The following is a 144,179-nucleotide window of genomic DNA, read 5'->3' as shown; positions in this document are numbered from 1 at the left end:
CGTTGGGCATTGTCGGGCAGATTCGGGCGTCCATTTGCATAGGAGATATTAAATTGTCAGGACCTGTTTTCGTCTCCTCTTCCTTAGCGGTTCCTTGTCTGTTGGGCACAGATTTTTTGGCTAAAATGCCCATTAAAATTCTCATCAATCAACGTTGCATTGAGCTACCATCGGGTCGCCGTATTTCATTTTTGTCGAATTCTACGGAAATTCGGACGGCGTGCGCTACGATACAAGTGCTGGCGACACAGACCGTGCATGTGCCCCTGGGTTCGCAGATGTTGATTCCCCTCCGGTTGAGAAAGCCATTGGATGGGGAGACCTCGGAACAGGGCGTGCTTTTGGGTCCATCAAATAGGGCTGTCGGAGGTCTGGATTTGTCGGTGGCTCACACGTTGGTTCGGGCTGACAAGGACCCGTTCGTTATGGTTCTAAACGCTGGTTCACGGCCGGCCGTTATTCAGCAGGGCACTGTGCTTGCTCACGCGGCACGGGTCCCTGCGGAAGAGCGCCTTGTTGCGCATGTTGATCCAGTCCCGGCGCAGAAAATTCGATCGGGGGAGGACCTTGAATGGGACGATTCGCTGTGTGCGGACTCAAAGGATTTGTCAAGGGTACAGTTGGGTGCGCTGCGTGCTTTGCTGATAGAATTCTCTGATGTGTTCAGTAAGCACAAATATGACATTGGGTGCACGGACCTGTTGCGCCACCATATTGAAACAGGTGATGTGGCACCGGTCAGGCAGAATCCCTTCCGGTGAGTCCTGCTGAGAAGGAACACGTTCAGTCGGCAGTCAACGATATGCTGGCGGCCGACATCATTTCGCCTTCTTCCAGTCCTTGGGGAGCACCTATCTTGCTGGTTAAAAAGCAAGACGGGTCCTTGCGATTTTGTGTAGATTTCCGTCGCCTGAATAAAATCTCCGTGGCTGACGCGTATCCGCTCCCCAGAATGGACGAGTCCCTCGATGCATTGTCTGGTGCGCGATATTTTTCTACTCTTGATTTATTATCGGGATTCTGGCAGCTGCCACTCGACGACGAGTCTAAACCTAAGACAGCATTTCGGACTCCAGGGGGCCTGTTCCAGTTTAACCGGTTACCCATGGGACTTCACTCCGCTCCCGCGACGTTTCAGCGCCTTATGGAGTTGGTTTTGTCGGGTCTGCAATGGGATACTTGCTTGATTTACCTAGACGATGTCATTGTTTTCAGTAAAACGTTTGAGGAACACCTCCAGTGGTTGAGAGGGGTGTTCTTGCGGATGCGATCGGCTAAATTGAAGTTTAAACCGGCCAAATGCCACCTTCTTCGAAAGTTCGTGAGATACTTGGGCCACATTGTCGATTCTTCGGGGATCTCTACCGATCCCGCGAAGACGAACTGTGTCAGTTCATGGCCAACGCCCACGTCGGTTTCTGACGTACGCAGTTTCATTGGTTTTGCTTCCTACTACCGCCGATTCGTTGAGCATTTTGCCACCATTGCAAAACCCTTGCACGCTCTAACGGCAAAAGGAGTCAAGTTCCGATGGGGACCGGAGGAGGAGGCCGCGTTCTGCTCCCTCCGGGACGCCTTGGTGGGTGCCCCGCCCTTACGTTACTCTGACTTTACAAGTCCCTTCTTGCTAGATACGGATGCTAGCAACACGGGCATTGGGGGTGCTCTTACAGGTCATTGGGGGAGTCGAACGGGTGGTCGACTATGGTAGCAGGGTTTTGTCGCCGGCGGAACAGCGCTACTGCGTCACCATTTGCGAGTTGCTGGCCATTGTTTTTTTTGTACAGCAATTTAGACCGTATCTCTATGGCCGTCATTTTACGGTCCGGACGGACCACGCGGCGCTTCAGTATTCATTGAGGGTCGCCCAACCCTCGGGCCAATTGTCACGGTGGTTGGAAGTCCTCCAGGACTATCAATTTACGACCACTTACCGTAAGGGGTTGCGCCACACTAACGCGGATGCCCTGTCGCGATTGTCGCCTTGTCCCAAATGTGCGTGCTTAATGGGGTCGGCGCGCTGTAAACCGCCAGGTGCTGTAAGCATGGGTGCGTTGGCCGCGACCCCGAATGCGCCGATGGGTGACGTTCCCGCTACCCCTGAGGGAGGGGACTCGCTGCTCTCACTGTCTCTGATTGAGTGGGGCCGTCTCCAAATGGCTGACAGCTCCCTGCTAGCGTTGCGTCGCAGGCCGGGGGGTCCCGAGGAGGGCCGGAAGCGAACTGGCTCCTGGCTGCTCAAGCAGGGCCTGCTAATGAGATGGGACAATTTGTCCCGGCGGCACGCACTCGTGGTGCCTTCCGCTATGCGGGGAAAAGTTGTCCTGGCCGCACACGAACGCCTCTTGCATTTGGGGGTAAACAAAACGCTTGCTCTGCTTCAGCGTGACTATTATTGGCCGGGGATGGGGAGCGATGTGGTAAATATACTAAAGGGGTGTGTAGACTGCGCCAGACGGAAACCACCGCCCGTGGCGTCAAATCCACCGCTGCAATCTATTCAGGTCTCGCGCACTAACGAGCTCGTTGCGCTCGATATTTTGGGGCCTTTTCCAGTCACGCCTAGGGGTAACAAGTACCTGTTGGTTGGTGTGGAATACTTTACCCGGTGGCCTATGGCGTGGCCACTCGCCAACCAGTCGTCGGCGGCTGTGACGGACGCCTTTGTCCAGGGCTACGTTCTGGACAAGGGGGCTCCCGAACGCTTGCTGACCGACCAGGGAAATAATTTTTTGAGTAAATTGCTGCAGGAGGTGTGCGACCTTTTGGGTACTAAGAAGGTGCGTACCTCCCCGTACCACCCACAGACGGACGGGATGGTGGAGCGACTCCACAGGACTTTGACTTCTATGCTGTGCCAGCAGGTGTGCGAGGCACATGTTGACTGGGACCTGCAGGTCCCGGGGGTCCTCGCCGCGTATAGAATGGCCCCCCATGCAGCAACGGGATTTTCCCCATTTTATCTGATGTATGGTCGGGAGGCCGACCCGCCCATGGAAACTCAGCTGGGACTTTCCGCGCCACGAACGAATTCAAAATTGGCCGAACATATTAAATTTAACATTGCTAAGCTGACCGAGGCACGGGAGGCCGCACGGCTTAATTCGAGGTCTCGGCAAATCGCCAACGAGCGCTTGCGTGCACGAAAGGTGTCCGTGCACGATTGGAAACCGGGCGATACGGCCTGGCTGCACTGGCCTCAGGCACCTTTGGCTACGTCGCCTAAATTGTTGAGGCCATGGCGGGGACCCGTGGAGGTCGTGCGGGTTGCACGCCCCCAGTGTGTTCAGATAAAATGGGGAAAGCGCCGTTGGTACGTTCACCCCTCCCGGCTGAAACCATTCTCGCCTCCGTATGGCCTCCCTTTGTGTCGTGAGGACCGAGCATGTGACGTGACCGACGACCCGAGGAGGGAAATGTCTCCGCCTGATCCTCACATGTCTCCGCCTGATCCGCTCCCAGGTGGCTCGGAACTGACAGCTGCCGACCACCGGCGGCCGGATCCCCGCGACACGGCCGGTCCTTCCAGGCCCGATCCGTGCCTTCCGGGGCTGCCGGAGCCACCAGACGGTCGTCAGCGTCCCGTCCCGTACGATGGACCAGCCAGGCGGACTCGCGCTAAGTCGCGCAACTTTTCCTGACCAACTGAATGAGGGGCCGATGCGGCCGGAGCATCTCGTCACTGCGTTCGACCGCTCTATCACCCCGGTTGAGGAGCGAGCGGAGGGGGGATCGATAGTTACAGAGACACTGGACACGTTTTTTTCTCGGAATTACTTTTATTGTGTTGTTCGTCAGTTTGTACATAGGTTATTGTCTGGTGTTGTGTCGTTGTGTTGTTATTGTTGTGTTACGGGGCACACTGGGGGGTGGGGATTTTGTTGTTGTTACTATTGTTGTTGTTGTGTTGTTTAGCAGCCGGGCCGGCTGCGAGCTATGTGGGAGGTAAGAAAGGGAGGAGGAGCAAGGGGGGAGAGAGAGGGGGGGGGGGTGGAACAGGGGAGCTGCGTGAGTGCTAGGGGGAGAAGAATTGAGGCTGGGAGGGGAAGTAGGCGGGGCTAGAAGTGGGAAGTTGAGTGTGGGACACGGGGGGAAAGTAACTTGGAAAAATAGACTAGTACCCGGCAGGTATGATGAAAACAACCACAACCAGTTAAGGCTTTACCTGGTTAATAACATCCTTCCAATGATTGCTCAATTTGTATCCACCCTCTCGGTTCAAGTTATGTCTATGCTTATATATCTGGATAGCTTCATGGATAAACCTTTGATAGTTGCCCGAAGGCTTGCAGAGTAACTTGGTCTCGGAAAAAAAAAATATCATGCGAGCCCACAGTGTTATAACAATTGTCAGCCATGGCAGAGGTATTGGTTCTGCCGTGTTTCAGATCTGCCTTGTGTTCACGAACACGGTCCGAGACATGTCGTTTCGTTTCCCCAATGTAACTGCTACCGCAGGTACAACTCAATTTGTAGACTCCAGGATATTGCATGTCAGGAATGACCTCCTTCACAGTAGGGATTAGATCACGGATTTTGTATACTGTATTGAATCGGACCTGGATCTTGTGTTTGTTTAAAATTTTGGAAATATTTTTGGTAACACCTGCTATGTATGGTAAAGTCATGGTTTTGATTGGCTTCTCAGGGGATTGTTTCTCCATGGTTGGAGAAACAGCTTTGCGAATAATGCGGTCCGAGTACCCATTCATCTTGAGGGCCTAGTGTACGTGTTCCAGTTCACTGGCTAGGTGGTTCAATCTTGATTTGAAGCTTTCGTGACTGCAGGAATCCATACTCTTTGGTTCTTTCAGTAAAGTCACGTAGGTAGAAATAAAATAAATCACGACGTTTCAATCGCAATACAAGCAATCTTCATGAGGTGAACAATAACAGCAAGAAAAAATGCTGAAGTAGGCGAGAGAGCTGCCGTGACAAGAGGTTATATAACTGCAATAAACCACTGAGACGATGATCTGTAACTTGTGTCTTCTATAGTATGTATTCATTCCTTTAAAGCTGGACAGCTCCGCGCTCTTCACTCTGATGCGGCTGCACTCCCGTTCTCGCGTGGTTAGATGTTGTCACTCGCGCCAGCTCGCTCACACCCTCTCCCGCTCCCACGCGCCGCTGACAGGCGCCTCGCAAGGAGGAAGTCTCCGGCCTGCCACATAGCCGCTAGTGTTCTGGAGGCGCGAGACGTGGTCCCGCTCCCTGACTCCACACACTGCTCTTGAGCCCCTTCCGGCTTTCCCTTATATCCCCTGACCTACGTCACCAAGCCCCGCCTACAGCCACACCCCTTCCTGACCCTTTTAGATAGTTATTCCCTAGGGCCTTGAACTTTGGCTCATCCCTCTGATTGGTTGATGGCCCAGACGGCGGAGCCTATCGAACCGATAGGCGATCGGCGGTGAACTCTCGTATTACATAAGTAAGAAAGGGGGGAGGGGCAAAGTGGGGGGGGAGAGAAAGGGGGGGTGTGGAGCAGGGAAAAAGGAGCTGCGTGAGCGCTAGGGGGAGAAGTGAGGCTGGGGGGGGGGGAAGTGGGCGGGGCTAGAAGTGGGAAGCTGAGTGTGGGACACGGGGGGAATGTAACTTGTAGAAATAGACAAAACATCAACTTAACTGGTTGTGGTTGTTTCCATCATACCTGCGGGGTACTAGTCTATTTTTCCTCTCTCTCCCCCCTTGCCCCTCCCCCTTTCTTACTTATATAGCCTCTTTCCACGGCAGCTCTCTCGCCTATTCAGCATGTTTTCTTTCTGTGGTTGTTCCACCTGATGAAGATTGCTTGTTCTGCAATCGAAACGTCGTGATTTGTTTTATTTCATTTTATTTCTACCTACATGACTTGACCAAAAGAGCCAAAGAGTATGGATTCCTGCAGTCACGAAAGCTTCAAATCAAGATGGAACTCGACGGATTATGTATGATTCTGAGCACCGATTGAGCATTGATTGAACACTGATCAAGCATGTTTGATAGGGAGGAGGGAGAGGCATGGGGGAGGAGTGTTGGGAAGGTATGGAGGAAGGGGATAGGGGGATAAGGAAGTAGGAGATAGTGAGACATTTTCACACAGAGCTCCTGGCCTAACCTTTAAAACTTTTTTGGTCACCTTTTTCGTGGGATTTCTTTTCACCGACAGTAAGTGCCTTGCTTATACACATGGTGATAATGTGTTTGTTTAGTTAGACACCGTTTATGTTTCTTTCTTTGGTCGTTTCTTATTTTTTCACACTGTTCAGGCACGGCTGCGCTCTCTGCAGTGTATTGGTTGCTGTCTTCTCCTTACAATCTCCTCTTTTTAATTTCATTGTTGACTTCATAATTACACGTTTATTTTTTTACTTCGATTTTGAGTTGTTTTGTTCCTCAAACTATTTTTGAGTTTAGTGATTATTTTGTGATATTTTTTTCGTCCTTTTGTCTGGTGTGATTCCACGTGAACACACCCGTGTTCGCACTGTATCACACGAGTTGGTGTGAGTACAGGGAATCCCCTTTATACTTCCTTTCATTTAGTGCTGTGAGTGTGTTTACGTTATTATAATTTTGTTGGTGTGCTTTTTCTACATTTTCTGTTTTCTCTTTTTGTAATATACTGAGACTTTTAATAATTTTACCCTCTTTCCAGGGGAGCTTTGGGTGAACAGCAGTAATAGTATTAAGAGGTGGTCATAACACAGGATAGACCATCTTTATATCATTATTTTTATAAAATTTCCGTGAAATTTTTCCTGCCTTTAGAAAATAGAGAGGTTTGCTTTAGTAGTTGTGTGTGACATATCTCACACACGTCAACATGTCCACTCGACCCGCAACAACGTATGTGAAAGCTACCACGCCTCCGCAAGGCCAGTCTCAGGGGCCTACAAGGCGCCCGCAGCAGCAGAAGCTGGCACCTCAATACGAGTCTGAAATCCGTTGCCCGGCTTCCAACGATATCCCTATCGAAGTATATGTAGAAGCGCTCGGCGCCATCGTGCCTGAAGGCTCAATAAAGTACGCCTCCAAGCTGAGCGTAAAGGTTATTTGCTTAATGGAGTCTGAAAAGATGGCAAACGCCGCCATGTAGAAGGGGCTGATTGTTAACGATTGGCACCTCACCTTGGAGCCACTGTCATCACCATCGGTATGCATAATCACATCCAAAGTCCCCCCCTACATTCCAGATAAAGACATCCAAGACAACCTGGCTAAGTTTGGCACACTGACCTTCAACCTACTGCGAGTACATTTGGGCTGCAAAAATCCAACCTTGATGCATGTCTTGTCTTTTAGAAGGCAGGTCTACATGCTGGTGCCCAATGTGCAGATTGAGGAGGGCTCATTTATGGTTATAAACGAAGGAAGGGTCCAGAGGGTGTTTTACTGCAGGGACATACTAAAATGCAACCTATGCAAAGCAGAGGGGCATATTAAAAATATTGCCCGAAGATGGGGTGATAAAGAAACACACCCAACGAATGACTCAGGAGAGAGCCCCTCACCACAAAGCTCATGCGAGATGGCAGTGAACACCGTTCCAACTCCAGCTACTGCCATGGAAACTGAGGCTCAGCCAGCCACCCAGCCGTCATTGACAGCCAGACCTCTGAAGATAAAATGTACGGAGGATTCAGCTTCATTATCTCCAGTCAAGTAGGGATGAGGTCGGTCCTTTTAAAGATCTTCCAGAGATGGAGTCGGACATCACACCCGCACCTGGGAAAGATACGGAGAACACTGGTGGCAATGACGGGGTCTTCACCATCCCAAATGTTTATAGAGGTGGGACACACAAGGGAAGAAACCCTGTGCAGGAACCAAGCACAGGACACCTGCAAAAAATCTGGAGCTTGAAATAGAAGTGGAGAAAAATGCAATCTATAAAGTGGCAAAGGAAACAAGTGAAGAGAGTCGCACTTCAGACCTCGAAGATGCACCCAGTGAGGTGGCTAAGGGCTCTCAGGAAACGCGAGCAGCCAAGAGCACAGAGGAGCCCAAACGGGACTTAACTGACCAAGCTGCGGGGGGTGACCAAGACGAGGACAATGGAAGGCCGTCTATTGAGGGGCAAGCGGCATCACCCAATAGCCCCGATAGAGGATACCACGATGACTAAAAATCCTCAAATCCTCGGGGCTGAAGAGGGAAGCCAAGAAGAGGAGGTGGAATAAACCCTCAGCACAGAAAGTGGGGTGAGCCCGACATCTGCTGAGCTGACTGAAGTTGCACCAATATTCTCACAGTCAGAGCTATGGAACTTTTTAGATGAAGTTCACGGCACGGAAGAAAACGTGACTGCAGCTCTGTTAAGGCCGCAACGTGTGGATGGAATTATAGCCTCCCTACTCCATGTTGAGCAGGACTCCAAGAGACAGGGAAAGTCGTCATCTGGAAAGGAAAGGAACAGGATTAGGTACTTCCTGAGCCAAATAACGCGCCCCCCCGCAGCGGTTATTTCATACATAGGCCAGCGCTAATCAAAAGAATCGGCGGCGGTATGCATAAGAAATGGTTCGAGAGAGGCGCACACACTGTTTTGGGAAGACAACACTGTTTATTAATTAACACAACGTTAACTATCTAGATTTGAAGTTTTCATGACTGCAGGGTTCCATGCTCTTTGGTTCTTTCGGTAAAGTCACGTAGGTATAAAATAAAATAAATTAAATCACGACGTTTCGATTGCAACACAAGCAATCATCATCAGGTGGGAAAACCACTTCAGCAAAAAATGTCTTGCCAGTGTCAACAAGAATCCACACTTCAATGCCCTGAATGGTGCCCACGACCGTGGATGACCCCGCAGCCGTGGCCACGACTCGACGGGCCAGCTGTAACCACTGGTCGTGCTTGAAAGGCAAACCCTCACCCGATGCAATGGACCCCTTTCGCGGCGCAACCCGACAAGGACGATTGACAACTGTACACGGGTCAACGCGATCGAAAGATGGGTGGGGTGGGAACGAGGGCGAATGTGTGGTGCAGTGCAACTCACCTGGGGACCCTTTGCAGTCGATGGCGGATGGGAAGACGTGGACGCCGGCCCGAAGCATCCATGGCACGGCGCCCGGCACTCCACGGCGACGACAATTGTAGCAGATGCCGCCCTGGAGTGCCGGTTCTGCGGTAAAGTGGAGACGGTGGCGCACCAATACGTGAAGTGCAAGAGCCTGGACTTGTTGTTCAAGGTCCTGAGAAACATCCTCCTAACGTATTCTTAGGTTTTTTCGGTAAAGTCACGTAGGTAAAACATCAAAATTAATAAAATAAAATAAAGATCACGACGTTTCGGAGGCAACACAAGTCTCCGTCATCAGGTGGGACCGTCACAGCCAGATTAGCTGCATCAAGTGAGGCAATGATTCAAGATGTAATCCCTTAAAAGCACCACACAGAAACAGCCACATGAAACTCCGACCAAAACTATCACGTTACCATACATAGCAGGCGTGACCAAAAAGATCTCCAAAATTCTAAACAAACATAAGATCCAAGTCCGATTCAGTACAGTGCATAAAATCCGTGATCTGATTCCATCTGTGAAGGCTGTCGTTCCTGACTTACAGTATCCTGGAGTCTACAAACTGAGTTGCATTTGTGGGGATTGCTACATTGGAGAAACGAAACGTCATGTTGCTGATCGTGTCCGCGAGCACAAGTCAGATCTGAAACACGGCAGAACTGATTCTTCGGCCGTTGCCGATCATTGCTACAACTCGGTGGGCTCTCATAAAATTGTCTTTTCCGAGACCAAGGTTCTCTGCAAACCTCCGGGCTACCATCAAAGATTTGTACACGAACCCATACAAATATACAAACACAGACATATTTTCAACCGTGATGATGGGTACAAACTTAGTAATCATTGGAAAGATGTTATTAACCACGCAAAAAAGACTTAATTACACTTTTTTAGGACAATCTTATCTGACAGGCACTATTTTACTTTATTTTACCGAGTGTTAACATCCCCAGTTTTAACAGTAATCTCTTCATTGTTCAGCCAGCATTGGTATAAACATGGGCATTTTCGTTCTTTTCTATCATGTGTATCAGGCCTCCCCCTGCCCCTCCCCCCTCCCCCCTCTTTACCCGAAACGTTTGACGTATGCAGCAGTTTGTCGCTTGCGCACAATCGCTTCCACGCCGACGCCCACCCTTTTGGCCCCGCCCCCCCCCCCTCCCTCCAGATACGTTCCATTCATTGGCTACCACATTCTGATGATCTCCCCCCCCCTCTCCTCCCCCCTCAACTCGCTTTTAAGGGATTACATCTTGAATCATTGCCTCACTTGATGCAGCTAATCTGGCTGTGATGGTCCCACCTGATGACGGAGACTTGTGTTGCCTCCGAAACGTCGTGATCTTTATTTTATTTTATTAATTTTGATGTTTTACCTACGTGACTTTACCGAAAAAACCTAAGAATATGAATCGTTGCAGTCACGAAAGCTTCAAATCTAGAATTATCCTCCTAAGGTTCAGCCTCCACTTCTCCCCAACAGTCCTCATCTTTGGATACCAAAAGGGCGACGGACCCCAACATCTTCAGGGGCTGATCAACGTGTTTGTCGGCTATGCCAAGCTCACCATTTACAGGGCGAGGAAGGTGGCCCTGGAGGGGAAACGTCCGGCCAGCAGCGTGGGCATCTTCCGCGCTCTGGTTGGAGCCAGGGTGTGGGCTGGAGTTCCGCCATGCGCGGCTGACCCACGCCGTGTCGGCCTTCAAGGAGCAGTGGGCGATGGAGGAGCCCGTGTGCTCGGTGGCAGATGACGGGAGCTCAGCACGCAGTTATGAGCTACCCGTCGGAGGCCGTTGTACTGCGAGAAGGGCTGCGTGCAGAACGAGAGAGAGCGAGAGAGTGAGCGAGAGAGTGAGCGAGAGAGTGAGCGAGTGAGCGAGCGAGAGAGTGAGCGGGGGGGGGGGGTACATAAAGCAAAGTTATATATAAAAAAAAACGAAATGATGAACTAAGCAAAGTGCCGACTACACCGAGCATCTTCTTGTTTCCACTGATCGTAAAAAAAAGAGAGAGACACGGTGGGAGAGAGACACGGTGAGACAGACACGGGGAGAGAGACACCTGGAGAGAGATACGAGGAGTGTGTAGTAGAGTTACCCACTCGATATTCACAAACTCGGAGAGCAAATCGTTAACAAGGTTTTCCCGCTCAAACTAACGGTCAGGGTCTCACAAGCTGTGAGAGCTGACCGTAAACAAGGTTTTCCCGCGCGACCAAACGGTCAGGGTCAGATAGGGTGAATTGGGATCGAAAAGCATATTGGGAACGACCAATCACAGGGTTCCACAAGGTGGCCGGGGATTGGACAACCCGGCCACGAGCAAGTATAAAGCCAGAGCGCTCAGAGCTCTCGGGGAGTTGAACCACACGAAGACCCAAGACAGCGGAAGAAGCTTAGGACCCTGGACCAAGCCCCCCAGCCCTTATCAGGGCTAGGGTTCAGTGTAACCAGTGGTCGGGAGACATCTCCCTAGGTCCAGTCAGAGGACACTGAAAGAGCGGGATATTGAGTAGCCTGTAGGGTACGGGGGCTTGTACGTTCTGAGTGTAACGGGTGAGGGGACCGTATATCCCTCAGTGCATAGGGACCGTGTTAATAAAAGTGTGTGCTACAAAAGACGTTGAAGAGTCCGTCTGTACAACACTACAGTGGCGTCAGAAGATGGAGACAAGACGAACGAACCGCACGCAAAGTCCCGATGATGCAAGCTCCGACTCACCTGTGGGTGCTGCGGGCGGCGCTGAAGATGTTGGCGTGTTGCCAGCCGCCCCACCACCAGCTGTGCAGCCGATCGCCGCGAGCGACGGCACCCAGGCTGCTCACGCCCGCCTCGCCCAGCTGCTGCATGCTGCAGCAGCCATCCTGGAGCAACTTACCCTGGGGGCTGCGGGCGGGGAGGAGCGGCCGACGGCGGGTGTCCCCGCCATCGCAAACCCGGAAGATAATGTCCTTCCCGCCGACGGGTCACGTGGGGGCGGAAGCCAAGTGTATGCTGGGACCTCCGGGGGCCAATCACAACACACCGCGTCATCGCAGAGCGACGCTGCCTCTGCAGGACCCTCCAGCAACACCGCGTCATCACGGCTGCCACGCCGTACAGTACATGTTGTTGACCAAGCCATCGCTGCGTTCAGGACCGAGTCCGAGCTTGACGAAGACGACGACACAGCTGCTCTACAGCAGCGACTGCCTGTCTTTCGCGAATTCTCGTCCACAGGGGGCGACTGGGCGGCATTTCAACGTCGCTTCCTCAGCCATCAGGAGATGGTGGGCTGGTCGGATGCACAAGCACTTCGTGCACTGCCAGCCACCTTGGACGATGACTCTCTCGCTGCACTCATCTCCATTCCCAAACGACAAAGGGCGACACTACAAGCAGCACTTCAGCGGCTGTCTGATGTCTACGGACCTCCTTCCGCCACACGCCACCAGTTCTACGAGAGACGGTGCAAGCCAAGGGAGTCGCCATTGGCGTTCCGCACCGCGCTACTCGCCATGGCAAGAGCGGCTTACCCCCGCATGGACGATGAGGCTATCGACGCACTCGTCCTTCAGAAGCTGCTGGAGATGGCGAGGGGGCTGCGCCTTGTCATCCAGGCCGTGGATGACGAGGACATGTGCTCACTGCGAGCTGCCCGGAGCATTCATGCTCACTTAATGCTGGACCAGGACGAGACCATCACCGCATCGGCTACGACATCGGTGCCTGCCAGCAGGGACAACGCTCGCTCTCCTGATCGAGTCTTCTCGACGTTCAGCGCGACGCCCCAGCGATCACCGGATCGCACCAGTCGCCGCAACGACTGGGAGCGGGGACGGCCCTTACCCTGCGGTGATGCGACGTGTTTCAACTGTGGCCGCCGAGGCCACTTTTCTTCCGACTGCCGTGCACCTCGCCGCCGCTCCGCCGGATCCCGAGACCGGGACTACAGAGCTTCCAGAGCAGCGCAGCATAACCAGGCAAGTCGCGGCACCCCACAAGCTCGGCCCTCATACACACCACAACACACCATTGACTCCGCTCGGAACACGGCGTATGACACGCGGCGTTTGGCCGACTCTTCGCGACCACTGCGACCCGGGCAGTGGTCAGAGCTGGCCCATAGAGTGGTTGCAGCAACGGCGGGTTCCTCGGTGGTTGTTGGTTCGATCGAGGGGGTGGAAGTGCGCGTGCTTGTCGATACCGGTGCATCGGCCACTATCATCTCCGAGTTAATTTACAACATACTGCCCGGACGATGTCGTTCATTGGAAAAGGTTTCCATTCCGTTTTTCACCGCTAATGGAAGTTCCCTAGGGATTCTCGGGCAAATTCGGGCTCAAATTGCCATTGGCGATATTAAATTGGCCGGACCTGTTTTTGTGTCTTCTTCCCTTGCGGTGCCGTGCCTTCTGGGAACTGATTTTCTTGCCAAAATGCCCATTAAAATCCTTATCGATCAGGGATGTATTTAACTTCCCTCGGGCCGCCGGATGCCATTTTTACCCGCGGCCACGCATTCACGGACGGAAAATGCTTCCGTACAGGCTTTTGCGGCTTGCGCTGTACGCATTCCGCCAGGGGCACAAATGCTCGTACCCTTACGGTTAAAGAAACCGCTCGCTCCCACCACCTCGGTAAATGGCATTTTATTGGGACCCTCCAACACAGCAGTTAACAGCCTTTCGTTGGTGGCCGCACAGACTCTTGTAGCGGGCGACAGGGAGCCATTTATACAAGTTTTGAATGTCGGTCTGTCAGACACCGTCATTCCACAGGGGACAGTGCTCGCTCATGCGACAGTGGCGCCCCTGGGGACCGGGGTTGTCGGACACGTAGCGAACAGTCAGCAGCCTCTCCCTCATAACGTTGACGAGGGATGGATTGACGCTCTCTGCGCGGATGCCGGCGATTTATCCGGGTCACAGCAGAGTAAATTGCGGGCTCTTTTGCGGGAATTTTCGGATGTGTTCAGCAAATCACAATTTGATATTGGCTGCACCAAGCTGCTGCGTCACCACATTGACACTGGTGACGCTGCCCCTATCCGCCAAAACCCGTTTCGGCTCAGCCCTGCGGAGAAACAGCATGTTAAATGGGCAGTTGACGACATGCTGGCGGCTGATATAATTTCTCCTTCAAACAGCCCCTGGAGTGCTCCGATAGTGCTGGTCAAAAAGCACGATGGCAGTCTTCGATTCTGTGTATACTTTCGGCGCCTGAATAAAATTTCCGTAGCTGACGCATATCCTCTGCCACGTATGGATGAGTCATTGGATGCCCTGGCAGGGGCGCGCTATTTTTCCACTTTGGACCTTCTGTCAGGGTTTTGGCAACTCCCCCTCGACGAAGCGTCAAAGCCAAAGACTGCTTTTCGGACACCACAGGGCCTCTTCGAGTTTAATAGATTGCCCATGGGGCTCCACTCGGCCCCAGCGACGTTTCAGAGGCTCATGGAGCTGGTCCTCGCTGGGCTCCAGTGGGACTCATGCCTGATTTATCTTGATGACGTTATTGTCTTTGGCCGCACGTTCAACGAACACATTGAACGGTTGCGCGCTGTCTTCGAAAAAATGCGAGCTGCGAACCTCAAATTTAAGCCGCAAAAGTGCCACCTTCTGCGGAAATCTGTGCGCTATCTGGGCCACATAGTCAGCCGCTCGGGTATTTCCACAGACCCTGAAAAGACTAAATGTGTCAGCCAATGGCCTACCCCCACCTCTGCTGGGGATGTTCGCAGTTTTATCGGGTTCGCGTCGTACTACCGACGTTTTGTGGCTGGTTTCGCTACAATCGCCAAGCCACTACACGCTCTTACAGCGAAAGGGCTGAAATTTCATTGGGGAGACGCGGAACAGGCCGCATTTGACTCCTTACGGAATGCTCTTGTAGCAGCACCGCCCCTGGCTTACCCCGATTTCGCAAAGCCGTTTATTCTGGACACCGATGCCAGTAACACCGGGATCGGCGGGGTGCTGTCCCAAATCGTTGATGGCGTTGAGAGGGTGGTTGCCTATGGAAGCAGGGTTTTGTCCCCTGCAGAGCAACGTTATTGCGTAACCCGACGCGAGCTGCTGGCCATTGTTTACTTTATACAACAATACAGGCCATACCTGTACGGTCAACGGTTTACCGTGCGCTCCGATCACTCTGCGTTACAATACGCTTTGCGCATTGACCAACCGTCTGGCCAGCTCTCCCGATGGCTTGAAGTCCTCCAGGACTACAATTTTATGGTGATTTACCGTAAGGGCACACAGCACAGTAATGCGGATGCGCTATCTCGCCTCCCGTCAGAACAATGCGCCTGTTTCACGGGTTCTGGCCGGTGCAAACCGCAAATAGTACGCCCGGTTGCACCTCCTGAAACGGTTTCTGCTGCCCTTCCTTCCGATCCTGCGCCGGGTGCGGACCACGAAAATCCGCCAGCAAGTGACGACTTGCTGGGGATAACGTTGGACGAATGGGGTCGGCACCAAATGAACGATGCGTCATTGGTGCCTCTGCGTCGTCGCGCATGTGATTCGTCCTCACGTTCAAGTAAATCGAACTCTTTTGCCATGCGCCGCGGTCTGCTCATGCATTGGGATGCTGATTCTTGCCAGTACAAAATTGTAGTGCCATCGGCTTTGCGGTGTTCGGCTGTGTGCGTGGCACACGAGCGATTGTCACACCTGGGTGTGCATAAAACCATTGGCTTGCTAAGATTACAATTTTACTGGCCGGGCATGCTTCGCGACGTAACTGATATTTTAATGGGCTGCACCCAATGTGCACAACGTAAACCTCCAGCGAAGCCGGCATGCCCACCGCTGCAGCCCATCACGGTATCCCGTGTGAATGAGCTGGTTGCTCTCGACATTTTGGGGCCTTTTCCTACAACGCCTCGTGGTAACAAGTACCTTCTGGTTGGGGTGGAGTATTTTACACGGTGGCCTATGGCCTGGGCCCTCCCCAACCAGTCGGCAGCAGCCGTGGTGGACGCCTTTGTTCAAGGCTATGTGCTGGACAAGGGCGCTCCAGAACGGTTGCTGACCGATCAGGGAAGAAATTTTTCAAGTACCCTGCTGAGTGAGTTATGCCGCCTGTTGGGCACTAAGAAGGTGCGCACTTCGCCCTATCACCCCCAAACAGATGGCATGGTGGAGCGGTTGCATAGAACCCTCACCTCTATGCTATGCCATCAGGTTGACGAATCCCACGTAGACTGGGACCTGCAGATCCCAGGGGTCCTCGCTGCTTACCGCATGGCGCCACATGCAACGACAGGGTTCTCCCCATTTTTCCTAATGTATGGCAGGGAGGCCATTCCCCCCGCTGATGTGCGGCTTGGGATAGAGCAGCTCCCACAGTCATCGAAGCTCACTGACCATTTGCGGTTCAACCTGCAAAAGCTGTCTGAGGCTCGTGATGCGGCGATTGAAAATTCTGCTTCCCGCCAGCGGGCAAATTCGAGGTTGCAGGCCCCTCGCACGTCCGTGCATCAGTGGGTTCCAGGTGATATGGCGTGGCTTCATTGCCCCCAGGTGCCGGTGTCCACATCGGCTAAACTCCTAAAACCATGGCGAGGTCCGGTTGAGGTGGTCCAGGTAATGCGCCCACAGTGTGTTAAGATACGTTGGGGACGACGGCGCTGGTTCGTGCACCCCTCTCGTCTGAAGCCATTTGTTGCTCCGTGCGGCTCTGCGTCACACTCAAAACACGAGGGCCGAGCGTGTGATATGCCCGACGAGCTGGATGTCGCCCCGTTGGTACCTAATCCACAGCGCAGACGTCTCATTCCTCCCGCAGATGATGCGGGACTGAGGGAGCCGTGCGAGCCACGAGTCTCTGCACGAAGGCCCCGTGAGCCGCCCAACATGTTTGCCAAAATGCCTGACCCGCCCAACATGTTTACCAGGATGCCTGACCCGCCCAACATGTTTGCCAGGATGCCTGACCCGTCTACAACAAGAGTCTCTGCAAAGAGACCTTCTGACCCACCCAACATGTTTGCCAAAATGCCTGACCCGCCCAACATGTTTACCAGGATGCCTGACCCGCCCAACATGTTTGCCAGGCTTCCCGACCCGTCTGCTCCAAGGGTCCACGCAGAGAGGCCTCCTGCCCCTGCTGACAGTTTTGCCAGGACGCCTGGTCAGCCTGCAGCCCGGAAAGGGGCACCCATCCCCTACGACGGGCCCGCGAAATACACACGGGCTAGATCGCGTCGCTTTTCTTGATTGCCCATCGTTTTTTTTGCGGCAGCTGAATGCTGCATGCGTTGTGCGTCGCGAATGTCGTTATTTGTGATTGGTTCTGACCATGTACATATGTTGCGTTGTTGATGGGGGGGGGGTATTTATAGTGGGTGTTCCTGTTCTTGTTGGATGTTCCTGTTCTTGTTGGTTGTGGCACACACACACTTTGATTCATTGGTGGGGATTTTCTGCTTGTAACAGCCGGGACGGCTGAGGCTTCCGAAGGGGAGGGTGATGTAGTAGAGTTACCCACTCGATATTCACAAACTCGGAGAGCAAATCGTTAACAAGGTTTTCCCGCTCAAACTAACGGTCAGGGTCTCACAAGCTGTGAGAGCTGACCGTAAACAAGGTTTTCCCGCGCGACCAAACGGTCAGGGTCAGATAGGGTGAATTGGGATCGAAAAGCATATTGGGAACGACCAATCACAGGGTTCCACAAGGTGGCCGGGGATTGGACAACCCGGCCACGAGCAAGTATAAAGCCAGAGCGCTCAGAGCTCTCGGGGAGTTGAACCACACGAAGACCCAAGACAGCGGAAGAAGCTTAGGACCCTGGACCAAGCCCTCCAGCCCTTATCAGGGCTAGGGTTCAGTGTAACCAGTGGTCGGGAGACATCTCCCTAGGTCCAGTCAGAGGACACTGAAAGAGCGGGATATTGAGTAGCCTGTAGGGTACGGGGGCTTGTACGTTCTGAGTGTAACGGGTGAGGGGACCGTATATCCCTCAGTGCATAGGGACCGTGTTAATAAAAGTGTGTGCTACAAAAGACGTTGAAGAGTCCGTCTGTACAACACTACAAGTGCATCGCTAATGCCAACAAACGAAGGCGGATCACAACCTGTGCCGTTCCTATGATCACTGTTACATTGCTTTTATAGCTTTATTTTGGTGATTTCGAAAAGTTTTGGTTTAACCATATTTGTTTGTTGTAGTACAGAGTTAGACTGATAACTTTAATCTAAATTGTCTTATGGTTGTTATTGTTTGACTTGCATCCCACTGGGATTTTTGTACACAGCATGGATTTACGGTGCTTTTTCTGGAAGATTTTGCAGTTTTTTCCTGGATTTTTCTATTTGTGCGTAGTCACTTTAAGATGTTTCTTGTTCATGTTTTTGTTTGTTGCGGTTGCACCCGATTCAAGAGCTAAATGGCCCACAGGGTTATACCAAATAAATGAAACTGAAACTGAAAACATGATGGGATTTTCCTAGTGAGAGATTTGATCACTCTGTCAGAGCATTTGATGAAGAGAAAGCCTTTGACAGGGTTGATCACCAGTATATATTTGTCACTCTAAAAGCTTTTGGTATTTGGCACAAGCTTCATAGGGTTAATTGGCCCAGTGTCTAGTCAAAGTTCATGGTGGACTAATTCCTCCTGTAGACTTCAAAAGAGGTATCGGGCAAGGGCAGTCCTATGTCAGGACAGCATCATCGTGGAGCCTTTTCTGCATCTGCTTCGACGCCAACTCACCGGATTAACTGTAAAGGAGCCCAGTATGACAGTGACTCTCACAGCACACGCCGATGATATTCTCCTGGTTTTACAAAGCTTTGACGACATCGAACGGCTGCACGAGTGCCAAGAAGTTTACTCCCATGCGTCCTCCTCCAGGATGAACTAGGATAAGTGCAGCAGGCTGCTTGTGGGGAAGTGGTATGAAGCCCGATTCCCTGAGTTTGCCAAAACAATAACGTAGAGTAAAGAAAGAAAGAGTCTTCACCATCTCCGTGTGCCCCTGGGACCTGGAGATAAATGGCCCAGAGAAACTAAGATTTCTTGGAAGAGAAGGTTAGGAAATGATTGGAGCCTTGGGGTTGCCTGTTTAAAACCCTCGCGTTCAGAGGGAAACCCCTGGCAGTGAACCAGTTGATTGCGTCCACAATATGGCACCACTTCAATTCCCTCACTTCGCCCGTATACCTCATAGCCAATCCTCAGCGAATGATAGCTGCCTTCTTCTGATCACATGGAGAGCACCGGATGGCTGTTGGCATCTTAGGCTTGCCACTGCAGGAGGGCGGGCAAGGTCTGGTGTGCGTACAGAGCCAACTGTCCACCTTTCTCTTACAAGCCATTCAGAGGTTTCTCTACACAGCCCCATCACCCGTGTGGTGTTCCATAGGATATTTTATAAATAACCTGGGGGGCTGCAGTGCAGCAAGCAGCTCTTCTTTATGGACATTACGGGGTATTCCATTCACGCAGATCCCCCACTTCTACGGGGAGTGACCTACAGACCTGGGGTTTCCTCGTCACTGCCCGACTGAATAAACCCCTCGGTCAACATTAGAATTAGCTCACGAGCTGCTGTTCCGGAGCTCCAATATGGCACTACCCTCTCTTGTGGGCCCTGCCATGGAGAGATGTGTGGTAGGCGCACGCATGCTGTGAGTGCTGGTGACGAGTCAGCCAGCAGTGGCTAAGTGCCACCAAAACTGAATGTTGTCCCAGCAAGGAAGTATACTCAACTCTCTTCTTCACAGCAGCACTGGGTACACACCTCAGGGAATGGACAGGAGGGTTCCTTCTCAGATGTGGAGCGGAGGAAGCCGTACGCCCAAATGGTCCAATTTCACCATCAACAAATAATAATGTCACACAAAGGCCATGCTTGGAGGGAGACGATGCCCTGCAGTGATCGCGTGAGGCCTCATTGGGGGCTGTTTTACTCCAATCCACCGTACAAGTGCCACAGTGATCTGAACTGGGAGCCCATGGGACTGTGATCACAAACACATTTCTGGCACTTTTCATAGAGACAAATGCAGAATGTGTGTATGCCCTGGTGAGCTCGAAACCGTGGCGCATCAATACGTACACTGTGAAGCGCCTAGACTCACTCGATAAACTGATACTAAATATCCTACCGAAATATACTTTTAATTTCTCCCACACGATAATTATAGGGGTGGGGGGAACGAGGGCACCAACGCTATAAAGGTGTTGACAAACTTCATCATGAACAACGCCAAACTTGCTTTCTATAGGCCCAGAAACAACTGAAGGAAGCGACTTATCCAGTCATTGTCGCATCTTCAAGGCCCTGGTTTCTGCTAGAATTTGGCTAGAATTTAGGTATGCTCAGTTGATGGGGGGTATCGCGTCTTTCTTGACACGTTGGACTACCGAGAGTGCTTTGTGTAATGTGACGAAAGCAGGGGATCTGGTAATGGGTTATTGAGGGTGTCTCGGCCTCGCTGTGCGCTGTGTTGCACCGCTATCCGAGAAGTTAACCTCGCGTCCAATAAACCCTCAGAGCCAGGGTGAACATCCGACTCCAAACGTCATTTATTGATTTTAACGAGGTAAAACTGGTGAGAAACAGCACAGATACAGCATATGTTAATACCCGGAAACACCAACACAATGAATGAACACCACAGCATCAGAACATTGTCTTAGATAACATGTTTCTCAACAATAGACCCTGGATGGACCAGGCCCCTACATTACCACTGAATAACTATACAAGAGCATAAGCTGCTGTGTTACATAAAGGCACATCGTGTATTCATCACACTTCACCCCAAATGTACAGTATTATACACAACACTAAATTGTGGATGAGATATTTCATCATCCTTGCTCTCAGGATCGCAATATAGTTACTTGGGTACAAGTTTGACTTGACTTATTAAATTACAAGTAACATTCACAATAAGGAAAGTTGCAGGCTTCGTTGTTAACTAGGCCTCGTATTTATCAAAACAATTTAACAGCATTATAAAGGCATTTACATCATTATAACGGTCATTCTAACGTTATAACAGCATTGCCAATATTATAAGAACATAAATTAACTTACAGACAATGCTTCTTAAAGTCCCACAATGGACAATTGCGGCTGGCTTCACTGGGACGCGATGTGCGCCGCCATCTTGAATTATGTGTGTAATGGCCGACGCCCACGTGGTTGAGCGGGAATCTTAAATCGCAACTTCCTGGTCACGTGACCAAAATTAGCATCAAAAACAGGAAATTCCTGTGTACATACGCTCCCCCCCCATCTGCCGTGAGGCAAAACCCCTGCCGTGAGGCAGAACAGAGGGTGATTTTATTTCTTGTTGGTGTCTATGAACACAATAGCACACAATGGGAATTATGATACACGGGAAAACCGTGTGATATCTTTGATTTTAAACAGGGGCACAAAAGCAAACAAAAGAACTACATGATGAACGAAGTAAAGTGTCGAAAAACCGAGCATCTTTCTGATTCTTCTGATCGTAAAAAAGAAAAAGGGGATGGAGGAGAGGATGGAGAATAGGGAGAGAGTGGAGATTGGGGAAGAAGGTGATTTGAATTTCCAATGCGAATAAGCGTGGTGGTTGTCGATGTGTATCTGGGGTGGGTGGGTGGAGTTGGTGGGCTGTGGGTGAAGCTTAGTGGTTGGTTGGTAGGAAGTGCATGCCTCGGTGGGGTTCGTCGGTGGGAGTTTATGGGTTGACTACTGTACCAGGCTAGGTGCATGAGCAGGAGGTCATGGCACAGACCATGCAGATGTCTATGGGTTGACTGCTGTGCCAGGCTAGATGCAGGAGGAGGTCACGGGACAGACTCTGCAGGTGTCTATGGGTTGACTGCTGAGCCCGGCTAGGTGCAGCAGGTTGTGGTCCAGTGTTAGTCTATGGGCAGTGCTGTATATGTGCAGTGTTAGTTTACGGGTGCAGTTTTAGTCTGTGGGTACAGTGTTAGTCTATATGCCAGGGGTCTCAAACTCAAATTACCTGGGGGCCGCTGGAGGCAGTATCTGGGGGAGGCTGGGCCGCATCAGGTATTCCACAAAAAAAACTTTGCTAAAAAAATCCAAACTTCTCAAATGTCATTACTAACAGTTATTTAACTTCAATGGGTTCTTCTGAACATGAATAGAATATCGAAGAACATGAACGGTTCTTCTGAACATGGCTTCTCTTGCCTACTTCTTGCTGCCAGAGACCTGGCAGCGCTTCCTTTCACATAGCTGAGCCACATTTGGCTTGAGGGAGGAAGCAGTTGAGACCCTCAGTATGGCTTGAAGATGATCATCAGTAAGTCTGAACCTGTACTTGGACTTATTGAAGTTCAAGGTGGAGAAGAGCTTTTCAAACAAATATGTGCTCCCAAAAAGGCACATGGTCCGCTTGAACATTCGGGAAAGCTCAGGGAAGCTGGGGTTCAATTCTCGCAAAAATTGCCCAAGCTTGTCTTCTTTTCCACTCACCTCCCTGAACTTGGCTTTGAGGTCAGAGTTGCACTGCAGGTCAATGAGCTCTATTTGAAGCACAGGAGGGGCATCTTGCACATCAAAGGAGAAGGGATCCGCAAAAATTAGAAAAGTGGCTCTGTGCGTCTTGAAGTCTGCAAATCTGTGATTAAATTTCTCCTGTAGCCTCAAAATGGCATCAACATACTTCTCACCACTGAATGGTGTGCCTGCATTCAGGAGTGCCGTGCATGCTGGGAAATGGCAAAGGTTTGTCTGAGAGAGCTGGGCTTTCCATAACACAAGTTTTGTGGAGAATGCTCTCACGTTGTCATAGGCAGCACTGACGAGCTGCCCCTGGCCTTGTAACTTCTTGTTCAGTACATTCAGCTCATGCGTGATGTCAACAAGAAAAGCTAAGTCCATGAGCCATTTGGGATCACTTAGCACAGGAACAGCCACCCCATCCTTCTCCATGAAGGCTTTCACTTCTGCTCTCAACTCAAAAAATCTCTTCAAGACGTTTCCCCTGCTGAGCCAACGTACCTCGGTGAAGAAGAGCACATCCTCATATTCTGACTCCATTTCCTCTAAAAAAGTATGGAACATCCGGTGCTTTAAGCCCCTGGATCTGATTGGTTGATGCATTTCACAACAACAGACATCACATTGTCAAACTTCAGGCATTTGCTGCAAAGGGCCTGCTGATGGATGATGCAGTGCAGAGCAATGGCCTCTTCCACACCCTCCTCTTCTAGTTTTCTTTGAGCAAGTGCCACCAGTCCATTTTTCCTCCCTGTCATTGATGGCGCTCCGTCGGTTGTTATTCCAACAAACTTCTTCCATGGCAAACCGGCATTCACAATGGCATCACACAGCTGGCAAAATATCTCCTGAGCGGTGGTGTGGCCATGCAATGGAATTACTGTGAGCAACTCCTCCATCACTTCAAAATTGTCATCAACACCACGGACATATATTGTGAGCTGGGCAGTGTCAGTGATGTCTGAACTCTCGTCAAGAGCGACTGAGTATGCATTGAAAAATTTGACTTTCTCACGCAGTTGATCATAAATGTCACTTGACAGGTCTAAAATGCGCTCTGCCACGGTGTTAGCAGAAAGGCTGATGTTGCTAAACTGACCTTTCTTTTCCAGACAGACTATACTTGCAGCCTGTAATATGCACTTTTTGATAAACTCGCCTTCTGTGTATGGCTTTCCTGCCTTAGCAATCATCTCACTAACCACGTAGCTTACTTCGACTGCTGCATTATTCTCTTTGGTTGCTTTCTTGAAGACATTTTGTTGCCTCAGTAGACATGTTTTAAGATTGGCAACCCGGTTGGCTCTCTCATCTCCCTGGTATTTTGCATACTCCTCAGCATGTCTAGTTGAGTATTGACGTTTGAGGTTGTATTCCTTGTGCACCGCAACTTTTTCTGTACAAATAAGACACGTCGGGGTGCTCATGTGCTCAACAAAGAAATATTGCATCTCCCACTTTTCCTGAAATTGTCTGTGCTCGTCACCAACCTTTCTCTTCACTGCAGGCTTTGAAAAAGACATGATTGGGGCTGTGTGACAAGATATATATTCATTCCACTTGCTGTCGCTCACGCAATAAAGTTTCAGTCAAGTGTTTAGCCAACCAGCGACGCACGGAGACGTAATTTCCGCAAATGCACGTCATTTCCGCCTTTTCCGGTAACAACAGGTGCGTAGATTATTGGGAGGGGGGGGGGGTAATGCGTTCCCATCAGATTTCGTCCCCACACCCCAGTCACAGGCAGACACAGCTGTAGCGGCTGCTACTATACACGCTTCTCTGTTGAAAGCACGGGGATCTGAGCCGGGATGAGCTGTGGATCTGCGCTTTGACGCGCTCCGGTGCGCGCACAGTGGAGAGCCGAAAGAGGGAGAGGAGAGGACTATATGAGGCAGCGTCATTGTGTGACCACGGGGTTCAAATTCTTCTGGCCACTGTCGGGGCTTTCGCTGCCTTCAGTCACATCATCACATTTCTCTATACATTTTTGTGCTTACTTTGTGCCGGCGTGTTGGCTTGCCTGCGTTCCGGGACTTATTTGAGCAGATCTCGTATCGAAAAAAATATGAATATTAAAAAAGTTTTTTAAGAAATGATTAAAATTAAATATAACAATATAATGTAATCACTAGAAAATTACGGAGCCACTGTTGACATCGGTGGATGAATTACTAATTTGTGGCCACGCAATAACAAGATACAGTGATACCTCGGTTCACGAACGCTTCTGTTCACGAACAACTCGGTTCACGAACAGAAAAGTTCATAAAAATATGCTCCGGTTCACGAACTCCGCTTCGGTTCACGAACAGGAGCCGCGGCCATTTTAATGCTATTTCCAGGCTGTCACATGGTTGTGACTTCCTGTAGGAAGATCGTGGAGAGAAGAAGAGACACAGAAATAAGTACTGTGAGTACTGTGAAGACACTTTCAGTGACTTTTTGCTTTTTGGTGTGCTTCTTAGCACATACAGTACTGTACTACTGTACTGTACAATACTGTACTTACTGTATTGTACAGTTCACCCATTCGAGTGCTTACTGAAGTCATCTCAAGCAAGGTTAGTGTTCTCTCTTTATACATTACTATACTGTACAATACTAATGTGTATTGTAATTTGTTTCATATTTTTGTGCTTCAAAAACCAAAAAAAAGGTCAGAACGGATTAACCGGATTTACATTGAACCCTATGGGAAAATGTGCCTCGGTTCACGACCAATTCGGTTCGCGACCAGAGTCGGTTCACGAATTAAGTTCGTGAACCGAGGTATCACTGTAATTTAATAAGTTATATATAAAGCTTTATTAACAACAGAATCACAATTTCATAAAATAATAACAAATGCAGACTTCTAAGATGAACCAAAATAATTATGCACATCGTCATGTACAGTCTGTGGCTCGGTGCGTAAATGTCACCACCTGCGCGAAAGAGGGTGGAATACTATGCATTTCACCCTCCTGCTCTCCGCACATCCAAAACCACTCTTTTCTCTCCCGGCTCTCTCTCACTCACTCTCACACGCACACAAACACACACACGACCCCGCCCCCCATGTCACTCACATGCATGCCGCATTCACTGGACATGCACACAGTAGGAAACCAGAACATCATAACATTGTCCCACACAGCAGCTAACAGCGGGGTTGCTACAATATCAAACTCGCGGTCGCACTAACATTAAACTTTCATATTAAGGTGGAGGCCACAAAATATCGTCCCGAGGGCCGCAATTGGCCCGCGGGCCGCGAGTTTGAGGCCCCTGCTATATGCAGTGTTAGTCTATGGGCAGTTAATCTTTGGGTCCAGTGTTATTCTATGGGTGAAGTGTTAGTCTATGGGCAGTGTTAGCCTATGGGCAGGCTTTACCGGGGAACGAGTTCCCACGGGGCAAAATTTGCATACCACCACCAAAGACAAAGATCACCCGTGTAGCCTGTAACAGACTGTAGGGGTAAGTGCTGTTCCTAGTAGTGAGTAACAACAGCACCTCTGAAGCCCGCCACTGTGGAACACACAGAGGGGGTGTGTTGGCTTGCTGCTCGCTACTCACAGCACTTTCCCCAACAATCTGTCAGAGGCTACCCGCGAGATTTTTGTCAAGGTACAGGGAGTGGTGGCGCAGCGGTTAGCGCTACGCTATCGCTACGAACCCTGCACAGATCCAGGTTCGATTTCATTCTCATGGTCAACACCAACACCAGTGACGAATATCTGACCAACTAGTCCTGAGCCTCCCCGAGGTCGACTCAGCCTCAAATGAGTCCCTGATGCAGTTTTGTTTAGTAAACAATCACTGGTGGAGACAAAGGTGGCCGGGCGTGGTGTGGCCGCCCACCTTCCCGTGTGCCAGTGCCGGCCTTCATAGGTTCTACTAGCTAAGAGCACTTGTCCTAACAGCGTGTTACAGGCTATACGGGTGATCTCTGTCTCTCTGTTAAATTACTCGCCTGCTATACAGGAGCTCGTGGGTTCGATCCTGACCCTGACGACGCCTGCTGCTTCTTTTTGCAGTCTGCGTTTCTCTCTTTCCCTGTGGTGGTCACTGCGGGCTCCCCACCCCCCCTACGTTTCGAATCAACGTCACGCGTGCATTCAAAGTTCTTTTATTTTGGCTGCTGCGCTCTACATTTCCACGTGACGATGACGACGATGATGACGATAAGCCACTTCGTTAGGTGTGGCCGGCCAGGTCGCTTGTGACAGAATAGCTACAGAGCAGCTCAGTGGGTCCTGACCTGGTAACAATAATAATTGTTTCGTTTTTAGTTTAGTCTGTGGGTCCCTATGTGTCTCTGTGTAAGTGTATGAGCAGTGTTAGTCTATGGGTAGTGTTAGTCTAGGGACAGTGTGAGTTTATCGGCAGTGTTAGTCTAAAGACAGTGTTAGTCTACAGGCAGTGTTAGTTTATTGGCCCAGTATTAGTCTATGGGGCCACTATTAGTCTATCTGCAGTGTTAGTATATGGGTCCAGTGTTAGTCTATTGGCAGTGTTGTACATGGGCAGTGTTAGTCTATGGGTGTAGTGTTAGTCTATCTGAGCATTGCTAGTCTTTAGGCAGTGTTAGGCTATGGGCAGTATTAGTATATGATCAGTGTTAATCTATGGGTGCAGTGTTAGTCTATATGGGCAGTGTTAGACTATGAGGCTAGTGTTTGTCTATGTTCAGTGTTAGTCTATGGGTCAAGTACTCTTTGGTTCTTTCGGTCAAGTCACGGAGGTAGAAAAATAACCACAGAAAGAAAAACTGCTGAAGTAGGCGAGAGATCTGCCGTGGCACGAGGTTATATAGGTCTCGGCAGTAGGGGGGGGGGGGGGGGTTTAATTTAGTCTATGGGTTTCCATGTATCTCTAAGTCTTTCTCTCTGTATTTCAGTGGGTCTCTACGTGTCTCTAGGTATATATCTATGTGTTTATGTTTTTATATGTGTCTCTATGTCTCTCTACGTGTTTTATATGTCTCTATGTATCTATGTGGGTCTCTATGTATTTATTTGAGTCTTCATGTGTCTCTATGATCTACATGGGTCTCTATGCGTCTGTAGTTTCCTCATGATGTCGATGTCAGACGACTTGGTTGAGCTGATATCATTTGTAATGGCCAGGTCAGGGCTTCTGAAAAATAACGACGTAGCAGCTCAGTGGGACGTTACCTGGTTAAAATGAAATAATTTAGTTTTCAGTTTAGTATGTGCCAGTGAGTTGCCCTCCCAACGCTGTTTCTCTCCCCCCACACGCACACAGGAATCTCCATCTGCAATCATGCATCGTGGACTCATCTTCGTTCATGAGTACCAAGAGAAAGGTTAGTGTCTGTGTGTATACACGTGTGTGTACTCAGGATGTGTGTGTGTCCTCAGGATGAGTGTGTGTGTGTACACACGATGTGTGTGTACTCAGGATGAGTGAGTGCACTCAGGATGAGTGTGTGTACTCAGGATGAGTGTGTGTGTACTCAGGATGTCTGTGTGTACTCAGAGTGTGTGTGTGTGTACTCAGGATGAGTGTGTGTGTGTACTCAGGATGAGTGTGTACTCAGGATGACTGTGTGTGTATACTCAGGATGAGTGTGAGTGTGTACTCAGGATGGGTGTTTGTATACTCAGGATCAGTGTGTGTGTGTGTTTCCTCAAGATGAGTATGTGTGTGTACTAACGATGTGTGTGTACTGAAGTTGAGTGTGTGTGTGTGTACTCAGGATGAGTGTGTGTGTGTACTCAGGAGGAGTGTGTGTGTACTCAAGACGAGTGTATGTGTGAACTAAAGTTGAGTGTGTGTGTGTACTCAGGGTGAGTGTGTGTGTACTCAGGATGAATGTGTGTGTACTCAGGATGACTGTGTGTGTACTCAAGATGTGTATGTGTGTGTGTACTTAGGATGGGTGTTTGTATACTCAGGATGAGGGTGTTTGGGTACTGAAGATGAGTATGTGTGTGTACTAACGATGTGTGTGTACTAAAGTGGAGTGTGTATGTGTACTCTGGATGAGTGTGTGTGTGTACTCAGGATGAATGTCTGCGTATACTCACGATGTGTGTGTGTGCACTCAGGATGTGTGTGTACTCAGGATGAGTGCGTGTGTGTGCGTGTACTCACGATGTGTGTGTGTACTCAGGATGAGTGTGTGTATGTATTCATGATGTGTGTATGTTCACGTGTGCATGTGTGTACACTTGTGTGTATTTACATGTTCATGTGGAGAGCGGTAATGTAGCGGTAAGCACTACGCTGCACTATGAACACGGCCACCTGAGTTCGATTCCTGGTCACACCCCTCATCAGTGACGATAATTTGACAAGGTCTTGGGCATCCCGTAGGTCGACTCAGCCTCAAATGAGTACTTGGCGCGTTGTGTAAACATCGCCACTGGGGAGACAAAGGCGGCCGAGAGTGGTTCTTGGCCACACCCCCCCTCGTGTGCCACAGTGCCGGCCTTTATAGCTGCTGCTACTCACTAACAGCACTTGCCCCAACAGTCTGATAAGGCTATACGCGGGGGTCTTTGTCTTTTTAACACGTAGGTTTGTGCATGCATAATGTACAATGGATGCCCATTATAATTTATATGCATTCCTTAACCCCCAACCCCCCTCTGGCCTTCCCACAAGAAGGGCTCAGAAGTGACGCCATCACATATATCCCACAGCCAACTAGTAAGGGTTGTCACATAAACAGAACATGCAAATTCCCCACTAATACAGCACAGCGGTGTGTTGGAGAGCCAAGCCACAACATTTACAATCTGAGAACGACGTTTCGCCAGTAATTACAACTAGCTTAATCAGGCTACAGCCAGATTTGTGGAGAAGTCCAGCTGTTTGGTTCTTCATATAAAGCCGTAGATGTGGTGACCACACTTCTGCGCTTTTGTGCAAAGTGGGGGGGGAGGGATTAATAAGTCAACGTAATTATGCATGCACATTATGCGAGCCCTTTGATCTTGTCCTTCCTGTATTAAAATAGCTTACCAACAGTAATGCCTATTAAAGTATGGTGCCCTGTATCGGCATGTATTTAAACAATGTATTATTTGACTATACTAAGTCGGTAGCTATCTGTACGGTTAAAATTATTTTACTTTCAATTTCGATAGATTACCTAATTAGTCTTGGCCAGTAGTAGCTAGTTTTGCACAGAACTTCAACATTATTACAATCAATTCAGTGTCCTGGTTGATACACGTGTTTTGCTACTGCTGACAATTGTATTTAGGATAATTTTATATTTCTCTGATGTTATTTTAGTCACGTGCTGATCATTCGTCATGTTTGCCCAACATAACATTTGTCACAAGTGCACTTAATCCTGTACACACCTTCTGTTGATAGCTTCGGTAATACATCTTTTGTACCAGATATTAACTTCTGTATTTTATGTACCATGCCAAATCTGACTCAGATATTTTGTTTTTTCAAACAGCTGGCTAGTTTATCAGTTACTCCCGCAATTCACGGTATTTTGATCGTTTTAATTACTTGCGCAGTTTCAATGCCCGTGTTAATTGATTTGGTTAAAGCATTCAATGCCCTGTTGATATGTCCATCATTGTAACCGTTCATTTGCAGCACTCCAACACACCGGTGTGCTGTACAAGTGAAGAATTGGCATGTTCTGTTAATGTGACAACCCTTACTAGTTGGCTGTCGGGTTTTAACGACACATTTATATTTTTACGCAATTTAACCCAAAACAAACCTCTATTATGGATGATATTGGTCGTGAAAGCCTACGTGTTAATCTATCCCTCTATTTAAGGAACGAAACAGGAGGAGGATTTCTCCACAAATCTGGCTGTCGCCTGATGATGCCGGTTGTAATTACTGGCGAAACGTCATACTCAGATTGTAAATGTTGTGGATTTACTCTCCAACACACCGTTGTGCCGTACCAGTGTAATGGGTTCCGGAGACACTTGTAGAGGCGACTTTTTATTACAACACTCCACGCCAACAGTCCTGATACAGCCTAGGGACACAGCCTACTTCTAGCGTGCCTAACACTGGCTACGCTCTCGGGTCCTCCGGCTATGATTACCCTAGGAGAGGCTACCTGACGCGACCCAGCCAAGGTGCGGGTCTAGACCTCTGGCTTCCTCGGACCTTGCCGGGAGTCCCAGAGTCCCACCACTGGCCCGCACAGCGTCCCAGCCCTTACAAGGAAAGTGGGGCAAGGGGGTCCAGGGTCCTTGCTTGGCTGGTCTTGGTTCTTTGGCTGCGACTGGTCCCGATCGGCTAGGGAGGTGCCCTTTTATGCCCCTTGCCCATCGAGAGGTGGGGTTGCGTGGGACCCCAGAACCCACGCAGCCCCCCCCCTCCGTTGTGGGCACCGAGGGACTTACCTGTCTGGGATCTTGAGCCCCCAGCAGCCCCTCCCTCTCTTGGGCTGGCACTGCAGCCCCTCCCCTGGTGGTACGAGGTACCGCCTGCAGATGGGCCACGTCTACCACTGCCGGTAAGTGCGGCCCATCTACGGCACTACATTACCCCCCCCCCCCCCCCTATGTAGCCTCCAGCCGACCCGGCTGTCAATAACACAACAAGACTAATATATAAAATAAAAAATAAAAAATTTAAATCATCAAAATTTAAATGTATGCATGCGTCAATGAATGAACGTGTGAATGGGAAGGTGAAGGAAGTGGCAGCCCCCCTCCCCCCCCACTTGTTATCTTATGTAAAAAACAACCGCACGCATTCCACCAATACCCAGCAACACTATGTACACATATATATATACAGGAGGAATGCGCGGCCCCACCCGCCCAATGTGCATGTTGCCAAGTGAGTGGCGGTGGTGTGGGATGATAGTTTGGGGGCGGGGGTCAAGAAAATCTTCTGAGTTTGGAGCGAGTCTGAGTGGCAGGTCCATCGGTCGCGGCGGAGGCGCGAGGGGGCCGACAGCCCGGGGTTGGGCCCGTATTCTGGCTCGCCGATCTGGTGGTGCGCATTAGTTCCCGCTAGATCGGCCGTTGGGGGTGGCTGGGTGGTGTTGTATATGAAAAATTAATGAAAATAATACAAATGTAAAAAAAACCCTGTAAGTATCCGAAATTATGCAAATGCATGCTATTATATGCATAAATTATGCAAATGTATGCTATTATATGCATAAATTATGCTAATGCGGGGGTTATCCTCGTGCGCCATGTAAATGCATGCGATCATGCTAATGTATGCAGTTACATAATTATGCTTAACTTCGTTGTCTAGGGTCGTACTATCAATCAGGATAATACGATGAGTTGTATGAATTTTGATTTAAAGCTTTCGTTACTGCAGGGATTCATATTATTGGTTCTTTCGGTAAAGTCACGTAGAAGGGAAATAATAAAATAATATTAATATAAAACAATAAAAATTCTCACATATTGATATTATTTTATTATTTCCCTTCTATGCGACGTTACCGAAAGAACCAATAATATGAGTTGTATGAAGTTATGCAAGTGTGATGTAATTATGCTAAATTAAGCTCGGCTTCCTTGTTTAGGGTTGTATCATCAATCGGGATAATACAATTATTCTCTCTTTAACATTTACTGATAATGTCTTAGTATTTTATGTCAGGTTTCCAAATTCAAATCTCCCAGCAGGATACAGTTCTTATAATTAAGATTATTACGCATGAACTTAGGAAGGAACCACTCAGACTCTTCTGTGCAACTCTTATTCTAAACAAAAACATACACTCTAATATGCGAACTCTTATGCTTGGAATTGTTACCACAGTACTCCTGGTGATGTTCTCCTCATTGATTCGTACATTTAACCCTCAGTGATTACGTTGTCAAACTGGGTAATCAGAACAATCTATAAATTCCTCGGAGTAACGCGAGCATATACGGCGACAGGAAAAAGTCCTTAAACATGCATGCGACGATATTCATACGAACAGCAATAAAGAAACATATCCCGAAGGCAAGGTATGCGTCAATTAATTCATTGGCAAGATTATGCATTAACGAAAACGAATGACTAAAATACTTCTTAACGACTGTATCCACGTAACTCAATGGGCAGTACTTTTTTCACGATCAGTTGATATTTAACGCACCACCTTGGAATGGCAACCCTTCTTGAAACACAAAGATACATTTTTGGAACAATCTTATTCGTCCCGATATGCGTGTTGTGTGCGTGTGTCTTCTTTGATCAATTTGCGTAAAGCAGACGCCGAGGTTGGGCATTCCTTGTACCAAAATTTAGTTTGTTCCCTGCGGAGCGGTGAGCGTGTGAGAGTGGGCGTGTCATACAAACGGCTTCGTTGCTCCCTCTCGCTCGGGGCGTGTCTGCTGGCAGCTGCCGAATCCTTCCACTGCTGGATGAGCTGGTTGCACGCGCTCTCTCCTGCTCCGTGCTCTTTGGCGATGCACTAGCTCGTTTGCTGGTCGCCGTTCCTCACTCTTGACTTCGTTCCCAGCTGGTGCTGGTCGGTGTGTGTGTGGGACGAACCCACGGCGCTCTCGCCGGCGATCTCCTCTTCCTCACGGGTGGCTGGTCAGGCTCTTTCTCCTGCCGGATGAGCTGATTCGGCACAACGCTTGTCGCTTGTCCGCTGTTCGGTGGCGCTCGGTGGCGCTGTTGCGTGCTCTTTCTCCTTATCCGTGCTCTCCTGCAGCGCATGATTGCGCGTGCAGCTGATTTTCTTCGATGCTGGCTTAGACAATGCTTGGCTCTTTCCGCCCTTTCTCGAGGTTGATTGCTTGAGGTTGCTCGTCAGTTCAACTCGAGCTGCAGCTGCTCGTGGGGGCTGGGACTCACACTCAAAAACTTGCAAATTGTATTCGCACCCTCTTAAACAATTGTGAAAACTTCGTACAATACAACTTATCGCAATCCTTGACTTTGCAAGCGACTCAAAACATCAGGATAAATGTAGAATACAACTTTCAGTGATACTCTGTCGGTCCATGCCGAACTCAGCTCTTAACAACACATCGTCCCTTCTCTCTGCGAGACACAACACCCATGGTTGATATCGAGGCCCTGCCCCAGAGTCTGGTCGCTGGTCGTAGCTCTTCTGTCCCTTGCAGTAGCTTGCAGTAGCTGGCTGGAGTAGCATCAATGTATGGGTAGTGTCTCTGGTTATATCTGAAATTCTCTCCCCTCGGCTCGCCTTCTCACAAAAGACCGGAACTTTCTTTGATTTCACTCTCAGGCTGTGAGAACAGCTGTACGTGTGTCCGTGTGTGTGTTCTGATTTATTAAGCAATCTGTTAAGTCTCACCCTGGCCTGGTTCCTGCCGCCGTCCTCCTCAAGCCATCTTTTCATCCGTGGAAAACAGATGCCTCAGATTGCCTCACCCAGATTCTGATTGCGCAATAAACTCTCTGGAGGGAGGGGTTTCCCCTGTGAGTGTCATTCCCTGGCTCCCCCCTCTTCTCTTTGTGATTTTATTACTACCACATGCATCTGGAAGACAAAGGCGTCTGGGAGGATTTCTCTATAGAATACATTTTATCTGGTCTTGTGTGTGTTGGATCTATTTCTTGTATCTCTTATGAGTTACCCCCGGTCTAATATCTCGTGGTTATTATTTGGTTCATGTTTAACCAAGATTCGTAATGCCCCTCGTTGTTACCACGATTATTCCGAGGGTATTGCCAAGCTTTGTTATACGTCTGTGTCGCCAGGGATCGTGTTTTATTTTGAGTTATATTTTGATATCCGGAGGTTGGAGAGATAGCTTAAGTTTGGACTTAAGTTTTCGTGATTGCAGGAGCTCATGTCCTTTGGTTCATTTGGTGAAGTTACATAGATAGAAAGATACAATTTAAAAAATGTATATATATATATATATACGGTGAATAAGAGTAATATAAGGTAAGCAATAATAAAGCCACTAATGTAGATTGCAGTCTATGATGCGATTTGTTCTTTTTGCTGAGTTTCAAACTTTACCGTTAAATAAATCGCCGGTTGGAATGTATGTTTGTCTCTGCTATGTTCCTGTGTTTATGGCTCTGTTTGTGTGAGGAGATTGTCCTTTGACAATCTGGAGATTTTTGCAGATAATCGTTAGCCTACCTTTGCCCCGGAGTTTATTATTTAATGGCCTTTTACGACCTCCAGATGCTTGGTGTGGCTTGTGAGGGGTAGCGAAGTTGAGAGTGTTGGTTTCATTTATTTATTATAAAATTCTAAAATATATTGGCCGAATTATTATTCTTAATTTGAAATAATGGAAAGAGGCCTATATATACAACATTCCGCCCTTTTAAAAATGATCAGTGGTCGATTGGTCACGGGTTATTTTTAAACAAAATAAATGCCTTTTTCCATCATGAACCATCAACTTTTCTCAAGTTTCGGCTGCTATTGTCCTTACAACGCGCGCGCACGTATCAAAAACTTAGCATGGTTACATTTGAAATAAAAACAATTATCAAGGCAACAAGTTACATCGGTTCTTATCATTTATTGTTATTGTGATTTTTGTTTTAGTTCCTGGGAAACGCTAGGCAGCGGTTTCGAACACGGTTGTGCATTGTCTTCTTGTTACCTCCTTGCCACATTTTTACCAAGTTACGAGTGTCTGCTGCTTTGCCACTTTTGATTAAGGGTGTTGTCTGTTTGGAATTTTTCTTTCCTTGCTCAGTGGTTTTAATTTGACATGCTGATTTCCACGCAGTCTTTCAGACTCGGTTCATTTATGGCATTTTCATGATCATTATCAATATTCTCCTGGTTCATCGTTTTTATGGCTTTGGTCAATTGAGCACGGTTTGCTTGTTCGTTTTTGTATTTTCTCGTGTCACTCTCTTTCCCTGTGGGACTGTGTGGCGTGAAGTTGTGCTGCACATAACCAAAATCCGCACACACCACGAGTTTCCGTGCTCGACTGTCGGTGGCAATTGCCATCCCCGCAGCAACATGCGCATTTGTCGACTCAGTGCGTCGATTCGATTCTGTGCCCCGTTGGGTCTTTCTTTTTGTGCTTGTGAGTGTGCTGGGTTTCAACACAATTCCCGATCTGTCATGGATCTTCATTTCCTCCATTTCAGCACTCCGATCTACATCCATCCTCAATGTGTCAATGCACAATTTTTCATCCAAAGGCTGATGCCTGCATTCCTCAGGGCGTGTACCTGTAGCAAGTTTCTCTGGCCCATCCATAGTACAATCATGCAACTCCGCGACACAATGGGCGGCTTTTCCCATTACTTGGCAATCAGGGTTTTTCTCCTCCTTCCTGTGGTTTGTTACCATCTCCTGTCGGATCACATCTCAATGCAGCTATGTTTTTACGTTCGATAGGTGTGTCAATTACGGGAGCGATGCTTGCGTTCTCTACCACATTATCAGAATTGGTACTCGACGCATTTAGAGTTGTTACCCTTCTGGTTTGCCTTGCCACTTGCAGCCTGCATGTTTTTTTGAACGGGGCTGTGACTTTGCTGTAATATAGCGGGTAGTGCTTTCACTGACAGCTCATTCTCAATTAATGTGGGTGATTCATCACGTGTTTGTGCCACATTTTTTATCTCAGTTGAGCCCATTTGTTTTTCCTTATTTCCTGTTTCTCTACTCCCTCCTGGTAGAGCCGGTGGAGGTATCGATCGTAAATGGGCAGATTGTGTTTGCATTAGGTGCTGATATGATTCCGCTCTTGGCCTCCATGCCCTGCAATTCCCGTAAATACTTGTCTTTGTGCGCTGTGGTCCCCTCCAGTTTGTGTGCCACTCTCTCGCTGGAGGCATAGGGTATTGGTATGATTCTGCTTTTGGCCTCCACTCCCTGTGATTCACATAGGTACTTGACTTTGTGCTTTGTGGTCGCCTCCAATGTGTGTGCCACTCTCTCTCTGAATTGTTACCTTGCCATTTGTGTGTGTAATTATGTTGGTAGTTCGTGGGTGCTTGCTCCTCTCTGTATTGTGGGGCTTGGTGTATTAAATGCCTCACAAGTGGGGTGTTGTGTGGGGGCCGTTGGCCCCCGAGATCCCTCCCTCCATCATCCCCTATTCCGTTTGTTACCCCACCTCCCTAATACCCGCTAGGGTTTCGCCGGCCTTCGAACGCGACGCCCTTACCCATACGGCTTCACGCAGCGCTCCCACGCTGCAAGCATACGTGCGCACGGCATCATCAATCAAACGCCATACTCCCCCTCTTTACGCCGCTACATACAGCTCTCGCACGCTGCGAGCGTGCGCCCGTCTACAGCCCTGGGCGGCACTCGCCTCCACGTCGAATACCCACGTTACCAATGCGCACCCGTATCCGACACGTAACGAATGTATGCGCACTCACGCACACAGCTCCCAGCGGCACTCACTCAACACTGACCACTCACGTTAGGATCGCGCACCTGTATCGCACACGTCGTGAACGTGCGCGCACACACATACAGCTCCACACGCGATACCCACTCTTGCGCCGCTCTGGCCGCTCACGTTACGATCGCGCACCTGGGGTACGCCGATTACGCACGCCGAGAGCTTACGCAAGTAACGAGCACACGCAAGCGGGGCACACGCCGACACGACGACTCGTCCCCTCCCCCACTCGCGCGTGCACGTCAACACAAGTATCGTACAAGGACGATTCTCCTCTCACACGGCTGCGTAGTCACGCCAACACACAAAAGTGCTCTCCCCGGGCGTTAACCCACACACCTCCGTACCCGCACAATCGTACAGAGACCACGGCCTTTACGCATACAACGACCACACACCCGCGAATGCAGTGCACGCTAATACCACGTTCAAAAACACCCAACAACACGGTTCCGTTACTACGCTCGAGATTTTATTAGCCCTTGTTAACCCACCGAGCCACCCGTGTGTGTGTGCGGGCCAGCAAGGCGCTCCTAACCCACTCTTTGGTGGCGTGCAGCCCTACTCTATGCCGCGCTCTCTGCTAAACCGCTTTCCTACTCGTCCTTACCCCGAACTAACCCTCTCCCACGGATCCTACTTTCTGCTCTGAGGTGTTGTAAGGCGCGCAACACGATACCGTCTGTAGTCCCTGGTGACCTTGCGGCGCTCAGATCGTCCTGCAGACAATCTGGCGGCTCGCCCGATGACTCCTTCGTCGCCGACTCCGTGTCCAAACTCCAGAAGAAGAGAGTTCCCTACTGCCCCTGCGTTTTCTTTTAAGCTATCCACATCAAAGGCTAGGCGCCCCCGTCCCGACCGCCTTGGTCTCCCGACCAATCCTGAGCCTAGGATTTCCCGCTCTTTTGCGATCCCGCCGGCCTTTGACCTTTCGACCAATCAGTCGTCCCGGGTCCTGATCCCAGCTATCTGCCCTGCTGACCCGTGTTTGTGTTTGTATGCGTTTCTAACTGCGGGGCTCTCTGAGCTCGCCGTGGTCGTGCGATCTCAAATCCGCCCACGGCGCCGCAGTGTTACTTGGCCTGGGAAGGGTCCTGTCCAATTCCCTGGCCCTGAGAAACCGTGGGATAACCCCCCTAGGGGGCCCTCGGGTGAAAACTCAGGGTAGGTGACCCGACCACGAGGCCCTACGTGGGTGCGGGTGCGTGTTTATGTGGGGGGGGTGATGGGGGGCAGTGCGGCGGTGGAAGCCGGGCGGCTCCCTGGCTCGGCAGAGCGGCCCCGTCGCTGTGGCACCACATAGCCCCCCGGGGTGCCAGTCCCCGTCCCGGGTTGACTGGAGCACCTCGCCTGGGTTGCCCCCAAGAGGTATCGCCGCGGGGTCCGCGGGATTCGCCCGGCCCTTGTGGCTGGCCTCGGGGGTGGCGGCTCCGTCTTCTGGGGCTCCGGCAGTGGTCTCCTCCTCCATTCCAACGGCTCCCCTCGGCCCCTGGCACCTGCGGGCTGGGGAACAAACTCAGAGGCGGTGGGGTTTAGGGGTCGCCGTCCTCGTCGCCCCCGGCCCCGCCCGGGGACCCTCGGAGCCCGGGGCTCCGTGGGGCCCATATACTGCGCGAGGCCCCCGGGCACGGGGGGTGGGGGGACCCCGGGGTTTCGGGGTACTTGGACGGCGGGGCTCCCCCCCTCGGGGGCTGCTCGCCACGGCTTCAGTCGGCGGATGTTGACCACCATCTCCCGGCCCCTCTCTCCTCCCTGAATCAGCACCGTCCATGGTGAGATCTGCCGTCTCACAATCCAGGGTCCTCGCCAGTAGGTGGTCAGTTTCCCCACCTGTCCGGCACCGACGCGGGGAGTGTACAGCCACACCTCGGAGCCCGCAGTGTAGAAGGGGGGCTCCATACGGGGTCGGGCGCCCTGCTCTTGCCGCTGGTGTGCGGCCTCTCCGTGCGGGTAGGCTCGGCCCCTGGCCCCTCGCAGGGTCTCCAGCAAGTGTTTCACGGGGTGGCTCCCTTCCTCCCGTTGCGGCGGAGGGACACCGAACAGCAGATCTGCGGGCAGGCGAGACTCGCGACCAAACATCATTAGGAACGGGGTCTGTCCTGTAGATGTGTGAACGGCGGTGGTGTAGGCGAACAGGGCATAGGGGAGGTGTTCGTCCCAGTCCTGTTGATTCGCGGCCGCCATGCGTTTAAGCTTCCCGGCCAGAGTCTGGTTCATCCTCTCTACCATCCCGTTCGCCTGGGGGTGATACGCCGTGGTTCGGTCCTTCTGGATCCCGAACACTCGGCACAGCGCCTGGAATAGTTCGGCCTCGAATTCACTTCCCTGGTCGGTAATGACTCGTTCGGGGATCCCGCACTTAAGTACGTAGTTTTCCACGAAGGCCCGGGCCACTACGAGGGCTGTTTTATCCGGGATAGCCACCGCCACGGGGTAGCGGATGAAGTACTCCACCGCTACGAGAATATATCGGTTGCCCCGGTGGGATCGTGGAAAGGGCCCCTGTAGGTCGATTCCGACCAACTGATTCGTCCGACTGACTCGGAACGGCCTCAGGGGTACCTGGTACCTCGCCGGCTTTTGCCCACACTGCTGACAGGCCCGGCAGCCCTGCACCCAGGCGGCCACATCTTGCGCCAATTTAGGCCAGAGATACTGGCGACGCAGGGTCTCTCGAGTACGTCGTTCCCCATCGTGGCCCCCGAGTGGGTGGTCATGCACCAGCCGTAGCAGCTGGGGTCGCACCTGGGCAGGAACACAGATGCACCCCGGCTGGCCGGCCTCGGTTAACTCCCGTACCACTCCGTTCTGTACACACAACCGGGCATACAAACCGCTCCAGGGTCCTGGTAGGGCGCTCTTTTCCTCCCGCAGTGCCGCCTCCACTGCCGCCAGATCCGGATCTCGCTGCTGGGTCTGTCTCAGCTGCTCATCGTTTAGGCCCGGGAAGTCACAGCCGACGTCCTCCTGGATCCGTCCGATCGGGTCCCGAGCCGCGGGTCCCGCGCTTGCCGGGCGGTCGACGGGATTCTCAGTGCCACCTGCGAGGGTCTCTGTGGCGCACACTGCACTCTCTCTCCCTGGGGGGGGGTCAGTGGCCGCGGCCTCTCGGGGGTCCGTTGCCTGCCGGCAGCGTCCCCCCGTGAAACACGGGCAGTCCTCCTCCGCCCTCGTCTCGGCGTACACCGTGGGTCGCCTCGACAAGGCGTCCGCGTTTGCATGCGTCCGGCCAGCCCGATACTCGATTTGCAGGTTGTACTCCTGCAACTGCGCCAACCACCGAGCCATCTGCCCCCGCGGTTCCTTGAATGTAAGGAGGAACTGCAGTGCATAATGATCGGTGCACACACGACATCTACTGCCGTACAAGTACGGTCGGAACTGTTTACACGCGAAAATCACGGTATACAGTTCCTGACGGGTTATGCAATAGTTCAACTCGGCCCCGCTCAGGGTCCGACTGGCGTACGCGATGACCCGCTCCGTCCCACCCTGCACTTGCGACAGCACCGCGCCCAGCCCACTGCTGCAGGCGTCAGTGTCCAAAATAAAATCGGTGGTGAAATCTGGGAAAGCCAAGGTGGGGGTGTGGGTGAGGTGGTCTTTGAGTGTGGTGAAAGCCGTCTGACAGGCCTCCGACCACTGATAGGGGTTCTTAGGGGAGGTGAGTTGGGTGAGGGGGCATGCAATCTGACTGAATCCCTTTACAAATCGACGATAATAGGTGGCGAGCCCCAAAAATGATCTGATCTCCGTCAGATTCCTTGGCCGTGGCCACTCCACTACGGCGCGTACCTTCTCCGGATCGGTGTGCACGCCTGCCTCGCTGACGCGATGCCCGAGGTACCCCACCTCGCGTTGTGCGATGTAACACTTACGTGGCTTGAGCTTCAGATGAGCCGCTCGCAGTCGCTCGAACACCTCTCGAAGCCTGGACCAATGCTCAGACAAAGATCTACTGAACACTATCACATCGTCCAAGTAAATCAGGCACTGTTCCCATTGCAAGCCCCGCATCACCAACTCCATCAGCCGCTGGAACGTCGCAGGCGCATTGGTGAGTCCGAACGGGAGTACTCGAAACTCGAATAGTCCCATCGGGGTGGTGAATGCGGTTTTCGGCCGATCTTCCTCCGTCATCTCCACCTGCCAGTAACCGGACGCCAGATCGAGGGTGGAAAAATACCGCGCTCCTGCGAGACTGTCGAAGGTGTCGTCGATGCGGGGTATGGGGAAGGCATCGCCGAGCGTGACTGCATTTAGTTTACGGTAATCGACGCAGAACCGGGTTGACCCATCCTTTTTCGTTACCAGTACCACCGGGGCAGACCAAGGGCTCGCGGAGGGCTGGATTATGTTATCGCGTAGCATATCCGTGACTGCCTCTTTGATCTGGGTCCGTTCAGGCGCGCCCACTCGGTATGCGTGGAGTTTGATGGGTCGGGCTGCACCTGTGTCAATTTGGTGCTTGACCAGGTCGGTCCGGCCCACGTCCGAATCGTGCTCACTGAACACGTCGGCATACTCCCGCAATAACCCGCGCAGCTGATCGGCCTCCCCCTTAGGTAAGGCTGCCCAAGGCACATGTAACGCATCCTGCAGTGGAACAATCTCGGCTCGGGGGGTCGGGCCGACCCGCCAGGCCAGATCCTGGCTGTCCTCGGGGCGGCCAGGGTCCTCCGCCCAGAGTGCGAACACCGAGTCGTTCGAGTGGCGAGCGTGCAGGGGGTGTACGGTGGCTACCGGGGTGCGTCGTCGTATCATTGCCGGGGTACTGTGTGGGTTAAACACACGTATAAACAGCCGGCCCCCATCTGCGTTTACCAGTGTGGCTGACCCTACCACCCCGTATCGTGATGCCTACTCCGGGTGAGGAGTCAGCATTACCTCGCCCGATGGTCGGTGGGTTGGGTCGGTGGAGAGGGTTGCCACTGGCACCAGCATCTCGGCGAGAGGCCCGATGGTGACGGCCGACACCAGCGTAGCGGCCACGGGTGTGAAGCGTGGGCGATTCGGCTCCTGTCCTAGGAACGGAATCCGCTCCCCGCTGCCCTCCACCGTAGCGCATCGTTGCCGGGGCTGTACGTTAAGTCCCAACTTTTCCAGGAGGTCCGTTCCTGCAATGCACTCGTGGCACAACACACTCGAAACGTAGAATTCCTGTGTGCACACCTGGTTTCCTAGACGGACCTCGAGGGAGACCTTCCCCAGCAACCCCATCCCGGCTCCGCTTGCCGTGTGCAGCGCGCGATCCGGGGCCTGCAGGTGACGCACGTCGACCCCGATCGCGCTGCAGTGCGCTGCACTCACGAGCGAGGCCACCGCCCCCGTGTCCAGCAGAATTCGGGTACGCACTCCGTTTACCTCCCCTTCCACCAGCGACGTGGCCCCCGTGATCCCCGCCACCAGCTCCCGTAGCCAGTCGCCAGGAGTCACCGTTTCCGGGGGCGTTGTTGCTGGAACCTGTGTGGAGATCACTCGCTCGCCATTATCACTACAGATTGTTTGTGTCGGGGCGACGTCGATTTCACCCCCTGGTGGTCCCCTCTCTAGGGGGGCCTTAGTGTTTGACCTTAGCTCTTGTCTAGCTCGGGCGACCTGAGGACAGTCCCTCCTGAGATGCCCTCGCCGATCGCACACATAACACGCCCGGGGAGGGGTGGCGGCTCCGTAGTGGGCTCTCTGCCCACTCCCTCCTCCTCCAGTGCGCTGCTGCTCATACTCTGCTTCTAGTCGGGCTATTCTTCCAGTTAGCCCTCCTACCGTGGAGTCTAGTTCCCCCATGTCGGATCGGATGGTCTCAACGGAGGATTGCAGTTGGGTCATATTTTTATTCGTTTCCTCGCGTACCTGGGTTACCTGGCCGGAGACGTCCTTTATACCCGTTTGTATACCGGCAACCCATCCCGGGGTTGTCTCGCGGGACACTGGAGGCTCTCTTTTCCGGCCCCTTACCGTCCTCGCGAGCTCCTGTTCCTCCTCCTCGTCTTCCGAGAGCAGGCTCGCAATGGCGCGCTCTCGTCCCAGCCCCCGGAGCTGCGCGCGTTCGCTGTGAATTATTTCACACTTACGTGCGCGCTCGACAAGGGTGTTAAAGGGAAGACGTGGGCAGCTCATGTCTGGCTGCCACCACGCCGTGCGAGACAGGTACCGCTGGATTTTCTCGGTGGCCAGTTCCTCAATAACATCAGTTGCGTACCCCGGGCGCGCGATCTTGGTTAACTCGCGCACATCCTCGGCGTAATCACGTAGATCTTCGCCAGGTTGGCGACGGCGCGCCTCTAAGGCCGATTTTGCTTCCTCCTCGTCACGCGTGCCAAAACGCTGATCGAGTCGGCGCATCAGCTCCTCTAGCTGTGTCTGTGCGCTCGCGGGTAACGCTTCTACAAAATCGGCTGCCCGCCCATCAAGATTCATATTAAGTTGACGTACTGCCTGCGCGTCCGTCCATCCATTAATTTCCTTGGCCCCTAAGAGATTGCGGGCGAATGCCTTCCACGTAGGGGCCCCCCGGCCGGTAAATATTAGTCTTATTTTAGCGTGAGGTAACGCGGGGGTCCGTACCGCTTCTGACACCATTATGTGGGGGCCGTTGGCCCGCGAGATCCCTCCCTCCATCATCCCCTATTCCGTTTGTTACCCCACCTCCCTAATACCCGCTAGGGTTTCGCCGGCCTTCGAACGCGACGCCCTTACCCATACGGCTTCACGCAGCGCTCCCACGCTGCAAGCATACGTGCGCACGGCATCATCAATCAAACGCCATACTCCCCCTCTTTACGCCGCTACATACAGCTCTTGCACGCTGCGAGCGTGCGCCCGTCTACAGCCCTGGGCGGCACTCGCCTCCACGTCGAATACCCACGTTACCAATGCGCACCCGTATCCGACACGTAACGAATGTATGCGCACTCACGCACACAGCTCCCAGCGGCACTCACTCAACACTGACCACTCACGTTAGGATCGCGCACCTGTATCGCACACGTCGTGAACGTGCGCGCACACACATACAGCTCCACACGCGATACCCACTCTTGCGCCGCTCTGGCCGCTCACGTTACGATCGCGCACCTGGGGTACGCCGATTACGCACGCCGAGAGCTTACGCAAGTAACGAGCACACGCAAGCGGGGCACACGCCGACACGACGACTCGTCCCCTCCCCCACTCGCGCGTGCACGTCAACACAAGTATCGTACAAGGACGATTCTCCTCTCACACGGCTGCGTAGTCACGCCAACACACAAAAGTGCTCTCCCCGGGCGTTAACCCACACACCTCCGTACCCGCACAATCGTACAGAGACCACGGCCTTTACGCATACAACGACCACACACCCGCGAATGCAGTGCACGCTAATACCACGTTCAAAAACACCCAACAACACGGTTCCGTTACTACGCTCGAGATTTTATTAGCCCTTGTTAACCCACCGAGCCACCCGTGTGTGTGTGCGGGCCAGCAAGACGCTCCTAACCCACTCTTTGGTGGCGTGCAGCCCTACTCTATGCCGCGCTTTCTGCTAAACCGCTTTCCTACTCGTCCTTACCCCGAACTAACCCTCTCCCACGGATCCTACTTTCTGCTCTGAGGTGTTGTAAGGCGCGCAACACGATACCGTCTGTAGTTCCTGGTGACCTTGCGGCGCTCAGATCGTCCTGCAGACAATCTGGCGGCTCGCCCGATGACTCCTTCGTCGCCGACTCCGTGTCCAAACTCCAGAAGAAGAGAGTTCCCTAATGCCCCTGCGTTTTCTTTTAAGCTATCCACATCAAAGGCTAGGCGCCCCCGTCCCGACCGCCTTGGTCTCCCGACCAATCCTGAGCCTAGGATTTCCCGCTCTTTTGCGATCCCGCCGGCCTTTGACCTTTCGACCAATCAGTCGTCCCGGGTCCTGATCCCAGCTATCTGCCCTGCTGACCCGTGTTTGTGTTTGTATGCGTTTCTAACTGCGGGGCTCTCTGAGCTCGCCGTGGTCGTGCGATCTCAAATCCGCCCACGGCGCCGCAGTGTTACTTGGCCTGGGAAGGGTCCTGTCCAATTCCCTGGCCCTGAGAAACCGTGGGGTAACCCCCCTAGGGTGCCCTCGGGTGAAAACTCAGGGTAGGTGACCCGACCACGAGGCCCTACGTGGGTGCGGGTGCGTGTTTATGTGGGGGGGGTGATGGGGGGCAGTGCGGCGGTGGAAGCCGGGCGGCTCCCTGGCTCGGCAGAGCGGCCCCGTCGCTGTGGCACCACAGTTGTAGCTGCTCACTTGATTTTTACTTCCCTCGGAAAGGCTGGGTTCATTATCCCTCTCCCTGTGTGTTGGATCCGAATTATGGCTTCTAGTTCTATATAGCCATGCCATGTGAGCCCTATTCTCTATGCGGTGTAAAAAGGCCGTCTCTGGGTCCATAACCATTCCCACAATTTCTGTAATCTCTGGACTCAAGGATTAAAAAAAACATAATCTAGAACATTTTGTCACCTTCGTGATACTGATCCACATCGCCTGCGTAATACGCTCTTTTAAATCGTAGGAGGTAATCTCGCGGATCCTCGTCTACGCACTTGGTCATAGATTTGTCAGCATTAAACCCCTCAGACAGTGTTGAATATTCTCCAAAATTCCGAATCACTGCCAGGCTCAGTTGTTTGAAATCATTCCTAACCTTTTATGGTAATGACTTTACCCATGGTATAGCCTATTCATGTAAACTTCTTTTCAGCAGACTCGCTTTCTTGTCCCTTTTCCTCAGACCTCTGATCATTGCCTCCGCTTCTACTGTTGCGATATGACGAGAGCTTTGTCCATCAATTTCAGAGTCTTACTACTGAATGAGTATTCGGAAAGTTGGTCGTCGTCAGAGGAGTCAGTGTCAGATGAGATATCACTCCAACTGTGGCGCTTCTTAACATCACTTCTATAGTGTATTTTGACTTCGGGGTTGTCAGTCCCACTTGTCTCCAGCTGCATCTGTATTTCTCCATCCCTTCTCTCGAGTTGCGAGGGGGTTTATTTGTCAAAGTTAATTTGATCAATAACCATACTTTTTGTGTAGTATGTTCCTGGACTCCGGTCACATACTCAAGAATGTGGTGTACTGCTACCTTCGTATTTGTTCTGTGAATCAACGTCTGTGAGTTTCGCTGGTGTCGCGAGCACTGATTCCTTCTCCCTTACGAGGGTGTGAGGACATATTACCTCGTCTATCAGAGACAGTTTCTCGCCCGTTTCCTTTCCGAAATTTTCCTCATTCCACAATCTCTGTCTGTCTGCCTTTGTGAGAAGGTGTGAGTCCAGTCTTGCTATTTCTGCAATTTATACAACGTGTTCACTTTTGTCACATTTTATCAAGTCCTTAAGTAGTTCCCCTCGATGTGTCTTAATGTCATCAATACGGCTCCCCTCCCATGTGTCTCTCTGCCTTGTCTGCTCTGTAACAGACCGGCCTGTATGTTTAAATACGAGTTTGTGTGGGAAGGTCATGGCATGCGGTCCTTTGACAATCTGGAGATTTTGCAGATAGTCGTTAGCCTTTCTTTGCCTCGGAGTTTATTATTTAATGGTCTTTTACGACCTCCAGATGCTTGGTACGGCTTGTGAGGGGTAGCGGAGTTGAGAGTGTTGGTTTTCATTTATGTATTATTATTATTATTGAAAAAAAATATTGGCCGAACTATTCTTAATATGAAATAATGGAAAAAGGCCTATATATACAACAGTGGATTTCACTCCCGAGGCACCTAAGGGTGGGATGATGGGACCTGCCCGAGAGTTAGTATCAGCATCGTCGCGGCGCAGCTCGTCAGACACGTTGCGCTCTCGGCCCCCAGAAGTGCGGGAGGTGTGCAGGGTTGAATGTAAGGTTTTAGGCGTGACGGGTGTACGAACCAACGGCGCTTGCCATTCTGGATCCTGACGCACTTCGGGCGGACAATGCGGACAATAGCAACGGGGCCTCTCCAAGGCATAAGCAGTTTTGAGGAAGCCAGGCGCGGTCCCCTTCAGCCCAAACATGGCGGGACGTGCGGAGGTTCCGCAACCATTCGTTAGCAAGCTGACGAGCTTCAGAGTTATTTTGAGCAGCCTCCCGGGCATCCACAAGACGACGCACATTAGCACGGAAGGGGTCGGCAATCTTAGCCCTAGGTGCGGGCTGGTTCATGCGCAATTGTACGTCGATTGGAGGGCAAACCTCCCTACCATACATAAGATAGAATGGCGAGTACCCCGTGGCAGCATGGGCGCCATTCTATAGGCAGCCAAGACACAAGATATGTGGAGATCCCAATCAGTCTGTGACTCAGACACCTGGTGGCTTAACATGGAGGTAAGTGTCCTATGTAATCACTCGACCATACCGTCAGTCTTTGGGTGATATGGCGAGGTGCAAATTTTGTGTGTCCCTAGCAGGTTGCACATGTCCCGCAACAGGGTGGAAGATAAATGTTTCCCTTGGTCGGTCAGCAGGCGTTCGGGAGCACCCTTATCCAGGACGTAGCCCTGGAAAAAGGCCTCCGTAATGGCTGCTGCCGACTGGTTGGGGAGTGGCCAGGCCATGGCCCATCGGGTAAAATATTCCACCCCAACCAAAAGGTACTTATTACTCCGAGGAGTAGCGGGAAACGGACCCAAAATATCCAACGCCACGATCTCATTGACCCAGGAAACCTTAATGGATTGGAGCGGCGGGCAGGACAGCCTAGCAGGTGGTTTCCGCCGTGCACATTCGGTGCAACCTTGCACAAGGTCAGCCACATCGTTTGCCATGCCCAGCCAGAAAAATTCCAATTGGATCTTGGCTAGCGTTTTCTGAACGCCCAAGTGCAAGAGGGACTGTGGGTTTCCCACACACGCCGTCCCCGCAGGGAGGTGGGCACCACCAACGTGTGGGATTGCTGGGATTGCTCAGCAGCATACGTAATTTAGCATGCTGTAACGGTGACAAATCGGCACAACTGGAGCAAAGCATGTCGAGCCATCCCGCGTCAGGACCCGGCTTGGTAATGGAAGGGGACACATCCCCTACGTGACCCACGATCACATCCGGCATTGCGTGAGCGAGCACCATCCCCTGAGGGATGACGGCCGTTTTCAATCCCGTGTTAAGGACCTGGATAAAGGGCTCGCGGTTGCTTTGCACGAGCGTTTGTGCACACATGAGGTCCGACGCCCGCTCAGCTGAACGCGAAGGCCCGATCACAGTGCCCGCCATGAACACGTAGGAGTCAAGGGGTTTCCCAAGCTGGAGGGGAACCAACATCTGAGACCCGGGAGGAATGTGAATTGTACAGGCCACCAACGCCTGCACTGTCGTGGATGCGGAGTGCAACCGAGTGGGTGTTGGCAGTAAGGCCATGCATTGGCCGGAGGGGAGCTCAATACACTTCTTGTTAATGAGAATTTTAATGGGCATCTTCCCCAAGAAATCCGTTCCGAGGAGGCAGGGAATGGCGAGGGTTGATGAGACCAAAATGGGTCCATCCATTGGACGTCAGCAATGCGGATCTGGGCATTGATCCCTCCCATGATGCCCAACGAACCCCCATTTGCGGCAAAGCATGGCACATCAACTGGCCGCAGGGGACGGCATGTATCGGGTAGAATGTTATAAATTGGATCTGATATGATGGTCGCCGATGCACCCGTGTCGACCAACATATGAACATCGACCCCCTCGATAGAATCCACTATGGCGGAGGAACCTGACGCCGCGGCAACGACCCTATGGGCCAACTCGGACCATTGACCCGGTCCGAGCACCCGGTCGCTCAATGATGGCCCCGAATCCCCCTCCTCCGACACATGACCACCCTGTGAGGTGTGAAAGTGCATGCTTGGTGTAAGCTGGGGTCGAGAGTGCGAGGTGCCATGGCTCGCCTGGGTATGCCAAGAAGCCGGTGGTGAGGGAGGCGCCGCGGTCGGAGGTCCTGAAATCCGGCGTTGGGGGGCCCGGCAGCCGGATGCCACATGGCGCCGAAGGCCACAGTTGTGGCAGACGATGGACACGCCATCCTAGCGCGAGGTTGGCCGGTCCCGCTGGTGGTAGTCGCGCTGGGATCGCTGGTCGGACGTGGATCCACAACCTTCTGTTGCCGTGAAGGCCTGATGAGGCCCTGAGTCCACGTCATGGCCCTGGCCCTCAGATGGGCCCGTGCAGGCGGCGACGGTCGCATCCCCCTGGAACTGGAGATGTGCTTGGATACACCTGGCAGCGCGTAGAGACGTGAAGTCGTGGTCGTCGGCTGCTGGCATGGCAACTCGAAGCTCGCGGGCCCAGCTCAGGAGCTTCTGCAGCACCAATGAATCAACGATGTCTTGATCCATGCGATGGTCGGCAACCCCCGCCATGGCCAGAAGCGCACTGCGGTACCCCAGCGCCAACTCAGAGGCCGTCTTCTTCCTGGCATCGAAGCGGTGACGTGCTATGGACGGCGGTTCGTAAATCAGCCGCATCTGATGAAGGGCGTCTGTCAGTGTGGCTCGCTTTGCCCGTGGCACCGTAAGGAATGTGGCCAGGGCATCGCCATCCAGCATGGCTGGGAGGGCGTGGAGCGCCTCAACCACCAGCCAACCAGACAGTCGCCGCCAGCTGCAGAGTACGCCTTCAGTTCCGGCAGGCGTTGCTGGATGTGAGCCGCGTGACCGTTGCCTGGCGACCCGGATCAAGATGGCCCCACGTCACCAGCGCTGGCCGAGCTGTCGCCCGGCGGTGAAGGTCGCAGCGCTGATGATGCAGCGTTGTTTGGTTGGACTGCTCTGGGAACGGAAATGACATAGCTCCCAGCGGTCATTGCGCCCCCGGCGGAAGTGACGTGGCTCGCAGCGGTCACTGCGCCCCCAGCAGAAGTATTCCCCACATTTGTGGCGGGAACGGTGGTGGCGTCCTCCATTTTTGTGGCAGGGATGGCAGTGGTGGTGTCGGGCGGGTGCTGCGCAGTCTCCCTCCCTCCCGCCATCACCTGTGAGCGACGCATCTCGCCCAGGAGGGAGTCTGTGGCGTGAAGCAGCTCCGTGAGACGGAGAAGCGCCTCATCCAGCGGAGCTCCCGACGATGGAGGAGGGGCGGCCGCTGGGACGGACGGCTGCTCAGCCAGAGGTGCGGTGCCATTGTGGGACGGAGTCGGCGGCCCCGCCGCTGCTTGCTCGCCGACGTCGCCGTCAGGACTGAGGGTACGTTACTTACTTGTTGTTTCCATAGCCACTCCTAACACCAAATTTAATGGGTTCCGGAGACACTTGTAGAGGCGACTCTTCATTACAACTGTCATGCCGCCGCCACGAAGCCGTTCAGCAGGCGCCCCATCTAAGACCTCGCCACCACCAAGCGACGGAGCCGACCCCGCGTCCCCCTCACCTCACCTCGCACGAACACACCCGCACGCATTCCCCCCCCCCCATAGAGCTCCGTGGGGAGGTCACCTGGCCGACCGGTTTTTATCCGAGAAGCCCTTATCGGGATTAAACTTTCACGGTTTCCGGCGACCAGGGAATTGGACGACCTCCCCCGACGCTACTTTGCACCGTGGCGCTGCGACCGGCCCTAAGGTTGCAAGGTCGCAGCGAGGGGCCACTCGGCCACCGCGGGGGAAACGCATCTCACACACCCCACACACGCAAGTATCGACGGGGCAGGCAGAGGGAATAAGCATTGTGATGGAGGAGCATCATCACGCAGGCACCATTGTTAGGGGAGTTAAAGGATAAGGCTGTTAGTATGAGTAATCGGGAGAGCGGGGTCACGCGGGGAGCCGTGCACAAATTCCCACGGCGCACCTTTGTGACGGACGCCGCCGCATAAACTGCGATAATGGGGGGGGGGGGCCTGCGTGAGAAAGGGATTGATTGGAATTTGCGCCGCGCAGGTTGAGCATTAATTAGCATATCAAAAGCGGATTGATTGGAATTTGCGCCGCGCAGGTTGAGCATTAAGTAGCATATCAAAAGCGCCCGGAACGGCGGTGCGCATGCGAGAGGGTCGCGAGCCTATTGTCCAGAGTCGCATTCCCTTTGAGGTAGGGAGGATAAATGGGGAGCGCAAAGGGGAAATCGCTCTCTTGCTCCGAGAAGCCAACGTCCAGGACTGCCCCAGCTCTGCCCTCCGGACGTCCGTGCGACGTGTCGAGGCAAGCAGCGAGGAAAACCCACGGAACGTCGAGTGCCTCAAACCGTGAGTAAGGAGGTAAAAGTGTTTCGTGAACGATAAATAGGGAATAGGTTCCGGGTTAGTAGAGTAGGCAGCCTCGTCGATTCATACTGACTCAACAACCAGTCCCACGTAGCAGACAATAAATCATTAATAGCTGATCGTGGCCTCGTGTGATCTCGTGTTATAAGTGTGAACGCGTGTGGTACTGTGTATGCGTAAGCTCGCGGCGTGCGTAATCAGCGTACCCCAGGTGCGCGATCATAACGTGAGCGGCGAGCGCGGCGCAAGAGTGGGTATCGCGTGCAGAGCTGTGTGTGGGTGTGCGCGTACGTAATTAACCATGCCTACTACGCGGACCCGCGGTGGAGGGGAATCCTCGAGCGACGGCTCCCACCCCATGAGTGAGGAACTCAGCAGCGGTTCGCATAGCAGCGGGGGGGCGAGTGACGATGTTAGCCCGGCCGTTAGCCTTGTCGAGGGAGGGATCTCGGGGGCCAGCAACCCCCACACATTGGTGTCAGAAGCGGGACGATCCCCCGCACCCCCAAGGGAAAGAGGCCCCCCAACCCAGATTAAAATCAAATGCACATTTACGGGCAAAGGAATTCCATCATGGAAATCGTTTGCCCGCAGCATCAGAGGGGCTAAAAAAGTTAATGGGTGGTCAGATGAGGAGGCGTTGCAGCAGTTAGAGCTACATTTAGATGGGCGGGCAGCTGACTTTGTGGAAGCTTTGCCCGCAAGCGCACAAAATCAGTGGGAAAAATTAATGTGCGAACTCGAACGACGCTTCGGCGCCTATGACGAGGAGGATGCGCAGACGGCCTTAGAGGCACGCCGCCGCCAACCCGGCGAAGATCTACGAGATTACGCCGAGGATGTACGCATGTTGACCCAGCTCGCGTACCCAGAGTACGAGGCCAAAATAATTGAGGGCCTCGCCGCCGGTAAAATCCAACGATATTTGGCACGCACCCCGTGGTGGCAGCCAAATGTAGACGGTGCACGCCTCTCCTTTAACACCCTCGTCGAGCGCGCGCGCAAATGCGAGAAACTCTCAGGTGAGCGCGCGCAGCCTCGAGGGAGGGGACGAGGAGGAAGAGATCGCCATCGCAGTAAGGGGACGGGCAAGGGAGCCCCAGAGACCCAGCGAGACCACCCCAGGGTGGGTAGCCGGGTTACAGACCGGCATGGGAGATATTGCTGGCCGGGTAGACCAAATGGGCGGTAAGATAACCCATGTAGGTGAGAATATGACCAAACTGCAATCCTCCGTTGAGACCATCCGATCCGAAATGGGGGACCTACGCGCCACGGTAGGGGGGTTATCTGGAAGGGTGGCCCGACTAGAGGCGGAGGGTGGACAGCGGCGTAATGGGGGGGGAGGGAGTGGGCAGGGGGCCCACTACGGAGCCGCCCCCCCTCCTCGGGCATGTTATATGTGCGATCGCCGAGGGCATTTAGTGAGAGATTGTCCTGAAATCACCCGAGCTAGGCAGATGCGGGGGTTAAACTCCAACGCCCCCTAGAAAGCGGACCAACTAGGGGTGCAATCGACGCGGTCCCGATACAAATAGACGATAATGAGAATAATGGCGAGCGAGTGATCTCCACACAGGTTCCAGCAACAACGCCCACGGAAACGGTGACTCCTGGTGACTGGCTGCGGGAGCTGGTGGCGGGGATCACGGGGGCCACGTCGCTGGTGGAAGGGGAGGTAAACGGAGTGCGTACCCGAATTCTGCTGGACACGGGGGCGGTAGCCTCGCTCGTGAGCGCAGCGCACTGCAGCGCGATCGGGGTCGACGTGCGTCACCTGCAGGCACCGGACCGCGCGCTGCACACGGCGAGCGGAGCCGGAATGGGGCTGCTGGGGAGAGCCACCCTAGAGGTCCGCATAGGCAGTCAGGTGTGCACCCAGGAGTTCTACGTGTCGAGTGCGTTGTGTCACGAGTGTATCGCAGGTACCGACCTCTTAGAACGGCTGGGACTCAACGTGCAACCCCGCCAGCGATGCGCCACCATGGAGAGCAACGGCGAGCGGATACCGTTCCTGGGACGAGAACCAACGCGCCCCCGCTTTGCACCGGTGGTCGCTATCCTGGCGACGGCAGTCACCATCGGCCCGCTCACCGAGATGCTGGTGCCGGTGGCAACATCCCCCACCGACCCCGCACTCCGACCATCAGGAGAGGTAATGCTAACTCCTCACCCGGAGTTGGCAAAACGGTATGGGATAGTGGGATCCGCCACGTTGGTAAACGCAGATGGGGACCGATTGTTTATGCGGATGTTTAACCCCCACAGTACCCCAGCGATACTGCGGCGGCGCACCCCGATAGCCACCGTACACCCCCTGCACGCACGCCACTCTAACGACTCGGTGTTCGCACTCTGGGCTGAGGACCCCGGGCGTCTTGAGGGTGACCAGGACCTGGCCTGGCGAGTCGGCCCGACTCCCCGAGCCGAGGTCGTTCCCCTGCTCGACGCGTTACATGTACCATGGGCGGATTTACCTAAGGGAGAGGGCGATCGGCTGCGCGAGTTACTGCGGGAGTATGCCGACGTATTCAGTGAGCACGACTCGGACGTGGGTCGGACCGATCTTGTTAAGCACCAAATTGACACCGGTGCAGCCCGACCCATCAAACTCCCTGCGTACCGAGTGGGCGCCCCCGAACGCGCCCAAATCAAAGAGGCAGTTGGGGACATGCTTCGCGATAACATAATTCAGCCCTCGGCGAGCCCCTGGTCAGCCCCAGTGGTACTAGTAACGAAAACGGATGGGTCAACCCGGTTCTGCGTCGATTACCGTAAACTAAATGCAGTCACGCTCGGCGATGCCTTCCCCATACCCCGCATCGATGACACCTTCGACAGCCTCGCCGGAGCGCGATATTTTTCCACCCTCGATCTCGCGTCCGGGTACTGGCAGGTGGAGATGGCGGAGGAGGATCGGCCGAAAACCGCATTCACCACCCCGATGGGACTATTCGAGTTTCGAGTACTCCCGTTTGGACTCACCAATGCGCCTGCGACGTTCCAGCGGCTGATGGAGTTGGTGATGCGGGGCTTGCAGTGGGAACAGTGCCTGATTTACTTGGACGATGTGATAGTGTTCAGTAGATCTTTGTCTGAGCATTGGTCCAGGCTACGAGAGGTGTTCCAGCGACTGCGAGCGGCTCATCTCAAGCTCAAGCCACGTAAGTGTTACATCGCACAACGCGAGGTGGGGTACCTCGGGCATCGCGTCAGCGAGGCAGGCGTGCACACCGATCCGGAGAAGGTACGCGCCGTAGTGGAGTGGCCACGGCCAAGGAATCTGACGGAGATCAGATCATTTTTGGGGCTCGCCACCTATTATCGTCGATTTGTAAAGGGATTCAGCGAGATTGCACGCCCCCTCACCCAACTCACCTCGCCTAAGCACCCCTACCAGTGGACGGGGGCCTGCCAGACGGCCTTCACCACTCTCAAAGACCACCTCACCCACGCCCCCACCCTCGCTTTCCCCGATTTTACCACCGATTTTATTTTGGACACCGACGCCTGCAGCAGCGGGCTGGGCGCGGTGTTGTCACAGGTACAGGATGGGACGGAACGAGTCATCGCGTACGCCAGCCGGACCTTGAGTGGGGCCGAGCTTAACTATTGCGTGACCCGCCAGGAGTTGTACGCCGTGATTTTCGCATGTAAGCAGTTCCGGCCATATTTGTACGGCAGGAAATGTCGCGTACGCACTGACCATTATGCTCTGCAGTTCCTTCTTACATTCAAGGAGCCGCGGGGGCAGATGGCCCGGTGGTTGGCGCAGTTGCAGGAGTACAACCTGCAAATCGAGTATCGGGCTGGCCGGACGCATGCAAACGCGGACGCCTTGTCGAGGCGACCCACGGTGGACGCCGAGACAAGGGTGGAGGAGGCCTGCCCGTGCTTCACGGGGGGACGCTGCCGGCAGGCAACGGACCCCCGAGCGGCCGCGGCCACTGACCCCCCCCCAGCGAGAGAGAGTGCAGTGTGCGCCACAGAGGCCCTCACAGGTGGCACCGAGGATCCCGTCGACCGCACGGCAAGCGCGGGACCCGCGGCTCGGGACCCGATCGGACGGATCCAGGAGGACGTCGGCTGCGCCTTCCCGGGCCTGAACGACGTGCAGCTGAGACAGACCCAGCAGCGAGATCCCGATCTGGCGGCAGTGGAGGCGGCACTGCGGGAGGAAAAGAGCGCCCTACCAGGACCCTGGAGCGGTTTGTATGCCCGGTTGTGTGTGCAGAACGGAGTGGTACGGGAGTTAGGCCGGCCAGCCGGGGTGCATCTGTGTTCCTGCCCAGGTGCGACCCCAGCTGCTTCGGCTGGTGCATGACCACCCACTCGGGGGCCACGATGGGGAACGACGCACTCGAGAGACCCTGCGTCGCCAGTATCTCTGGCCCAAATTGGCACAAGACGTGGCGGCCTGGGTACAGGGCTGCCGCGCCTGTCAGCAGTGCGGGCCGAAACCGGCACGATACCAGGTACCCCTAAGGCCGTTCCGCGTCAGCCGCACGAATCAGCTGGTCGGGATTGACCTACAGGGGCCATTCCCGCGATCCCATCGAGGCAACCGATATATCCTAGTCGCAGTAGAGTATTTCACCCGCTACCCCGTGGCAGTGGCCATCCCTGATTAAACGGCCTTGGTGGTGGCCCGGGCATTCGTGGAACACTACGTACTTAAGCACGGTATCCCAGAACGAGTCCTCACCGACCAGGGTAGCGAGTTCGAGGCCGAGTTGTTCCAGGCACTGTGCCGAGAGTTCGGAATCCAGAAGGACCGAACCACAGCGTACCACCCCCAAGCGAACGGTATGGTGGAGCGCATGAATCAGACCCTAGCGGGGAAACTCAAACGTATGGCGGCCGCAAATCAACGGGATTGGGACGAACACCTCCCCTACGCCCTTTTCGCCTACGCCACCACCGTACACACGTCGACGGGACAAACCCCGTTTTTAATGATGTTCGGCCGTGAGTCTCGTTTACCCGCAGATCTGCTATTCGGCGTCCCTTCCCCCCAGCCGGAGGAGGGAAGCCACCCCGTGGAACACCTGTTGGAGACCCTGCGAGAAGCCCGAGGCCGAGCATACCCGCAAGGGGAAGCCGCGCATCGGCGGCAGGAACAGGGCACCCGACCCCGCATGGAACCCCCCTTATTCCTGACAGGCGCTAAGGTGTGGCTACACACCCCTCGCGTCGGGGCCGGGCAGGTGGGGAAACTGACGACCTACTGGCGGGGACCCTGGACCGTGGTGCGACAGATCTCCCCCTGGACGGTACTAATTTATGGCGGGGAGAGGGATCAAGAGACGGTGGTCAACGTCCGCCGCTTAAAACCGTGGAAAGCGGCCCCGGCGAGAGAGAACCCCGTCACTCGAAGGCCCCGTAATCCCGGAGTACCCGCACCCCTCGTGTTGGGGGGCCTCGCACCCAACATGGGCCCCGCCGGGCCCCCGAGACGCCCCGACCCCGCCAGGGGACGGCGCGGACGACGGCCCCTAAACCCCTCCGCTTGTGAGTTTGTACCCCAGCCCGCAGGTACCGAGGTACAGGGAGAGCCGCTGGAGTGGAGGAGGAGGCCGCCGCAGGAGCTGCAGAGGACGGAGCACCCACCCCGAGACCAGCCACGAGGGCTGGACGGACCCCCCGGACCCCGCAGCGATTCCTCGTGGGCGCGGCTCAAGCAAGGTGCTCCAGTCAACCCGGGACGGGGACCAGCACCTCGGGGGGCTATGTCATGCCGCCGCCACGAAGCCGTTCAGCAGGCGCCCCATCTAAGACCTCGCCACCACCAAGCGACGGAGCCGACCCCGCGTCCCCCTCACCTCACCTCGCACGAACACACCCGCACGCATTCCCCCCCCCCCCATAGAGCTCCGTGGGGAGGTCACCTGGCCGACCGGTTTTTATCCGAGAAGCCCTTATCGGGATTAAACTTTCACGGTTTCCGGCGACCAGGGAATTGGACGACCTCCCCCGACGCTACTTTGCACCGTGGCGCTGCGACCGGCCCTAAGGTTGCAAGGTCGCAGCGAGGGGCCACTCGGCCACCGCGGGGGAAACGCATCTCACACACCCCACACACGCAAGTATCGACGGGGCAGGCAGAGGGAATAAGCATTGTGATGGAGGAGCATCATCACGCAGGCACCATTGTTAGGGGAGTTAAAGGATAAGGCTGTTAGTATGAGTAATCGGGAGAGCGGGGTCACGGCGCACCTTTGTGACGGACGCCGCCGCATAAACTGCGATAATGGGGGGGGGGGGGCCTGCGTGAGAAAGGGATTGATTGGAATTTGCGCCGCGCAGGTTGAGCATTAATTAGCATATCAAAAGCGGATTGATTGGAATTTGCGCCGCGCAGGTTGAGCATTAAGTAGCATATCAAAAGCGCCCGGAACGGCGGTGCGCATGCGAGAGGGTCGCGAGCCTATTGTCCAGAGTCGCATTCCCTTTGAGGTAGGGAGGATAAATGGGGAGCGCAAAGGGGAAATCGCTCTCTTGCTCCGAGAAGCCAACGTCCAGGACTGCCCCAGCTCTGCCCTCCGGACGTCCGTGCGACGTGTCGAGGCAAGCAGCGAGGAAAACCCACGGAACGTCGAGTGCCTCAAACCGTGAGTAAGGAGGTAAAAGTGTTTCGTGAACGATAAATAGGGAATAGGTTCCGGGTTAGTAGAGTAGGCAGCCTCGTCGATTCATACTGACTCAACAACCAGTCCCACGTAGCAGACAATAAATCATTAATAGCTGATCGTGGCCTCGTGTGATCTCGTGTTATAAGTGTGAACGCGTGTGGTACTGTGTATGCGTAAACTCGCGGCGTGCGTAATCAGCGTACCCCAGGTGCGCGATCATAACGTGAGCGGCGAGCGCGGCGCAAGAGTGGGTATCGCGTGCAGAGCTGTGTGTGGGTGTGCGCGTACGTAATTAACCATGCCTACTACGCGGACCCGCGGTGGAGGGGAATCCTCGAGCGACGGCTCCCACCCCATGAGTGAGGAACTCAGCAGCGGTTCGCATAGCAGCGGGGGGGCGAGTGACGATGTTAGCCCGGCCGTTAGCCTTGTCGAGGGAGGGATCTCGGGGGCCAGCAACCCCCACACAACACACCAAGCCACCAGTCCTGATACAGCCTAGGGACACAGCATACTTCTAGCGTGCCTGACACTGGCTACGCTCTCGGGTCCTCCGGCTATGATTACCCTAGGGGAGGCTACATGACCCGACCCAGCCAAGGTGCGGGTCTAGACCTCTGGCTTCCTCGGACCTCGCCCTTACAAGGGCATCAGACCGGAAGTCCCAGAGTCCCACCACTGACCCGCACAGCGTCCCGGCCCCTACAAGGACAGCGGGGCGAGGGGGTCCAGGGTCCTAAGCTGGCTGGTCTTGGTTCTTCGGCTGTGACTGGTCCCGATCGTTTGGGGAGGTGCCCTTTTATGACCCTTGCCCATCGAGGGGTGGGGTTGCGTGGAATCCCAGAACCCCCGCAGCCCCCCCCCCTCCTTTGGGGGCACCGAGGGGCTTAGCTGTCTGGGATCCTGAGCCCCCAGCAGCCCCTCCCCTCTTGGGCTGGCACTGCAGCCCCTCCCCTGGCGGTACGAGGTACCGCCTGCAGATGAGCCACGTCTACCACTGCCGGTAAGTGCGGCCCATCTACGGCACTACACCAGTAACGAATTGGAATGCTCTCTTTACGTGACAAACCTTACTAATTGGCTGTGTCGGGTGGTGGCAGGTTTAACAACACATTTATATTTACGTGATTTAACCTAAAAAACTATATTATGGATGTTTTTGTTGTGTGTTCGTGTGTGAGGAGCAATGGGTCAGGCTCGCGGCTGAGTGGGCGTGGCTATGTCGTAGTGGGTGGGGCCAGTGACTAAGTGGGCATGAGTTGTTGCCAGAACCTCACATCAAATCACTTGACCTCACCTCACCCTAACTCACCTGAACTCACATAACATCACCTGACCTCACCTCATCTGACCTCACCATACCTCACCGTACTTCACCCGACCTCACCTGACCTCTCCTGACCTGACCTCCTCACCTGAACTCACCTGACCTTTCCTCACCTCACCCGACTTCACCTCACCTAACCAACTCACCTGACTCCTCCTCACCTCACCTGACCGCTCCTCACCTCACCTGACCTTTCCTCAACAGCGGTGCCACTGAAGGCCATATCGGTGGAGGTGAGCGTGCAGGGCTTCGTGGCCTCCGTGCGCGCCACGCTCAGCTACCTCAACGCTGAGGCTTTCCCCGTGGAGGCCTCCTTTCTCTTCCCGCTGGACGAAGATTCGGCGGTGCACGCATTCAGTGCCAGTCTCAACGGGCGCCACATCGATGCCATCATCAAGGAAAAGGAGAAGGTGGGTGGTGAATGGGTAGTGTAGCAGTTATCGCTACGCTGTGCTCCGAACCTGGCGACCCGGGTTCAATTCCCACTCACGGCCAACACCACTGACGATTATCTGAACCAGTCCTGGGCCTCTCCAAGGTCGACTCAGCCTCAAGTGAGTACCTGGTGTGATGTGTGAGCATCGCTGCTAAGGAGACAAAGGCGGCCGGGCGTGGTGTTGGCCACCCACCCCCTCGTGTGCCGTGCCGGCCATCATAGGTGCTCGCTAACATAAATTGCCCTACAAGTATGTTAAGGGTAGACAGAGGATCTTTGTCTTTGCCTTTGGGTGGGTGAATGGGTGGGTGGATGAGTGGGTGAGTGGGTAAGTGGTTGAATTAGGAAACGAGTGGGTGGATGACGGTGAGTAGGTGGGTGAGTGGTTGAATGAGTGAGTGGCTAAGTGAGTGGATGAACGAGTGGTTTTGAGCGAGCTGGTGATTCAGGTGATGAAGGAGTGGTTAAATGAGTGAACAGGTGGGTGAGTGGATGCGTGAGAAGCTGTGTTAGTGGGTGAGTGAGTGGATGAATTAGTGGTTGAATAAGTGAGTGTGTGAATGGGTGAATAGTTTTGGTAGTGGGCTAGTGAGTAGGTGTGTAAGTGAGTGCTTGAATGAGTGAGTGTGTGGGTGAGTGGTTGTGTTTGTGGGCTCGTGCGTGTGTGGTTGAATGAGTAAACGAGTGGGTTTGTGAGTGAGTGGTTAAATTAGTAAACACGTAAGTAGGTTGCTAGATAAACAAGTGAGTATGTGGGTAAATGGGTGGGTGAGTGAGTGGTTCAATGAGTGGCATAGTGGGCTAGTGAGTGCGTGAGTGGATGAATGAGTGGGTGAGTGGATGAATGAGTGAGTGGATGAATGAGTGGGTGAGTGGATCAATGATTGGGTGAGTGGATGAATGAGTGAGTAGGTGAGTGGTTGAATTAATGGAGGAGTGAGTTAGTGGATGAGCGAGTAAGTGGGTAGGTGACTGAATGGGCTAGTGAGTGGATGAGTTAGTGGGTGGGTGGGTTGGCTGGTGAGTGAGTGAGCGAGTGAGTGGGGGAGTGAATGAGTGAGTGGGTGGGTCGATGAGTTAATGGATGACCCGGTGAGTGAGTGAATGCCATCTAGTCCTCAGGCCAAGGAGTACGACAATGTGCTGTGCTCCAGCCACACGGCCTTCCTGCTCTCCGAAGAGTGGGAGGACGTAATCTAGTGCATGCTAGGTGGTTGATTGGGTGGGTGAGTGAGTGGGATGGTGGGTGAGTGAGTGGTTGAATGAGTAAACAAGTGAGTGAGTGCGTGGGTGAGTGGGCTATTGTGTGGGTGGGTGAGTGGATGAATACGTGAATGAGTGTGTGTGAGTGGGTGAGTTTGTGAGTGAGTGAGTGGGTAGGTGAGTGTGCTCGTGAATGCTTTAGTGAGTGGTTGAGTGAGTTAGTGGGTGGCTGAGTGAGTGGATGATTGAGTGCCACTGTGTCTCCCACGGGGTGCCATCGTGTCCCCAGGCCAAGGAGGAGTACGATGATGCAATGAGCTCAGGCCACACGGCCTTCCTGCTCTCCGAGGACCAGGGCGACGTGTTCCAGTGCATGCTGGGCAACCTGGGGGCAGGCGAGGGGGCGGAGCTGCGGGTGGAGTTTGTGAGCGAGTTGGCGGTGGAGCCGGACGGAGCGGTGAGATTCTGCCTACCCACGGTTCTCAACCCTCGCTACACGCCACCAGGTGAGATCACTTCTACACAGCGGTGATAACAATGTGGCCATTATGAACTCACCAACAGAGACCAGGCCGTGAGCCGTTGCTGGCTCAGTCTCCGACACGGCCTATTGTGAACCTGATGACAGTGATTAACACGATCACACGACCACCCCCCACCTACCCCCATAAACTGAGCGTGGCGAAATTCCAGTAAAATTCGGGCAGAAACCAGGCCCTTGAAGTTGCGACAGTGGCTACTGTAAAAGCCGTTTCCTTCAATTGCCCATTTTCCAGCCCTTTAGATCGCCAGTTTCCCATTGTTTAAGATGGAGTTCACCAAGTCCCCTCTGCCATATCTTTGGTGTCGGCATTCTCTTTATATCCAAAATAAAAAAATGTTGGAGGAGAAGTGAAGTAAAACATTTGGCAAGATGTTGCGTGGGAGCTTAAAAAAGTGAGTCGAGGCTTTTACAATGTACACGCCGACGGGCTAGCGTTTCAACTTCACCACGGAATAAACATTCTGGCTCGGTGTCCCGTGAAGTGTGCCAGAAAATTATCTGTGGTCAACGTACCATGGGCAGTGCTCCACTTGAGGCCACCCTGGCTTTTAGATGATGGGTGAGAACAGCTCCCAGTGAAAGGGTTACACAATTGCTTCAGGGCATCGAGTCCCTCCAAGCGTGGCCTTCGCGCGACCTCAGTACGGCCGCTCTGCGAGAAGAGAAAGTGGGTACTTTAATTGCCGACTCAACAGATATCTCTGGAGACACTCGACTACCAGGTGCTGACACGTCACCAACACCCAGGGCAGGCGTGCTCCCACTCCTTTTGAGCTGAGCCTTGCGCACCTTGTTCATAAGTTTTGTGGCGATTCTTATTTAATGCAGTCCCGTAATTACAGCCAGATCACCTACCCTGGTGAAATGCATCGACTTTGACGCTTCTCTATGGCTAAGCCCACAAGAGAGGGTTAGTCCCGTGTCATGATTCCCTAAAAGTGCTTCGAGAGCGATGTCTGATGCTGGCTGGGGGTTCATTCGTTCGGTTAGTGACGAAGAGAGCCTAGGACTGTAGGACACTTCTGTACAAATGGGGAATCTGCATTAGCGGGATACCTGTAATGGAAATATAGAAGAGCCGCTTGCTGCAGTTCAGCCCTCCCACCAGGTGACTTATAAAAAAGGATGCTGTGGAACACAAACAGGTGATGGGGCTGTGTACTGAAACCTTTGCACGGCTTGCAAGCGAAAGGTGGACAGTTGAATCCGTATGCACATTATACTGGGCTCCTTCAAAGTGAAGCCAGCGAGCTTTTGTTGAAGAAATTGTTAAGAAGGTTCCACAATGAGGGTGTAGAGCTGCCCATGACATAGGTCGGCCGTTGCCGAAACCTCTTCTGAAATCCAGAGGAGCAGTTCGTGCACCATTAACTGTGACTAGACACTGGGCAATGTTATAAAGCAAATCGATTCATTGTATGAAGTTAGCTACAAATCCAGAAGCTTTTCGAGGGCCCAGAAAATAACCATGGTCAATCATGTCAAAATATTTCTCTCAAACAAGGGAGAGTAATGTGAGATTAGAAAGTCCCAATGTTCAGACACAGTGATCAGATCTCAAATCCAATCGTGAATGGTCCTCCCTGGAACAGTGTATGCCAGGTCATTTCCAATAAGCTGAGCCAACACCCGTTTAAGCCTTGCAGACACAGCCTTCACGATAATGCACAACACTGAGACCGGACGCCAGATTTTTAGGAGGCTAAGATGACGTTTCGTTTTGTAAAATGGTGATCTTCACCATAATGTTTATTCTGTGGTGAAATTAAAACAGTAGTGTGTACATTGTAAAAGCCTCGACTCGCTCTCTAAGCTCCCATGCAACATCTTGCTGAATTTTAAACTTAATTTCTCCCTGACGATTTTTATTTTAAAAAAATAAGGGAATGTAGACAGCAAAGTTATGGCAGAGGGGCTTGTTGAACTCCGTCACAAACAATGGGAAACTGGCGATCTAAAGGGCCGGAAAATGTAAGCACGACTGTCCTCCAAGACTGCTAGTCTCCACTGCTTCCTCTAGAACAACTTCATCGTCTTCCTGCAGGGAGTGCCAAAATTTTGATACAATTCTCCTGTCAGTCTGTCCATCCCTGGGGATGTGTTCCTAGCCAGAGCAGTCACTGCCATGTCTTGGTCTCTCTGCTCGGCCTCTCCTTCAAGAAGCTGTCTCTCTTTTCTTCGCCCAAAGGAGGCAGGTCCTTCTGGATGTCCTCTTGGGCCTGTGCAGATATACACTCTGGGGGAGAAGAGATTATTATAATATTGAGCGCCTATTGAGGCTCTTTGATTATTGCTTGATACAACGACCCAATTATAATCAAACAGCTCCTCCATAGCCTTGTGCCTAAAATTCTGCTTCCCTAATGAGAAAAAAGTGTTGAGTGAGAGTCCGTATTAATGGTGTATTTAAACAAAGAGTATATAAAGGCCCCATTTGCCTTATCTTTCTGCAGTCCCTTTAGACACCCCATGGCTTCCAAATATTCCTGTGGTAGGCCAGGATTATCCCCAATTTTCTACTGTTGCTCTATACTCAGAAATGTCCTGGTCAATGCTTTGGGTACTTCCCCAGGCATATAACTGACACATTTTTTTGCACGTGTATCTTCCCTATATCCCAATATTGGGCTATATTATTAAAGAGACGTTTTTATTTCCCCATGGCTTCTCCTCCCAGAAAACATCGAAGAAATTGGTGAAGATATTCTTTGGGGTCTTTCAGTGAAGTCACATAGATAGGTTCAAAGAAAATAACAAAAAACTACGACGTTTCGATCGCAACACAAGCGGTCGTCATCAGGCGGAGAGAAAAAGGGGGTAAGCCTCGAAGGCTTAAAAGTGGTCGTAGCCCAAGTGTCAGAACGGAGTGGGCAGGGCACAAGATTCTAGGCCAGCAGTGGATAGAGCATCTATCATGTTTGCACAACCACAATACCTGCATTTGACCACAGGTATTGTGGTTAATGCAAACATGATCCCTTGTAAAAAGGTGTCAGTTTTTTTGGCAGATAAAAGGGTAAAAATCCTATTATCATGCCACTGCTTCTTCATGTTCTGCAGATGTAGATGCCACTGGTTTTTCACGTTTTGCAGATGTAGATGCTACCACCACTGCCATCTATTGCCCGGCAGTTGAACTTACAACTCAACGCAAAGAACTCACTGATGGGAGATAAACTCTCCGTAAAAAACGCGAAAATAACAAGAGTGGAAATAAAAACGTTGTAGAGGTGAAATCAGGAGCTCTGTGTTAACACGTCTCTCTCTTCCTCCAATCTTCCCTCCCCTCCCCATCTCCCCCCTCCCCATCTCCTCCCTCTCCTCCCAATCTCCTCCCTCCCCTCCCCATCTCCTCCCTCGCCTCCCCATCTCCTTCCTCCCCTGCCCATCTCCTCCACATCCCACCGCCATCTCCACTCTCCCTTCCATCTGCTCCATCTCCTCCCCATCTCCTCCCTCCATCATCATCATCAGCGGACTCCGCTCTTCCCTCCGTGCCGTTTGTGAGCTGCTCCCAGCCGCTGCCCTACTCAATGGACTTCCGTCTCCGTGTCGAGGCTCCCGGAGGCATAGCTGCCGTCACCTCGGCCTGCGACCTCGGGCCGGTCTCCTATTCGGGCCCCGACAACTCCGTGGCTCAGGCAAGGGTGGCTACGTGCCGGCAAGGAGATGTTAACTACCTCTCCTGGTGCACAGGAGGTCGTGGATTCCAATCCTTACCCTGACGAAATGTTAACTACCTCGCCTCAGTATGTGGGTCTCTGTGGGTCTCTATGGTTCTATATGATATCTGGGTCTCTGTGGGTCTCCATGGTTCTATATGAGTCTCTGGATCTCTTAGGAACTCTATGGTTCTATATGAGTATATGTGTCTCTGTGGGGCTCTGTGGTTCTATATGAGTCTCTGGGTCTCTCTGGGTCTTTGGATCTATACGAGTGGATGAGTCTCTGTGGTTCTCTGCGGTTCTATATGAGGCTCTGGGTCTCTGTGGGTCTCTATGGTTTGTCTATATGAGTATCTGGGTCTCTGTGGGTCTCTGGAAATGTATGAGTGTCTGAGTCTCTGTGCATTTCCATCTGACCTATAAATGTCATTCTTTGTCTGTCTGTCTGCGTACGCGCGCTTGCGGGGGATTTGGCTCTCGGATGGTGGTGCCAGCCGGCACGCCCTAAGCCCCGCGGTGGGAATAGGCTATTCCGTTTTCACGTTCATAAACTATAATGTCGTTTAATTAACGAATTACTGGCATTCTTATTTTAATTATTTACTTATTGCGCGACATCGACCGTACCAACTGACGACAATTGCCTGGGGGGGGGGGGGCGGACCCTGCCAAGTGATGCACGTTCGGTCGACCTCACGGGGGACATTTTATTTTATGCGTTTAACATGCAATAAATATACACATAACGCTGCGGATTTTTCTTCACAGGCTCATGTCCTCTTCGCCCCCCCCCCCCCCCCAAAAACGATGCATGCAGTTACTACTATAAAGTCCTGAGACATTAATATTATTTAAGTGCTTACATAGTATTATTATGGCTCGGGCAGGGGGATGGTGGGGAGGGGTGGTAGCGGCCCACCACGCAGCCTGGAAATGTCTCACCTCCTCCGGCTTGCCAATCTAGGCGAGGCCGCGGGCTCTGCACGGGACTAGGCGTCACCACGCCAATTTAAAGTACAATTTTATTGAATCTTTCGCTAACAATTCAGGTTTATTGTTTACTATTCTTAAACAAATACGTTTTCAAATAATACAAACATTATGTTTGTGTGCAGAGAACAACTCTGCTTCATTGCTTACTATTATCAAACTAATGCGTTGCCTAATATTACAATAATAATGTTTGTGTGTAGAAAACTACATTTTAATTCTTAGGTTGCTCAATATTTCCTGTTTTTGGTGCGTTTTTATGACGCTGCGACGGTGTACTGCCCGTCTGTGCTGTGGACTGCTGCCTGCTGATTCATTAACGTCAGTGCACTGCCACTCTATCTACACTGTTAATTTTGCTTTTGCCCATTATGAGTGTATGCCAGTCTATAATCTGTTGCCTGCTTTTTTACCTCACTAAGTGTACTGCCAGCCTTTCATGTCGACTGTATCCTGCTTTTTCAGCTGCTGCCTGTATTGCCAGCTTTTTATCTCCACTGCACCAATGTTTATGTCATTGCGTCGGCGTACTGGCAGTCTATAATCTATGCTGTAGCCTGCTTCTCAACTTACCTGTGCGTACTGCTGCTATTTTATGTACACTTATTTCTGATTATTTCTACTATGCATTTCTATTGTTTCTATTGCTCACGTCCCGCAATTTACTGATACGCACTACTGCGATGCTGATAGCTGTGCCATCATCGCGGATTGCTATTCACGTCCATGTGTGCGTGTGAGTCGATGTGTGTGTGTTTGAGTCCATATGTGTGTACGTGTAGGTCCATGCTTGTGTTTAAGTCCATGTGTGTGTCTGGCTTTTTCGAACGGACAACGCCAGATGTGTGTGTGTACGTCGAAGTGTTTGTGTGTGTGTGTCAGTCCAAGTGTGTGCATGGCTCCATGTCAGTGTGTAAGTCAATGTGCGTTTGTGTGTCTATGTGTGTCAGTCAATGTGTGTGTGTACGTCCATGTGTTAGTGTGTGTCAGTCCACATGTGTGTATAAGTCCATACATGTGTACGTGTCACTCGATGTGTGTGTGTAAGTCAATGCGTGTGTGTGACTTGATATGTGTGTGTAATATTCTCAGGTTTTTTCGGTAAAGTCACGTAGGTAAAACATTAAAAGTAATGAAAGTAAAATAAAACAAAACAAAAATAAAAATAAAATTCACGACGTTTCGGAGGCAACACAAGTCTCCGTCATCAGGTGGGACCGTCACAGCCAGATTAGCTGCATCAAGTGAAGCAATGATTCAAGATGTAATCCCTTATAAGCAAGTTGAAGGGGGGGAGGAGAGGGGGGGGGGAGTTCATCAGAATGTGGTAGCCAATGAATGGAACGTATCGGGAGGGAGGGGGGTGGGAGGGGGAGGGAGCCAACAAAACATTTGGCGACGGCTTGGGCGCGGCTGCTGTGCACGCTAACACAATGGGCAGAGAGGGGGGAGGGGAGGTCTGATACACATGATAGAACAAAGGAACGAAAATGCCCATGTTTATACCAATGCAGGCTGAAAAATGAAGAGAGTACTGTTAAACATAACTGGGGATGTTAACACTCGGTGAAGTAAATTAAAATAGTGCCTGTCAGATAAGATGGTCCAAAAAGTGTAATTAAGTCTTTTTTGCGTGGTTAATAACATCTTTCCAGTGATTACTGAGTTTGTACCCATCATCACGGTTGAAATTATGTCTGTGTTTGTATATTTGTATGGCTTCGTGTACAAACCTTTGATGGTAGCCAGGAGGCTTGCAGAGAACCTTGGTCTCGGAAAAGACAATTTCATGAGAGCCCGCCGAGTTGTAGCAATGATCGGCAACGGCCGAAGAATCAGTTCTGCCGTGTGTCGTTACTCACCCGGGATGGGCCGGAACGCCGCCAGCGCGTTGTCGTCCAGCGCTGTCGCCCTTGGCCATTCCCCTCTTTTGGAACTCTCTCGCGGGTTCCAGGAGCTTGCAGTTCGATCTCCTCCTTGACCCTTGGCCCAGTTACGCCCCCCTTTTGGTCGCCTGCAAATGTGTAATTCTGTAACGCACCCATACCCGTAGTTATCCCCAATGGCCACCAGATGGCATACTGTCACTACACTACTATAGAGTTAGTAAATACTACTGTAGAGTCAGGAGATACTGTTAGAGAATCAGTAGTTATTACTATTGTCGGTATGTACTACTACGGTCAGTACATATTACTACAGTCAGTATATACGACTATAGCTGCAGTAGATACAGCTATAGTGAGTAGATACTATTATAGTCAATATATACTACTGTAGAGTCAGTAGATACTACTATAGAGTCAGTAGCTACTACTATAGAGTCAGTAGATACTACTACAGTAAGTAGATACTACTAAAGTCAGTAGATAATACTTAAGAGTTATTAGATACTACAATAGTCAGTAGCTACTAATTTAGAGTCAGTAGCTACTAGTATAGTCAGTAGATACTACTATAGTCAGTAGATACTAATATAGAATCAGTAGATACGACTAATTATATTGTACGTATGGTGTGTAGGTGTACATGCCTGCACAATAAATACAAATTTGGGTGGGGGCGGGGAGGTAAAAAAATATTTGGGTGGCGAGGCAAAAAAAATCTGGGGCATGGGAGTCGACAACGTATGTAAACCTTATAGATACACTTTTTACCCCCACTTTCTATAACTTTTAGATTCAGGACTTCTGAAAGGCTCTCATAATTGTGTTGATGGACAAATGGAATGCTGGGCTTTCATAATAGCTTAGTATTTGTGTATGTAAACGTTATATATTTTAACGAGTAGTCAAGTTTTGAAATATATATTTTTCACCCGGACAAAGCCAGGGACTTCCTGTAAGTGGTTCTATATGAGTCTCTGGGCCTTTGTGGGTGTCCATGGTTATCTGTATTGCATCAGATAGTTCTGGATGATTGTGCTGGGGTTGTGTCGGGTTGCGTTTTTTTTATTGATCTATGTGGTGGCCATGAGCGGTGATGGCCTCACTTCTTCCTCTACCTCCCCTCCACTCCCTCCCTCCCACCCACCCACCTCCCTCACTCTCCCTCCCATCATCACCATCACTCACCCTCCCCTCGCCTTCACATTGCCGCTCCACCACCACCCCCACCATGTGCCCAGGTGTCTCTGGGGGAAGGGTTCAATATGGACCGTGACGTGGAGCTGTTTGTCCACCCCGTCCAGAAGCACCACCCCTTCGCACTGCTGGAGGCAGGCGACACCACCAAGGGTACGGAGACACATGGACACACACACAGATGCACATTAAAACACACAGTCACACATACACAGACAGTAACACACACAGAAACGCACAGACGCACACAGACACAAAGGCAAACATCTTCCGTGGAGCCTGAACAGACTGTAGGGGCAAATGCTGTTTGCACAGAACTATAAAGGCCGGCACGGCACACGAGGGGATGGGTCGCCAACACCACCCCCGGCCGCTTTTGTCTCCCCAATGGCGATGTTTTCACTTCGCACGAAGTACTCAATTGAGGCTGAGTCGACCTAGGTGAGGCACAGGACCGGTTCAGATAATCGTCACTGGTGTTGGCCATGAGTGGAAATCGAAATCGGGACGCCGGGTTCGTAGTGCAGCGTGCTAACCACTACACCTCCACTCCTCACCCAGATGCATACATACACACAGACACACACACAGACAGAGACACAGACACACAAAGAGAGACACAGACACACAGATACACACAGAGAGACACACACAGACAAAGATAGATTCACACACATACAAGAAAAACCTCATTTGCCACTAAGTGAAGGTGACGTCATCACAACGCTTGTGCCAGGCTATGTGAACCTTGAGGCCATGTGAAGTGTCAAACGCCTGCTGGCACGGGGCTGACCCAGGTGCCACAGGTCGACTGACTGAGACGACTGGCTGATGCAACACCTGTGCCCCCTACTGTGCCAAATTGCTGTGCTTTAGCCACCCGGTGCTCCGCTCGTTGTTGTGAGCGTCGCTCCTCCGCCCTCTGTTGTTGTTTGAGGGCGACTGCCTCCACCTGCCCAGTAGCGTCCTTCACAAGCCTCCTCCACAGAGGCCGATTTTGACACCGCTGGTACCAGTCATCGGCAAGTCCACTCAGCTCCACATCCTATTGTACCACATCACTCCATCTCTTCTCTAGCCTGTGCCGTGCCCGTTTAGCTCCCTCTATCCGGAAGAACAAAAGCTGTTTAGGCATGTGGTGACTGGGCATGCGGGCTACATGACCCAGCCAACGCAGCCTTGCCGGCCGAAGGAGTTCACCGATGGGACTTTGCCCAGATCTTTCAAGGATTTGTGAGCTCACACAATCCAGCCTGGTTAAACTCAGGATGGATCATAGGAAGGCCAGCCTAAATGTTTATAATTGGCGAAGATGCTCCATTAGGGGGGTCTACGTTTCGCTAGCGTAGAGAAGGGAGGGAATGACCGTGGCCGAGAAGACTTGAAGCTTCATACTGGTTGCGTTACGCAACCGGTGAAAAGATAATGCTGCTGGACTGATTCTGAGTGAGACCTCTGGTGTCAAACCACAGCCGGTCATGAGCACACTGCCCAGGTATAGGACATTCTCCACTCTCTCCACAACTGCCCCATCACCGATTTGCAGTTGTGGGGGTGGAGTGTCCGATGGTACAAAAAACCCAGGCAGGTGCTTAATTTTGGTGGGGCTCATGGTAAGGCCCCACATCTTAGCGGCACGCTCCGGTTTCAGTAGCAGCGCCTCCAACTCCTCTTTTGAGTGAGTGGCAATTACCAAATCATCAGCATACATAACGTGGTTGACCAATAGGGAGCCAACCCTTGACCACACCTGGGCATCGATCAGCTTCTCATTGTATCTCTACCAGATGGACATTCCTCTGGTACAGCCATAAAAGGCTTCATGAAATACGTGGTTGAAAAATATGTTAAATAATGTGGGAGCCAGAGGACATCCCTGTCGCATTCCAAGGTGAACATGGAATGGCTCCGACTCCCGGCCATGTAGTATTACCCGGGCCCGCTCTGATCATGAAGGTCCTTAACGATCGTAAGCAGAGGGTCAGGGACTCCGAAAGCACGAAGAACAAACCAGAGCCCAGGTCCACTGATGGTATCATAGGCCTTGACCAGGTCAATAAAGCAGAGATGTAGATTTTGTGGGAATTCCCTACACATCTGCTGCAGCAAACAGACAGAAAATATGGCATCTGTGCAGGACCGCCCCTTCCTGAAACCAAATTGGGGCTCCGCAAGCTTCTCCTCAGCGTGCCTGGCAAGGTGTTGTTGAATAATCCTTGCCAGGACCTTTCCTGGCACACCTATAAGTGAGATGCCCATGTAGTTGTTACATTCTGTGCGGTCCCCCTTCTTAAAGAGGGGGACCACAAGGGCATCCTTCCAATCCTGCGGAACCCATTCAGTGTTGTAGACTGTTGTTATGATATCACGTAGGGCAGTTTCTGCACATTCGCCACCCCCCTCAGAATTTCACTTGGCAGATCATCTCTGCCCGGTGCCTTTCCTGGTCTCAAACTCTGGATCGCCGTTAGTACTTCCTCAATAGATGGAATTTCAGCCAGCCATTTACAGGGGGTAAATTCTTCCTCTAATATTAGAGGCACCGCAGCCTCGGTAGGGTCTTCCCCACTTTGTTTTACGATGTTTCCCATGTCAAGGGATTTCCCCTCTTCCAGGACTTCACAGAAATGCTCAGCAAATCGGCAAACCTGTTCCTGGGGGTCGGAGATTGGATCACCGTTTTTCCGCCTAATGATGGTAATAGGTGTGGCGCTACAGGTTACTTTTTTGATGCAGTTAAAAAGGGATTTGTAATCGTGGGCCATTGAGGCAGACTCCATCTCCTCAGCAACCCGCGACCACCACCCATCCTTGCAGCGCCTCACGGCTCTCGGAACATCCGAGCGAAGGCTGCGGTAAGCCTCCTCATTCTCTGACGTGGGATGCTGTAGAGGATTAGAGTGGGTCTGTCGCTTTTTCTCAGCCATCCTGAACACCTTCTCTGTCAGCCAGGGTCTCTGAGGAGGTCTGGACTGCGTACCCAAAGCAGCCATTGCAGCTGCCTGAGTCACAGTCCTAAACCTCGCCCATTTACCCTCGACAGTGGGGGACGATGCCAACCCAAGCCGCAAGCGATGATGCAATTCTCGCTTGCAACTTTCATCAGCGAGCTGAGACTACGCCACCTTAGGTTTGAATGGGGTCCTGGGTGTACACCCACGACCGGAGTGGAAGAATGACAGGCGCATCTCCACGGTAAGTCTTGGTGTCAAGGACATGAGCCCGCATCCGCTGTTCCGTCACTATGTAGTCCAGCAGATGTTTTTGCTTGGACCCAGCATTCATCCATGATGTTGTGTGGATGTGCCGATGCCGGAACAGCGTGTTGGTAATTACAAGCCCATGGGCTGCACAAAAATCTAGCAATCTGCTACCATTGTTATTGAGCTGATCTGGCCCATGCCTTCCAATCACTCCAGACCAAGTTGCAGAATCATGACCAACTCGCACACAGATGCACACACATACACAGACACACACACACACAGAGACACACACAGAGATGCACACGCAGATACACACACACAGAAACACACAGACACACATAGAGACACAAACACACAGACATACGCAGAGACACGGACACAGAGACACACAGACACACACAGAGACGCACACAGACACAGAGACACACACAGACACACACACAGAAACACAACAACTGCTATTCGCAACTAAGTGGCGGTGACGTAACCACGGCAATTGTGCCAGGCTATATGTACGTTAAGGCCACATGAAATGTCGGTCAATCAGCCACCTAGTCACCCAGTGATTCATTCACCTGCCCAGTAACTCACCCACCCAATCGCTCATTCACACAGTAACGTAGTTGGGTTGACTGATGATACAGCAATGACTTTTGGTCACTCCCTGACCTGTCACTCTCCTTGTCACTCACACACTCGCTCACTAACTCACCCACTCAGTCACTCACCTACCTTGTCACTCACTCACCCACCCAGTCACTAATTTATTCACTCACTCACTCACCCACCCACCTATCCCTCATCTAGTAATTTTACTCACCCAGTTACTCACTCACCCATACACTCACTCACTTACCCAGTCACTCACCCAGTTACTAATCTCACTGCAGGTCACCTCATATCCCCTCCCACTATCGTTGCTGTCACTAAGCCCTCACAACAACCCACGACCTCCTGCGTATCAGGCAAGGTAGTTAACATCTCACCACGGGGAGAGAGAGACACGCAAACTACAAATATGCAACAGGCATCGTCAGGGTTGGTAGCGAACCGACAAACTCCTGTATATCAGCCAAGGTAGTTGACATCTTATCAGGATCGAACCAACAGCCTCCTGTGCACCAGGCAAGGTAGTTTCCATCTCATCAGGGTCAAGATCGAACCCACAATCTCCTGCGTACCAGGCGAGGTAGTTAACGTCTCGCCTGGGCCAGTATCGAACCCATGACCTCCGACACCAAATTAAATGAATTAAAGAGAAAGAAGCGTGCAATACATCTATAAATAACGAGTTTCTGCCACAAGGAGACGGACCTGCTCAGTCCACCATAACCAGCTCTCCATTGTCCAGTACGAAGCAAACGGCATCCTATGCCACCCACTGCTCCAGGAAGGCACCGGCATCGCTGGTGAGCTGGGTGTGGCGGAACTCTATCCACACCCTGGCAGAAAGCAGAGCCCCGAAGATGCCAAGGGTGTGCGGTGAGCATCCACCGTCTACCGCCGCATTCCTTGGCCTGTGGATCGCCAGCTCACGTAGCTCATTGGGGCGTTCACGAGGCCGTCCGCCCTCATGTCTCCAGTTTTGTCAAAGTCGAGTACCATGGGGGAGAGGTGCAGACTGAACTTCAGCAGGATGTTTCACAGGAGTTTGGAGAGCGAATCCAGAGCCTTACACTGGGTGAACCTCGCGAGCAAGGCATTGGTGGTTTATGGTGCCAGGCTTTATCTGAAGTCCCCGTGGCACTTGTAGGATGGATTGGAGTAGAAGCTCCTCAACACAAGTTTATCGTGGCCCTCACAGTCCGGGGTGGGGGGGTCTCTCTCCAGGCATGGCCCATGTGAGTCCCCAGCACGTCTTGGTGGTGGAACTGCACTATGAATGTGCAGCTTTTTTTTCCACTCGACCTTATCAAAGTGGACCTCCTGAAGGTCCTCCGGGCAGCACGAGCGGTGCTTCACATCCGATGAAGTCGGACGCCGGCTCTCCGATATGACAGAGAAGTGCAGTCGGGGTGGCCCGGCGAGGGCCAATGCTCCCCTCAAGCCGTTCAGTATTCGGGTCAGGTGCTATTCCGAGCGCATTCCTGCCCATGTGGGAACTTCAGCCGGTGTGGGCCCCTGGGTCCTGTGGGCCCAGCTGCACCGTGTCAGGCTGCACCGTGTCAGGTTGCACTGTGTTGCCAGCCCTAGTGAGGTGCGTGGTAGCCAAGGCGCTCCAGCATGGAAGAGGGACACTGTGGGGGGGGGGGGGGGGTGGGCAGCTCCAAGTGCGGATTCAACACCCCTGGCTGGTGGGCAAAGTCAGCTGCTGTCAGTCGTAGGCTGAGCCTCCTTCTTGTGAAGCAGCTCCAGGCGTACTGGAAGATCCAGTACAGTGGGACCAGGGGACCCAGTGGGAGGCTCCTAAGGTCCATGCAGATCAGCTGCTTGCTGCACGCAAGGCCTCCCAGCTGCTAAAGAAAGACGGTAGCTGTGGTACTCCAAACAGGAAGGTGGTCTGCATACAGGGACTGCTGTGCGGCTTGCAGGCGGAAGGTGTCCACTTGGCTCCTCACACTCCGCATCACCCCCTGACATCCTCTTTCCAGCGGCAAAATTAGGACCCCAGCAGCCACGTGGTGTCTCCTGTCTGACCACAAGAAGTTCAGGATCTTCTTCTGCAGTGCAGCTACGCGGCGGCCGGAGGGCGTAGGGAAAAGAGGCGGTGCCACATTACGGATGTCACGAGCTGGTTCACCACCAAGATTTCCCCCCCTGAAGCTGAGCAACTTGGAATTGAGCTGCCAGGCCCGCAGCCTCTCCCGCACCTTGCACTCCAGCTCTTTCCAGCTCCATTGCAAGGGATTCTCTCCAGGGCCCAGGAATAATCTGAGGTGGCGCAAGGATACGGTGCTCCAGGTGATGCTCTTGTCTTGCTATGGATATTGGGTTGAGTCCCACTTTCCAACCAGCAACCCACAGCAACTTGCCCCAGTTCATTGTTTTGCAGAGGAGGCCCTGCAGTAGATGTCTTGGCATGCATGGAGGAGGGGAATGTCGCCCGGTGAGCCCACGGTGAAGAATAAGTCATCAGCGTATGCCGTGAGCACCACCCTGATGCTTGGCTCTCTAAGGACCAGGCCACTCAGCTTCTGCCCGAGAAGGCATGGCTCTACAACGAGGGTGAACAGTTTCCTTGACATGGGACACCCACCTGTCGAAACACCCCTTCTGAAGCTGACGGGGTCAGTGAGGGTACCATTGACCTTGATCGGGCACTGGGCTTCGGCATAAAGTAGGTGGACCAATAAAACATTAAAAGTAATGAAAGTAAAATAAAACAAAACAAAAATAAAAATAAAATTCACGACGTTTCGGAGGCAACACAAGTCTCCGTCATCAGGTGGGACCGTCACAGCCAGATTAGCTGCATCAAGTGAAGCAATGATTCAAGATGTTTCACTTGATGCAGCTAATCTGGCTGTGACGGTCCCACCTGATGACGGAGACTTGTGTTGCCTCCGAAACGTCGTGAATTTTATTTTTATTTTTGTTTTGTTTTATTTTACTTTCATTACTTTTAATGTTTTACCTACGTGACTTTACCGAAAAAAAAACCTGAGAATATGAATCATTGCAGTCACGAAAGCTTCAAATCTAGAATAGGTGGACCAAACCAATTAATCCAGCCCTGAACCGAAAAGTCCTGGGGTTTACCAATAGATACCCATTGTCAACATTGTCGAATGCCTTTTCCTTGTCAAGAGAGAGGAGCATGAGTGGGAGCCCCATCCTCTCGGAGAGGGCAATGAGGTCCCTGATGAGGAAGACGCCATCGTTAATTGTTCGCCCCGGGACCGTGTATGCCTGGTCGCTCTCCACCACCTGTGCCAACACTATCTTTAATTTTGAGGACAGCACTTTGGCCAGGATTTCATAATTCGTACATAGCACTGACACCAGTCGACAGTTCTTCAGGTTCCTCAGGTCGTCCTTCTTAGGGAGCAGGGCAATCAACTCCCTTCGCCATGACTGAGGAATGGCTGCTGTGGCCACCGCCTCTTCAAGCACTGCTCCATAGTCCTCGTGTAGCATTAGTCGCAGAATTCTCTGGTGTACCCGGCGATGTCCGGACATGTATTTTTGCAAGAAACTTCACTGCTGCATCCAGGTCGCTCGCCATGAAACCTTGCTCCAGCAGCTTGTTCGCTTCCTCCCCAATGGTGGGTAGGTCCCTCCAGATCTCGTCGTGGGCAGGTGCAGATGTTTCCTCAGGAGAGAAGAGGTCGCTTTTGAAATTACTTTTTTCATCCTTTGTTTAAAGGGTGTCTTCGTTGTTGAAGAGGCACGCCATAGTCTTCTGCCTGTCCTTTTGCTTCGCCAAGGCATAGAAGAGAGATGAACCAGAGTCGAGGTCGAGGTATTGCTTGACCCTAGAATGCACAAATGCTCCCTGGTTATCTCCGCTTGGAGCCCCTTGAGACAATTCTTCATTTCCACGTACTCCTGTAGGAGGGCCGAGGGCTGTCTCCCTCATTCAGCCACCTCTGGAGGTCAAGGACCTGAGCCTCCATGTCAGTCACGTCGCTGTTTTTATGGCACATGCTGCCCCCGGTGTAAGTCTGACAGAGCTTTTTATTCGGACCTTACCCACATCCCACCACTGGGCCAGGCTGTCAAAAAAGTCCTTCTGCTGTCGCCATTGCTCCCAGAACTCACCAAAGAGCTTGGTGAACGTGTTGCCCTCTAGCAGGGCATCGTTGATATGCCAGTAGGCCGCACTGCTGGGTGTTCCCTGCCGCTTGAGGCCCAATAGGATCAGGCTGTGATCCGTTAGTCGTGCAGCTTTGATGTCAGAATGGAGGACGCTTGACATGAGACTTCTGGAGACATGAAAGCGGTCAATTTTGGACTGGGGTGACTGATGGTCCCGTATCCAAGTGAAAGTCAAACAATGCTGCCCAGGGTTGTGGAGCCGCGACACGTTCACCAGATCAGAGGCACCCAGAATGTGACGTAGCTCCTCCAAGAACCCAGTGTTGCAGTGCTCCTTCCCTTTGCAGTCGAGGGCATCCAGCATGCCGTTGAAGTCACCTACCACGACTACCACACTCGTCGCCTGGCACACCACTGAGGTGGTTCCACAGAAGCTGCAGAAACCTGGGTCTCTCGCTGTCAGTGGTTGGAGCATACACATTGACGAGGTGGATGGTGGTGTCGCCGACCTGCCCCGTGATGTCAAGGACCCTCCCCTTTACCACTTCTTCCTGGTTCACAATATCGGGCGTTAAGTTCAGTGAGAACACGGTTGCAATTCACGAGGAGTTGCTGCTGGGTGAAAGACGAGTCCCTCTTTTCACTCCCTACTCCATGCGCCCTCATTGACCGTGGTGAGATGGGTCTCCTGCACAAACAGCAGAGAGACCTTGTGCTGCCTAACAAGGGACGCAGCACAACATATCCTCATCGCCCTTGTGCCCCCATTAATACTGAGGGAGGCAATGCACGTCATTGTGAGCGAGTAGCCGGTGTTATTCCAATCAGTTAATTACTGAGGAAATTCCTCGCTTTGGGCCTCTCTGTGTCTCGCGACTTCTTCCCAACCTGTTGAAGTTCCACGATCGAGCGTCTGAGAGAGGCCTATATGGCATCAGTTGCACCATCTCAACATAACCTCCATAACCTGGTTCAGTATTCTGTGGATTTCTTCCAAAAAACCTCCACAAGTCTTCCTGACAAGAAGATGGATTCCATGCAAAGACAACCACATCGAGACTTAGGCTGGTCTCACTGCCCCCCACACGGAGGTCATCACGTGAGTCCCGCTTCTGGCTTCCAGGCCCTGCGTGTGAGGACCCAGGAGTCGAGTCCACGGCTGGCTCTGTAGGCTCACCCACTGGGGCAGTGGCAGGGGGAACGCCACCGCTCGCATCCTCAGCATCAGCAGCAGCAGCATGGCTCTTTGTGAGGCTTATGGCACATCCTGGCAGAGGGAGGAGCACCCGACCCTCCCTCCTCGGCCACTTCGTCGGCCCCAGTAGCGCCGTCGCCCCCACGTCTTGAGAGGAGGAAGCGGCCTCTGCAGACGGGTGTCTTCATCCTCTACCCCTTCTTCCACCTGGGGTGGTGAGTGCTCAGGGGGCATTTGGGGGGTAGCAACTCCACAGGGCCACCACCCATATCCCAAAAGTTCTCCTCAAGCATTGTTTCCTGCCTCTTCCTTTCCAGCATTCCGATGGTGAAAGTATCTGGCGCAGTGGATAGCTCCCGCGCACCACTGAGACCGTCCAGCTCCACCTCGCCTGACGCCGGTAACTCCATGTTTTTAGAGATCCTGATCCGGAGGCCGGAGTGACAGAGGTATATTCCGTGATTCCTCTTCAGACATCCGGGTGTTGCATAATGTCCCATTGGAACATCTGCTGTCACAGCAGGAGTTTTGCTGGGACCTGGCATCTCATCTGGTGTAGTCGGAGCTGCAGGAGTCTGTTCCACCTGCTGAGTGACCACTGCTCTCTCTTGCCGGACGGTCCTTGTCGGAGTTGACGGTCGACTCATTGTGCACTCTCTCCTGCAGTGCTCCTTATCCTTGCAAAGATGGCTCCTGATGGTGGCCTCTGCACAAAATGTGTCGTGGGGCGTCCCCACGTGCATCACCACGAACACGCCCTCCTTCTTCGGTTGCCCGGGTTTCAAAGGCACGTTGACTTGCCATCCGAAGGAAAGCACATGTCTCAGGGCCCGGGCTCCTGCAGCCCAGCGTCACCTGGCGAATGGGTAATGTGATGGTGCACAGCTTGGCCATCCGCTCCTGGATGTCCTTGTATGTAGGGGGGCATCTTGAAGACCACCCCTCCACCCCCCCACGCTGCAGGGGAATACAGCGGCTCAAGAGCGACGTACCAGTCGCCCACCATCAGCCCCTGGGCCACGGCTGCAAAAAGGCCACTCTCTCTGCCTCCAAAAAGAACACGGGCCTTGCCGTTTCATTTTGGAGGTGAACTCGATCGTAGTTTCTTGGGATTACGGACGCAAGGGCGTCGACGTAGGTATCGATGGAGGCGTCGACCGAGGCCTGGCAGTGGACGCCATGGCAGTGTGATGGCCGCTGCTGGTGCCAGCCGCTCCCGACGGCCCTGGTCCGTCTGCCGCTGTTCGGTGCTGTGCATGGGCGGGGTGGGGCTCGAGGCAAGAGGGCCTGAGCGACTGGCAGAGGCGACACGTGCATGTGAGACACCATCGTGAAGGAGGGGGAAAGAGATGATGGCTGTGTGAGAAGGCAAAAGAGGCACCAGTTATAAAGTGTTGAAAATTATAACGAAATCACAGCACGGAAAGGCACGCGGGGCACACAACGCAGCTGCGGAGGGCAGCACAGCAGAGGGCAACTGGGGACAGGTTGGACTGGTCGGTGCCAGGACACCACACACGGCTCTTAGCAAAGGAAATATAACACACACAAATATAAGCTGATGATGACAAAAGCCAGCACCACAAATCACCAAGGAGTAGTGCGATGAAAGACCGTTCACTCGATACAAATGTGAGACGCAAAACGAGCGAGAGAAAAACACTGGGACGTTTGAAATTTTCACGATTTTGCACAAGCTCTGAAAAAACACGACGCCCCCCCCCCCTTCTCTATCCCTCCCCCCTGTCTCCCCCACCTCTCCTTCGCTCCCTCCCCTTCCTCGTCTCTCTCCCCCTCCCCTTCTCACCTCCCCTTCTCCCCCTCCCCTTCTACCCCCTCCCCTTCTCTCCTCCTCCCCTCTCTTCTATCCCCTCCTCCCCGTCGCTCCCCCCTCCGATTATCTCCCCCCTCCCCTTCTCCCCCTTCCCCTCCTCTTCTACGCCTCCCCTTCTCTGTCCCCTCCCCTTTCTTCCCCCCATCCCCCCTCCTTCTCCCCCCCATCCTGCCCCCCCCCCCACTTCCCCTCCTTCCCTCATCCTACCCCCTCCTGCCCCCCTCTTGCCCCACAACACTTCCCACCCTCACTTCCCCCCCTCCCCTGATCCTACCCCCTCCTCATTTTCCTCCTCCTCCCTCCCAGACTCCTCTCTGATGAGTGACACAGTGACCATGCTGAACTTCTTACCCGGCATGGGAGAGACCAAGTCCGCCAAGGGGGCGGAGGCGTTGACTCAGAAGGGGGAGTTCATCTTCCTGGTGGACTGCTCCGGCAGCATGGGATGCCGCATGGTCTACGCCAAGGTGGGCACGCTGCTGTGGGATTCTATGTGTGTGGGTCTCTGTGTAATTAATCTGTGGGTTTCTGTGTGGTGAGTCTGTGGGTCTCTGTGTGATGAGTCTGTGGGTCTGTGTGTGTGTTTGTGTAATGGGTCTGTGGGTCTCTGTGTGAGGAGTCTGTGGGTATGTGTGTGTGTGGGTCTCTGTGTAATGAGTCTATGTGTCTCTGTGTGGTGAGTATGTGGGTGTGTGTGTCTCTCTGTGTTTGAGTGGGTCTCTGGGTGATGAGTCTGTGGGTCTGTGTGTGTGTGGGTCTCCAGCAAAATACCTCGTTGGTGCCAGATGGCAACGCTGTGGTGAGCAGTGCCATGGTGGGAGGGTATATTTCGATTGGCCATTCCGCTCATGTCATTTGTAGCCATCACAGCAGCCAGATAGGGCTCTAGACAGGGGCGAGGGGCTGGTAACCCCTCCACCTTCAATCCAAGTACTACTAAGCCACACAAAAATAATTCTAATTAAACTTGTGCTGGAGGTTTCGGGGGGACAGGCATCCATGAAGTCTCTTGAACAAACCCCATTTGGCGGAGCCAGGAGATTAAATCCTTACCCTCGGGGTTCCTCCAGAAACAGTAAAAAGACACTTTGTGGGACCACGTGGAATATCCGAGTGCTCAATGCAGAGGAGGGACTGCCACTCCTCTGTCGGGAGCTGGACCAGTACCGTCTGTATATGTGTGGTATTCAGGAGGTCCGGAGGACCGGCTTTGGCTCCTGTCATTATGAGGGGTGGACAGTCCTCTACTCAGGGCAGGAGACTGCCAAACAACAGGGAGTGGCTGTTCTTCTAAACAAAACAATGAAGGGGCATGGCAGTGTGGCAGTGAGGTTTGGGAAGCTGTAAGCTCCAGGCTCCTTTGGGTTTAACTTTCCATCAAACAGAGGTGAGGAGTGGTAGTCGTGGTTACTTATGCCCCCACCGAAGATGAACATTAGTGGAGGGATGCAGGCAAGACCAATGAGTCAGATGCCTTCCATGACTTCCTGTGACAAGTGCTAGCTAAAGTGACCCCTCAGGATAGAGTCATCTTGTTGGGTGACTTTAATGCCGGAGTTGGTCATGATGCTGGCACCTGGTCTGCAGTGATTTGAAGGCATGGACCAGATCAGCTCAATAACAACGGCAGGAGGCTGCTAGATTTTTATGCAGCCCATGGGCTTGTAATTACCAACACACTGTGCCGGCATCACCACATCCACACAACATCATGGATGCATGTCGGTACCAAGCAAGAACGTCTGCTGGACAATATAGTGACGGAACAGTGGATGTGGGCCTATGTTCTTGACTCCAGGAACTACCATAGAGCTGATCTGACCACTGACCATCGACTGGTCAACTGTAAGATGCGCCTGCCATTCTTCCACTCCAATGGTGGGTGTTCACCCAGGACCCCATTCCAACCTAAGGTGGCCTGGTCTCAGCTAGCTGATGAAAGTTGCAAGCGAGAATTGCATAATAGTTTGCCGCTGGGGTTGACATTGTCCCCCACTCCTCCTGATGTCGAGGGGAAATGGGCAAGGTTTAGGATTGTGGCTAATGCAACTTCAATCGCTACTTTGTGTACACGGTCCAGACCTCCAACAGAGACCCTGGCTGACGGAGGAGGTGTTCAGGCTGGTTGACTAAAAGCGACAGGCCCACTCTCATCATCTACAGCATCCCACGTCAGAGAATGAGGAGGCTTACCACAGCCTTCGCTCGGAGGTTTGGAGATCCATGAGGCACTGCAAGGATGGGTGGTGGTCGCGGGTTGCTGAGGAGATGGAGTCTGCCTCAATGGCCCACGATTACAAATCCGTTTTTAACTCCATCAAAAAAGTAACCTGCAGGGCCACACCTATTACCATCATTAGGGGTAAAAACGGTGATCCAATCTCCGACCCCCAGTAACAGGTTTGCAGATTTGCTGAACATTTTTGTGAAGTCCTGGGGAGGGAAAATCTCTCAACCTGGAAAACATCATGGGACAAAGTGGGGATGACCCTGCTGAAGCTGCGGTTCCTCAAATATTAGGAGATGAAGTCGCCCCCTGTGAGTGGCTGGCTGAGGTGCCATTTATTGAGGAAGTACTGAAGGAGATCCAAAGTCTGAGACCAGAAAAGTCACCGGACAGAGATGATCTCCCAAGTGAAATGCTGAGGGAGGGTGGCGTTTGTGCACAGACTGCCCTACATAATAAGAGTCAGGACCACTGGAAGGGTTCCGCAGGATTGGACGGATGTCTTGGTGGTCCCCCTCTTTAAGAAGGGGGACCGCACACACCGCTTTATTGACCTGGTCAAGGCCTCTGATACCACCAGTAGGCCTGGGCTCTGGGTTGTTATTCGTGCTTATTTTGCTCACAATCATTAAGGACCTTCATGATGATGAGCAGGCCGGTTTAAACTAACAATGCGGGAGTCGGAAACCATTCTCTGTTCACCTTGGGGTTTGACAAGGATATCCTCTGACATATATTTCGACCACGTAGTTTGTGAAGCCTTCGATTGTTGTACTGGAGGAATTTACATCTGGTACAGGTACAATGGGAGGTTGATCGATGCCCAGGTGCGGTCAAGGGAAGGCTCCCTATTTGCTCAGCCATGTTATGTATGCCGATGATCTGGTAATTGCTGCTCACTCAAAGGAGGAGTTGGAGACACTGCTGCTGAACCTTGAGCTTGCCACCCTTACCATCAGCCCCACCAAAACTAAGCATCTGCCTGGGTATTTTGTACCATCTGACACTCCACCCCCACAACTCCTAATCAGTGATGGGACAGTTGTGGAGAGAGTAGAGAGTTTCCCCATACCTGGATAGTGTGCTTATGACCAGCTCCACTTTGACAGCAGAGTTCTCACTCAGAATTAATCGAGCAGCATTATATTTTCATCGTTTGCGTAATGCTGTGTGGGAGCTACCTGGTCTGTCACTCCACAGGAAGCTTCAGGTCTTCTCAGCCACAGTGATGCCCTCCTTTCTCTATGCTTGCGAAACGTGTACCCACCTAATGGAACATCTTCACCGGTTATAAACATTTAGCCTGGCCTGCGTATGATCCATAGGCAGGCCTATGATCCATAGGCAGGCCATAGGCAAGCCGGTGCGTCACGGGCTAGAGGAGAGATGGGAGTGATGAGAGAGGACATGGAGCTGAGTGGACTTACCAATGACTGTTACCAGTGTTGTCAAGATCAGCCTCTGTGGAGGAGGTGCGTGAAGGACGCTACTGGGCAGTTGGAGGTAGTCGCCCTCCAATAACAACGGAGGGGGGAGGAGCGACGCTCAAAACAACGAGCGGAGTGCCGGGTGGCTAAAACATAGCAAGTTGGCACAGTAGGGTGCACCGGTGGTACATCGGGCAGTCATCTCAGTCAGTCGACCCATGGCACCTGGATCTTCCCCGTAACCTCCTGCCGGCGGGCATTCGTCACTTCACATGGCCTTAACATGCACATAGCCTGGCACAGGCGCCGTTATGACGTCACCGCCACTTAGTGGCAAATGACGGATATGTTGTGTGTGGTGAGTATGTGGGTCTCTGTGTGGCGAGTCTGTGGTGAGTCTGCGGGTCTGTGTGTGTGTGGTGAGTCTGTGGGTCTCTGTGTGGTGAGTCTGTGGGTCTATGTGTGGTGAGTCTGCGGGTCTCTGTGTGTGTGGTGAGTCTGTGGGTCTCTGTGTATGAATGTTCATATCATGCTTCCCCCATGTTAATGTCATGCTTCCCCCATGCAGGAGACGTTGATGCTGCTGCTGAAGAGTCTGCCTCTCGGCTGCTTCTTCAACGTCTACGCATTCGGAAGCAGCTACAACAGCTTGTTCCCGTGAGCCTCCACCCCTAGCCTCTCCCCAGCCCTAAACACCCAACCCCTGGCACCCAGCCCCTATGGAGGTGGGAGGAAGTGGACGGAGTGGAGGAGAGAATGGAGGAAGGGAGTGGAGGTTTAAGAGGGAGTGGAGGGAGGTGTGAGGGGCTGGAGGGGCGAGGGAATGAAGGGAGGAGGAGGGAGCGCAGATAGTTGGAAGGGAATTGAGGAGGGAGTGCAGGGGGGAGGGAGGTGGCAAGGAGTGGAGCTGGGAGGGAGTGGAGGGAGAGGGAAGGAGTGGAGGTGGGAGGGATTGGAGGGAGAGGGAGGCAATGAGAGAGAGAGTGGAGGGGGGGAGGGAGTAAAGGGGGGATGGAGTGGATGGAGAGGGAGGCATTGAGATGGGAAGCGGGGACTGCCCTTGCCACGGTGACGAGCAGACGTCTCCATCCCGCTTTTGTACCCCCCCACCCCTGTGTGTGCCCCCCTGCCTTTTTCCAGGGAGAGCCGCGAGTACTTGCAGGCGAGCATGGCGGAGGCGCTGAAGCTCGTCAAGGAAATGAGCGCCAACTTGGGGGGCACCAATATCCTGAGGCCTCTCGAGGCCATCTACCGCTCGGCATGCCAGGCGGAACACCCCCGGCAGGTGAGTGACGGGGTCCGGCCAGCTACCACCCCATCGAGAGCAAGGGGGGAATGGGGGGAGTGGGGTTGGGGGAGTGGGGTTGGTGGATTGGTTTCAGTGTCTTCGAAGCCCTAACGTAGAAGTCGTTCAAAGGAACTCCTTGGATAAACCAATTTTTCAGGGGAGTTGAGCTTCATATCTCCGATAATATTTACAGTCTGAGTGTTAGTGACCATCATACTCGTAACGGCTATGGCTATCATCAGCCCCAGTGGTTTACCACTTAGTTGAGTGTTGAACAGTCAACCCTAATGATAATTCCACTAAGGTGAGTCTTGAACAGTCAACCCCCGATGGTTTCCACCAAGTTGAGTAGTGTCGTGTATAGTACTGTGCAGTGTATAGTAGTGAAAGGTAGTGTGTAGTAGTGTAGTTTTTAGTATATCATGTAGTAGTCGAGTGTACAGTGTATAGTAGTGTAGAGTGTATTGTAGTGTGTCGTAGTGTATAGTAGTAAATATTGTATCGTAGTGTATAGTGTATAGTAGGGTATAATGTATCGTAGTGTATAGAGTATCGTAGTGTAAAGTAGTGTATAACAGTGCAGTGAATAGTAGTGTAGTGTATAGTAGTGTATTGTTTCGTAGTGTAGTGTATAGTCGTGGAGTGTATAGTTGCATAGTATATAGTAGGCTATAGTAGTGTAGTGAATAGTGTATTAGTGTAGTGTATACTAGTGTACTTTATAGTAGTGTAATGAGCGACTTCCGCAACATGTCGTGTAGAGGGTACTCTCTTCTTTATTCACATTCGGGCACACCAAGTCCAACCTTATCCTCTTCATTCTCCGAGAACACACGTAGATATTTGCATCCCTACAGGCTACACTTAGTCGATCCTACAGCGTGGTTCCATCCGCCCACTCCCTGCCTCGCTGCTGGTTGAAAGCACGCCGGCAAGGATGGTGAGACTTCGTAGGAGATCTGCCATGTGGCCGAACGACGGAGAGAGATGATGGCGAGCAGCGATGCAGTCCGGACCCAAGGTTCCCCACACCGACCACGAGTCCTCCTGCGCCTCCACTTATATTGCGGCAGGCGCGGCTAGGCTCCGCCTCCGGCCACGTCCTCTCGTGGAACCTTCTAGCCGGTTCCCGGAGTATCTCGGCCAGCCCGTCCTTTACCTTTGGCCCAGATACCTCTCCCTTTGGGATTGGATGATGTTTATCGTGGTGCCTGTACCCGTGCTTACCTTTTCCAACTGGTAGATGTCACTATGTCATTACATCAGTATAGTTGTGTATGCTAGTGTTGTGTATAGTCGTGTACAGTGGATAATAGTGTAGTGTATAGTAGTGCAGTGTATACTAGTGCAGTGTATAGTAGTGTAGTGTATAGTAGTGTGTTGTGTATAGTAGTGTATAGTGTAGTGTATATTAGCGTATTGTAGTGTATTGTATCATAGTGTAGTGTATAGTAGTGTAGTGTATAGTAGTGAGGTTGTGCTGTCATAGTTGACAGTGTTGTGATGTGATAGTTTATGTTGCTGTGATGATGTGATTTCATAGTTGATGGTGTTGTGTTGTGATGTCATAGTTAACAGTGTTGTGATGTCATAGTTCATGGTGTTGTGATGTTGTTTATGTCATAGTTCATGGTGTTGTGATGTTGTGATGTCATAGTTGACGGTGTTGTGATGTTGTCATGTCATAGTTGATGGTGCTGACCGATGGGGAAGTGTCCAACACCCGTGACGTCATCAGCCTGGTGAAGAAGAATGCAAACAACCATCGGTTAGACTCACTACTCACTAGTTCACTCACTAGTTAACTTACTAGTCAACTCACTCAAAAGCTAACTCACTCGTTCACTCACTAGTTTTATGACCAACTAGTTCACTCACTAGTTAGCTGAATAGAACACTCACTCAGCTACTCACTCAGCTACTCACTCAACCACTCATTCAGCTACTCACTCACTCAGCTGCTCACTCACGAGTTCACTCACTCACTTGTTCACTCACTCAGCTACACACTCACTCAGCTATTCACTCAACTGCCAACTCGGCTACTCACTCAGCTACTTACGCAGCTACTCACTCAACTACTCACTCAGCTACTCAATTACTCAGTTACTCACTCACTCAGCTCCTCACTCAACTACTTACTCACTCAGCTACTGACTCAGCTATGCGCTCACGAGTTAACTCACTCAGCACCTCACTCACTCAGCTGATCACTCAATCATCAACTCACTCACTAGTTCACTCACTAAGCTACTCACTCAGCTACTTACTTACTCAGCTACTCACTCACTCAGCTACTCAATTATCAACTTCTCACTCAGCTACTCACTCACTAGTTCACTCACTCAGTTACTCGCTCAGGTACTCACGCAGCTACTCACTCACTAGATCACTCACTCAGTTATTCACTCACTCAGCTACTCACTCAATCGTTCAATCACTTTCTTGTTCACTCACTCAGCTCCTCACTCAGCTACTAACTCGGATACTCACTCAGCTGCTCACTTACTAGTTCACTGTGGTGTGTAGTAGTAAACATCACCACTGGGGAGACAAAGACGGCCGGGCGTGGTGCTGGCCACCCACCTCGTTTGCAACAGTACCGGCCTTCATAGGGGCTACTACTCTCCACTAACAGCACTTGCCCAAACAGACTGTTAGAGGCTACACAGGGGATATTTATTCTCTGTGTGTATAGGTACTCGCTAACAGCAATTGCCCCTACAGTCTGTTAGAGGCTACACTGGAGATTCGTGTTTGTGTGTGTCTGTGTGTCTGTTTCCAGCAAAACAACCCCCTACCTCCTCGGTGGTGCTGGACAGGAACGCTGTGGTGAGCAATGCCATGGGGGGGAGAACCAATTTAAATTGGCCATTTCCCTCATGGCATCTGTAGCCACCACAGCAGCTAAAAGGGCCTCTGAACGGGTACGAGGGGCTGCTAACCCCGCCACCTTCAAATAAATTACCATGATACCACGAACAAAAAAGATTAAACGAAGCTTGTGCCGGAGGCCCCGGGGGGACAGGCGTTTACGAGGTCTCCTGGCCAAACCCCATTTGGCAGAGCCAATATATTGAATCCTTACCCTCGGGGTTCCTCCTGAAACAGCAAAAAAACACTGCAGGTGGCCACGTAGAATGTTGGAATAATCACTGTGGAGAATAGGCTGCCGTTCCTCTGTCGGAAGTTACACCAGTGCCGCCTGAATCTCTGCGATATTCAGGAGGTATGGTGGACTGGCTCCGATTTCAGCCACCATGAGGGGTGGACAGTCCTCTACTCAGGGCAGGATACTGTCAAACAACAGGGAGTGGCTGTTCTTCTAAACAAAACAATGAAGGGGACATGGGAGCATGGCGGTGAGGTGTGGGAAGCTGAAAGTCCCAGGCTACTGTGGGCTCACCTTCAAATCAACCAGAGGTGAGTGGTGGTTTTGGTTACTGATGCCCCCACCGAAGATGAACATCAGTGGAGGGATGCAGGCAAGGCCGATGAGTCAGGTGCATTCTATGACCTCCTGTCACAGGTGCTAGCTAAAGTGGCCCTTTGGGATAGAGTAATAATGTGAGATGACTTTAATTCCCGAGTCGGTCATGATGCTGGCAACTTGGCTGTAGTGATTTGAAGGCATGGGCCAGATAAGCTCAATAACAATAGCAGGAGGTTACTCCTGCTATTGAGTAGCCTGGTTGTACGCTGGGTACAACCAAACACATCTGCTGGACATCCTTGACACCAGCACCTACCATCGCGCTGATCTGCCCAACTGACCATAGGCCTGTCATCTGTAAGATGTGCCTACCATTCTTCCAATCCTGTGGTGGGTGTACACTCAGGACCCCGTTCAAATCCACAGTAGCCTGGTTTCAGCTAGCTGATGAAAGTTGCAAGTGAGAATTTATCGCTTGCAGCTGGGGTTGGTATCGTTCCCCCCTGCCTCCTGATGCCAAGGGGAAATGGGCGAGGTTTAGGACCGTGGCTCATGCAGCTGCAATAGCTGCCTTGGTACACGGTCCAAATTTCCACAGAGACCCTGGCTAACAAAAGAGATGTTCTAGCTGGCTCAGAAAAAGCGACAGGCCCACTCCCACCGTCTCCAGCATCCACGTCAGAGAATGAGGAGGCTTACTGAAGTCTTCGCTCGGAGTTTTGAGGTGCTGCAAGGATGGGTGGTGGTCATGGGTTACTTAGGAGATGGAGTCTGCCTCAGTTACCCCGTGATCACAAATCACTCTTTATCTCCATAAAAAAATAACTTGCAGCGCCACACATGTCACTATCATTAGGGGAAATGAAGGCGATCCGATCTTTTACCCCCCAAGAACAGGTTTTGCAGATTTTCTGAGCATTTCTGTAAGTTCTTGGGGGAGGGGAAATCCCTCAGCCTGGAAAACATCATTATGCAAACTGGAGATGACTCTCCTAAAGCTTCGGTTCCTCATATTGGAAGAAGTAGTCACCCGCTGTGAGTGACTGCCTGAAGTGCCATCTATTGAGGAAGTACAGAAGATAATTAAGAGTCTTAAACCAGGAAATGCGGCAAGCAGAGATGATCTCTGCCCTACATGACATCATAATAACAGTTTGGACCACTGAAAAGGTTCCGCAGGATTGGAAGGATGCCCTGGTGGCCCCCCTCTTTTAGAGTGGAGACCGCAAAGCCTGTAACAACTACAAAGACATCTCCCTCCTCAGTGTGCTGGGAAAGGCCCTGGCAATGATTATTCAACATTGCCATGCCAGGCACGCTGAGGAGAGGCTTGTGGAGACCCAATGAGGTTTCAGGCCAGGGCGGTCCTGCACAGATGCCATATTTTCTGTCCATCCGCTACAGCAGAGGCATAGAGAATTCCAACAGCACAGTCATCTAAAATGTATTGACCTGGTCAAGGTGTGTGATACCATCAGTAGGCCTGGGCTCTGGGTTGTTATTTTTGCTTTCGGAGTCCCTGACTCTCTGATCACAATCATTAAGAACCTTCATGATGGTGGGCAGGCCCGGATAAAACTACGTGGTCGGGAGTTGGACCTGTTCCCTGTTCACCTTGGGGTGCGACAGGGATGTCATTTGGCTCTCACATTAGTGTACAGCTATTTCAACCACCTAGTTCGTGAAGTCTTTGATTGCTGTACCGGAGGAATTTCCATCTTGTACACATAAAATGAGAGGCTGATCGATGGCTTCCTATTGGTCAACCATGTTATGTATGCTGATGATTTGGTGATTGCTGCTCACTCAGAGGAAGAGTTGGAGGCGCTGCTGCTGAACCTGAAGCAGGCCACTATGAGGTGGGGCCTTACCATCAGCGCCACCAAAACTAAGCACATGCCTGGTTATTTTGTGCTATCAAACACTCCACCCCCAAAACTCCCAATTGGTGATGTGGACAGAGTGGAGAGTTTTCCATACCTGGACAGTGTGCTTATGACCGACTCCGGCTTGACAGCAGAGGTCTCAAGCCGAATCAGCCAAGTGACAATATATTTAAAACAGCTGCGTAACGCTGTGTGGAAGCTACTTGGTTTGTCGCGCGAGAAGTTTTGTGTCTTTTCAGCTAAAGTCAAGCCCTCCATTCTTTATGCTTGCAAAACGTGGACTCCCCTAATTGAACATCTTCATTGATTGGAAACATTTATGCTGGCCTGCCTACGATCCATCCTGGGTTTAACCAGGCTGGTTTGTGTGAAGAGCTCACAAATCCTTTAAATATCTGGACAAATTTTCATCAGTGAGCTCCTCCGGCAAGCAAGGCTGCATTAGCTGGGTCATGTAGCCCGCATGCCCAGCCACCGCGTGCCTAAACAGCTTTTGTTCGATCGGTTAGAGAGTGCCAAACGGGCGTGGCACGGGCTCGAGAAGAGATGGAGTGATGTGGTACGGGAGGATGTGGAGCTGAGTGGACTTGCCAATGACTGGTACCAGCGGTGTTAAGATCGGCCTCTGTGGAGGAGGCTCGTGAAGGACGCTATTGGGCAGTTGGAGGCAGTCGCCCTCCAACAACAACGGAGGGCGGAGGAACGATGCTCACAACAACGAGTGGAGCACCGGGTGGCTAAAGCACAGCAAGTTGGCACAGTAGGGAGCAGAGGTGGTGCATCATCCAGTCATCTCAGTCTGTCGGCCCGTGGCACCTGGGTATGTCCCGTGACCTCCTGCCAGCGGGCGTTCAACACTTCACGTGGCCTCAACGTGCACATAGCCTGGCACAAGTGCCGTGGTGACGTCACCACCACTTCGTGGCGAATTGCGGTTGTTGTGTATATATGTGTGTCTGTGTGTGTCTGTATTTGTCTGTGTGTCTCTGTATGTTTTTGTGTCTGTAGCTGCTTCTCCTTTGGAATCGGTGACGGTGCCTCCACGGAGCTGATCAAGGGGATCGCCGCCAGTGGAGGAGGGACGGCCGAGTTCATCACCGGCAAGGAGCGCCTCCAGGGCAAGGTGAGCGCCGTGCACCCCTAGCTCCGCTCAGACTGAAAATCGCCAACACGGAGACCCCACAGCTGAGACAGTGCCACTCGGACGCCCGGGGTCTGGGCGTTTCTCTCTGTCTCTGTCTTCTGTCTCTCTGGCTGTCTGTCTCTGTGTATCTCTGTCTTTGTATCAATCAGTCGTTTTCTCTGTCTCTGTCTGTTTCTGTGTCTGTTTATCTTTCTGGCTGTCTGTCACTCTGTGTATTTGTCTCTCTCCGTATCTGTTTTTCTTTGTGTCTCTGTCTTTATCTGTCTATTGTTGTGTCTCTCTCTGTCTCTGTCTGTGTCTCTCTGTCTCTGTGTATCTGTCTTTGTCACTGTGTTTCTCTCTGCCTCTCTCTGGCTGTCTGTCTCTGTGTCTGTTTGTCTTGGTATCTCTCTGTGTCTCTGTCTCTTTGTCACTAAGTCTGTCTGTCTCTTTCTCTATCTCTCTCTATGGCTCTGTCTCTCTCTATGTCTCTCTCTCTGTCTCTCTCCTTGTCTGCCTCTCTCCGTGTTTCTCTGTCTTTGTATCAATCAGTCGTTTTCTCTGTGTCTCTCTGTCGCTGTGTCTATGTGTCCCTCTCTGTCTCTGTATTTCTCTCTCTCTCTCTCTCTCTGTGTGTCTCTGTGTTTCTAATTCTTTCGACCTAGGGGAGACCCAGGGCCGGTTCAGTTTGGTTCTCGCTCACGGCCAATACCAGTGACCATTTTCGGAACCTCCGTCTCCCTCCCTATCCCATGCTCTCTCTTCTTCTCCTCCCCCCACCCTCCTCTGCCTCTACCTGTCGTTACCTCTCACTCCCTCTTCCCACCTCTCTCTCCCTCTCAGTCGTGCTCTGTGCATCTCTCTCAATCTCCCTCCCTCCATCTCCCTCCCTCTATCTCCCTCTCACTCCATCTCCCCACCACTCGGTCCATCTCCCCTTCTCCCTCTACTTGTCTCGCCATCTCCCGTCCTATCCCTCTGTATCCCTCTCCCTCCCTCCCCCTCTCCCTCCTTCCCCCTCTTCCTCCCTCCCTCCCTTCCTCCCTCACTCCTTTACTTGTCTTTTCCTCTCCCTCCCCTCCTCTATCTCCCTCACTCTGTCTGCATCTCCGTACCCACCACCCCAGGTGCTGAAGGCCTTGAAGTGCGCTCTCCAGCCCACGCTGACCTCCGTTTCGCTCTCCTGGAGCCTCCCCCCGGGCCTGTCGGCCGTCGTGGTGCCCGAGATGCCACGCAGCATCTTCCTGGGCGAGCGAACCATCCTCTACGCACAGCTCGCTGGCACCGTGAGACCACACGCAACACGCGGGGACGTGGGAAGTCTAGAGTGAGACTCGGGGTGACTGGGTCTCTGGGTGAGAGTGAGACTCGGGGGACCGGGTCTCTGGGTCAGAGTGAGACTCGGGGTTACCAGGTCTCTGAGTCAGAGTGAGACTTGGGGTGACCGGGTCTCTGGGTTAGAGTGAGACTCGGGGTGACCGGGTCTCTGGGTCAGAGTGAGACTCAGGGTGACTGGGTCTCTGGCTCAGAATGAGGCTCAGGGAGGGACTGAGTCTCAGGGTCAGACTCGCGGACTGAGCCTCTCATCTCTGCAGGCTCTGGCTGCCCCATGGCAGGGCGAGGCAGTGCTCAAGTACTCCCTATGTGGGAATTCCATGGAGAACCGGGTTCCCATCACCAGCCAGACCGCCAACCCCGACGATTCCCGGTACGTAGCTCCCCTCATTCACCCACCTGCTCGTTTACCCACCCACTGTTCACCCACCCGTTCATTCACCCACCCACTCGTTCACCCACTCACTTGTTCACCCACCCGATCATTCCCCTACTCGTTACTTCACCCACCCACTCATTAACTCACTCGCTGGTTCACACACTCACTCATCACCAATCTGCTGGTTCACCCACCTGCTCGTTCACCCACCCGTTAATTTAACCTCCCACTCGTTCACCCACCCGTCAATTCACCCAACCACTCATTCACTCACCCGCTTATTCACCCACCCACTCATTCACTTACCCACTCATTAACCCATTCATTAACCAACCTGCTCATTCACCTATGCGCTCATTCATCCACACGCTCATTCCCCCATGTTTTAGTTCATCCACCCACTCATTCACCCACTCATTCACCAACCTGCTCATTTACCCACCCGCTCATTCGCCCACCCACTCGTTCACCCACTCACTCATTCATCCACCCGCTCATTAACCCACCCGCTCGTTCACCCACCCACTCATTCTCACCCACTCATTCACCTGCTCTTGTGAATGAGACTCATCCCTGATCTCGTTATTTATTACCTGCTCTCACAAAAACCAAACTATAAACCTCCACTACCTTTAAGCTCTGCTCTCAGTTGCTGCTTTTCACAGTTTAATCTTAGTGCCATCGCTTTCATTCACGGTCTCAGGGTCAGAGTCTGGAGTGAGACCCAAGGAGGAGAACGGTATCAGGGTCAGAGTCTGGCGTGAGACTCTCACTCTCAACGGGTGACAGAAGGAGGAGACCTTAAGTCAGATTCCTTGCATGACACTCACAATTTCAAGGCGGTTTAAAAAATTACCCCGAGGTTCCCAGACGTTAGATGATGATGATGATGATTTTCAAGATCATCAATCATCGTACTGAAACCATTCACTTGATGAAGCTGGTTAGGGGAACCCAGCAACATGACAGAACCAAGGAGCAGCAGCTCAGGCAGACCCAGGGAGTGGGACTCAGGTAGCGGTTCTCAGGCTCAGAGTGAGTGAGCCTCTGCACCCCCCTCCACCGTAACCTCTCCCAGTGCCACCCTGCACTGGCTCGCAGCCAAGGCGATGATCCGCCACCTCATGTCGGGTCCCAACGCCCCCTACTCTACGCCGGCGCCGGGCGATACGGAGCAGCAGAAGAAGAATAATGAGGAGGCGGAGGCCAATTCTCGCCGGGAGCGAGTGGTGGCGCTGAGCGTGGAGTCGGGCATCGTGTCCCCCTACACGGCCTTCGTCGGAGTGGACACCGACTCCCACCAGCCACTAGGGGCCGCCATGCAGGAGCGCCCCACCCCACGCCATCACCTCTTCGATGGTTCAGGTTAGAAGCGGGGGGAGGGGGGTGGGTGGCTTTGTGTGTTCGGTCTGTGGGTCGGTGGTTCTGTCAGTCAGCGTGTGGGTCAGTCAGTCTGTGGGTATGTCTATGGACATGTCAGTCGGTTGGTGTGTTTGTGGGTTTGTCAGTCGGATGGTCTGTCTGTCTGTGAGCATGTCAGTGAGTCGTTGTGCCTGTCTGTGAATATGTTAATCGGTCGGTCTGTGGGTATGTGGTATGGTTTGTCAGCGTGTCACTCAGTCAGTATGTGTGTCAGTCTGTCGATGTGGCAGTCGGTCAGTCTGTGGGTATATTAGTCAACCAGTGTGTCTGTCTGTGGGTCAGTTACTTGGTCATTGTGTCTGTCTGTGGGTAAGTCAGTTGGTGTATCTGTTTGTGGGTATGTTGGTATATCGGTATGTCTGTGGGTATGTCAGTTGGTTGGTGTGTATGTCTATGGATATGTCAGTCGGTCTGTCTGTGGGTCTGTGGTACAGTCAGTCAGCGTGTGGGTCAATAAATATGTAGGTATATATGTCAGACATTCGATGTGTCTGTCTGTGGGTCAGTTAGTCGGTTTGTCTGTGGATAAGTCAGTTGGTGTATCTGTCTGTGGGTATGTCAGTCGGTCGGGGTGTCTGTCTGTGCGCATGTCAGTCAGTCGGTGTGTCTGGGGGTATGTCAGTCGCTGTATGTCTCTCTGTCTCTCAGCCTGTGTTGTCGTTTGCCGGTCACTCAATTGCTGTGTCTGTGGATCTGCCTAGTCGGTATGATAGTGTGAAAGTCAGATGGTGTGTTAGTCGGTCAGTGTTGTAGTCGGTCAGTGTGTTAGTCACTCAATGTGTTAGGTCAGTTTTTTGGTCGGTCAATGTGTTAGTAGGTCAGTGTGTTAGTAAGTCAGTGTGTTAGTAGGTCAGTGTGTTAGTAGGTCAGTGTGTTAGTCGGTTTGTGTGTTAGTCCGTTTGTGTTAGTCAGTCGGTGTGTTAGTCGGTTTGTATGTTAGTCGGTCAGTGTGTTAGTCATTCGGTGTGTTAGTCGGTTTGTGTGTTAGTCGGTTGGTATTTTAGTTGGTCGGTATGTTAGTCAGTCAGTCTGTTGGTCGGTGTTTTATTAGTTCAGTGTTTCATTCAGTTGGTGAGGATGACGCGGTGATTTTTTTTGCAGCGCCAATGCACTTCGAATTAATGGATCCTCCAAGATCCACTACATGTGCGTACCACATACACACACATACACACAGATATACACACACAGCGACATGCACAAATACACACACAGTGACACACACAATACACACAGAGCGACACGCACAGATACACATACACAGCGACAAGCACAGATACAAAGACAAACAGCAAGTGCTGTTAGTTTCAGTTTATTTGGTATAGCCATGTGAACCATTCGGCTCTTGAATCGCGTACAACCGCAACAAAACAAAAACATGAACAAGAAAACATCTTAAAGTGACTATGCGAAAACAGAAAAATCCAGGAAAAAACTGCAAAGTCTTCCAGAAAAAGCACCGTACACTAACGCTGTGCAAAAATCCCAGTGGGATGCAAGTCAAACAACAACCACAAGACAACTTAGATTAAAGCCATCAGTCTAACTCCGTACTACAACAAACAAAACATGGCCAAACCAAAAAACTTTTCGAAGTCACCAAAATAAAGCTATAAGCAATGTAACAGTGATCATAGGAACTGTGACCGAATTTTCATAATTAACGACAGAAACAACATGTACCACAAAACCCCGTAGCCATAGCTGGCTGCATGAGTCACTCCACAACAGCAGGAGCATCAGTAGGAGTATCAACATTTTTCAATGCACCTTTAAGATCAGCACACTAAATGAAAACACAAGATCATACTTTGCAGCGGTCATCCGGAGCGAAAACATGTGATTTTAGGCCACTGAATAGCAGTGGAAGCTAGGGGTGTAAAACTCCTCTAGAGCAGTTTTGAGTGAAGATCTCATAGGTAGTGATTCAAGTTGCAGTTTATTGGCAATAGCATTCCAGACCCTGGGGGCATCAATAGCAAAGGCCCTTCCTCCAGTATTTGTACGGCAATAAGGAATGTGAAGCTGGTAAATGAGCGAAGACCTTAGGTCACATTTGTTCTTCGAAACAGCAGGTAGTCGACGGATTTTTTTATAAGTACATCGTGAAAAAATAACATCTGGTGCACAAGCAGTCGAACATTAAGAGATGTTAAGTTTGACCCAATGTAGAGATCACAGTGGTGAGTCCTATATCGGCAGTTCAATGCAAATCTTAAGGCCGAGTGATAAATTGAGTCAAGCTTCTTAAGTACAGTACTTGGGGCTGATTTATATACGAGCACCTATAAAGGCCGGCACGGCACATAAGGGAGTTGGTGGCCAACACCATTCCCGGCCGCCTTTGTCTCCCTAGTGGCGATGTTTTCACATTGCATCAGGTACTCATTTGATGCTGAGTCGACCTAATGGAGGTCCAGGACCGGTTCAGATAGTCATCACTGGTGTTGGCCGTGAGTGGGAATCAAACCCGGGTCGCCAGGTTTGTAGCGCAACGCGCTAACCGCTAGACTACCACGGTGCCTGTACCAGGTCAGGTGAACTTTGAGGCCACGTGAAGTATCGAAAGCTCACTGACAAGAGTTCGCGGGACAGACCCAGTAGGTGCCATGGGTTGGCTGAGATGACTGGTAGATGCACCACCAGTTGTACCCTCTACTGTGCCAACTTGCTGCATTTTATCCACACGGCGCTCCACCCTCAGTTGTTGTTGGAGGGTGACTACCTCCAACTTCCCAGTAGCGTCCTTCATGAGCCTCCTCCACAGAGGCCAATCTTGACATCGCTGCTACCAGTCGTCGGGAAGTCCACTCGGCTCCACATCCTGCCATTCCGCATCAGTCCATCCCTTCTCAGGCCATGCTCCTTTAGCCCCCTCTATGCGGCCAAACAGCTACTGCGTGGGCATGCGGTGGCTGGGCATGCGGGCTACATGACCCAGCCAATGTAGCCTTGCCTGCGAGAGGAGCTTACTGATGGGAATGTGTCTAGATCTTTCGAGGATTTGTGAGCTCCTGACACAATCCAGCCTGGTTAAAACCAGGATGGTTCAGAGGCAGGCCAGCCTAAATATTTGTAACTAGCGCAGATGTTCCATAAGAGCATAGAGAAGGGAGGGCATGACTGTGGCCGAGAAGACCCGACGCTTTGTGTGGTGCGACAGATCAGGTAGCTTCCACACAGCATTACGCAGCCGATGAAAGGATAATGCCGCCCGACTGATTCAGAGTGAGATGTCTGCTGTAAAACCGGAGCTGGTCATAACATTCCTCTGGTACAGCCATGGAAAGCTTCTCGAAGTACGTGGTGAAAGATTATGTTCAATTTTGTGGGAGCCAGAGCACATCCTTTTCGCACTCCAAGGTGAACAGGGAATGGCTCGAACTCCTGCCCACATAGCTTTACCCGGGCCTGCCCAACATCATGAATGCCCTTAATGATTGTGAGCAGGGAGTCAGGGACTCTGAAAGAACGAAGAAAAACCCCGAGCCCTGGCCTGTTGATTATATCATAGGCCTTGACCAGGTCAACAAAGCAGAGATATTGATCTTGTAAGAATTCCCTACACCTTTGCTGTAGCAGAAAGATAGAGAATATGGCATGTGTGCAGGAGTGCCCTGGTCTGAAACCACATTGGGGCTCCACAAGCCTCTCCTCAGCATGCCTGGCAGGACGATTTTGAATAATCCTTGCCAGGACCTTTCCTGGTACACTGAGAAGAGAGATGCCCCTGTAGTTGTTACATTCTGCGTGGTCTCCCTTCTTAAAGAGGGAGACCACTAGGGCATCTTTCCAATCCTGCAGAACCCGTCCTGTGGTCCAAAAATGTGATCAAATTAAGTCTGGCAGTCAGCACACAGATGCCACCCTCTCTCAGAATTTCACTTGGGAGATCGTCTCTGGCCGTTGCCTTTCCTGATCTCAGACTTTGGATCGCGCCTCTCACTTCCTCCATGGATGGCACCTCAGCCAATCATTCAGAACGGGTCGTTACTTCTGCCAATATATGAGGCACCGCAGCCCTAGCAGGGTCGTCCCCACTTTTCCCTATGATGTTGTCTGGGCTGAGGGCATTACCCTCCTCCAAGACCTCACAAGGATGCTCTGCAAACCTGCAGGTCTGTTCCTGGGTGTCAAATAATGGATTACCGCTCTTTCCCTTAAGGATGGTGATAGGTGAGGCACTGGAAGTTACTTTTTTTCATGGAGTTGAATAGTGATTTGTGATTGCGGGCTACTAAGGCAGATTCCATCTCCTCAGTAACCCGCGCCCACCACTCATCATTGCAGCATTGCATGGCTCTCCAAATCTCCGGGCCAAGACTGCGATAAGCCTCCTCATTCTCCGATGCTGGATGTTGTCATTATTTCTCAACCAGCAGAAACACCTCCACCTTCAGCCAGGGTCTCCGGGGAGGTCTGGACCGCAAACCTAATGCAGCCATTGCAGCTCCATGAGCCACAGTCCTGAACCTCACCAATTTCCCCTCAGCATCAGCAGGATGCTGATGTGATGTTAAAATTCCTGCTTGCCACTATCCTCAGCTCGCTGAGACCAGGCCACTGTGGGTGTGAATGGGGTCCTAGATGGACGCCTACCACAGGAGTGGAAGAATGGCAGACACCTTACAGATGACAAGTCGATGTTCAGTGGGCAGATCAGCTCCACGGTAGGTCCTGGTGCCAAGGACATGGGCCGGCATCTGCTGTTCCATCACTATATAGTCCAGCAGATGTTCTTGCTTGGACCTGGCGTGCATCCGTGATGTTGTGTGGATGCACCTATGCAGTTGGTAATTACGATCCCATGGGCTGCACAGAAGTCTAGCAGCCTACCATTTTTATTTAGCTGATCTGACTCATGACTTCCAATCACTCCAACCCAGGCGTCTGCATCATGACCAACTCGGGCATTTAAGTCACCCAACAGGATGACTATTCCGAGGAACCACTTTAGCCAGCACCTGGGACAGGAACTTATAGAAGGCGTTTGACTCATCGGACTTGTCTGCATCCCTCCACTGATGTTCATCTTCGATGGGGGCATAAGCAACCACCACCATTCCTCACCTCTTGTTGATGTGGAGGCGAGCCCACAGTAGCCTGGGGCTTACAGTTTCCTGCAGCTCACCACCACACTCCCACACTCCCATTCATTATTTTATTCAAAAGAAGTGCCACTTCCTGCTGTTTGGAAGTTTCCTGCCCCAAGTGGAGAATTGTCCACCCCTCATGATGACTGGAGTCATAACTGGTCCACCGGACCTTCTGTATTACACAAGAGGTGCAGGCGGTACAGGTCCATCTCCCGGCAGAGGAGTGGCAGCCTCTCCTCCACAATGAGTGTCCGAACATTCCACCTGGCCAATGTCAGTGTTCTCCTGTTCCTGGAGAAACCCTCGGAGGAAGGGAGGGGGGGTTAATTCTCCTGGCGCTGCCAGGTGGAGTTTGGCCAGAAGGCATCACGGACACCTGGTCTCTAGCACGAGATTATTTCGGTGTTTCCACCGTGGTGCTTGGTAGACAAAGTGCCTGGTGGAGGGGTTACCAGCCCCTCGCACGCACTGATCCATCTACCTACACACCTCCCCACTCACACCACCACGGCACACACGCACACCACCTGTGCCGCACTGTACACACTCTAGTGCACGACCCAATGTGCTATACAAACCATAATGCACGATAGACTACAGTATACCAGACTTTACAGTACACACAATACAGTACACACTACATTACATAACTATAAAGTACATACCTTACAGTTCAGCACACTACAGTACAGCACACTACAGTACACACATTACACCACGCTACAGTACACCCCACCTACAGTACCCTCAAGCTACAGTGCACGCAATACAGTACACAACTCTACTGTACACCCACTGCAGTACACCACTCTACAGTACACCAAGCTACAGTATACACACTACAGTACATCACGCTACAATACACCATGCTACAATACACCATGCTACAGCACACCCCACGCAACAGTACACCAGGCAACAGTACACCCCACGTGACAGTACACCTCACGCTACGGTTACCATGCTAATTATAAACATACAAAAACAAGAACACGCACACAGACACAAATAATACACAGACACTAATAATTATACACATACACTAATAATACACATACACTAATAATACACATACACTAATAATACACAGGCAATAATAATAATACAGAAACGAATAATACACAGACACTAATAATGCACATACACTAGTAATACACATACACTAGTAATACAATACACTAATAATAAACAGACACAAATAATACACAGACACTAGAAATACAATACACTAATAATAAACAGATACTAGTAATACAATACACTAATAATACACGTACACTAGTAATACACATACACTAGTAATACAATACACTAATAATACACAGACACTAGTAATACAATACACTAATAATACACATACACTAATAATACACATACACTAGTAATACAATACACTAATAATACACAGACACTAGTAATACAATACACTAATAATACACATACACTAATAATACACATACACTAGTAATACAATACACTAATAATAAACAGACACAAATAATACACAGACACTAGTAATATAATACACTAATAATAAACAGACACTAATAATTCACAGACAATAATAATTCACAGACACTAATAATACAGATACACTAATAATACAGATACAAATAACACGCAAACACTAATAATACACAGACAGTAATACACTAATAATACAGTGGCTAAATTCCAGCTTCTGAAAATGTCAGTTCTTCAATTCCAGTTCCTGAGAATTTCAGTGGCTAATTTCCAGCTCCTGAAAATTTCAGTGCCTAAATTCCAGCTCCTAAGAATTCCAGTGGCTAAATTCCAGCTCCTAAGAATTTCAGTGGCTAAATTCCAGCTCTTGAGAATTTCGGTTGCTAAAATTCCATCTCCTGAGAATTTCGGTTGCTAAAATTCCATCTCCGGAGAATTTCAGTGCCTAAATTCCAGCTCCTGAGAATTTCAATGGCTAAATTCCAGCTCCGAAGAATTTCAGTGGATAAAATTCCAGCTCCTGAGAATTTCAGTGGCTAAAATTTCGGCTCCTGAAAATTTTAACGTCAAGAGTTTTATTGGGTTTGACTTTTTTTTGTTGGGGGGGGGGGGTGTTTTCTTTGCATCTTTGTAGTGAAGCAAATGAAGAGGAATCCGTTCAAAAGAATCATTGCATTCTTCAAGAAGAGCCCTCCACAGCAATATGGTTGGTTTTTTTGCAGTCCAGATGCACCCATTGATAATTTACACCTTTTCGGTGGAAACTGTGGCTTTCCCGCAAGATTTCTAATGTGGACGTTACATATTCTATGTACGTTACACACAAAGACAAAGGAAACCCATGTAGCCTTAACAGACTGTAGGGGTAGGTGCTGTTAGCGAGTAGCACCTATGACGGCCGGCACAGCACACGAGGGGATGTGTGGCCATCACCAAGCCTGGCCGCCTTTGTCTCCCTAGTGCGATGTTCACACATCGCACCAGGTACTCATTTGAGGCTGAGTCGACCTAGAGGAGGCCCAGTATTGGTTCAGATAATCGTCACAGGTGTTGGCTGTGAGCGGGAATCTAACCCGGGTGGCTAGGTTGGTAGCGCAGCGTAGCGCTAACCGCTACACTACCGCTCCCAACTCAGACAGAAACAGACACACACACAGACACACACACACAGATACACACAGAGACACACAGATACAGATACACACACAGACACACACAGACACACACAGATACACACACACAGATACACACACAGATCCACACACAGACACACACACAGACAGATACACACAGATACAAAGAAGCAACAAAGACAAAGATCCCCCGTACAGCCTGTAACAGACTGTTAGGGCAAGCGCAGCTAGCGAGCACCTATGAAGTCCGGCACCATGGCGCACGAGGGGGAGGGTGGCCAGCACCATGCCCGGCCGCCTTTGTCTCCCCATTGGCAATGTTTACTACAACACACGGCACCAGCTACTCATTTGAGGCCGAATCGACCCTAGGGAGAGGCCCAGGAACCGGTTCGGATAACACCGACACACGCGCAGACACGCACACACAACACGACACGGACGCGCGCAGACACACGACGATGCGTGACGGCAGTGCGTCTCTCCCGCTCCGCTTTGGCTACACTCTAGAATGCAAGCAATGCACAGCAATGTTGAAACTACGTGACTGCCCATACGATGTCTTCACTCCGGAGACTCCGGCCGTGCTGCCTTTCCTGGAGCTCGTCGACCTGCAGAGGGCCCACGGGGCCTGGGAGCTGTCCGCCCAGCTGGCCTCGGTAGTCCAGTCGAGCGAGGAGGCACTGCGCAAGGAAGCTCCTGCGGTGAGAGACTCCCATCACTACCACTGGCTAGTAGTGAGTGTTTCTAGTGAGACTCCCTTCAATATCACTGGCTAGTAGTGAGTGTTTCTAGTGAAAGACGCCCTTCACTCTCACTGACTAGTAGTGAGTGTTTCTAGTGAGACTCCCTTCACTATCACTGACTAGTAGTGAGTGTTTCTAGTGAGACTCCCTTCACTATCACTGACTAGTAGTGAGTGTTTCTAGTGAGACTCCCATCACTATCACTGGCTAGTAGTGAGTGTTTCTAGTGAGACTTCCTTCACTGTCACTGGCTAGTAGTGAGTGTTTCTAGTGAGACCTCCTTCACTATCACTGGCTAGTAGTGAGTGTTTCTAGTGAAACTCCCTTCACTGTCACTGGCTAGTAGTGAGTGTTTCTAGTGAGAGACTCCCTTCACTATCACTGGCTATTAGTGAGTGTTTCTAGTGAAATACTTCCTTCACTATCACTAGCTAGTAGTGAGTGTTTCTAGTGAGAGACTCCCTCACTAGAAAGGTGTCCTTGTGTGTGTGACGAAGAGTTTGTGTGTGTGACGAGGAGTTTGTGTGTGTGACGAGGTACAGGGCGTGAGCGACGAGGTGTGGGCCACGGTGGTGGCCCTGGTGTGGCTGCACGCGCTGGCCCCAGACCACCACGACGAGTGGGAGCTGCTGGCACTCAAGGCTTCGGCCTGGCTGCGCGGGCAAGGTGAGTGTGGTGAGGGTGACGAGGTGAGGGTGATGAGTTGAAGGTGATGAGGTGAGGTTTACGAAGTGACCGTGATCAGGTGAGGAGTAGGAGCTGCTGGGATTCAAGGCCTCGGCCTGGCTGTGTGTTCGAGTGTGGTGAGTGTGACGCGGTGAGCGTGACGAGGTAAGTGACAATGTTGCTGATGGTGATGTTGCTGATGATGATGTTCATGACGATGATAACGATTTTGATTTAAAGCTTTCGTGACTGCATGGATTCATATTCTTTGTTCTTTCGGTAAAGTCACGTAGAAGGGAAATAATAAAATAATAAAAATAAAACATAATACGATAAAATTCTCACGACGTTTCGGCCACAACGCAAGCAGCCGTTCTCAGGTGAAGAACAGGGCTGTCGGAAAGACAGCGTCCTAATGAACACTGCTAAGCTTGGCAGCGTATTTTAAGCTGGCTCGGAGGAGGAGAGAGCCTTGACAAAGGAGTTTGCATATCAACAGATGGATTTAGCATATTGATGACAAATGCAGATATGGGATTAGTCACTACTTGTGGAATTTGTAGGTGGTGGGGGGTCTCAAAGTTATATTATGCTAGTATATTATGTAGGATAAGCAGTGATAAAGGGAGGGAAATAGGATTAGCAGTAATACAGGGAGAGAAATTTTAATAGTAAAGAGCTGTAGCAGCCAAACCACCGCGTATCAAGCTCGTGCATTATGTGGACAACAAAAAAGGAGTTTCTAAAGAACTACAATTACCCTACTACCATACAATACACCGATGTGAAAAAACGAAATAGAAACTACATCAATATAATCAATAAACTCAATATACTCTCCAATAAGCTGAGCTACTAACAATATACATTACATATTCTTAGGTTTTTTCGGTAAAGTCACGTAGGTAAAACATCAAAATTAATGAAAATAAAATAAAATAAAACAAAAATCACGACGTTTCGGAGGCAACACAAGTCCCCGTCATCAGGTGGGACCGTCACAGCCGAATTAGCTGCATCAAGTGAGGCAATGATTCAAGATGTAATCCCTTATAAGCAAGTTGAAGGGGGGAGGAGAGGGGGGGGGCTCATCAGAATGTGGTAGCCAATGAATGGAAACGTATCGGGAGGGAGGGGGGCGGGGCTCAAAGACAGCACGGAGTGCTCAACACATGACGGCACGGAGTGCTCAACACATGAAGGGGGGAGGAGAGGGGGGGGGCTCATCAGAATGTGGTAGCCAATGAATGGAAACGTATCGGGAGGGAGGGGGGCGGAGCTCATCAGAATGTGGTAGCCAATGAATAGAAACGTATCGGGAGGGAGGGGGCGGGGCTCAAAGACAGCCCCGCCCCCCTCCCTCCCGATACGTTTCCATTAATTGGCTACCACATTCTGATGAGCCCCCCCCCTCTCCTCCCCCCTTCAACTTGCTTATAAGGGATTACATCTTGAATCATTGCCTCACTTGATGCAGCTAATTCGGCTGTGACGGCCCCACCTGATGACGGAGACTTGTGTTGCCTCCGAAACGTCGTGATTTTTGTTTTATTTTATTTTCATTAATTTTGATGTTTTACCTACGTGACTTTACCGAAAAAAACCTAAGAATATGAATCTTTGCAGTCACGAAAGCTTCAAATCTAGAATATACATTACACTTCTATGTCGACACCGTAAGATGCACTGCCATAGACAAACCCCAACATTGAATTATACACTGCGTTACTATACACTACCCTATACCTTTAGACTATACATTGTAATATTACACTATGTATTATTCTACAAACCCTAATGTATACCACACAGCTGTATATTCACTATACAATTATGCTACTATTTATTACCTTATACATTCTATTAAACATTACACTATTATACTATTATTATACAATCTACTATACGCCATAGCATTGACAGTCGCGTGAAGGTACTAAGAGAAAGCAAAGAAATATGTCAGTGGGAGAGTGGTAGCAGGAAACTTGCAGCGGAGCAAAGACTCCGATCCGTGAAGAGAAAACAAAAGCTATATAGTCAATGCCAGCGAATGTAATGCGGTCTGAAAGTCACCGTAAACATTAACACAATCAAGACCCGAAATGGTGTATCACGTCCTTCCAGTGATTGCTGAGCCAGAATCCATCTTCTCAGTTGAAATTGTCTCTGTGTTTGTATATATGGATGGCCTCATGAACAAATCTCTCATGGTAGCCGGATGGCTTGCAGAGAACCTCCATCTTGGAGAAGTTAATGTCATGTGAGCATACTGAATTATAACAATGGTCTGCCACGGCTGAGGAGTTGGTCCTACCGTGTTTCAGGTCTGCCTTGTGTTCACGGATATGGTCCGAGACATGTCGTTTGGTTTCCCCAATGTAACTGCTACCACAGAGGCAACTTAGTTTGTAGATGCCAGGGTACTGTATGTCTGGAATCACATCTTTTACAGATGGGACCAGATCACGGATTTTATGTACTGTGTTGAATCGGACCTGAATCTTGTGTTTATTCAGGATTTTGGAGATCTTTTTTGTGACCACTGCAATGTAGGGTAAGGTGATGGTTTTGAATCGCTCCTCAAGAGGATCCTTCTTCATGGTTGGAGTGATGGCTTTGCGGATTGTGTAGTTGGAGTAACCATTAGCCTTGAGAGCGTGGTGTACGTGCTTGAGTTCACTGGCAATGTGTTCCCAATCGGAGATGCATTGGGCTCTATGGTGTAGAGTCTTGATGAGGGAATTCTTCTGGGATGGATGGTGGTCGGAATCCGGTTTTAGGTAAGTATCCATATGGGTAGCTTTCTTGTAGACAGAGTGGCTCATTGAACCATCAGGTCTCTTTTTTATTAGGACATCCAAAAATGGTAGCTTGCCATATTTTTCGACTTCCATGGTAAATCTGATGGCTGGGTGTATGGAATTGATGTGGTCGAGGAATTGGTCTAGAGCAGGCCGGCCATGTGGCCAGATAACAAAAGTGTCATCCACGTACCTATTCCATAAGGTCGGGCGTAGAGTGGCAGTCTGGATGGCGTCAGTCTCAAATTTCTCCATGAAAACGTTGGCTACAACCGGAGATAGGGGGGAGCCCATTGGGGTGCCCTCAGTTTGTTTGTATAAAGTTTCATTCCAGGTGAAGTATTTATTGGTTAAGCAGTGTCTCACCAGGGGGGGTACCTCAGTATTCAGTCCTTGATGAACCAAATCTTCAATGATTGCGATGGTGTCAGGTACAGGAACATTGGTGAATAAGGAGACCACGTAAAAACTGACAAGCAGGTCGTCTGGGGACAGGGAAATACTCTTGATTGTCGATACCAGGTGAGTAGAGTTTAGTACTGCAGAGGTGGTTTTTCCAGTGAAAGGCCGCATGATTTCAGACAAAAAACGAGCCAGTTTGTAGGTGGGGGAGTTGATAGTAGAGACACTGGGACGAAGGGGTGTATCTTCTTTATGTATCTTTGGTAAGCCATATGATCTTGGTGGCTTGGCCGCAGAAGTTTTCAACGAGATCTGTTTGGTTTGATCAATTAATGTGGTTGAATTAGAAATACGTTTTTTGGTTTTAATGACGAAGCTGTTGGTGGGGGTCTCTTTTTATGTTTGTATAGCTGCCATCGTTAAGTAGTTCTTGAATTTTGTTGTATTCTATTTTGTCCATGATGACAGTGGCATTGCCCTTGTCGACTGAGAGGATGACAATGTCATCCCTTTTTTAATTGAGATAATTCAAAACGCTTATCTTTGCTGATGTTGCTAGCTGGCATCTTAGCGTTTTTGAGGGTTGCAGCGATTTCAGATCTTGCTACGTCTGCAGTGATGTGACCCAGGCCCTTGCGAGCCACGTCTACTTGGGCAATGATATCATTAACTGGTATGTGTCTAGGTGTGACTCGAAAGTTGAGCCCTTTAGCTAAAACAGATTTTAGACCATCGGTAATAGAACTGTTACTGCGATTAATTACGACTTTGTTAACGTCTAGCTTTTCGGTGTGTGGGTTAGGTCTCTTGTTGGAGAGGTTACATTTGGAAATCAAGTTGTCCTTACATTTGGTCGACATAGTGGCAGCTGAAGAGGCAGTCTACATGTTCCCAATCCGATGTGGACATTGTTGCCGTCAATGATAAGTGTGATTAGTAGAGTGTCTTATTTAACTGACCTAGTTCGGTGCGCGTAAGTCTAATTTTCTCTGAGATAAGAGCTAAGCTAGTTCTAGACAGAATTCGTTTCACATTAGAATAAGTTACAGCAGCAGAGTTTAGTGTAAATGCGATTGGGATTACCTTAGAGTCGCGGCATCTCTTCAGAAAGGTGAGAGACTCGATTAGTTGAGCCTTATCCCGGAGTTTGTTGAAGGATCTCAAAGTTATGTGGAATCCCTCTCCGTAGAGGCAGTTAAATTTCGATCTAAAGCTTTCGTGACTGCATTGATTCATATTCTTGGTTCTTTCGGTAAAGTCACGTAGAAGGGAAATAATAAAATAATAAAAATTTAACATAATAAGATAAAATTCTCACGACGTTTCGGCCACAACGCAAGCAGCCGTCCTCAGGTGTAGAACAGGGCTGTCGGAAAGACAGCGTCCTAATGAACACTGCTAAGCTTGGCAGCGTATTTTTAAGCTGGGTCGGAGGAGGAGAGAGTCTTGACAAAGGAGTTTACATATCAACAGAGGAATTTAGATGTGTGCACGAGCTTGATACGCGGTGGTTTGGCTGCTGCAGCTCTTTACTATTAAAATATCCCTCCCTTTATTACTGCTAAACCTATTTGCCTCCCTTTATCACTGCTAATCTATATAATACTAGCATAATGACTTTGAGACCCCCCACCACCTACACATTCCACAAGTAGTGACTAATCCCATATCTGCATTTGTCATCAATATGCTAAATTCCTCTGTTGATATGTAAACTCCTTTGTCAAGGCTCTCTCCTCCGAGCCAGCTTAAAAAAATACGCTGCCAAGCTTAGCACTGTTCATTTAAACGCTGTCTTTCCGAAACCTGAGGACGGCTGCTTGAATTGTGGCCGGAACGTCGTGAGAATTTTATCCTATGTTTAATATTTATTATTTTATTATTTCCCTTCTACGTGACTTTACCGAAAGAACCAAGAAGATGATAACGATGTTGCTGATGATGATGTTACTGATAGCGACGATAGTGCTGATGACGATGTTGCTGATGATGACGATGCTGCTGATGTTTCTGATAACGATGTTGATTATGATGACGACGATGTTGCTGATGACAATGTAGCAGACGATGTTGATGATCATGTTACTGATGGTGATGATGTTGCTGATGACAATGATGTTGATGGTGACAATGTTGCTGATGACGATGTTGCTGATGATGATGTTACTGATGACGACGATGTTGCTGATGATAACAATGTTATTGATGATGTTGCTGATGATGACGATGTTGCTGATGTTACTGATGACGACGATGTTGCTGATAACAATGTTGTTGATGATGTTGCTGATGATGATGTTGCTGATGATGACGATGTTGCTGATCGATGTTCTTCCAGCTGTGGACCTTGCACTCTACGTGAAAGCCGCCAATCAGCTGCTGAAGACGAACGTCGATGCAGGAAAGCTGTAGCCCAGTCGGTTACCTGGCAACCAAAATTAGCTTCCTGTTAGTCGATATCATGTACCTTACCATTCCCAATCCAAAACCGAAATCATCTCACATCACCATCCCCATACTATAACCGCAATCCTATAAATGACCATCCCCACCTTGTAACCGCTATGCTTCTACATTAACATCAGCATCCTGTTAACCTCAATCCTATACATTACCATCCCCATACTATAACCACAATCCTGAAAATTACTATCCCCATCCTATAACGACTTTTCTTATACATTATCATCAGTATCATCTTAACTCCAATGTTTTTCCTTACTATTAGCACATCAGCTTGTCATGTTCATAGTGGCCGTATTACACTGAAGTCATCAATGCCGAGCTGCTGAGTTCAAAACCTGGGTCTGGGTGTCTCAGGAGGTTCATAGTGACCGTGTCCATAGACACACTGAAGCCATGAATTTCGAGTGCCAAAGTTCAACACCCGCGTCTAGGTGTCTTAGGAGGTCCATAGTGACCGTGTCCATAGACACTGAAGCCATCAATTCGAGAGCCTGAGTTCAAGACCTGGGTCTGGTGTCTCAGGAGGTTTCGTAATGGGCCGTGTCAGGGACACTGAGCCAGCACAGCTGGGATCCTGGGTTCACGGCCTGGAACTGGGATGCATCCCACTGCCTTCATGTCCACAATGGCCTATGTTAAAAACTGTCTAATAATACTCCGCTATAGTATTGTGCGTTGAGGTGAAATATACTCCAACTAGGTTGTTGGGGGGCGCCCCCCAACAACATATTACAACCACAGCCTGCGGGGTCCCCGCAACAACCATAGCCTGCAGCGCTCCCGCACAACCACAGCATGCGGCGGCCCCCAACAGACTGGTCAAGTAAATCCTTACGATTCACTCGCACAGCGTGCGGTGGGCCTTCATCCAGCAGTGTATTTGAGCACCAAAAAAAACTCGAGTACTAATGTAATGGACAGAGCACGGCTCTCCCTCAGGGCAGCAGTTGACAGAGCACGGCTCTCCCTCAAGCCAGCAGTGGAGAGCACGGCTCTCCCCTAGGGCAGCAGTGGATGGAGCACGGCTCTGCCTCAGGGCAGCATCGGGGGGCGTACATGTTTGGGAGGGGCTAATCTCTGCTTGGATGGTTGTTCGCGGTCACGTGACGCACTTAAACCAATGTGGCTCGTTAATCACAGAATGAAATAAATAATGACAGGACAGATCTGGGCTATTATATATGTGTATGTCTGGGAATGCATTTAAACATGCGACTTTACTTTATTCTGTTCAGTGTGGTAAATGGGTTTCTTTGGTTGGTTTGCAGAGTTTGCCATGGCTTTTGTTGTTGAATTTCTACATTTAGAAGCTTCAGGAAAATAAAATGCAGTCGACTAAACTTCTCTCAGTGTATTTTTCAATTTAAAGCTTTCGTGACTGCAGGGATTCATCTTCTTGGTTCTTTCGGTAAAGTCACGTAGAAGGGAAGTAATAAAATAATAAAAGTAAAACATAATGAAATAATTCTCACGACGTTTCGGCCACAACGCAAGCAGCCGTCCTCAGGTGAAGACCAGGTCTGTCGGGGAGACAGCGTCTGAATGAAACACCACCACGCTTGGAGCGTATATTTAAGCTGGGTTGGAAGGGGGGAAGGGCGCCTTGACAAAAGAATTTGCATATCAAGAGGAATTTAGCATATTTATGGGAAATGCAGGTATGTGATTAGAACTACTTGTGAAATGCGTAGGAGGTGTGCGGGGGGTTTCAAAGTCATATTATGCCCGTGCATTATGCAGGATTAGCATCATCAAAGGGAGGGGATGCTGCTTCAAGGACAGTGCACATTATCAGAGTTATGTTTTTTTGTTTGTATTATGACTGCAGGTATTGCGGTCTATGCAAACATGACTCCTTGTAAAAAGGTGTCAGTTTTGTTGCCAGATAGAAGTGTAAAGAACCAATTATCATATTTTTACTTGCAAATGAGGTTCCCATAGTGTAGATGCTTGCCCCGAGCTCTCATACTCTGATGGTGCATTGTCTTTGAGTTGTGCGCCTTTTGGCGTCATCTGGTCCAACCCATGTGAGACTAGGCTCTAAGGAAAGCTGTCTCGGGTGTCTGACCAATCAACTTCAAGGACAGTGCACATTATCGGAGATATGTTCTTTTGTTTGTATTATGACTGCAGGTATTGCGGTCTATGCAAACATGACTCCTTGTAAAAAGGTGTCAGTTTTGTTGCCAGATAGAAGGGTAAAGAACCAATTATCATATTTTTACTGGCAAATGAGGTTCCCATAGTGTAGATGCTTGCCCCGAGCTCTCATACTCTGATGGTGCATTGTCTTTGAGTTGTGCGCCTTTTGGCGTCATCTGGTCCAACCCATGTGAGACTAGGCTCTAAGGAAAGCTGTCTCGGGTGTCTGACCAATCAACTTCAAGGACAGTGCACATTATCGGAGATATGTTCTTTTGTTTGTATTATGACTGCAGGTATTGCGGTCTATGCAAACATGACTCCTTGTAAAAAGGTGTCAGTTTTGTTGCCAGATAGAAGGGTAAAGAACCAATTATCATATTTTTACTGGCAAATGAGGTTCCCATAGTGTAGATGCTTGCCCCGAGCTCTCATACTCTGATGGTGCATTGTCTTTGAGTTGTGCGCCTTTTGGCGTCATCTGGTCCAACTCATGTGAGACTAGGCTCTAAGGAAAGCTGTCTCGGGTGTGGACCAATCAACTTCAAGGACAGTGCACATTATCAGAGTTATGTTCTTTTGTTTGTATTATGACTGCAGGTATTGCGGTCTATGCAAACATGACTCCTTGTAAAAAGGTGTCAGTTTTGTTGCCAGATAGAAGGGTAAAGAACCAATTATCATATTTTTACTGGCAAATGAGGTTCCCATAGTGTAAATGCTTGCCCCGAGCTCTCATACTCTGATGGTGCATTGTCTTTGAGTTGTTCGCCTTTTGGCGTCATCTGGTCCAACCCATGTGAGACTAGGCTCTAAGGAAAGGTGTCTCGGGTGTCTGACCAATCAACTTCAAGGACAGTGCACATTATCAGAGTTATGTTCTTTTGTTTGTATTATGACTGCAGGTATTGCGGTCTATGCAAACATGACTCCTTGTAAAAAGGTGTCAGTTTTGTTGCCAGATAGAAGGGTAAAGAACCAATTATCATATTTTTACTGGCAAATGAGGTTCCCATAGTGTAGATGCTTGCCCCGAGCTCTCATACTCTGATGGTGCATTGTCTTTGAGTTGTGCGCCTTTTGGCGTCATCTGGTCCAACCCATGTGAGACTAGGCTCTAAGGAAAGCTGTCTCGGGTGTGGACCAATCAACTTCAAGGACAGTGCACATTATCAGAGTTATGTTCTTTTGTTTGTATTATGACTGCAGGTATTGCGGTCTATGCAAACATGACTCCTTGTAAAAAGGTGTCAGTTTTGTTGCCAGATAGAAGGGTAAAGAACCAATTATCATATTTTTACTGGCAAATGAGGTTCCCATAGTGTAGATGCTTGCCCCGAGCTCTCATACTCTGATGGTGCATTGTCTTTGAGTTGTGCGCCTTTTGGCGTCATGTGGTCCAACCCATGTGAGACTAGGCTCTAAGGAAAGCTGTCTCGGGTGTGGACCAATCAACTTCAAGGACAGTGCACATTATCAGAGTTATGTTCTTTTGTTTGTATTATGACTGCAGGTATGGCGGTCTATGCAAACATGACTCCTTGTGTAATGCGGGCGTAAGCGACCTTCCGGATGTGACGTCACAGGGGGGCGGAGTCATGTGACGTGGGTGGAAGGTTCGGAGCTTTAAGGGGGTAAACCGGAAGGAGAAGTCAGTCGGGTTGTGAATGGAAAAGAGTGAGGCCACGCGGGCGAACCGGAGGAGGGGGGCACCGCCGGCCAGCGGGAGCCAACCCCAGAGTACAGCCAGGAAGGCTGTGTGTTAGAGGCAGCGGTGTGGCTGCAGAGAGTCGCAGGAGCGACGAAGAGAGAGAGACAGCACGAGGCTGTCAGAGCTGCGGAGTAACCAAGAGCGAGAAGAGCAGCAGCGATTACAGCCAGGGGGGCTGAGAGAGAGTAACAGCAGCGGAGCTGCTGTGTGGGCTACAAGAGCGACAGAGGCCAACAGAGGGGCTGCTGGTGGAGTCTGGAGAGACATCGGAGTCAGCACTGTGGGGACTGAGCAAAGAGGAGACAGCCGTGTGGGTAATACAGTACGGACCAAATAAAGGACACTGAGCCAGAGATCGTGGTCAAGTCTTTTATTACACTTGTAAAAAGGTGTCAGTTTTGTTGCCAAATAGAAGGGTAAAGAACCAATTATCATCGTGAGAATTATTTTATTATGTTTTATTTTTATTATTTTATTACTTCCCTTCTACGTGACTTTACCGAAAGAACCAAGAAGATTCTCTGTGTGTGTTGCGTGAGTGTGCAGTGTGTTTGGTTGTACGGAGCATGTGTGTGCGGAGCGTGTTTGTGTGTATGGAGCATGTGTATGCATGCGGAGTGTGGGTGTGCAGTGTATGTGTGTAAGAAGTGTGTGCATGCTCTCAATACTCCAGCAATCCCAATAATCTCAATACTCCAGCACTGTCAATACTCCCAATAATCCAGTAGTCTCAATACTCCAGCACTCAATATTCCAGCACTCCTCAATACTCTCAAGACTCCAGTACTCTCACTCCTCTCAATAAATCACGGCGTTTCGAACGCAACACAAGCATCCGCCATCAGGCGAAAATGGCGAGAAAGCTGCTACGAACAAGGGGTTAGATAAGTGTTGGTATTACCTTGTTTTCGCAGCATTTCTTCAGAAAGGTGAGAGACTCGATCATGTGAGCCTTCTTGTCTTGTAATCTGTTAAAAGCTCTAACAGATGTGTGAAACCCCTCCCTGTAAAGGCGGTTCAATCTTGATTTGGAGCTTTTGTGACTACAGGAATCCGTACTCTTTGGTTCTTTCGGTAAAACCATGTAGGTAGAAAATAAAATACGTGGCTTTATCGAAAAAATCAAAGAGTATGGATTCCTGCAGTCACAACAGCTTCAAATCTAGTTGTAATTACTGGCGAAACGTCGTACTGGAATTGTACGCTGTACTAGCATCTAATTGGCATGTTCTCTTTATGTGACAAATTTTACTAATTGGCTGTGGTGGCGTGTTTAATGACATTTATATTCATGCGATCTTACCCCAAACAAAATAAGCTATATTATGGACCATTCATTAACCCCGCTGTGCGGCCACGAAAATTTTGCCCCTACAAAAAAAGTAGTCCGAAGTTCGGTGCTTGCGCAGAACCCCACGGACCCAGGTGACAAGAGTGAATTGGGGCAAAGTTCGGTGACACTTTGCGAAGGGTTTCTCGCGTGAACCGGCTCTTCGTGTGTGACGAGTGACCGAATAGCGAGGGGGGGTTCGGTCTAAAATCGTCAGTTCTAAACATTTTGTTGGCTGCTGTTATACCCTCCACCCCCTCCTCCTGGTTGAATTTTGTTTCAACAGTAACCACCCTTTCCTTGCCTGACCCCAACGTCGTCCTGAGAAATGAATATTATGAATAAAAGCAATCCTCGGTTTACACACTTTTGTAGTATGCCATTTTGCAACAATGCCGCGCTTTGTATGTAGACCTTTTATTGACACGCACAAAGTATTTTTCGGAATAACGCCATCCGCACTGCGACACGCCACCCTAGCCTGGCAATGCAACCCAAGGGTGTTATCCAGCGGCCATACGATAACTAGTGTGCGACATTGTACAGCATCTCACCGTGCGTGTGTAATAAAGGTCACGGAGGCAACTTCGGGAATCAGTGTTCTTTATTTACTTTCTTCCACATCTCTCATCGTACGGGCTCCTCTGCTATCTGACTCCTTCACGCTGTTGGCAGACAGCGTGAGAGGGAGGGATAAAGAGTGACGAGAGAGATGACTGTCGCTGCCACGTGGCAGGCTCTGGACCCTGCGCTCCAGCGTGGCTCCCTCCTTCGTTCGTTCCAGTTCTGACCACGTGTTGCCCGTCTCCACCCCTTTTAATCCCTGGGTTACGTGGAGCCTCTGAGCCAATCCTGGGTAACCTCCCTGAAATCTTCCACATCCCATCCTACGGTCCCAGGACCACACTCATAACTCGTCCCACCATTGGCTGTGGCTGAAGCCAGCAGAGCCAATCATCTTTCTTACAGGTGTAATGCGGGCGTAAGCGACCTTCCGGATGTGACGTCACGGGAGGCGGAGCCATGTGACGTGGGTGGAAGGTCCGGGTCCTTAAGCGGGTAAACCGGAAGGGGTAGAGTCGGGTTGTGAATGGAAAAGAGTGAGGCCACGCGGGCGAACGAGAGGAGGGGGGCGCCGTCGGCCAGCGGGAGCCAACCCCGGAGAACAGTAGGGAGCTAAGGGGTGGTGTGAGGCTGCGGAGAGTACAGCCAGGAAGGCTGTGTGTCAGAGGCAGCGGTGTGGCTGCAGAGAGTCGCAGGAGCGACGAAGAGAGAGAGACAGCACGAGGCTGTCAGAGCTGCGGAGTAACCAAGAGCGAGAGGAGCGCAGCGATTACAGCCAGGGGGGCTGAGAGAGAGTAACAGCAGCGGAGCTGCTGTGGGGGCTACAAGAGCGACAGAGGCCAACAGAGGGGCTGCTGGTGGAGACTGGAGAGACATCGGAGTCAGCACTGTGGGGAAAGAGCAAAGAGGAGACAGCCGTGTGGGAAATACAGTACGAACCAAATAAAGGACACTGAGCCAGAGATCGTGGTCAAGTCTTTTATTACACTGGTGTCAGAAGTGAAACGGCATGTCAAGACTGCTCAGAAGAAAGAATATTCCTGCGCCATCATCTGCTACATCATCCGACTTACGCTCGAGACAGATGGCGCAGCTGGAGACCTGGAAAATCGTGCTGGCGCAACTGTGTGGGCTCACCACGCCGAGGACGGCGGTGGGGAGAGTCGATGGTGGTCTGCAGGCCGACGCCTTGCCTGCGCTGCCAGCGCCATCTGCCACGCGGCACGAAGACGCCATCTTGGGCGTGGCAGGGGAGAAACGGCGGGAAGCCGCCATCTTGTCTTCACCGCGGCGGGGAGACGCCGCCATCTTCAACATCGCGGCGGAGAGGCAGCCTTGCGCTGCCATCTGGAGGTGCCGTGGGGAGAGCAGCCTGCTGTGAGCTGCTGTTTTGCGAGGGGGAGCTGCGAGGAGTGGACGACGACGCTACAGCTGCTGGGGCGGGAGCTCTCCCGTCCTGGCTCGGGTGCGAGACAACGGAGCAGTCAAGTCATCGTTCGAGTTCTGCGAGGCGTCTCAAGTTACCACCCTGCTGTCCTCTGCTTGCTGCAGCCCCGGGCGAGTCGTAACGATACGCACCCGGCCTTTACACACACCTCACCCATCTTTCGAGGGCCGGGGGGGGGCGATTTTGTTTTCTCTCATGACTCGATTGTGCGGAGCGCGGTTCGGACTGTGGGTATGTGTATGTAATAACGATGAACGCGCTATCTGCTTGTTGCTCGGTGTCAATTAAAGTGTGTACGTGTGTTGAGAATGGACGGAGAGTATGCTGTGCTTGCCGAGTGTTAAATTGTGTGTGTGCGCTGCGGTGTGGAGTTGTTATCTTGATGGCGAAGTTAATTATTAACTCGGGAGCGTCGGGTATCTTGCGCTGTATTATCTCGTGGGTTACCTTGTGCGATGGGCTTAATTGAAAAATATATATAATTTTTTTGGTGTATTGTGCTGCGAGGTGCTATGTGCGATGTGGTTGTTGCAAGAGAGAGAATATTTGTGTTGTTGCTGCAATGTTACAACTGGATTAATGGTGTGTTGGTTACCTGCAGATCGGCTTGCTATTGTGCTTAAATGTGCGCGTGTGATCGCGATATGCTGACTGTATGTGCTGTTACACCGTTCTGTACGGTTATGGGGTGCGATGCATTGATTGACTATTGGGGTTGGGATGTTATTAATTGTGCGTACCTGTTGGAAATTGGTAACAAATTCGAGGGGGACCCTATTATTTGGTCGTATGGATGTTATGTACACGCGATTTTGTGTATATTATGGGTAATTGCGCTTTGTGAGAGAGAGAGCGCGCTTTGAGGGTGCGTGATGACGCCGTTGTGGGTGTCTCAAAGGTTAATGCTAATGGGACCATAAATTGGCGCCAAGTGGCGTCGCGTATTCGGTTGAACGCATGCAGCCACGAGTTGCTTTGCGAGTTGGGTTGTGTAACCAATGTGGTGGTAAAATATTGGTTAAAAATTCCCCGATATGACTGCTGCGCGCAGCAAGCTGGGGCTGTGCGTCTATCGTTGTTGGGATTGTTACAATAAGACGGGGGATGCAATTTGTAACCCCCAGCAAAGGGAAGCTGGGGTGCACGAATGGAGAAAACTGGCCACGTGTTCGCACGTTGGGCCGCCATTTTGCGCACACGCGGGGTATGGCGACGATGCGCTTTGCGGAAAGGGCCGCCATTTTGAGTGCGCGCGAGATATTGCGCGAACGCGCTGGGCGAAGGGGGCCGCCATTTTGAGCGCGCGGGAAAAACCTCGGTGGGGCAAATATTCCATCTGTTATGCCTGCCATTGTTTATTGGGTGATGCACGAGTGGTGGTCACGTCGGCCTATGGCTGATGGCTGACCTGACAGCCCGGAGGCGAAACCTCCGTGGTATGTCTGAAACTAATGGGCCGTGTGCTCATATGGCTCGGGGAGTCATGGTTCAGTTGTGCGGTGGCAGACTGAACCTGGTGTGCCGGGGGCTCACGGGATTTGGGTTAGGGCGTTATTGTCTCTATAAGAGAACATTACCCCGTGGGGGGGGTCGTTGATATCTGGCCTTGCCGAGGGATTGATCTTCCCTTGGCTGTAAAGCGTCAGACTATAAGAGGCTGGTGTGTGTCCATCGCTGATGGGATAGTAAGGGAGGAGCATGGCCGAGTGCTGCTCATCCCCGAAATGGCACTAGCCGAGAGTATGGTAAATGGATGTTGCCGTGGGTTGACGACCACGGTGAGGGTTACGGCGAGTTAAACGTTACCGCTGGGGAGCGTGGCTCTCTCCACGCGAGGGTGTGCGATTAGGGGTTTTGTTGGTTTGTTGAGAGTGACTGTGGGTACTTGCTGTGTACGTCTGAGGTCTGTGCTGGTCCTCAAGGGAGGACTGCTGGTGGGTAAGAGCAGAAATTTTTTTGTTGTTGTTCTTGTCACGTGTAAATAATATTGTTGTTAAAATGTAAATACTGGGGCATCCATCGCGTTTATTTGGGTAATTATTGGGGTTTTCTTAAGCGGGCCGGAATTACATCATCTCCACTACCCTGGGGCCGGGTGGCTGTCGTGTACGACATGCAGATGTGCGTTGTTGTGCTGTGCCTCAGGGGATTGGATTCTCCTTCTCGTCACAGATCTTCGGCGCCTGCCACACTGGGTGTTACCTGGTGTGCTAGCTGGATGAGGACTTGAAGGAGCAATTGAGCGCCCGTTCGTCATTCTGCTCTACCACTTGCTCTTTGATGTTGGACTTGAGCCGAGCGGATGGAACAACAACATGGACACGCTGGTTGTGCGCGTGTGCCATTCTTGCGTGTCGGTTGCCGTTGTTGTGCTTTGTGCCATTGTTGTTCTTGTTGTTCTGTTCCGGTTCCTGATCCCTTCCCTTTCGTTACTTTGTGTTGTTGTTCTGCTGTTATATTGCATGCTTAGTGTCCTTTAGTACGTAAGGTCGGTTCGCCGCATTACGCTTTGGTATTGTTCAGCCGAGGTCGGCTGGTTTTTTTCTACGGGGGAGGGTGGTGTAATGCGGGCGTAAGCGACCTTCCGGATGTGACGTCACGGGAGGCGGAGCCATGTGACGTGGGTGGAAGGTCCGGGTCCTTAAGCGGGTAAACCGGAAGGGGTAGAGTCGGGTTGTGAATGGAAAAGAGTGAGGCCACGCGGGCGAACGAGAGGAGGGGGGCGCCGTCGGTCAGCGGGAGCCAACCCCGGAGAACAGTAGGGAGCTAAGGGGTGGTGTGAGGCTGCGGAGAGTACAGCCAGGAAGGCTGTGTGTCAGAGGCAGCGGTGTGGCTGCAGAGAGTCGCAGGAGCGACGAAGAGAGAGAGACAGCACGAGGCTGTCAGAGCTGCGGAGTAACCAAGAGCGAGAGGAGCGCAGCGATTACAGCCAGGGGGGCTGAGAGAGAGTAACAGCAGCGGAGCTGCTGTGGGGGCTACAAGAGCGACAGAGGCCAACAGAGGGGCTGCTGGTGGAGACTGGAGAGACATCGGAGTCAGCACTGTGGGGAAAGAGCAAAGAGGAGACAGCCGTGTGGGAAATACAGTACGAACCAAATAAAGGACACTGAGCCAGAGATCGTGGTGAAGTCTTTTATTACACAGGTGTAACCTTCGCATTACTTCAGGGCCACGCCCCTACTCCTCTCCCCATTGGTTATGGGCCGGGACCGGTATAGTCAATAATTATAAATCAGGTGTGACCACTTAATCACTCAGGTGTACCCTCACATTACATGTGTACACCGGCGCGCTCTTCCCTTTGTCCAAAACGCAATGCCAGAATAGGTACAATGTTTAGGGGACTAAAAGGAGAAAGACACGTTACACAGAGCTATTAAAGATGTATAGTATAGTTGCTGAGAGAAATTAGAAAGAGAACAGGTTGTGAAGGGATAATTAAAAACACAGGTGGCCAGATGTCTAACATCCGGAGAGGAAGGGGCACAGGTGGTGAAGGGATAATGAATGAGAGGGGACTGTAGCAAGAAAACACAGTTGGTGAAGAATTAAGGACCGAGAGGGAGATATAAAAGTGGAGCATCGCTGGCAATAGGCCTACTGATATATGCCAGGATAATATAAGCGATTATGTCTGCGAGTGACATATCCGAAACCCTCCTTTACATCATTTCGTATGGGAAAATTGATTTTGATATACGCTATTTTGATATACTTGTGCTTTTTGAGGAACGCATCTTTCGCATATGTCAAAGAGTGCCTGTAATGAACATCAATATTTTGACCAATTGTCAATTTTATGAGGATTATCCTAACTAGCTGCTAGTAACTGCAAGCGAATACAAAAATTTAACAAATGCTCCGCACAGTACGACGCAATTTGTTCGCGCTTGCTGGTTGCTCTTGTAAACCAAAATTTTACCATCAACTAGTTTATAAAGGTATTTTTGATCGTTCTATGTTATACCATATGGATACAAATGTTGTAGTTAGTTATAGACAAATTCATACAACGCGATTATCCACCAATGAATCTCATATAGAATAAAGAAAAATTCACATTTATAAATCACCTGATCATGTACCTCCTGGGACACTGCCACGTACTCACCAGGTGTCCGCGTAACACCGGTTGCGAACCACGGTGTAGTGGATGGTAGTGTATAGTGGAGAAGTGGATAGTAGTGTTTAGTGTAATGTATAGTGGTGTTTAGAGGTGTAGTGTTTAGAAGTGGTGTTTATAAGTGTAGTGTATAGAGGTTTAGTGTAGTATGTATAATAGTGTTTAGTTGAAGTTGTATGACTCTCATGTATGATACAATTTAAACACATTTATAAATGACCTCAGGTATCCCCTGGGATATTGCCATGTAGTCCCCCCCCCGCACTAGTTGAGAACCACTGCAGTCTAAGATAATCCAAGTGTGTATATGGGGGTGAGAAAATGTTAGTGTAAAGATGAGAGAGTGCTGTCGTAGGTGCGAGGGAGTAGCTCAGGGCCCTTGCAGATATTAACATTGCTCTCCAACCTCCAACTGTTGTCTAGGACACCCGCCAACGCTCAAGTCACCAAGGAAGCAGCACCAGAGTAGCCGTCCTCACTATGCTGGTGACCCTTGACCAGTGCTTCGCTCTGCCTTTCTGCCCAGCTCTCGAGTTGTCAGGCGGCCCACCTCACCATTGCCATCTTTGGAGGTTGCGCAGAGCCTGCAACTCAGCCCTGCTCGATGGGACTCAGTGGCCCACCTCACAATGACAATTCTCCACAGCCATGCGGCTACACCCAGGTCCAGCCGGCCCTCAGAACTCAATGAAGGCCAGCTGGACCTGGCAGCATTAGCCATCACGCTGGCTAATGCTGCCTCATGCAGCAAAATGGCCGTCGAGGTCTTCTCACCCACGTGGCAATGGCTGCCTTCAACAACCCAACTGCGGCTCTTCACCTAGCTCAGCAGGTTGGTTGAACCACTGCCCGATTCCACCACTGAGTACTGTCCAGAAAATAAAATAATGATTTTTACCAGCCGCCTGCTCGAGCTAGAAGCATTAAAATAAAATAAAGGGAAATAAACTAAAATAAATGAAAAATAAACTAAAATAAAGGGAAAATAAACTAAAATAAAAATTTCCCTTCCCATCTCTCTCGCCTCAGGCATCTCTAGCAACGACACCCTTGGGTAGGCCATTCATTTTTAAACCTTTTTTGGGGTAGCTCCCCCAGCCTTCTCAACCTCGGCCCACAGCTGCCTAGCTCCACTTCACTCCAACTCAGTCAATGGGGGCCACCACCGATGTACAGTAGCACCTGTACTGTCACAGATGCAAAACAGAGACAAGACGAACACAAGATGGAGACAATAAGGATACAAGATGGAGACAAGACAGAGACAAAAGGAGACAACACAGAGAAAAGACGTAGACGAGATGGAGACAAGATGGAGACCAGACGGAGACGAGACAGATAAGATGGCGACATGATGGGACGAGATAGCGTTTGTGTTCTTCCACGGCAGCATCATCGTGAGCAGTTCAGTTACAGTGCATACAGGAATATCACGATCAACTGTGAATAGTCGAGCCACAGGGGCACAATCGGCGAACTGTACGCGAAAGGTAAGAGTTTGGTGAATATCAGTGGATTAAAATGGGGTTCCATTTTAAACATTTTCCCATTAAGCTATTATTTATATGTAAGTAATGTGCAAACTGATAATGGGAGAGGCAAGGAGAGATATCCATTCTAACCCCAAATCAACTACAGGTACTCCTCTACTTATTAACATTGGACTTACGAACTTTCAGAGATATGAACAAACATGTCCATAAGTCCAGTTGCCTGTTTGGACCGAGAGTCGTAAGTATAACTGCCACATAATAGACAGCAGTGGTGGAATTTACATATAGAGAACATGAAGAACCAGCGGCATCTACATCAACAGGGGATTATAGAACTTTTAAAGCCATTCCCCCTGTTTAGTGTACATGCCGTACAACATCCTTGGAATCGACCTCTGGAACATAACTCGTCCGAAAGTAGAGCAATTGTTGGGGCCGCTGGTCCCCGAAGTCCCTCCCTGCTCCGTGCCTATGGCAGGGGCTCTGCTGTTCGTCGACCCCTCGTAACTCTGCGAGCAGCTGCTGCCGTCGCTGGGCTCATCGCCCGACGGCTCCCCTCCCTTGTCCGTCCCTCCCCGAGCTCGTGTGAGAGGCATCGCTCGCCGCACGCTCTCGTTCACCTGCAAACGCTGCGTTGTCTCTCCATGAATCACGCGCTATTAAACGGGGTCAGGGGTCGGAGGGCGAATGACGCTGCCCTCACACTGCGCGAGTCCCTGCGGTGATAGACGGAGCTGGTACCTGTGAGCGCACCGAACCCTTCCCCCACACTACGAGCGCACACACCTGCACACACGCGACACCCACTCGTGCGCCGCTCTACGCAACGCTCCCTCGTGGCGAGCCGCCGTGTACACCGCACCACACAGCACTCGCCTCCACGTCGAATAACCACGTGACCAATGCGCACCCATATCCGACACGTAGCGAACGTACGCGCACTCACGTACACAGCTCCCCGCGGCACTCACTCACCACTGAGCACTCACGTTGGGATCGCGCACCTGTATCATACACGTAGTGAACACGCGCGCACCCACCCGCGCAGCTCCGCGCAGCGCTCACTCACGTGGCGAGCCACTGTGTACACACGCTCACCCACACGTTCACACTGCTCGACAAGATCACGCGAGGCCACGCTTCGCTATTAATGATTTATTATCTGCTACCTGGTAATTAATGTTAAATCAGTGAGTCGACGAGGCTGGCCTACGCTGATACCTTTATACCTATTCCCGATTTATCTGCTATGATTATAATTCACCTCCTTACTCACTGTTTGGTGCTCACAGCAGTCCGTTGATCCCCTGCTCGCAGCGTACCTCGGTGCGTCTCACGGACGTCCGGGTCGCTTGGCTGGAGCTGCGTATCGTCGCCTCGCGCTGGAGTAAGAGAGCCGACACCTCAAAGGGTGTCGGCTCTGAACAATGGGCTCGCGCCCCCCTGGCACGCGCACCGCGGTTCCGGGCGCCTGTGATATGCTAATCAGTGTGCGGCGTTGCGCGGCGTAAATTCTAATTAATCCCTTTCCCTCCCCAACAATGGTGCCTGCGCGCCCAAGCGTAACCATCCCAACCATCCGTGACTATGCGCAAGAGCCCCCCGCAGTCCCGCCACTCATGCCGTCCCGTCCCTCCCCTGCCTGCCCCGTCGACACGTGGGTGGTGTGTGTGGGGGATGCGCTTCAACCACGGTGGCCGAATGCCCCTCGCCGCGGCCACACCATTTTAAGGCAGGTCGCAGCGCCGCGGTGCAACGTAGCGTCGGGGGAGGCCGTCCAATTCCCTGATCGCCGGAAACCGTGAGCGTTAATCCCGATAAGGGTTTCTCGGATAAAAACCGGTCGATCAGGTGACCTTCCCTTCCAGCTCTATGGGTGGGGGGGGGGGGGGAATGCGTGCGGGTGTGTGAGGTGAGGTGAGGGGGACGAGGGGTTGGCTCCGTTGCTTGGTGGTGGCGAGGTCGGGGATGGGGCGCCTGCCGAACGGCTTCGTGGCGGCGGCATCACATAATCCCTGGAAATGTATTTAAATACATCATATGAGGTTTATTCACCTTTTTCATGGGATTTCTTTTCACCAACAGTAAGCGTCTTGCTTTATACACATTTGTGATAAGTTGTTTGTTTATTATTTATTTAATAGTTAATTTCATAATTACGCTTTTCTTCATTTTCATTTCGATTTTGAGTTATTTTGTACCTCTAACAATTTTTGACTTTTCTGTTTTTTTTTCGTCCCTTTGTCTGGCGTGGTTCCACGTGAACACACGTGTTAGTACCATACCACACGAGTTGGTGTGAGTACAGGGCATCCCCTTTATAACCCCTTTGTTTGTGCCCAATACAACAACGAGGGAACTGTGGAAAAGAGTGATTAAGAAACACACCCAACGAATGACTCAGAGCCCCTCACCACGGAAGCTTACGTGAGATGGCAGTAGACCCCGCTCCAATTGCAGCTGCTGCCATGGAGACTGAGGCTCAGCCAGCCGCCCAGCCGTCATTGACAGCCGGACCTCTGAAGAGAAAATTTATGAAGGATTCAGCTGCATTATCGCCAGAGTCAAGTGGGGATGAGGTCGGTCCTTTTAAAGATATCCCAGAGTTGGAGTCGGACATCACACCCACGCCTGGGGGAGATGCGGAGAGCACTGGTGGCAACGACGAGTTCTTCGCCATCCCAGATGCCCCTAGAGGTGGGGCACACACAGGGAAGAAACCACGTGCAGGAACCAAGACCAAGCACAGGCCACCTGCAGAAAATAAGGAGCTTGAAATAGAAGCCGAGGAAAACGCAATCTACGAAGCGGCAAAGAAAACAAGTGAAGAGGATTGCACTTCAGACCTTGCTGATGCACCCAGTGCGGCGGCCGAAGACTCCCAGGAAACACGAGCAGCAGAGAGCACAGAGGAGCCCAAACAGGACCCAACTGACCAAACTGGGATGGGTGATTAAGGCGAGGACAATGGAAGGCCATCTATGAAGGGGCAAGCGGAATCATCCAATAAAGCACCGACAGAGAATACCACGATGACTGAAAATCCTCAAAGCCTCAGGGCAGGGAAGGGAAGCCTAGAAGAGGAGGTGGAAGTGTAATGTAGTAACTCCACGGGAGACGACTTCACGGGTAACACACTCTTTATTTTATCAAACTTGGTTACAGGTGACTAACACCTACTTTGTATCTCGGGTGACAAACACCCACTTAGCTACTTGGCGACTAACGCCCACTGAGCTACTCGGATGACCAACATCCACTTAGTACTCGGGTGACAAACACCCACTTAGCTACTTGGCGACTAACGCCCACTGAGTTACTCGGATGACCAACATCCACTTAGTACTCGGGTGACAACCACCCACTTAGCTACTTGGCGACTAACGCCCACTGAGCTACTCGGCTTCACTAGGTCTTCAGCTCCGTCTTCGGGTCTTCAACTGGGTAACTCTCCCCGAGTGCTCTCGCGCGTCCCCCTTTATACCCCACCTGCGGACGTCGCTGCGAGCACCCACTTATTCGACCAATCGCCGGGCGCTGGCTACGATCCTCTTTTCCCACATCTCATCGTGCCTCACCACTCACTCCGCGCCGCCTCGTCATCTGTCACTCCCGGCGCGCGCGTCCACACCACGCCCACAACGCGTGCCCAACCCCGCACCCCGCGCCGCCCCGTGATCCATCACTGTCACAGTCGGCGCACGTCAATACCACCACTACATCACCCCCTACCACATAGCTCGCAGCCGCCCCGGCTGCTACAAAAATATACAAACCCTCCCTGTGTGCCCCGTAACACAACAACAAGAACAACAACTAAGCTAACAACACAACACGACGCGAACACCACCATCCGCAACCCTCAACCAATGCCACCGCGACAATAGAACAATATATACAAACCGGCGAGTGACAATAGCAATGTGTATACAAAAAAAATAAATGGAATTTTTTTTTTTTCTTTCGACTCGTGCAGTGTCCCCTTTTCTTCCGAGCGTCCCTACAACGGGACATTACCCCGGCAGAGGGGAACACCGGGCGAGCTCGGTGTAGAGCACAAAAAAAAAACCCGTCCTCATGAAAATTGTTGAGACCTAGCCCGAGTCCGCCTTGCCGGTCCGTCGTACGGCACCAGACGCGGTTGAACGTCCGGTGGTGCCGGCGGTTCAGGAAGACATCGGCCAGGCATCGAGGACTCGTGCGTGCCCCGGGGTTCAGGCTCTCGACGGTCAGCAGCCGTCAAGCCCGAGGCACCGGGTTTTGTTGGGATGACTTGTGGCCCTGGTCGTCGTCCCGACGTGGTCCTGCGGCGCGCGGACGCGGGGCCCGGCACCCGGCTGCGACGTGACCCCGAAGGCCGCAGTTGTAGCAGACGACGGACGTCGTAGGTTTCGGTTGCTCCAGCTTGCGGGGCGAACGTGTGGGCGAACGACCTCCCGTTCTCCACTCCCCCGGACACGATGCAGCGAAGCCCCGCTCCTGCACCGCAGCTGGCTGAGGTTCGGCGATCGTGGCGGCCAGTGCCGCATTCCCCGGCCATTTGCAGACGACCCCCGGCTTGCGTTTGAGGACCTCGTACGCGTGAATGCTCGTGGCGATCGCCAGGGAGCAGATCTCCATCTCGTCTGCCACGTTGATGGGGACCCCCAACTCGTGGGCCAACACCAGCAGCTGCTCCGTCACCATGGCGTCCTTCCCCTCCTTATCCATGCGGGGAAAAGCCGCGTCCGCCAAGGCGAGCAGTGCCGTGCGGTAGGCTAGCGTCGTTTCCCCAGCCACCTTCCGCCGATCGTAGAACTGGTGGCGGCACGTGGAGGGCGGCCCGAACACCTTCGCCATCAGGTGTAGTGCGGCCTGGAGCGTAGAGCGGGACGACCTTGCAGCAGATGTGAAGGCTGCAAGCGCGTCGTCGTCAAGCATCGCTGGCAACGCACGCAGGGCAGTGGTGTCGGACCACCCCGACATCTCCTGATGAGCGAGGAACCTTCGTTGGAAGGCTCCCCAGTCGCCCCCATCCGCCTTGAACGCCGACAGCGCGGGCAATCTTTGCTGGAGGACCCGATCGTCGTCGACGTCGGAGAGATTTTCCCGCGCTCCGCTGGAGTTGTGTAAAATGTCGGCTCGGTTGTCAGGCGCAAAATGGAGGGCTCCGGCGCGCGCCGATGACGTGGGCTGCGCTGCGCGGAGGTGTCCGGCCACGTGGCGTCCGTCTTTCCCGCCAATCGGTGGCGGCCCCCCAAAAACGGCGGCAACTTCCAGGCTTTTGGCGCGAAGCGCCCTTTGGCGGGAATCCTCCACCGTCGCTTCCTCCACGACCCCCGCAGCCGTTTTTTCCGCTCGCCGGAACGGAGATGTCGGCCAAGACAGCGGCGGCGGCGAGTAGCAACTCCGCCAAGCGGGCGTGCGCGTCCTGGAGGCCGGTGTCGGAGGCAAGCGGAGCGTCGGCCATCACCGCGAAGTGCTGCATCGGCGGCAACTCCTCGTCCTCTACTCCCGAGGTCGGTGTCCCCGGTACGCCGTCGTCATCCCGACCTCGCTCGTGGGTACGGGTAGTCTTCCTTGTGTCCATACTTCTTGAAGACAGGTTTACTTCTGACGCCAGTTGTAATGTAGTAACTCCACGGGAGACGACTTCACGGGTAACACACTCTTTATTTTATCAAACTTGGTTACAGGTGACTAACACCTACTTTGTATCTCGGGTGACAAACACCCACTTAGCTACTTGGCGACTAACGCCCACTGAGCTACTCGGATGACCAACATCCACTTAGTACTCGGGTGACAAACACCCACTTAGCTACTTGGCGACTAACGCCCACTGAGTTACTCGGATGACCAACATCCACTTAGTACTCGGGTGACAACCACCCACTTAGCTACTTGGCGACTAACGCCCACTGAGCTACTCGGCTTCACTAGGTCTTCAGCTCCGTCTTCGGGTCTTCAACTGGGTAACTCTCCCCGAGTGCTCTCGCGCGTCCCCCTTTATACCCCACCTGCGGACGTCGCTGCGAGCACCCACTTATTCGACCAATCGCCGGGCGCTGGCTACGATCCTCTTTTCCCACATCTCATCGTGCCTCACCACTCACTCCGCGCCGCCTCGTCATCTGTCACTCCCGGCGCGCGCGTCCACACCACGCCCACAACGCGTGCCCAACCCCGCACCCCGCGCCGCCCCGTGATCCATCACTGTCACAGTCGGCGCACGTCAATACCACCACTACAGAAGTATCCCTAAGCACAGGAAGTGGGGTGAGCCTGACATCTGCTGAGCTGACTGAAGTGGCACCAATATTCTCAGTCGGAGCTGTTGTATATATAGGCCTTTTTTCCAAAATTTCATATTAAGAATAATACTGCCAATATATATTTTTAATAATAATACAAATTTGAAACAAACACCCTCAACCCTGCTACCTACCACAAGCCATGCCAAGCATCTGGAGGTCATAAAAAAACCCCACTAAATAACAAACTCCGGGGCAAAGGAAGGCAACGACGAACTGTGAAAACTCCAGATTGTCAAAGGACCGCATGACACGACCTCCCCAGACGTTTTGGACAGTTGACAAACAAATCTGCAGAGCCGTAAAACACAGGCACATAGCAGGGACAATCGGGCGTTACATCCGGCGTTTTTTTTTCTCTCCGGTAAAAGTTAGAATTTTAGCGACAAAAAAAGATCGACATTATAGTCTGCCAGATTAAGAACAAGACTGCAGTCTACATTAGTGGCTTTATTATTATTCACCTTATTTTACTCTTATTCACCACATGTATATTTTATTGTATCTTAATATCTACGTGGCTTTACCAAGAGAACCAAAGTACATGAGTTCCTGCAATCACGAAAGCTTAAGTCCAAACTTAGCTATATCTCCAACCTCAGAATATTTGTAACTCGAGAATAAAACACCTATCCCTGGCGACACGGACTGAGAACAAAGCTTAGCAAAAACCTCGGAATAGTGGTGGTAACAACGAGGGCACATTACAAATCTTGGTTAAACATGAACCAAATAATAATCAGGAAGTATTAGACAGGGGGTAACTCAAAAGAGATACAAGAAAATAGGTCAAACACACAAGACCAGATAATATGTATTCCATGGAATCAGAGCCTCCCGGGCCACCTTTGTCTTCCAACAATTTGACACAACACATGGTCGCCATAAAATACGTATGAAGGGTGTCTCCCCTCGAGATAACAAACAACACGAAGAGAGGGGGGGGGATGCAAACAAACACATAAACTGTTATGGAAAGCAGCTCGTCAAAGGTCAAAAGGGGGGGGGGGGGCAACCAGGTGGCTGCGGCCACGGGAGGAGAACGGTGACAGAGGGCATCTGTTTCTTTTTTTCTCCCTTGCAAGAGACGCGCAGAGAGGGGAGAGAATCTCACACGTACAACCAAAGACAAAGATCATGCAAGAGAGTACTGCAACAGGCAGACTCTAGGGCATGGCCTCGAGATCAACAATGGGTGTTGTGTCTCGCAGAGAAGAGGGGCGAGTTGATGCTAGGTGCTGAGTTCGGCATGGATTGACAGAGTATCGCTGAAAGTGTTATTCTATATTTATCCTGATGTTTTGAGTCACTTGCAGAGTCAAGGATTGTAATAAGTTGTATTGTTCTAAGCTTTCATAGTTGGGTTCGAGGTGTGCAAATACAATTTACAAGTTTTGTGACTAAGTTCCAGCTTCCACCAGCAGCTGCAGCCCGAGAGAAAGAGTTACGAGCAACGTCAAGCAATCAACCTCGAGGAAGGGCGGAAAGCGCCAAGCATCGACCAAGCGAGCAGTACTGCAAGCGGCAGGCTCCGAGAATCTGCCCCTGTGACTGGCACCTCATCAGGATAGAGCGGCATCAGCCGAAGCCACGAGTCTACAAAGTCAACGCAAAGAGCAGTACTGCAAGCGGCACGCTCCAGGGCTGGGCCCTGCAATCGACCAAGGATGGCGAGTTTTTCTGAGTAGTGATATGTCACCGAGTACGAGTTCGGCGCTGAGAGACGAAGTATCGCTCAAAGTTATTCTACATTGAGTGCCAGCTCCCACCCAGCAGCTTCACGATCAAGGAGAGAGCAAGAGAGAAAGAGTGACGAGCAACGACAAGCATACCCTTGATATGGACTCAAGCTCGACACTTTTATTCTCATTAGGGAAGCAGAATGGCAGGCGCAAAGCTATGGAGCATTTATTTGATGACTAAGGGGTCCTTGTTTAAAGCAATAATAAAATCGCTACAACACTTATCTCCAGAGCATATATCCACAGTGGCCCAGAATGAAATCTGGAGGACCTGCCTACTTTTGGTGAAGAGGACAGGGACCTTCTAGAAGAAGAGTGAGTGGCCTGGCCAGGAACAAATCCCCGGGGATTGATGGGCTGACTGGGGAGTTTTATCACCATTTTTGGCACTCCATACGTGAGGATTACTAAGCTGTTATAGATGAAACAGTGGAGACCAACGTGATGCATCAGTCCTGGAGGAGAGCCGTGCTCACACTGCAAGGCTTAAGAGGGTGTTGGCTCAGGTTATTGCGAATGATCAGGCATACACTGTTCCAGGGAGGACCATCCTTGATGGGATTTTCCTAGTCAGAGATTTGATCAGTCTGTCAGAGCATTTGAACTTTCCACTTGCCTTTCTCTCCCTTGATCAAGATAAAGCCTTTGAGAGGGTTGATCACCAGTATCTTCTTGGCACTCTGAAAGCTTTTGGTTTTGGGACTCGCTTCATAGGATTGATTAGTCAGCTGTACAACATGGCCCAGTGTCTGGTTAAAGTAAATGGTGAACTAATTGCTCCAATAGATTTTAGAAGAGGTATGAGGCAATGCTCTCCTATGTCAGGACAGCTCTACACCCTCATCGTGGAGCCTTTTCTGCATCTACTCTGACGCCGACTCACCGGTTTAACTCTAAAAGAGCTCAGTATGAGAGTGACCCTCACAGCGTATGCCGATGACATTCTACTCTTTTTACTACGTTTTGACGATATCGAACGATATCGAACGGCTGCACGTGTGCCAAGAGGTTTACTCCCGTGCAGTGGGCTGCTTGTTGGGAAGTGGGACGAAGCCCAGTTCCCTGATTTGGCCAAAACAATGACGTGTAGCAAAGAGTGTCTTCACCATCTCGGCATGCTCCTGGGACCTGGAGAAAAACCATTGCAGAAAAATTGGGATTTCTTGGAAGAGAAGGTATGGAAGCGACTGGAGCCTTGAAGGCACCTGCACAAATCTCTCACGTTTAGAGGAAAAACCCTGGTGGTAGACCAGTTGATTGCATCCACCTTGTGGCACTGCTTCTTTTCCTTCACTCTACCCGCATATCTGATAGCAAAACTTCAGAGACTGATAGCTGCCTTCTTCTGGTCAGATAGGAAGCACCAAATCTTGGCCTTGCCACTGCGGGAGGGCGGGCAAGGTCTGGTGTGTGTACGGAGCCAACTCTCTACATTTCGCCTTCAAGCCGTACAGAAGTTTCTCTACACGGCCCCATCAGCCATGTGGTGTTCCACGATAACCTTGGGGGCCTTCAGATCAGCAAGCAGCTCTTCTTTATGGACATTATGGGTATTGCACTCGCACAGATTCCCCACTTCTACAGGAGTATCCTACATACCTGGAGTTTCCTTGTCACTGCCGAACTTGAATAAACCTCGTTCAGCATCAGAATTAGCTCATGAGTCGCTGTTATGGATCCCGAACATGACACTACCCTCTCTTGTGGGCCCTGCCATGGAGAAATGCATGGTAGACGCACGTCTCACGAGGGTGGGCGATTTGGCAAAACCATTCTCATGATCATTGCAACTCCACGAGGTGAGATTTTGCATGGAACCCCAGGCCGAGAGAGATTGACAGTTCTTTTGTGTTTCTTCCATTTGCGAATAATCGCACCAACTGTTGTCACCTTCTCACCAAGCTGCTTGGCGATGGTCTTGTAGCCCATTCCAGCCTTGTGTAGGTCTACAATCTTGTCCCTGACATCCTTGGAGAGCTTTTTGGTCTTGGCCATGGTTGAGAGTTTGGAATCTGATTGATTGATTGCTTTTTTGAACAGGTGTCTTTTATACAGGTAACAAGCTGAGATTAGGATCACTCCCTTTAAGAGTGTGCTCTTAATCTCAGCTCGTTACCTGTATAAAAGACACCTGGGAGCCAGAACTCTTTCTGATTGAGACGGGTCAAATACTTATTTCCCTCATTAAAATGCAAATCAATTTATAACATTTTTGACATGTGTTTTTCTGGATTTTGTTGTTGTTATTCTGTCTCTCACTGTTCAAATAAACCTACCATTAAAATTATAGACTGATAATTTCTTTGTCAGTGGGCAAACGTACAAAATCAGCAGGGGATCAAATACTTTTTTCCCTCACTGTAGGTGAGGGGGAGGTGATTTTAATTCCCATTGGATACTGGGTGGGGGTTAGTGGGTGGGGCTAGTGGATTGTGGGTGGGGGTTAGTGGGTAGTGGGTGTGGCTGTATTCTCCCACGTGGAAGAACAGCAGGCGGCTGCTGACATTTCTCTTCTCTGGGTGCTGTGTAAGCGAACACCCGGGGGAGGGTGGACTCACGACTGCTGTGCCAGGCTAGGTGCAGGAGGTCACGGGACTGACCCTGCCGGTGTCAATGGGGATGATTGCTGTGCCAGGCTAGGTGCATGCGGTCACGGGACAGATCCTGCAGGTGCCATGGGCTGTACTGCTGTGCCAGGATAGGTGCAGGAGGTCACGGGACAGACCCTGCAGGTGTCTATGGGAATGACTGCTGTGCCAGGCTAGGTGCAGGAGGTCACGGGGCAGACTTTGCAGGTGTCTATGGGGATGACTGCTGTGCCAGGCTAGGTGCAGGAGGTCACGGGACAGACCCTGTAGGTGTTTATGGGGATGACTGATTGTAACGAATAATAATAATAAGTTATGCATTATTCATTTACCTGATACGATCTTAGAGCAGTCGTTCTATCCACTAAATCTTTGTAACGCTGCGTTTATGATTCTCCCTCGAGTTGGCGGATGACACCAGCAGTTCAGATAACACCCTTGAACCTTAGAGTGTAACACGTGCCCTGGAACACATCCAGCAGTCGATAGACCTGCACCTAGCTTGGTACAGCGCGTTGCTACAACTGCATCAACTCCGTGCTGTTTACTCATGGGCATCGGCCACGTCTCAGTTGCGCAATGATGTTGCCTGCAACTGGTCTCTGCCCATGAGTTGCACAATCATGTTGCCGGCAACTCGAATCTATTTTCTCCATGAGTTGCGCAATGCTGTTGCCAGCAACTCGTCTCTGCCCGTGAGTTGCGCAGTGATGTTGCCTGCAACTCAATCTCTTCCACTTGGACGTCTCTGCAACCAGTTGCTCACAGCGATGGTGTAGACTGCGCCTCTAAGCCGTGGATCCGGTTCTGAGTTGCTGAGTCCTGCAGCAGAGTGCGGGGACCCAACTCCATCTGTTCACTCCCTCTCTGTGTTAGTCTGCGGGTGCGGTGTTAGTCTGCGGATGCGGTGTTAGTCTGTGGGTGCGGTGTTAGTCTATAGGTGGTGTTAGTCTATGGGTGCAGTGTCATTATGCAGTGATAGTCTATGGGTGCGGTGTTAGTTTATGGGTAGTGTTAGTCTATGGGTAGTGTTAGTCTATGGGTGCAGTGATAGTCTATGGGTGCAGTGTCATTGGGCAGTGTTAGTCCGCCTAGTGGGAAGGATTTTGAAGCTGCATCTGCACTGAGAGAGCTTTTTGGGGGCCTCCCTAAAGGTGAAATAGTTTTAGTGGGTGATCTAAATTGGAATTGGCTAAACCCGCCGGCCGTGGCCACAAATTTTGCATATGAATTTAACCTGTTTCAATTAATAAATGTCCCCACAAGACCCGACCTAAAAAATTCGGGACAGTCATCTCTGCTTGACATCCTATTGACAAATGCCCCTCACAATTTCGCACTGACTGGTGTTCTGAGTAATAACCTTAGTGATCACTTCTTCATTTTTGGGGTGAGATCATCAACCAGACCCAAAGCCCCCCCCCTAAATTGGTTGAGAAGCACTCCATGAGACACTTCAGCACTCAGGCATTTACTAATGATGTGCTTCACTCGGATATTGACAAGGTCTGTGATATTCCAAACCTGAGTACGGCTTGGGAGACTTTCAGGTACACGTTTCTCCAAATTCTTAACAAACATGCTCCATTGGTTAAATTTAAAACTAAAGGCAACCGTCCACCATGGTTTGATCCTTTGATTACAAAGCTCATGAAAATTAGGGACAATGCTTGGGCATGTGCTCAGAAAAGTAATTTGGTCAATGACTGGCTAGAATACAGGATTTTAAGGAATAGATGCGTCAAAAAAATACGGCATGCAAAAAATTACTACTTCTCTTCCACTCTCCTTGAATCTCATGGAAATGGCAGGATTTTCTGGAAAACAATCAAATGTATCGAAAAGGCATCCAAAACAGATAATCTACCTGTTCAGCTTAACCGAAATGGGGAATATTTTTCAGATCCCCAAAAAATTGTTGACAATTTTAACCTTATTTTTTCTGAAGCTGGTACCCTATTTGATAATGTATTGGGCGTCACCCCTGCTCATGCAAATTCCTACACCCCTATCCAAACATTAAGCGAATTTAGTTTTCAGCCAATCCACGAAAGTAATGTTCTGAAACAACTGTCCTACCTCAAAGGGTCCTCCTCTACTGGAGCAGATAGTATTCCCGTTATTGCTCTATTAACTGTTGGTCACCTAATATACAAACCTATAGCCCATATTTTCAACCTGTCCATCAAAAAAGCATCAGTTTCTCTAGATTGGAAACATTCCTATGTTCGTCCACTTCACAAAGGGGGCACTAAAGATGATCAAAATAACTACCGACCTATCTCAATTTTGTCCCCGTTGATGAAAATTTTTGAAAAATTATTGAACTACCAAATTAGCAGTTTCCTGTCCGCCAACAATCTATTACATCTAAAACAATCTGGGTTCCGAAAAAAATACAGCACCACATCTGCTGCATTAGACTCTCTGAATCACATTTACAGTAGCCTTGATAATAAGCAGTACTGCGCCTATCTTTTTCTTGACTTGTCTAAAGCTTTTGATACAGTAGACCACAACATCCTGCTTAGTAAAATAAGTTGCCTCGGTTTTTCCGAAAACACAGTAAAATGGTTTAAAAAATTACCTCTTTTCTCGCACCCAAAGTGTATTCACAGATGGTTGGAGGTCAAACAGTGTTAAGATAACAAAAGGGGTTCCACAGGGTTCCATTCTCGGCCCCCGCTTGTTCTCTCTTTATGTAAATGACTTGGGCACTGAACTGGATTATTCCAGGGTTAATCTTTTTGCAGATGACACGGTACTGATTACTGCTGGCCGCTCTCCGGATGACATGATTGCTAAGCTCCAGAGTGATTTCAACAAACTACAACATCAGCTAGTTGCTCTTAAACTAGTCCTAAATCCTGCCAAAACCAAGGTGCTATGCTTCTCACCAGGACTAAAGCCGGAAGTTATTTTCCCCCAATTACATTCCTTAAATAATGATCAAATAGAGCAAGTCAAGATCTATAAGTATCTTGGGGTCATCCTGGATTCAAAACTGAATTTTGAAGATCTCATTGATTATATTGGGAAAATGACAAAAAAAATTGGTTTTCTATATCGACACAAGCACTGCTTCCCCCCTATGTTCCGTTTGACATTTATCAAAGCTACCATACTGCCTCTACTTGATTACTGTGACATTGTGTATAAATAAGCCCCAAGTACTGTACTGAAGAAGCTTGACTCAATGTATCACTCGGCCTTAAGATTTGCATCGAACTGCCCATATAGGACTCACCACTGTGATCTCTACATTGGGTCAAACTTAACATCTCTGAATGTTCGACGGCTTGTGCACCAGATCTTATTATTCATGATGTACTTGCAAAAAAATCCGCAGATTACCTGTTGGATCTCATCTCTGTTTCAAAGAACAAATTTTACCTAAGGTCTACACTCATTTACCAGCTTAACATTCCCTATTGCCGTACATATACTGGAGGAAGGGCCTTTGCTATTGATGCCCCAAGGGTCTGGAATGCTGTTGCCAATAAATTGAAACTTGAGTCACTACCTATGAGATCTTCACTCAAAAATGCTCTGGAGGAATTGTACACCCCTAGCTGCCAGTGCTATTCAGTGGCCTAAAATAAAATGTTTCGCTCCGGATGATCGCTACAAAGTATGACCTGTGTGTTTGATTTAGTGTGCTGATCTTAAAGGTAGATTGAAAAAGTATAATACTGCGATTGATGCTCCTGCTGTTGTGGAGTGGCTCATGCAGCCAGCTATGGCTGCAGGGTTTTGATTGCTTTTTCATTGCTTTCATGGCTTTATATTGGTGATTTCGAAAAGTGTATTGGTTTAGCCATGTTTGTTTGTTGTAGTACGGAGTTAGACTGATGGCCTTAATCTAAGTTGTCTTATGGTTGTTGTTGTTGTTTGACTTGCATCCCACTGGGATTTTTGCACACAGCGTTGGTGTACGGTGTTTTTTCTGCAATATTTTGCTGTCTTTTCTTGGATTTTCTGTTTGCACTTAGTCACATATTCACTTTAAGATGCTTTTTGTTCATGTTTTTGTTTTTTGTTTGTTGCGGTTGCACCCGATTCAAGAGTCGAATGGCTCACAGGGCTATACCTAATAAATGAACTTGAACTTGAAGTAGATGAAGCTTATGAGCGAAAACATCTGCGCTATGCCGATCCTGCTGCCGAAGCACGGCATCATGGCTGGAACACAGAAGTCCGACCGGTTGAGGTGGGCTGCAGAGGTTTTGTGGCAACATCTACAACCAGACTGCTTAGAGACCTGGGAATTAAGGGCCAGAGCCAGCGTTCGGCAATCAGAGCTGTATCGGAGGCGGCAGAAGGCAGCAGTCAGTGGCTCTGGATGAAGAGGAAAGACCCCAGCTGGGCCCCAAAGTGAGAGGGCCAGGAGGTATGCAGTCAACAATGCTTGACTCAGGGAGGAGGACGCCCCTGCCATGCATAGTACCATGGGATGTTGGCTATCAACAACAAGGCAACTCCTATGACTAATTGGGAATGGGACGCAAGAGTAGGATTGATCACCCTGTCGCTGGCCGCCTTTGGGGAGGGTGTAAAGTATGAAAGGCCGAAACACCCTAGGAACCAAAGGTTCACTACTGACGATGCGCTCCCCAAATTTCACCAGGCTCACTATTCATGAACTCTTGGAAGTGCTTGCACAAAGGATAGTAACATCTCATCCTGTGTTCTTTGGAATATGTGTTTTGTTGGTGTGGACCAATCAGTTTCAAAGACAGTGCATATATTATCGGAGCGTTTTTTTTATTCTGACCACAAGTATTGTGGTTGATGCCGACGTGATTCCTTGTAAAAGGTTTCAGTTTGGTGTTTTCACATCTTAACACACCTACTCTTAGGTTCTTTCGGAAAAGTCACGTAGGGGGAAAATAAATAAATAATATCGTAACCAATAAAAATACTAGAAATAATAATAGAAATAAAATAATAAATAAAAAACCTAAGAGTATGAATCCTTGCAGTCACGAAAGCTTCAAATCTAGACTTAACACACCTGTTTTGTTGCCCGAAAAAAGGGGAAAAACATCTTCTCAGACCACCACACAGTTTGAGCAGCAGCGGGCAGCAGTTCCATAAACGAGTTAACATTTTTTTTCCGAAACTTGTTATCAGGCGAATGCCCAAAGCACAAAATTTGCATACCACCACCACTAACACCTCAACCAAAGACAAATGTCCCCCGTGTAGCCTGGAACAGACTGCTGGGGCAAGTGCTGTTTGTTAGTAGTAGCGAGCAGCCCCAGTAGCGCCTATGAAGGCGACTGGCACTGGCACGCACAGAGGGGGTGGGTGGCCAGCACCACGCCCGCCCGGCTGCCTTCGTCTATACATCTGTTATATGGTAGTGTATAGTAGTGTATTGTATAGTGTAGTTTATAGTGTAGTGTATAGTAGTGTAGTGTATAGTAGTGTAGTGTATAGCATAGTGTATAGTGTAGTGGAAAGTAGTGTAGTGTATAGTAGCATAGTATAATGTGGTGTATTTTATGTTTAATGCTACACCACTGCACCAGGGACTCATTTGAGGCTGAGTCGATCTCGGGCAGGTGGCTCAGGGTGGTGTTGGCCGTGAGTGAGAATCGCACTCGGGTTGCCGGGTTCGTAGTGCAACGTAGCGCTGACCGCCACCACCACCGCCGGCACCTGCACCACCACCTTCAGCACCACCACCTCCACCACCACCACCACTGCCTCCATTCCCAACCCCACCACCCCTCTCTACCACCACCGCCGGCACCTGCATCATAGTCACCACCACCCCCACCACAACCACCCCCACCACCACCTCCCCCACCATCACCAGGGCGAGGTGGAATTCTGCTCATGTCGCGTGAGTCATTTGGCTTGAGCTCAGTGTCGCCTTACACCTCGTAGAGTAAACACAGTTTACTTTTTACACGCTTTCATTTAACTCACTTTATATATTGTTGTTGTCGTCGTTTTTGTTGTCGCTGTTGTATCCTCAAATCTTGTAACTCAATTTTAACCCATTTCCCAATGTGGTATCGACTGAAAGCTTAGTATACTTGTCATACTGATGAGAATACTATATTCTATCATAAAAACTAAAAATATATATTTTTAAAATTATTTTTTATACGTTATGTTTCGCCTTGGGTCTAATTGTTCACGATCAACTGACGTTATGGAAAGCTTCAGGGCCACTTCCTGGAGTCGTGGAGTTCTTCCATTACTAGTACATATCATTGAAGCGTGTTTAAAAAAAAGTTGCTTTAAATATTACTCATTTCTTCAGTGTACCACTGAGTTGCCTAATTGCTGTCCACCCCCCTCTCACACACAGGGATCGCCATCTTCAATCATGAATTGTGGAATCATCTTCGTTCATAAGTATCAAGAGAAAGGTGTGTGTACTCAGGATGAGTGTGTGTGGTGTACACGTGTATGTGTGTATGTACATGTGCTCTATAGAGGAGGCTCATGAAGGACGCTGCTACTGGTCAGTTGGAGGCAGTCGCCCTCCAACAACAGCGGAGGGCATAGGAGTGACGTTCACAACAATGAGCGGAGCGCGAGGTAGATAAAATGGAGCGAGTTGGCACAGTAGTGGGCATTGCTGGTGCATCTGCCAGTCATCTCAGTCGGTCAACCCATGGCACCTTCTGGGTCTGTACCGTGACCTCCTGCCAGCAGCGACCCTTGGACACTTAATGTGGCCTCAAAGTGCACCTAGACTGGCACAGGTGCCGTTGTGACGTCACCGTCACTTAGTGGCGAATTGCAGGTGTTGTGTGTGCGTTTGTACGTGTGGCACTATCTGAACCGGTCCTGGGCCTCTCCTAGGTTGACTAAGCCTCAAATGACTATCTGGTGCCACAAGGGAGACAAAGGTGGCCGAATGTTGTGCTGGCCACCCAATGCTTCATGTGCCGTGCTGGCCTTTATAGGTGCTGCTCGCTACCAGCTCTTGCCCCAATAGTCTGCTAACGTTAGACAGGGTATCTTTGTTTTTGTTGTGTGTATGTCGGTATTTTTTAAATATAAAACTTACGTGACTACAGGAATTAATATTCTTTGGTTATTTCGGTAAAGTCATGTAGATAGAAAAACAATAATAAAAATATAGTGATTAAAAAAAACCCACGACGTTTCGATCACAACACAAGTGATCGTCTTCAGGAGGAAAGACGATCGCTTGTGTTGTGATCGAAACGACGTGGTTTTTGTTTCATTTTTATTATTTTTATTGTGATCGAAACGTTGTAGTTTTTGTTTCATTTTTATTTTATTTTTTATTATTTCTATTCACTTTATTTTTATTATTATTTTTATTTTTACGTGACTTTACCGAAAGAACCAAAGAATATGTATGTCTGTCTGGAGAGGTAGGTGGGCTAGTGGCTTAGTGGGCATGGCTATGTCGTAGTGGCTGGGGCAAGTGATTAAGCGGGTGTCATTTTGAAAACAAAAAAACACGTTCATGATAATGCGAGATTCGCCTCGCCTCACCTGACCTCACTTCACCTCACTTCAACTGACCTCACCTCACCAACTCATCTGACCTCTCCTACTTACCTGACCTCTCCTCACACGACCTCACTTCATCTCACCCGACCTCACCTCACCAACTAACCTTACCTCACCTGACCACTCCTCGCCTCACCCGACTTCACCTCACTACCTCACCAACTCACCTGACCTAACGTGACTTCACCTGACCTCTCCTCACCAGCTGTGCCGCTGAAGGCCGTGTCGGTGGAGGTGAGCGTGCAGGGCTTTGTGGCCTCCGTGCGCGCCACGCTCAGCTACCTCAACGCCGAGGCCTTCCCCGTGGATGCCTCCTTCCTTTTCCCGCTGGACGACGACTTGGCGGTGCACGCGTTCAGCGCCAGCCTCAACGGTCGCCACATCGATGCCGTCATCAAGGAGAAGGAGAAGGTGGGTGGGTTGGTGGGGGAGTGAGTGAGTGAGTGGGTGAGTGGGTGGGTGAATGAGTGGGTGAGTAGGTGAATGAGTGGGTGAGTAGGTGGATGAGTGGATGGGTGGGTGGATGGATGGGTGGATGAGTGGGTGAGTGGATGGGTGTATGAGTGGGTGAGTGGGTAGGTGAAAGGGTGAGTGGGTGTTTGAGTGGGTGAGTGGATGGGTGAGTGAGTGGGTGTATGAGTGAGTGAGTGAGTGGGTGAGTGGGTGGATGGGTGGGTGAGTAGTGGGGTGAGGGGGTGGGTGAAGGAGTGAGTGGGTGAGTGTTTGAGTGGCTGGGTGGATGAGTGGGTGGGTAGGTGAGAGTGGGTGGGTGGGTGAGAGTTGGTGGGTGGGTGAGTGAATGAGTGGGTGTGTGAGTGGGTGTGTGAGTGGATGAGTGGGTGTGTGAGTGGATGAGTGGGTGGGTGGGTGGGTCGGTGGATGGGTGGGTGAGTGTATGAGTCAGTTTAACGCATAGGCTTTCGCGACCAATGCTATTCATAATGAACGTTTTGGGTTAGATCGCATTATTTATAAATGTGTCGTAACCCTCCACCACCCGACACGGCCAATCAGCAAAAAAAGTGTCACGTTGACAAAGGACAAATAGTTCACTACTTTAGCTCACCGGTGTGCTTTTGAGTACAACGTTTCGCTGGTAATTACATCCAGCATCATCGGGCAATTCGCCAGAATGATGGGGCTCCCCTCTCTCTCCCGGTCTTAAATAGAGCAGCAGCAGGGTGACGTCATCATTGAACTCATCAGGTGCAATGATTTGAGGCGGAGGGGGGGTATTGTAATTATATAATAGATTGGTAATCAGTCAATTTTTACGATTAGTAATGAGTTGTAGATTAGTAATTAGTTGTAATGTGTGTTATTGTAATTATATGCTATGGTAGTAATCATTTAATTAGTATTTGTTTCCCCTATAAGGAATTGTAATTATTTAATAATACGATTCCAGGCTGCACTAGGCCTGTATAGCTGTCAGACCGATTAAAGTTATTTCTATTTCTCTCAATTTAAATGGATTCTCTAATAAGTCTTTGCCAGTAATAATTAGTTTTACACAACACTTCAACGTTATCAAAATCAATTGAGTGTCCTTGTTGGCAAGCATGTTCTGCCACTGCCGACAGTTGTGTTTGAGATAATTTAATGTTTCTTTGGTGTTCTTTTAGTCTTACGCTGATGTTACGCCCCGTCTGTCCAATATAGCATCTGTCACATAAACAATTAAAGTGGGCGGGGCTATAGACGAAGTGGACATGACTGGGCAGTGGTAGTGCAACGATTGGCATGCTGCGCTACGAACCCTGGCGGTCCGAGTTCAATTCCCACTCATGGCCACCAACACCAGTGATAGTTATTATCGGAACGGATCCTGAGCCTCCCCTAGGTAGACTCAACCTTAAATGAGTAGCTGGTGCGGTGGTGTAAATATCGCCACTGGGGAGACAAAGGAGGCCAGGCGTGGTGTTGGCCACCCACCCCCTCGTGTGCCGTGTCGGACTCGCTAACGGCACTTGCCCTAACAGTCTGTTCAGGCTATACAGGGGATGTTTGTCTTTGGTGTGAGGGTATATGGGTAAATGGGTGAGTGGGTGAGAGAGTGGGTGAGTTTGTGAGTGAGTGGGTAGGTGTGTGTGCTAGTCAATGGGTTAGTGAGTGGTTGAGTGAGTGAGTGGGTGAGTGAGTGTGTGAGTGGGTTGGTGTGTGTCTTGCCTCACGGCAGATGTGGAGCGTACGTTCACAGGAAGTTCCTGTTTTTTTATGCTAATTTTGATCACGTGACCAGGAAGTCACGATGTTAGATTTTCAGTGAACCACGCGGGTATCGGCCATCTTACTCATAATTCAAGATGGCGGCACGCATCGCATCTCAGTGAGACCACAGCCGCACTTGTCCATTGTGGGAGCTTAAGAAGCATTGTCTGTAAGTTTGTTTATATTCCTATAATATTGGCAATGCTGTTGTAATGTTGGAATGACCGTTATAGTGATGTAAATGCCTTTATGGTGCCATTAAGTTGTTGTAGTAAATACGAGGCCTAGTTAGTAACGAAGCCTGCGAATTTCCTTATTGTGGATGTTACTTGTGATTTAGTAGGTCGAGTCAGACTTGTGCCTATGTTGCGATCCTGAAAGTAAAGATGACGAAGTATCTCATCCACAGTTTAGTGTTATGTGTAATGCTGTACATTTGGGGTGCAGTGGGATGAATACACGATGTGCCTGTATGCAACGCACCGGCTTGTGCTCTTGTCTAGCTGTTCAGTGGTAATGTAGGGGCCTGGTCCGTCCAGGATCTATTGTTATCTAAGACAATGTTCTGATGCTGTGGTGTTCATTGTGTTGGTCTTTCCGGATTATAACAGATGCTGTATCTGTGTTTTCTCACCAGTTTTACCTTGTTACAATCAATAAATGACGATTGGAGTTGGACGTTCATCCTGGCTCCGAGGGTTTATTGAACGCAAGGTTATCTACTCGACTAGTGGTGCAACGCAGTGCACAGCGAGGCCGAGATAGTAAAACGACAGTCTTCTTGAAGCTCCCAGCCAGCCCTGCAGCCAGCTCTGCAGCAAGCCATGCAGCCAGCTCTGCAGCCAGCCCTGCGGCCAGCTCTGCAGCCAGCTCTGCGGCCAGCCCTTCAGCTAGCTTTGCAGCCAGCCCTGCAGCCAGCTCTGCAGCCAGCCCTGCAGCCAGCTCTGCAGCCAGCCCTGCAGCCAGCTCTGCAGCCAGCTCTGCAGCCAGCCCTGCAGTCAGCCTGCAGCAAGCAAGGAGCTCTGCAACGAGTCTACATTAAAATCGTGCTGCAAGCATCGCAGCATGGAAAGCCTCAGTTCAGCAGGGAGAGATGTTGAAGAAGGTGATTTAAGCAATCCAGGACCTCCCATCCTGCCTCAAGAGGACCAAGGGAGTTCAAGGCTCCAAAGAGAGGTCAGGTTGACACAACGGGCCTTGGAAAGCTATGATGCTGAGAAACAGGACCTTGATGCCAGGATACAACGGGCATGGGACCGGGTTAAAGCAGATTTATCTGAAGCTTCAAAGGCCTCAGACACAGTGGCCTCAATTCAGCGGGCCATCCATCGACTGAAGGTGAGCAGCTCAAGCTACAAGCTCCTGGCAAATAAATACATCTCCCTCCTGATGAAGGTGAAAACAGATGAGGGCATTGAGGGAGTGCGCACGCAAGAACACTTCCTCGAACTGCTCGATGATAATGTGCAGGCCGTGATACAAGATGCAATGGACCGCGTGGAGGGCTTAAGAGAGACACGATCTCAGCACTCTGTCTCATCCAGGTCCACCACAAGATCTAAAGCCTCAGCGCACTCACAGACATCATCTACTAGTATGGCAGCAGCTCAGGCACGTGCAGCAGCAGAAGCAGCAAACGCCCGTATTGCCTACATGGCCGAAGAAGAAGCCATGCTAATTGAAAGGGCTCGTATACAAGAAGAAGGAAGCATAGCAACTGCTGCCGCACGGAGGAAAGCAGAGCTCGCAGAGCAAGAAAGTATATTAGCAACTGCTGCCGCACGAGAGCAAGAGAGTATATTAGAGGCTACTGCCACACGGAAGAAAATTGAGCTGGATGCTAAGTTAAGCACCCTACAACTCAAAAGGGAAGCAGCTGCTGCAATGGCCCAGGCAGAGGTGCTCGAGGCAGCAGCCAACCTGGATAAGGAAGAGAATTGGAGTGAGTTTGGCACTCAGATACCTGTCAAGGACC

The 144,179-nt window shown here is 51.0% G+C and overlaps 1 protein-coding gene and 1 long non-coding RNA gene across 2 annotated transcripts; both read left to right on the top strand.

The window, feature by feature from the left end:
* The first annotated feature begins 26,565 nt into the window (after nt 1-26,565).
* LOC144733718 (von Willebrand factor A domain-containing protein 5A-like) lies at nt 26,566-103,423 on the top strand. Its single transcript, XM_078615744.1, has 18 exons — nt 26,566-26,728; nt 27,733-27,793; nt 59,108-59,313; nt 60,832-61,049; nt 64,550-64,727; nt 68,869-68,977; nt 80,064-80,224; nt 83,980-84,068; nt 84,552-84,696; nt 86,388-86,467; nt 91,027-91,141; nt 92,269-92,427; nt 92,737-92,849; nt 93,934-94,220; nt 95,379-95,587; nt 97,171-97,177; nt 102,481-102,674; nt 103,259-103,423. Exons 2-18 carry the CDS (start codon nt 27,751-27,753, stop codon nt 103,421-103,423), a joined length of 2,478 nt encoding a protein of 825 aa, XP_078471870.1. The 5' UTR covers nt 26,566-26,728; nt 27,733-27,750.
* Nucleotides 103,424-109,092: 5,669 nt separating this feature from the next.
* LOC144733797 (uncharacterized) lies at nt 109,093-110,391 on the top strand. Its single transcript, XR_013588396.1, has 2 exons — nt 109,093-109,408; nt 109,577-110,391. It is a non-coding gene; the product is annotated as an uncharacterized LOC144733797 (long non-coding RNA).
* The last annotated feature ends 33,788 nt before the right edge of the window (nt 110,392-144,179 follow it).

This window comes from Lampetra planeri, chromosome 48 (genome assembly GCF_965212315.1).
Source record: "Lampetra planeri chromosome 48, kcLamPlan1.2.h2, whole genome shotgun sequence".
Lineage (NCBI taxonomy): Eukaryota > Metazoa > Chordata > Hyperoartia > Petromyzontiformes > Petromyzontidae > Lampetra > Lampetra planeri.
This window is presented reverse-complemented; position numbering and strand designations above follow the sequence as displayed.

Bases quoted from the DNA above. Each gene is read 5' to 3' on its own strand.
- LOC144733718 (XM_078615744.1), top strand. From the start codon at position 27,751: ATGCATCGTGGACTCATCTTCGTTCATGAGTACCAAGAGAAAG. The intron at 92,428-92,736 runs GTGAGACCACAC...TCATCTCTGCAG, and splicing joins ACGCACAGCTCGCTGGCACC to GCTCTGGCTGCCCCATGGCA. The intron at 94,221-95,378 runs GTTAGAAGCGGG...TTTTTTTTGCAG, and splicing joins TCACCTCTTCGATGGTTCAG to CGCCAATGCACTTCGAATTA.